The 144,179-nt window shown below is 33.8% G+C and overlaps 1 protein-coding gene and 1 long non-coding RNA gene across 2 annotated transcripts; one reads left to right on the top strand and one right to left on the bottom strand.

The window, feature by feature from the left end:
* Window positions 1–6,507: 6,507 nt before the first annotated feature.
* LOC128987014 (uncharacterized) lies at window positions 6,508–84,005 on the bottom strand. The gene is made up of 3 exons (XR_008490183.1): window positions 83,880–84,005; window positions 58,259–58,301; window positions 6,508–6,535 (listed from the first exon to the last, which is right to left on the bottom strand). It is a non-coding gene; the product is annotated as an uncharacterized LOC128987014 (long non-coding RNA).
* Window positions 84,006–130,517: 46,512 nt separating this feature from the next.
* On the top strand, window positions 130,518–132,379 carry LOC128984513 (uncharacterized). The gene is made up of 2 exons (XM_054403843.1): window positions 130,518–131,274; window positions 131,613–132,379. The coding sequence occupies exons 1-2, from the start codon at window positions 130,518–130,520 to the stop codon at window positions 132,377–132,379; spliced, it is 1,524 nt and encodes a 507-aa protein (XP_054259818.1).
* The last annotated feature ends 11,800 nt before the right edge of the window (window positions 132,380–144,179 follow it).

The following is a 144,179-nucleotide window of genomic DNA, read 5'->3' on the forward strand; positions in this document are numbered from 1 at the left end:
TAATCGGTCCCGGGTCCAGGTCTATGAGTACTACAGTAATAGCTTATTCGCTATATGAAAAAATAGCTAAAACATGTAATAATTATTGTTTTATTATTTAAAAATTGTAATCACACATTTAAAACTCCGATATTAATGTTCAACCGTCCATAAATACAGCGATGACAGAGAGTGGACAGTGAGGAGATATTACAGGTGCCACCGTAGTGTTGGACGAGCGTCCAAACATTTTTTATTTATTATTTACACGCTCGAGTCCAACGGTAATGTAGTTCCAAACAGACAACGTTCGCTGCAGAGTTGTTTTCAAGCTGAAATATGTTCGGTCGAAATGATATTTTTCTAAAAATGATGCTTTAGTCGAAAACGGAAAATATTTACTTATAAAATACTACCTTCATTTTTAATCTTTTTATATGTACTGCTCTGAATAATTAAATTTATAATTTATTTTTTTTTAGAAAAATTTTTATGGTATGATAATTTTATTAAAATAGAGCTATATTTATACCGTAAACGTTAGCTTGTACTACGCTGTGCATTAAATTCTTTTCATCTCTTTTAAGAGCCTCTTAAATATTGTTTATTCGCCAAAAAATTGTGGACAAAAAAAACCTTAACAACAAATAAATTCTTATACAATTAAGTTTACTATATATATTCAGTACAAATTAAGTGCAAAGTTTGTATGACATCAGCTGAAAGCTAAATATGTTTACAATCCATTTCATTACATAAACAGGTACAGCAGTTGAAATGGTTGTCAGATATCAACACATGTACACGCAAAACCATTGTAGTGACGTCACTATGTTTGTAATTAGGAATGTTAAAGTGGTAACAAAAAATGTCCCGTTTAGTTGTGTACGTTTTCTAAATAAAAAAATGCATTTTTCGTATTATACACTTGGATATACAAATTTACTAACCGCTTCTATAAGAGCTCGAATTTGAAATCAGTATTGTTGGTCTTGGCCTAAATCCAAAGAAGACTTATGGAAAGTATCATTTTCCAAACTCAAGTCCTTCTAAGAGGTTAAACTGTATGCACAAGGATTGTTTATAAACACAAGACTGGGATGAAATGCATATTATAAATGTATAAATAAACCAAATCCAACAGCAAAATATATATGTAATCTTTCAGTAATTTAAATATATCAATTATTAAAACTTGATTTTAAACTGACTTTCAACATGAAAAACACGGAGGTAAAATGTTCAGCGGTAACATAACTTTTGTTAATTTTTGTATCAAAGTAGGAAACGTTAAATATAGTTTTAAACAAATATATTTGAAAATAAATATACACCTGTCACCGTTGATAAATCCGAAGGTATGTTAATAAGATTTTAAAATTTTATAATCACAAAAACAGATTTTCACATAAACATGTTTCAAACTACAACAGAAGCGTTTATAAACTAGATTGTTTAATCGAAGGGAATAAAAAAACTGGAACGTTGCGGGGAAATACACAAATCTTTGAATTGAAGGGAATAAAATATCGTGGGTTGCGGTGGAAGATACAAATTCTAGGTATTCGGTTTGCTCTGCCGAGGAGTATATCGCGGTAACTGCCAGTGAGCACGACATGCATCGGGCATAATATGATCTACCTTCTACATTGTACGGAACATACTTTGTGTCTTGACTGTACATCTGTATATTGTTGTAATAATAATTTGTCTATCTTTTAGTCACGTAAAATTGTTTGGCAAAATAATTGTTATACCGGAAAGATCATACAGTTTTTTTTTTTTTTGTAGTCTTCATATTGACTTGAAAAATATAGAAGTTTGGAAAATAAATATTCGTTGATCCGTATCATAAAAATACAAAAACTGGGATGTGTTTGTTGCTTTGATTTGCGATCACTTTTTTTCAATTTTGTTTTAATAGTTGATATTTCACTGAAACCGGGCAAAGCAGATGTTTAAAAAACGTAATTGTACAATTGAGTTTCCAGGATCAATAAAAACTCTTTTCCATCCTGGACTTTAAGGATAATATTCACCTTGTAATGTGATCGGTTACGTTGGGTATCATAAGCTTTTTATAAACTTCATAATTTCAGGAAATTTAAACAGTGAATAATACAAACTGGAATAAACTAATGCGAATATAAATAACACCAAGGAAAGTTAAAAAGACAACTTTCATGGAGATTTTTACAAATTACAAAATAAATGTTTAGTACCATACTGTCTTCAGAGCATGAATAATTTTAAAAATATATAAACACATTTTTGCTTATACGTGTAACTGACGAATTAGTTCATAAAAAAATGATTATATATTGTAATGAGATAGTGTAGTGTATGCAGCTACATTTGGACTCAAAATTAATTTAGAGTACACATGATTAAAGTATAATAAACAACTTGTGATAAATATACTGTATCGAACACATACAGTTAGTAAAACGTTATAACATAAAATATTGATGGTTTTATAATATCGGAAGATACTTGGCGCACTGGAATCAAATAACTTAAGAGTGTAATAATGAACGTAATATTTCATAAGACACGCTCAGCCACTGACGGGTATGAAATCAATTAAACTCGGTTCTCATCTTGGTTAAATTTTATGTTGTTTTATCTCTAAAGCGATCTTTACCACTGAATATAGCATAGATAAAGATGATTCTCTTTTAATACATAAGATATCATAAATCATACAGTACTTTGCTCTTAATCATAAATGTTTGAACTTATGAAGCATATTGTTATGCATACAAACTACATGTTTTAAGACAACGATTACAAAAATTCTTACAGTAAAAACATTTTTTTGAGACTGCATACGGGACACCTGAATCATATTACCACGAGAATTTGAGTTATAGTTACCATGAGAATTATAGTTGTCAAATGATACAAAATGTATAAAATTACTATTACAAGATAACACCACTACAATGACGCATTATTATTTTTTGATACGTAAATGTTACTAAAATGTTCAATTTAAATGTTATTTTTTAATACACCTAATTCAATTATTGTTTAAAACCTACTAAAACATTTTTTGGAGATATTTTTAGGTCTGCTCGAGGTAATAGATTTTTTTGTCAATTCTGGTAACCGTGCATCCGCAATATCACTCATCATGAATTTTTCTAACCACATTGTGATGTGAGTAACTGTAATATAAAACAAGAATAAATTTGTAAGGCCTATTAAAAACACAATTAGAATCATAATTAGACATTTAGTTAATAATGCATTCTGAGTGTCAAGTTCATTCGCAACCACATATTCTATGCAATTGTTTTAATTACCAAACCACACACCCACTGATGAGGTGGAATGAGTTTTGACCCTTTAAATATTTTCTGCCCATTTCAACCACTATAAAATCTACCCTATTATTGGGTCATTAATTTAGCATACGTAAGAGTTATGCGCTCACTAATTAGCCTATAACTACCTAACGACACGTTAGTTCGCATTGAACTCGATAGATATTCGCGTATTATGGTGATTCAACATAAACTGAACAATTGTGAGATACAATTGTCATGAACACCTGGGTTAAGTATTCCTATAAAATGATATGCTCGTGTAACAGACATTGCAACTGAGCCAATGATAGCGCTGTTTGGTATTGGAGATAGATATCATTCCACTAAAATGATCTCTAAATTGCGCCGGAATTTCTAAGCCCAGTTCGGAATTGTGTGGGGGTAAACCTGGTTATGTATCGTTATAGACTAATTTTATACGTATAAAATTTTAATAATATTTTAGTGGATTATACTAAAGATTAGAACATGTCTCCGTCTGTATAAACATTGCCTTTTAGGTAAAAATCCCAAATTTTGTTTATGTTTAGAAAAACAGCCACTCTAAGAGTACACTACACTCTAAAATTAAATTTGCCTACCTTATTTTTCTACTGAAAAGGTTTACGTGGCATAAAAGCTTCTACAACCTACATCATTGTAGCTTAGCAAATAAATAAAAAAATATGCATTCAACAATATTCGGCAATTATCATCAGCACTTTCGGTGGTTCAATGTAACTTCGTCATTTATGTTACTCTAAAAAAAAAAAAAAAACTTTTGACAGCATTACCTTGGGGGTGGAATTTCCAGTTGGGCCAACAATAATTAAATATATAACCCATGAGATACTAGACCCTCAGATTAAGTTTTAACCCTCCAAAATATCGACCAATCATCACCCGTGATCCGATTAATGACTGTGGTTCAGTTTTATGATCTCGGCACCAACACCAACACGCAACGAAGACTTATTTCGTCCATTCGTTTTAATCCGCGTTTCAGACGAATAGCCCGAGACGTTAGGCTACACCATTAGGCCTCAGATAAATCGGAAGCATTTTTCATCTCTACATGTCTTGGGAAGCTTTTGTCGAGCATCTCGCTAGGGAATTTGAGAGACACATCACTCTCACTTTTCATTTAGAGCGAATCTTACACCTAGTAGAATTCTTGAGAAGAATTATTAGGTTAATATATTCTTTACAGGTTTGCATTAGTTTAAGAATGTGCAGAATAAAAAGTGTTGCCCATTAATAGTTTTGGAGCATGTGTTGTGGGGATAAACACAATGTCTTAAACAGAATTTTTTTTATGAGCAGTAATAATACATAATCTCGCACTCGTGGTCTGATAATAAAATTCGTAGAAACGAAGTACATATTTGAAAAAAAACACATGTTACGCACGATGTAACTAATCCAAACACGGCGACTTGGAGCTTAGCTTTAACTACACGAGTGGCGTGCTTATTTGTTGTATGAATTATTAAATCTATACAGAAATGTGTACATATTTAAAAAATCTTTAATTGAAGGAGTCACAAACCGTAAACTTCTCCTAACTTATTTAAATGCAGTTAGATATTATAAGATTGAGTTAGGACAAGGATTTGATTAAATATAACACTGAATATTGTATAAAAAGAGCTGTTTATGATGAAAATAAATTTCATTTTATTTTAGAAGCAGATCACGAATTCAGACTTCAACTAGAAATGAAACACGTTTTACTTTAGCCTCAAAGATGCATATTCATATTTTCTGCATTCTCGCCACGTTGCAAAGCACAAATAGTAATACTAATATAACATAAGGATCACCTGATTTCTTCTCATTTTATTACCCTTTCACAAAGTCAAATGTGTTTATAACCGTTATAAATCATTAAAAAATTAGATGGATACATTTTAAAATTAAACTTTATAAACATGCTTTTTTGTATACAATTTTAAAGCAGTAAACCATTCGGTAAGTAGGGAAGAGACATGGTTGAGTATAAATAACTGAGATGGATCGAAGAACGTCACCGATGTCAGCACGTGTGAAATGTGGTTTACAGTATCATTTCGTCACAATACCGCCTCTGGCGAGCCTTCAGATAACGTCAGAACACAACATCACATCAGGTGACATGATTGAAAAAAAATTGTGAGTGAGTAAAGTTAAAATGTTAGCATTCATTCAAATGTTTTTAACGCTAGTGACATGTTAAAACACTAATGGTCTCCTACTCGTAGTTGGGTGGAGAAATGGTCTTTGTCGGGACCACGTAAGTTTGCGGTTGAGGGAGGAGCCTAATTACCATATGGTTTTGAATGACCCAATGAGAACCGTGCGGTGTTACCAAATCTAATAATACCAGCTGATTTGAAAATATTGCTTAGTATATTTTAATTAGTGTTGTCAACGGGCGATGTGGCAACGTCGCACTAGCCTTGTCTTGTGATTGGCTGCCACCAACTGCAAACTTACGTGGTCCCGATAATAGTTGTAGAGTGTGGGATTACGGGTTCAGAGCAGAGTGCACTGTGCTCTCTGTTCCAGAGGTCCCGGGTTCATATTCCTCAAATCACCAAATTTTTTAGTTATACGATAAAGCCGCGACGATAAAGCCTTTTTTACGCTAAACACGAAGCAGTTATTGTTTTTCAGGCTGGACCTAGGGGTCCAACCAATTTGGCCAATTTGGCTAGTGCAACTAATTTGGCGGGATTCAACCCGAGACCTAAGGGACCGAAGTCACGCGATATAACCACTAGACCGCTCTCGCCTAACTAAACAGTAGGAATAACCTAGAGTGAGGTGTACATCTCTCCGAGCAGGGGGATATCATCGTTATAGGATGCGAAGGTGGGACACAGAATTTCTTACAAGTTTAGTGATCATCTCACTAAAATATTTGTTTCTGCGTTTGTTAAACAAATTAATGCTTATGGTTTTTTTATGTGTTAGGCCTATAGCTTTTTAGACATATAATCAAATGTGAGATCATGCCATAATTCAGTATAGGCTATGACCTCTAGTGGTGCCAGCGTTGACTTGAATCGTGGTAAGTAAAATTAGGCTACCAAAAAACTTTTTTGGTGGGTTTTTTTTTGCAGTGCGATATCTAACAATCCTACCAAGAATTGAAAAATCGTGCACGATTATGTAAGTTACTTTTATTTTGTCAACTGCCAAAATATATCATGGTTAAACAGGTTAAAAGTACTTACATGATAATTCTCATGACGGATGCTAATCTGAAAATAAAAGAAACACTTATTAGTAACTTTTAACAAGACCTATGATTAAAACTATCCAAACCAAGTTAAAAGCAAAATGGCAAGTCACATGCTACTCGATCCTGTACTCACATCCCCAGTTGAGTACAGTTCACCAGTTTTTTAAGCAAATAATGGTTAAGTATGAGTCTTAAGAATATACAGTGTGTAAATTAAGTATGGAAACAAATCTGTACTTTTTAAACCAAAATAGATAGAAATATTGGGTTTGTGGCATTGACTGTTAACCAAGGTTCCGCAATTTTTTGCATCAGAAAAAATTTTTCACCCCCTCAGGGGGGGTAGGGGTAGGGGGTAACTTAATTTTTTTAAATAGCAACCCCTATTGAGTGACCTCTCATTTTGAAGGGTTTGTCAAAAGAAATACAATGCCGTAAACCTGAGGTCGATATCTTACCCCTAACCAGAATGGCGGACATTTTAAATTTCGAGATGGGCAAACGAAATCCAGTGTGGATACCCATAATTTACCTTTTAAATGGGTTACATCGGGTAAGCCGAACTCCAGATACCATTATTAGATTGAAAAGTGGATGTTTTTATCGTATTCAAAATTTTGCCCCAGCCCCGTGCAGAATGATAAAAAATCCGTTTATCCTAAAATAAATGGTGGTCAAGAACCAAATGTCAATTAATTATGTTTATAATTATGTAATAAAATTATAAAAAGACATTTTATAAAAATTATTATAGTAATTAAGTAAGAGAGGGGGTTTTTATAGGGGATTTTGGGGGCAGCCCCAAATTTTTAAACGCAAACCCCTATTGAGTGACCCCTCGTTTTGAAGGGTTTGTCAAGACAAAAGCAGTGGCACAAATCTTAGGTCGATATGTCATCCCTAGACGAAATGGCAGGCATTCAAAAACTTGATTGGGTAAAAAAGCGCCCATTTCACCAATTAAAAATGTTGAATGCCTGTTATAGTAGCCCCTATTGAGTGATCAGTCATTTTATAGCTTTTGTACCGCTAAACCTGTCACAAACGAATTGTTTGAAGTACAGATAAGACAGGAAATAAATAATCTAGAGCACAAATAATACACATCATAAATAATAACACATAATAACACTAATTTAATACTGTAAAACACACACACAGACAAAAGGTATTACTATTAAAGTAATGTTTGCTGCTATTACCTGAATAATTCATAGATGTTGGAATTGATGGCCAAGAGCAACTTGACAAAGTCCTAAGCGATTGTAAAATTCGTTTAATACTCTGCCAATTGTTTGCTGATCAATTGCCCGTGCTTCCGCCAGAATCCTTTCTGAAAGCTCTTGTAAGTTTTCTGGTCGATTTACATACACTTTACTCTTAAGATATCCCCATAAAAAATAATCCAAAGGGGACAAATCGGGAGATCTTGCAGGCCATTCTATGGAACCCCTTCTACCTATCCACTGATCTGGAAAAGTCTGGTCCAAATAGTCCCTTACATTTACAGCGAAGTGGGGTGGAGCGCCATCTTGCTGAAACCAAATACTTTCATCCACGGCATGCTCTTCATCCTCAGGAGGAAACTCTCTTGAAATAGCGGGTACAATAGACTCGCGCAACAGGTCCAGGGCCCTGTTTCATAAAAATACTAGTCTAGTAATTACTAGTCTAGTAAATACTAGTCCCGTATTTACCTGTCCTACTAATTTGTGTTTCATAAACGTTTTTATACCGCTAGTAAATACTAGTGTATTTTACTAGTCACGTGACCAAAACTACTAGTCACGTGACCAACTTTACAAGGTAAATTCTCAAAACAAATTTCTAACCTCAATCACGGGTTTTCAAACCATTCATAAAGGGATTTAATTTTGTTTTCATTTGATACAAAAAGTAAATAGTTGTAGAAACGCAGTGTTTTCTTTAAATTAATAACTATATAGACACATAAGTAAAACAATCACATATTATTTATCAAAACGCTATTATTTATGTTCATCAATGAGCCCGCCGACGGCGCGGCGCGGCGTCGCGTCGCTGCAATCAACACGGTGATTGTAGTAGCCGGTTGTAGGCCTAGTTGCGGCGCTCAACAGAGTTGGGTAAAAAAGTTGATCTGTTGCTGCCGCATTCAAACAATTTGTATGGTTTTTGTTTTATTCTGACATATAAAATTTAGCTTGCTATGATTAAAGAAAAGAAGACTCAAATTTTGAATGTAATTAAATCGTCTAAGGACATTTTGTTTGGAACGTTTTCAAGTACCCTAACCTATGTTTTCAAATATTCGAATGCATAAGAATATTTGGGTTGAAAACCATTTGGTGATATTCTAATTTTGAGTCTACAAACCATGAGTAATAAGCCTAAACGTTTATTGATGTAACAAATAATTGCAACGCCGTTACAAGCAATAGAGAAGTAGGTTTTCAAGTATAGTAAAACATGGCATAGGCGCTACGGCAGGGCTTAGCTCAGAGGCAGAGTTCTCGCTTGTCATGTGGTCGGTCCCTGGTCCAAATCTGCGCCACTCTACTTTTTATTGCATTAATTAAACTTTTACATGTTTTTACATTAAAGTAATAGCTCTAATCAACAACCAATTTTTTTTATTACCTACTTTGAATAACAAATTCAGAATACCAAAATGGATTGAAAGTAATGTTTTATGATAAGCAGTTAAGTTCAACGCCCAAAAATCAAATATAGGTCTACAAAATTGTTAGTACATCACAGGGTTTTAGCTATTTACGGAAGCAAATAATAAGCACCTCAAAAAATACAATGCAACTCCTTTTAGCGAATTTCCCATATAGGGAATAAGCTATTACCGTAGTACTCATGGTAGGACCTGGACCCGGGACCGATTTTTTTTGTCGTTTTGAGGTCCCTAGAGGCCAAAAACACCATCCGTTCAAATTCATATATATATATATATTTATATATATATATATATGTATATATTTATATATATATATGTGTCCGTTAGCGCGATAACTCGAGCAAAAATGATCCGATTTTGATGAAATTTGGTACAAACGTGTAAACCTACGTTTATTCGAACGAGTTCGCGAACCAGCATGATCGGACCATGGGAACAGGGGTTTATGGGGGCTTTTATGGGGTAAAAATGGGTTTTTCCTATTTTTGACCCAAAAAACATAAAATTTTGAAATTTCTTTCCAAACTATTTTGTAGAGCTTAAAAAAACAAATAATTTAGTATATTGAAGCGTTATAATGCGCCTAATGGTTACGGAGAAAATTCCAAAAAATTGTTAATTTAAAATTCTCATGTTATTCTTATGGAGAATAAGTAAACCGTTGTGGTGTGCTTGTTTATTAACATATTTTGCCCAGATTTGGAAAATGCTTTTATTTCTTACTAACTATTAACATTTTACATTAAAAAAACACTTTTACCCTCCCTGTTGCAGCAAACCTAAGTATGTGTTAAACTGATTCTATTTAAATAGGGAATAAATGTGATATTTTTAAGGAGACATTTTAGTCTAAATCCAATCAGGCAAATGGAAATTCGCTTAGTCTGCAGGTTTGCTGCGGCGGGGGTATTTAAAATTGCCTTACTATTATTTCCTATTAAAATGTCTTTAAATAAAACCGAGAGCCTTAATTGGGTGTAAAATAATCTGATTAATACATTTTTGTACATCTTTGTATTCAAAACGATATGCGGTTTTAATTTGGTTCCTATCAAAGCTTAAAAATTTTTTCTCTGTGATAGCTAAATAGTTGATATAACCATGAAATTTAACTCAAGTAAAATTAGACTAAAAATTCACAGAAATTGATAACTTAATCATAATTATTCTAATAGGGCGATTATACATACATTATAAAATTGAATTTCACTCATTTTGTACCACGCCACATTTATTGATTGTAATTTATATCTAATAAATTATCATTTTAGCACTCACAGATCTATTCGTGAGCCAATTCGCACTTGCAAAAAGAACTTAATAATTCATTTTTTTTAATGATGTGAGTAATGAAATAGCTCTCTTTCCAAAAATACTAGTCTACTTCAAATAATACGGGTGAAGAGAGGTTGGTAGGAAATAGCAAGTATTTACTAGTGTAATTTACAAGAGTAAAACTTTATGAAACACATTGCTGTCTACACTAGTAAAAACCACTAGTAATACTAGTCCCTACACTAGTAACTAGTATTTTACACTAGTAGGTTTTTGAAACGTAGACTTGTAAAATACACTAGTATTACTAGTCCATGGACTAGTAAATACTAGACTAGTATTTTTATGAAACAGGGCCCTGATAACGATCACCATTTAAATTACCTTCAATTATAAAAGGTCCAATTACCCTAAATCCAACTATTCCTGCCCAAACGTTAATCTTCTGAGGGTTTTGTGTATGGCATTCTTGAGCCCAATGTGGATTTTCATCAGACCAGTACCTCGAGTTTTGTCTATTGACGTGTCCATTGAGGCTGAATGAGGCTTCATCAGAAAATACTATTTTTGTTTTAAATAACGGATCTTGGATACACCGCTGCATCATTTCTTCACAAAATTGAATTCGACGATCAAAATCATCCTCGTTCAATTCATGAATTAGCTGTACCTTATAAGGATGAAATTTTTCGGCTTTCAGAGCTTTATGAACCGAAGTGTGACTTAAACCTAGATTACTACCGAGCTGACGAGTAGATGTAATGGGATTTTCTTGAATACTCAAAAGCACATTCAGTGTCATGTCTTCTGTTACAACTGATTTACGTCGACCAGTTTTAGCTTTATTTGCTACATCCCCTGTTTCCAAGAACTTAGTACAGATCTTACTTACCGTAGATCGGTTTATTTGATGATCTGGGTACAGTTCATTAAATAACTCACAAGTTTCTTGATATGTACGTGAACTATCCCCATACCCAACAATGCGGAGAATGTCAATTTTTTGCTGTGTACTTAAAAGAACCATTGTTAAACAAAACTACAGAAGCACTTGAATACACCTCTCTCTACAAAATTAACTAAACCAGAATGAGTAGATGAAACATTATCGAAAGAATATCCTTTAGAAACCCAAACAGCTACTGATAAGAAAGGGTAAATGGGAAATCCCAAGTTAGAAACCGTTTTTAAACTACGTTGTGCATCTGCATTTCGAAGGAGCTGAGATAACCAAAGCTACTTAAATTATTTCTAAAATTTCAATTTACTATTTCATAATTTCCTCTCTTACTTAATTACTATAATAATTTTTATAAAATGTCTTTTTATAATTTTATTACATAATTATAAACATAATTAATTGACATTTGGTTCTTGACCACCATTTATTTTAGGATAAACGGATTTTTTATCATTCTGCACGGGGCTGGGGCAAAATTTTGAATACGATAAAAACATCCACTTTTCAATCTAATAATGGTATCTGGAGTTCGGCTTACCCAATGTAACCCATTTAAAAGGTAAATTATGGGTATCCACACTGGATTTCGTTTGCCCATCTCGAAATTTAAAATGGCCGCCATTCTGGTTAGGGGTAAGATATCGACCTCAGGTTTACGGCATTGTATTTCTTTTGACAAACCCTTCAAAATGAGAGGTCACTCAATAGGGGTTGCTATTTAAAAAAATTAAGTTACCCTCTACCCCTACCCCCCCTGAGGGGGTGAAAAATTTTTTCTGATGCAAAAAATTGCGGAACCTTGGTTAACAGTCAATGCCACAAACCCAATATTTCTATCTATTTTGGTTTAAAAAATACAGATTTGTTTCCATACTTAATTTACACACTGTATATATTGAGTTAAATTTTAAAACTGCAACACAAAAGAAACATAAAAATGTAGACAACAATTAAACCTTTGCATAATTTACTAATTTAATTACAATTTCTCCATTGTTACCCGTGCTTAATCATTTCTCATTCCTACAATACACTGAATAAAACAATCCGGCAGCTGGGGGAATTCACCCCTTACTCTTGACCCTCTGAAGCGTAAGGGAAGGACCCTCAATGTATACTGTATATCACATTGAATAAGGAGTCCAGACCCTCCCCAGACACACGGTTCCGCCCTCACTGAAAACTATCACAAAGTTTGTTGTTTCACTTCCGTGCAGTTTGACTTAATTAAAACGTTCTTGGAGTCATTTTTAAACTGTTTAAATTTATGGAAGTTGGTTTCAACTTGTCTGAGATAAGTATAAATATTCTAAAAAAATAAAGTAATTAAAATTGAGTTAAGCCCGTTACATTTGTAAATAGAAATAAAAACACGCTATTAAAACAATATTTTAGTTCACGTGACGATTAAATGATATATTATTTAAATTATAAGAGTTGTAATGAATATTTAATCAAACTAATGAAGGTACTTAAATATAACGCGTTAAACAATAATTCTTATTAAACAAGGTTACTAAAATTAAATTAAAATCCAAGTTTTTTGTAATGGGAACAACACAAATATGTTTTACTGATGGTAAAATTTTATTTACGTGCCCAATTACCCTTTGTTTCAATTATAAAAGTCGAAATCAATATTTAATTCAACTAGGCCTAACGAAAGTAATTAGCATTTCAAATGGGTAACGAGCTTCACGTGAACATTAAAAATATTCCACCCCATGACACAATTTTAATTAATTACATCGGCTAAACGTGTCATATCGGGCCGATATAAACGAATGATGTTCATTTGTATCATGTTAATTGACTAATTATTAAGTAAATAAAACTTCAATTACCGAGTGTGGTTAGGTAATAAAATTAATTTGAACTAACCGAACACGATGCTGCAGGGGAATGATTATCATTGCTAGAGTTACTGCCGAGATACAACGTGCATTTTAAACATCAATTGGTTGGCAGAATGATGCTAGACTCTAATGTGTTCTCGTGTTCACTGCAATGCCTAGACTCTAGTGTGTTCTCGTGTTCACTGCAATTCGTTATTGAAGTTCACAAAAAATGACAATGAATGGATTTGTTTGGCTTTAGTTGAACTTCAACGCGTGAACCAAATGTACGTGATATAGTATTTCAGCAGTCAACAAATACAAGGCATAATTTACAAGTGTAAGTATGCAATTATTCAAATATGTTGTAAAAAATCAAGTGAATAGAAAAAAAGAGAAAAAACTATTTAATCTTGATCCCTGTCCTCATTTTTTTTTTTTTGTTGTTGTTACAATGCAATTATATTGTGTGTCACCGACAGACTCGCAAACATTTTTGTTGTTTCTGCTTCCGGATCACAATTTAAATTAATACTAAGGGTTAAAATACCTTAATCCGTAATCGGTGAAGTGATCACATTGAAGGATTAAGGTATTTTAACCTCTAGGACTAAAAAATTACAAAACAGTTTAATGACTACGTAGAAACTACACACATGTAGAAATGGCTATGGTACACACCAAGGTGTATTTTCTTTCAGGATTGTAAACGTATTGATTTGTATAACCCCCTTCAAGTGACACCTAATTTTGAAGTATTTAAAAAAACTTAAAGAATGGTGAAAACTAGAGGTCGCTATCTCTTCTCTATCCAAAATGGTAGCCCGTCAAATGTTGTAGAAAATCAATGGTAAAATTAGTTTGTAATGGTAATATTGGCTACCATTTTGGATAGAGAAGGGATAGCGACCTCTGGTTTTCACCATTCTTTAAGTTTTTGTAAACACTTCAAAATGAGGTGTCACTTGAAGGGGGTTTACATTTAAAATATTTGAGTTACCCCCCCCCCCCAAATCCCCCCTTTTGGGGGGACACTCAAAAATTTCAAAATCATAAAATTAAACTTCCTGCTAAGATTGCACGACCACCAAAAGAATATCTCTGTATATTTAATGGGGAAAATATTAAAGGGGGGGGGGTCTTGGCTTTTTATTCACCCTGTATAACACATTTCTTAAAGCAGAAACGAAAAACAATATCCTGTTACACAATCAAACTAAATGTTCAAACATTATTTCGCAAGAACACATCCACAAACAACATGATCCAAAATAAACAGGTTCGGTGTACTCGGAGAACTATCGAAGACAATCATTTGCCAAGGCACAATATAATCTAATTAAGTGAGACGGTTGTAATTAAGGGATTGTGTAGGACGTACTACCTCCGCATTGATCCCAGGCTGGGACTAGTGCAGCTGTCCTCCGAGGCAATGCTCTGGTAACGCACTGGTGTTTAAAAATTAAAGGGATCACAGGTACCTTTCGTGTATGAAACAAGTTATAAAATTGGTGAAAGATTTTCATTAAAATTATGTTTGGTTACGTGGAAAAGTGAGTGTTTGGTTCTCATATAAAAATAATCCATGACCTTTGTCCTAATATTATGTATAAACATATTCAGTGAGTAAACATTATTATAAGATTCTCGCCGTTTACTTTCAAATTTATATTACTAGTTGAAAAGTTTTTTTGATAAAACATTACAATTTAAGGAATTTTACAAGTAAGTATTATTGTAAAGGCTCGATTTTTTCGGTAATTATATCCATTTTCCCACTTCTATGATTTTACTTTAAAGGTTAAGGTATACATCCAAGACTTGAAGTTCGCCTTTGACAAATCCTATGATCAGAAAACCAACTTGAAAGTACTTCAATTCTTGCCAAAACCAAGGAAAGTTAAAAAAAGTTTACAAGGAGCGGCTGGACGCAACATATTCAGTATTGAAAATAAAAGTTCTTTTATGCCACTCTGTATTTTTTAATTCGGGTTATCTCGAGAAACTAACTAATAATTTAGTAATAAGGTGATCATAGCCGATTTGATATGAAATTCGTTTCCAGGTTAGCAGAAGGTCTTTTGAAAGGAGTTTTAAGTTTACTAGCCTATAGAAAACTGGCTTTAATATGCTTTTGTAAAGTTTTACTACAAAATAAAATAAATACTTTTGAAAAAATGCTCACAAGTCTGTACGAAAAAAGATAACATACAATAAAATTTCAATTTCAATGTTTTCATAAAATGTATTCAGTACATTGAAACGTTTCAAACACGATGGAGTAAAATTGAGGGAGATGAAAAACTATTTGCTTTTATGTGAGTTTGCAACAAAGCGACGAAGGATAAATAAGAAGTTGGGCGTGAACGCGCCATTAATTACACAAGAGATTGTGACAAAGTATCCTGATATATCTGTTGTCCTGGTGTTGGAATACGTAAATACTCTGTCGCATTCATATAATGGTCAGACGGGTATTAATTGTACATGCGAGTGTCATACTGTCAGGAGATTGAGTATCTCAATGTGTGTAAAAACTGGTAAGAGATTATTTTGTATTACATCGAAACTGATAGGTTCAGTAAAAAAGTGATAAAAAATCATTAAACAAAACTATATTAATCGTTATGTTAAAATTGAATAATACAATTTCCATTGCATTTTTGGGGTGCAATCTGGTCTAGAGGTAAAGCGTGGGACTTCGGCCACTGAGGTGTCAGGATCAAATCCCGCATATATTCACTTATGGATTTTATAAATGTGATAGTGCCGCAATCCCTACCCTGAAGTAATGTGAAAACCATCCCGACTACAGTATAGTCCTGGACAATTTATTGTAAAGCCATACAGTAGGAGTAGAGGTTTATGGTAGTGTAATGACAGTCGATACTTATCATATTCCAGGCTTTGAATGGCATCTCATTGAATACAGTTGTCTAAAGTCGCAAAATAATATAATGATGATAAATCAGGTAAAAAAGCTGTGAATACGACAAAAAAATAAGGATGTTAAAATAACACAAAACACAAAATGTACGATTAAATGTAATTTGATACTTCCTGATAAACAAATTGGACATAAAAAATCTGTTGATTTGTTTTCATTAATTAAACCGATTTGAAAAAAATAAACGCTAGCGAGATGGCTATGAAAGGTGGGTGTCATCGCCCATGCATTTCATATGACGTGAAATTATCGGTGAAATAGACTGTCACTTGTTATATGATTTATTGTTAGAGTACTTGATAATTAACAAGGAATGTTCAAAATCGACACTACTTTAATGATACGTGTTGGAAAAATTAAACGCACCTTAATAGGTTTCTATTTGATTTTGGTAGTGAACGTGGTCGATTTAATACATAGCAAGCTACTTCATAATGCGAGATAACATACTAAGCAGATACAATAATTTTCTGAATGTTTTAAGAGTTCTGTCATACTATTATTATATTATGTTAGAACGTCTACGTAAAAGCATTTCTGAAGATTTTCCAATTATTAAGTTGTTAGTTTACCGAACATAACGCAGATGATGTTTGGTTTAGGTTTTAGTGATGTCAAAACAGTTATGTCGTTAATGTTACATGAACCAATTAACATTAACAAGACAAGGAAGTCGACGCACAGCGGAGATTGAACTTCCCAGAGTTCTGTTTTGTACTTCATAACTTTCAATTAATTACTTCCTGGGCAATTATCTCACCTCAATGAATATTTTAACGAGTAAACATTTGTCTTTTAACAGGTTGTCAAATTTAAAAACAAATCCTTTAAAAAACATCACTGCTTCAATGTTTTATTTCGGGAGCTAATTTTGCAAACGTAATAAGTTAAATTAAATTAAGGTTTACTGTAACATAATTTGTTTTGTAAAAGCTATACAACAACTACTCCGAATCTATATCCAATTTTCAAGAACATACTAATTTTATTATTTGAGAAGCACCTTGCATCAAATTGAATTTCCTATTGTTGAAGCAAAAGTATTCACAGAACAATGGTTATACTTCATCATCTCATTCCATTTCATCCTGCAAGATTTAAATCGTCGCCATTCTCCTTAACAAAAGATGACAACGGCTTTGTTGTCGGTTTAACCCTTCATTTGTCACTTTCAACGCATGCTCATTATCTCAGAGATTTGTAATACCATGTATATTAATGTAATGCGTATAATACAAAGACTACCAGGACATTCAAAGTGATAACAAAAATGCCAACCTTTGGATGTAAGAGAAAATGACGACAGGATGAGAAGATTGGGTTTCCATTCAGAAACCTCAATTAGACTTTTTCTTCCCAACACTTTTATCGCTTATTATAACTGAATCACATAAAATTGGTCTGAAATGATCATAGACTTTGCTTGAATTTACTGATTGATTGTTACTATATCTGTGTCATATGGAATCAATTACATCAGCTGTTTCAAAGGGGAGATCTTATTGTTTATTTCATACTTTATTCTATGAAAGTAACAAGCAAACGCTACAAGCTACGGAAGTTATGGATGTAGCAAGTCAGTTTAACGATAACTCCTAACAATTTCCATCGCTAATTTATAAATTATGCTGAAGACATATAGCAATTCAATAAATAAGTAAAACTGTCTTCGTGTCCGTCTGCTACGAATGATCCAATTTTATGTCAATAACACACAAGTAAACAAAACGGTTCAATAGTGTACGAATCGTCGTCATAAATAAAGCCCCCACTAGTCACACACTCTACCAAATGTAAACGAGTATAGGATTTCCATACAATCTTGGAATTAAATCCTTAAATGATTAACAATAACAAATAACCTTTTACGTTAGACCACGATCACTTCCGTCAATTCACTACCACTAATTAGTACTATATTAGGTTAGGTTAGGACTTTGTTTAGGACTGGGACGGTGGGGCATCCTGTAATCCAACTACTAGGAGTTTACGAATTGTGGAAATTTATAAGCATGCACTGTAGATGCGATGCTCCCTGGTGTGGATTAACGTCTAGTGAATTTACTACGACTAGCCGCAGTATTATCCTGATAATTAGACCAATTCGTTAATTAAAAGGAAAAATATGGTTCGGATTCCACTATAAACTGTAAGTCCCTTAAATTGCATTGACTGTATGGGCTATTAATTAACAGCTGTGTCTAAGGAACAAGTCGGCCTTAGTCACTAACAATACTACAAGATCGCACCACTCATTCTTCACTCATATTTGGGTTAAAATACGCACATAGTGGCGTCCCTTAAATAATTGATTTAATTGTGAATGATATAATTGATACGGACCTTTTCCGTCAACATAGTCCTAACCTAACCTAATATAATAACTAGTGGCAGTGAATTAACGGAAAAGTTTTAAATATCAGATTAGTATTTCTCTGAACGAAAAAAATACCAAGAGTGTTTAAAAAGGGGCACTTTAGCAGACGACGACTTAACAAAGGTTTTATACAAGTGACAACTTACAAGTACTAACAAAGAACGTATGTTAGAACCTTCAGATGGTTGTGTAAAGCTCGTATTACGAGGGACAGGTCGTAAAATCAACAAGTGAAGTAAAATCACCTCCGTAAACGTGTTTGGCTTAGGCAGATCCGTCTTGGCTGTGGCAGGACACACAACACTAAAGCAGGACCTCAGTTTACAAGGAGCCTTAAAGTCAACAGGTGCAGTAAAAGCTAGGCGATCGTTCGGCAAACCAAACACTATTGCTTCTGAGATTAAGTGGATCGTAAACACAGGAGAATTTATCTGCGTGTAGAACATGAGGTCAAATTGGTTTTAAATTTGTAGGTCTATGGATTTAGAGTGGTTTCATGCATACACTAGCTTCAGCCATGCTCCGAAGCGAAACATAAAAGGTAAATATTAAATTCTTTTGCAGGAAAATGTGGATCAAAAATATACAGTAGGTGTCGATGGTTTAAAAACGAACCCTGATGTCCTTGAAGATTGAAATGTTAACAAATGGCCCTGATTAAGGGAACAGCTGATCTTAGTCAAAAAGACAAAATACAAAGCATCCTAATCCACATCGCATTCACACACGAATAAGCCATGGCAATAGTGATAAAAATTCTGATACAAAACATCCTCTCAACCTTACTTTAACTTGTATTTGTAAAATTTCTAAGCTTTTGAATCGTTGAAGAAATTGTATAAACATTAACATTTAAGAGTAAACGTCTGTTTCCATGAAAACCAATCAGGTAGTTGGTGTTTCCATGAAAACCAATCAGGTAAATTGTATAAGCTTAACATTGTAACTCCGAAAGCTCATAAGGAAATCTCCTAAGGATGATATCGAAACGGAAATAAGGCAAGAAACTTTCTTGAATAACTTTTTGAAGTGTCATGGCAAACCGACTGACAGTTTAATGTGCTCACTGATAATATACATGCATTCGTTTCCATTTATACCTAGTACTTTCCTCTGTCATTTGCAGCGTAGTATGAGGCTAAAATAATTATCCCTTTAGCTTTATTATTATTTTACTTATTTTCTTTAATAATTCATCGCTTTGATATCCATAAGTTTAAAAAATGTTGACTTATGTTAACTATTGTGAGACTGTTTTATTTAAATATCAATATAAGAAAATCCCCAAAAATCTGATGCAACTATCGTAATTTTTATTATGTTCATGGAAACCAATCTAAAAACTATTTTCGTATGATTAACATACTGTTATCTTTTAATGTGGTGAGAAGATTCCTGAATTATTTGAGACCAAACATCAAACAGAAACCTTGGGCGAAAATGTATAGATAAAGTGTCAAGACATACAAAACAGGACTAAACGATCACTTTGCTTTATAAGTGGTTCGACTTCTGGTTATGAAATGTAACATTGCCACCACTGAGGTAGAGCAGCCACGTCTGCGAGATGTGACGTTATTATGTGAAAACACGAGCTGTGTGAATAATACATCCACCTGGCAGCAACAAACATACGTGCAAGGGAATAACTTTACCTACATTGTGAGCTGCGATACAATGACTACAAAACTGATTGTGGCAGTGGAGTAGCTTTGAGTGGCTAGTCTAGAACTAGAAATTGATAAAGTTGTAGCGAGGAAATTTATTAGAATTAAGCCACAAACTGATTGCACCGAAGTAAATTACTGATTTTATAGGAATAAGCCAACAAACTCGGAATGGGCAACTTATTGTACACTTGCGTTTTTTTTATGCCAATGCATTACAGTAACCTAAACCACGCCTAAACTAAGAGAGAGGATAGAATTTTACTCTGTAAGTGGGTTATCATTGGCTACAACTGTCCCATTTATATGGGGTTTATAATACAGCATAGACAATTTTAGGCCTAGTAACCTGGTTTCGATGGTAATAAATTAATTTGATATAAAAAAAACAAAAGCTTATTAAAATACTTTGACGCACTAACAAAAAAAAGATTGGTTACAGCTGTTTCATTTCGATGTGACGTATAGATCAGTATACAAAAGTAAATGGTAGTTAGTAGTTAATAGATTTCTTCGACAATGAACTAAATGAATATATTTGAAGTAAATACTTACAAACATGCTATAGAGCAATAACCAAGAAAAAAGTGGTTTCGAATTAATTAGAACTAAATAATTACAGTAACAATATAAATTGTAGGTAGGTAAATTATGTACTATTACACTAATTTGGTATAGACCGTTTGAAATGTACTTCCCAAAAATGACGATTAAAGGGTAAAAAAAAACTTTATCATTGTTTACACTGTCACTAAGGTACTTGTATATTGGACACAAAAATTTATGTCAAGTTACATAATAGGTAATGTAGTTTCTTTTAATTTAGGACAGGGATCGCAAGTTGGCGTGACGACTGGTATTTGAATCGCTACTGGAGAATCAGAATACCTTAACAATCGATCTGATTCTGATACTATCTTGTAGCTGATTCCAACATACCGACTACGGGTAACTTCACGTAGAGCAACCTAATTAATTACATGTAATTACAAAGAGGCAATTAATCACTTATATTGTGTTTGAATCGTCAATTGAACTAAAAAATTTGCAACTATATGCTAATTGATAGTTTTATACGACTTACACTTTTGGACTTATAGTTGTCACATTATAAAATCAAACGTTGCATTTCAATGTATGTCACAAATGATATTGAGACCAGACCATCGATGTATATCATCGATGGACCAGACTTATACCAATGGTTGAATATTGTAACCTAGTCACCAATTTATTTTATTTTATTGAATGCATAATAATTGAAGCAAAGATAAAATAATTCGTACAGTCATGATATTGATGAACGTTCATCACTATTAAGCTACATAAAGAGTTTAATCAAAATATTTTTAAGTATCGGTTTACCAAAATAGACGGTTTTAAACTTAAAAAAATTCTTTTAAATTGATAACTTTTAACCTGATTGTAATATTTAACCAAATTTTAACCTAACTTATTATAGTTCGGCCGCTTAGAAAGCGACCTCCTCTAGCATTGGTTTAGCATTAGCGCGCAGGTCGTTTTCTAAGCGGCCGAACTATAGCCTAATCTCATACACACCTACGAAATTGAATTTATAAACTAAACAGGGGGCTTAAGTAAAAAAAAGTAAATTGTAAATGTTTGTCACAATAATTTTCTAGTATTACATGTGTAAATATCAGGCCTACTAGGCCATGTATTTACTAGTGTAGTAGCCAACTAGTGCCTAGTAGGCTAGTTTAGATTTTGTTTTTGACTTAGTAAGTTAAAAATCATATTATACAGTTTACATAAAACTCGCTTATGAATAAAGACCTTTTTCTTATTTATTTATTATTTATAAAAATTGTATTTACACAATAAGAAATAAAAAGTTTACTTTTTAAATATTAACAGAAAAATTATTATTAAAAATCTTTATCAAATTACCAGACTAAAATTCAAACACACATTCGCAACGGAAAGGACAGATAATAGAACGAACTTTTGTAAAAAATCGTGAACACGACTCTGAGCAAAGCACAATATTTTTTACTTTTTAAATATGAACAGGAAAAGTGTTGGCTGTGAGAGCGGAGAGCCAACCTCCAACTACAGTCACGTCTGGCATCGTGACGTCATTAGAGTGAAACACGACACGTGTGAATAATGAATATAAGTTACATACCTTCGCCACACACAGAGTAATACTTTTAATTTGGATGGAAAGCAAGCAGAGTATGAATAAGGTTTCATAGCTGTTTTGACCCAATTGTTAATTCACTAAAAGCTAAAAGGTTTTTTATGATCGAAATCGATCGAATGCCACATATAGAAACCCTATTGGGGTAAATTCAAACATTAGCATGATGTCCACGGAGTGAATTTTATTTTGCACTTAAACCCCTCTATAAAGTAACTACATTTCTAGTCATTAAAAAGATAACATTCATAAAAAACATATTAGCGGAGTTGGTGCAAAATGTTAGGGTATGATTGATCAGAAATAGTTTAACTAAATAAATGTTCAGTTTTTACACTAAACACATTTTGGCCTTCAAATAACTTAAGTATTACACGTATTTATAACGTAAAAGAACTAGAGGTTTCACGACGATTTAATTTATCATTGTCTATGGGTTTATTTAACAAAAAATAAGTGATTTTGTAGATATCTTTCTAGAGAAAAAGAGATTGTATTTTACATAGAGTTGTTCTGTATTTGAAACGTGTACGTCTTTGTTTTTCTTCAAACTATTTCTTTAAATGACAGACTCAAAACAAATGTTTTATGGCAGTCATAAGTTTGATTGGATCGGATTCATACGACGCCAGGGTTCATACTTTAAGGCAAATAAAAATGATTTGTCTATCGGGTTTTCAGCAAGAAATCCTAAAATAAAAATAATCAAGGACAGTTGAGTCCAAGGTGTTTATTCCTTTGAGCAAACAGGCGATATTTTAAGCTAATCTAAGAATAAACTACGTGAATATGTTGAGTAGTCTTACAGTACGTCATATATGTACCGCTCATACACCGATTACCCACAATGCCTTGCACACGACGTCAAGGCCTCTTCGCCATTACAACGTCGGTCACGCAAATATCTTCCATCCCGCTTGAAAACTTTCAATCTAGTAATTATCGGCAATTTAACCAAATTATCGACCATCCAAGTGCCCAGTTTGCATCAAACAGTATAATGGGGTGGCGTCGGTGATTATTATGTCGTTTTATTCTTGCCGCATAACGAGCTATAAACCCCACATTCGGGAAATATTGCACTAATTCACTAGCGGAATGGTACTGTTTTATGACAACTTCAATGATTAAGCTAAATACTTTTTTTTTTATTTCTACGCCAATGGCATTTAAAATTAAAGTATCGCAAACTCTTTTGTGGAAACAGATTCCAATTCTTCCAAATCTGGAGATATAACGGGGATCTAACCTCTCACACAGATGCCTAAAGACGCTTACCCCTAAGAAAGTTATAAGTCCATTTTGTTAGCTAACTACACAAGGTTTGTACATTTCGTATTTGTAGGAGTTTTTAAAATAAGCACATTAGTTATTTAGAACCACCCACAATGGAGAAGACATCTTACGTCTTAGAAACCTCACTATCGAGAGATTGTTTTTATGAATTCACTATAATTATCTATGACGGTAGTAAAAGCGCATTATAATATCATATATTTTAAACATTTTTACATTTTTTCAATACAACAAATTCTATAAACTCCTAAACCTTAGTGTAAAGGTATAGAACGAATAAAAAAGGAAAAATATATTTAAATGTACACAATGTACAACAAGGGTAAAATTACAACTAATGCATTTGTTCTATCACCTCCTTAAGACCGAGGTAGAATTTGTAGTGATAATCGATGATGTTGTATAAAGTATATCCCTACATTAATTTAACTTACATTTATTTAACCTGTTGAATTTATTTTACAGGGGAAAACATAATAATGCGATTCCCTTTGTAAAAACTACTTGTGGTAGATATTATAACAAAACACCCACAGGCTATCAGTGGGAAACGGAGAAATCTGTCTTTGACATTTGATAAATTACTTAGTATAAATTTATTTATAATGGCACGAGGGTCTTGGAGCGGCAAGAGGGTGAAATCAAATACCGTCCTGTAATGATCAATGCGATATTTCACGAGGCCAATCTTACGACACTGAAGAACTGATTTATTAACACAATTTCAGAGAGACTTTAAATGGTCTGAAATACATTTTCAGTAAATTTTTGTGATGAAATTTATTAATTAAAAGGTTGTTTCAAGACAAAAAGTAATTTTGCAGTGTTAGTTTTTACGTTAATAAGAGGTGTTTATGAATTAATGGGCTTTACGACTTAATGACGCCTTTTACATGTTAGTGTAAGATATCAAAAATACACGAACGAGAGTAATGTAGCAATCATGGAGATCCCATCCAAAATTCTTCATGTATAATAACTTGTGGTACAAATTTAAATGATTACGTGAACAAGTCAGTGACAGGTTTTTATAGGAAGCATGACTGATACGACTCTTACACAATCATAATTGATTTAACATACAAACTAGAAGGTATGAAGATTTACGTATCAGCCTTGCCTACGAGGGCGCCTCTTAAGGGCTAAGCAAGCTTTATGCATCCTTTTAGGCTTATGAGGCTAGACACGTACCTTAATAGATTAATATAACATTTGCATTGAACATCATATCCTTAGTAGTTAATACCAAAGGATTTGAAACCATACTTTAAACAGCAAGGGAGCCTCCTTTTGATGTGATACTTGAGGATGAATAATATTGAGCAAGGTGAGTATTTCTCCTACTACTAACATCAGGTTTAGGTGGAAAATGTCGTTGCACCACTATCCTTAGGCATTTCTAGAATCCTAAAAATTTGAACGTTAGTAAACGTGTAATTTATAAATGGGAACAACGAGATATATTTAACTGGATTAAGTTTTTTTTACATTAAGGGTTACTGGGCAAAAATATAAATTAGTGTTTTCATAAATTTCATAAACACACCTTGGAATAAAAATTGTGATCTGTAGTATGTAACATGTTAATAAAAAACTGAATCTCTGTCCCAGCTCAAATTCGTCCTTCTGTGGATTACTGAGGGTTCGCGTTTCTTGTCAATCCATGGCATTGAATATAGTATACTACATATTATACAACGTTAAGTATACAAAATCAAGGGCCGCAATCCAACCACCTGATAAATCCAAATGATTTACACAAGGATTAGACAAAATACAACAAGAACATGGCAAACGACAAAACAAAACAAGGGATAGATGAATGATTAAGAATAGGCCTATTGAAGCTCTAGCTAACAGTAAAATTTAGTTATAGGTTATGGTAAATAGTAAAGATTATCTACCTCGAGACTATATTTGTTTACGGTATAAACGTTAGGAAGTTTGAGTGAAATAGTTAAATTGTTTGAATTAAACCCCTTTACGATGTCAACTTGGTAAAGATGGTTGAACTTCATCCAGAGATGTAAGTTTCTTGCCCCAAGTCACGTGTGCAGGTTGTGGAGTTATAACGTGAAAACTTGAACTGTTTGAATAATATATCTCACCTCCAGTCGTCTGTCTCTTTCTCTCTCTCTACATGTCTCTCCCTCTCTCTCTATACATGTCTCATTTATGAAATATTGCAACTTTTTTGTTAAAAATGTCAATATTTCAAAATCAAAACATGATAACAAAAAACGGATTGCGGCATTGAGTTTAGCTTAAAAAAGTAGTTCGAAATGATGGGTCACAACACCCCCTTCATATTTAAAATAATTGATCACATTTCAAAATGGCGGATCCAAGATGGCGGCCGAAAAAATAAATCCGTCATAACCAAGTGAAAATAAGTCGACAATGAATGGTAGTGTATACTTATCTTTATCTAGCACTATTTTGAGATTATGGTCTTAGTTTGTACATGCACAATGTTAAAATGGGCTAAAAATAAAGTTTTAAAAAGGCCTCATAACTTTGGAATGGATCAATATTTTTAAAAACGGTCTATGGCATTGCAATTAGGGTAAAAATCTAGTTCGAAATAATGGGTCACAACCCCACCTTTACATCTGAAAAAAATATTTTGCATCCAATATGGCGGATCCAAGATGGCGGCCGGAAATGACCACCTTGTCAAAATGAAGTACTTACTACCCAACAATGTTTGGAAGTGGTCTGGGATTGATATTTGAAAAAATGTAGAAAAAAGTTGGGGGGGGGGACAATTAAAACTCACCCTGTATATCCTACTAATATTATAAATGAGAAAGTTTGGATGTATGGATGTATGGATGTATGGATGTATGTTTGTGACAAGTGAACGCGAAAAATACTGGTCGGATTGGGCTGAAATTTGGCATGATGATAGCTCACATTCCCGATTAACATATAGGCATATTCTTATTTCAAAAATCCTTTCGGGCTCCGCCCCAGTGGCTCTGGAGTTTCCCATGTTAACCTTATGAGAAATGGAATTATTGAATCTTAACAGCTGTTTCAATTAAACAAGTTGGTTCTGTTCTATGATGTTCAATAGCATTAAAGTTACAAGGATTACCAACAGGGTGCAGCACTATTATTTCTTTTACATTTACATAATTTATGACAACAGCTAATTTGCAACCAAAATGTGAGTGAGCGTAGCGAACGAGCTCCAACCTAAAGGTGAGTGAGCGTAGCGAACGAGCTCCAACCTAAAGGGGAGTGAGCGTAGCGAACAAACTTCAACCAGGACGTGATTGAGCCATGCGAACGAGATAATCTTGAAAATTAAGAAGTTAAACGGGGCAAAGCCCGCGGGTTACAGCTAGTATATATATAGATTTATATATATATGTGTCCGTGAACACGATAACTTGAGTAATTTTCATCCGATTTTGATGAAATTTGGTTTGAAGGTGTAAGACGGGATAAACTTGAATGAGTTCGCGATCCAGCATGATCGGACCATGGGAACAGGGTTTTATGGGGTAAAAATTGGTTTTTCTCACTTTTGACCCTCAAAACACAAAATTTCCCAATTTTTCTCTAAACCTTCTTAAAGAGCTTAAAAAAACAAACAATTCAGTATATCAAAGTGTTTTTGTACGGTTATTGGTTACGGAGAAAACTAAAAAAAATTTAAATTTAAAATTCCCATGTTTTTTTATGGAGAATATTTAAAAATGTTGTAGTTTGCTTGTTTATGGATATCTTTTGATCAAACTTGGAAAATATATTCATTTTATACTAAGCAATAATTATTTTACTTAAAACACACACTTTATTAGTTTCCTTGTAGCAGCAAACCTAGGTACTCGTTAAACCTAATGTTATTTAAATAGATCGATTGAAAATCAATTCAGCCAAATGGAAATTCGCTTAGACGGCAGGTTTGCTGCGGCGGGGGTATTTGGTAGTTCTCATGATTTTAACTGAGCCGTTGTGAGCTTGAAATCGATCATGTGGAACTTTTTACTACTGCAGTTACCACTCACTTGCTCATGTGCCTTTAATTGAAATGGAACTTTGTTGTGTCATTAGACTACTTTACAGGCTGGTACTATATTATCTATGGAGATCAGCAGAAGAAGTGAAAAATATATATCGATAGCGAGGAGATAACTGAAACTTTAGCAATACATTTTTATTTTGTAACAATACAAACATAAACAACAACAGTAATTCACAACGAAGCCATTATATGAGGAAGAGGGTGCAGTAACTTTTACCAACGTATTTCAAAGCCGTCACGGTAAAAGCACATTAAAAGCAACGCATGCGACAACTTTATTTCACTACAGCCGTAATCACAACTGAAAACGCAATACGATTTAGAAACACGATATTACAATTCTCTGTACAAACGTGTATGGCATTTATAATGTTAACTGGATTGCTTCATGAAATTGTTTACAATATAATTTAAAATGCATCGAATGAAGGTTGAGCTGGAATCAACAAATTTTGTTTCCACAGTCTCCAGCATCTCTGAAATCTTTGTTTTGGTTATGATACACGATATAGAATATCGCGGAAAGCCAAGCATCGAACTTGTTACTTCTCGGACTAACCTGCGTTGATCTATTTGACGTTCACATAAAGAATTGCAACTGTAACAACAGACTTCAGAGTCACCAAAGTACCAAACTAACAAACTGAACCATACAAATCCATAAGAGGTTAACCGCTTGCGTACTACTGTATATATTATTTGACTACAAAATATTTCTACACAGAATACTGAGCGGGTAGTATATTTTACTTATTAAAATTGACTCGAGGAAATGAGGGTTATTATTGTAACTAAGCACATCTAACTGCGTAGAGCCGTTGTTTGTTTTTAATTACAGAAGTAGTTTATACTTTCCTACTTTGCATGTATTGCATACATTCGTGAGTGTATTCGCTATCACGACTTTTGGTAGTTTACATATTTTTAATAACTATTATAACCAGGTTCCATATAAATTCCATAAAAATAATACCATGAACATTATAGCAACATAATATTCAAGATGAGGATATGATAGGTTTTTTACACGTATTGCTAATTTAACGAATAATAATTATTAATAGTTAGACATTATATTTCTCCTACAGTTACTATAAAGCATATAAATAATTAGTCTTTTAACACTATACAACCTTTAGGTTAGGTCAAATCCAAGCATTTAACGAAATGCGAAACAATAATTGTAGTCGTAGTATCTTTAAGTGTTACCAACTATTTTCAAGGTTACACGTTAACGTGCATACTTGTAATAAAGGCACGCTGTTTTGTGTTGTTCGGTTGAAATACTGTAGTGCGCAAAATATGAGTGCGTCAAAAGTAGGTAAATGAAGCAATTAGCTACTTTGCGTCCAATAATCAGTGCAAGGAAGCCCAGTTTGTCAGGTAACTGTAGGAAAAAATAGTTTGTATATTAAAGATAATTCAACCAACACCTGATTAATGTCACCAATCAATTGATTTAGATAAGACGAGGAAGTTTCCACACCAAGCGTCAGGAGAGTGAAGTTCCCAGAGTTCGCTTTTATACGTCATCGCTTTCAATTAATTACTTCCTGGGCAACCAAGCGTGTGGAAAATGAATGAATCGATGTGAAGAAATGAACCATTCGTGCTTTTACAACCGAGAATCGTAACATTTGACTTTCATCACTTTATATCGCTGGTTTTTCATCAGCTTTGTTTGGCGTTTCATAATAGTATACAGGGTGCCCCGTAAGAAAGTACAAACAATTTAGCAATAGGCTAATAAGTCAAGTGAAAACAAAATTAAAGATACATTTATTTACGAAAACTCTTCGTCAGCAAGATAATTGTAAGTTTGTTTGGTTGTGTTGAAGTGTATAATTTTGAAAACGATTTAAGATATCTTCATGAAATTTAGGACACAACTTTGGAAAGCCAAAAGCATTTTGCAATTAAATAATCGTTAAGAAATTTTCGTAGCCTAATTAATAAATTACTTATTTTATGAGACAATATTGAGAACACTTTTAGTCAGAATTTAAAATTATATTTGATCAAACCACACCAAGTTCGAATGTTAAATAATTGGAAAATAACTATTTTAAGCGCAAAATTAACCGTTTCCTTAGAGCTTGCTCTTATAATTCGATCTTTTTGAACTTGATGTTGCTTGCAAGACATTATTTAAAAAATCTGGCATTTCTTAGTAATTTACGTTACAAAAATTAAAATAACTGCCATTTTGCAACCAAAAATACATTTACTAATGATTATTGTTTTGCAAATGGCTAAAGGTTCATTAAAATGGTATACAACATTTCTAAAAAATATCTTAAATAGTTTTTAAACCTTAAATTAAAACATAAAAAAAACTAAATAGCGACTACCTTACCATCGAGGCGAATTGTTTGGTTGGAATTTTGTGGTAACCTAATTACTTACAGGACACCCTGTATAATCATCGTATTTCGACGTAGTGGTGAGGTGATATCGGCAAGAGTGTGTGTTTTATCCTACCGCACCCAATTCCATTCTACTTGAGACGCCAGGTGTTTGGATAAATCTGACACATTTCTCATCGCGACTGAATCTGTTGTCGCGCCGATCTCCGGGGATGGAGACGTATTTCCTGCCTTCCCCATGTGTTTAGTTCATCCGTACTCTTTGCATACAGGTTAAGTTGTAAGAATGTACAGAAATTCTTACTACTAGGTAAAATCTCAATATTCAAATAATATGTTTTAAGCACTTAATTTTTGTTGGACCAAGTCTAGCTTAAAATTGTAATATACGTAGGCAAAATGAATTAATCAAGTTTATCGATTAATATAAACTAGGTATTTTGTAATACAGTATTGTTAAAGTAATTTAGAAAACACACAGAAAAGGATAATTTATTTTTTATCACTACACAACTTCGAATTGTTGTGTTGTTGTGTTTAATACGATAGTATTACACATCTACCATAGCCATAAAGTTCTACCACTTTACCTAAACAATAGATAAAAATAAATTATAAAAAGTTTCATAAATTATTCATGAAATTAAAAACTTAAACATAACTGTAAACCATTCTACATTGACAGTTCTTATTGCGTATCACAATTCTTTGTTATTGCTTATAGCACTTTGCTTATAGTTAAAATAAGCTGTTATCATAATGCAAAAAAGTGATAGTGCTGCACCATGTTGGTAAATCTTATAACTTTTTAACGCTTTTGCATATCACAGAACTTTGAAAAGTTTCCTAACCTTTTCTAACTTCCGTATGAAAGACGTATTTGACTTTATCTAATATCACAATACAATACAATGCACACAAACACAAACACAATGCATACTTAAGACTTGGGGTAGAAAATATACCAAGGTCTGTTCGCACCTTCAATTCCGCTGCAAGATGTAAGTTAGGGGCTATTATGTAAATTCGAGGGCTCGCTAAAGGTTCATGTTTTCTGATATAATATACACCCTCGGAACGCCCCAGGAAACTAACATATACCCTGCACGTCCGGTAATCTACATACGGGTCTCAACACCTTCCCAATACCCTCATAACTTGACCTACATACGTACCTACTTGACCTTCGATTTGACGTATGCTTACAAATTAATTTAAACAAAAATGTCTGTATATAAGCTTTTAATTCTTATATTACGGATAAATTAATTCATACATTAGGTAAACATATCCTTTGGGATTAACAAACCAGAAAGCTCAGTTCAGGTTTTTGAAATAACTTGACCTTTGAACTGAGTTAAATTTATATATGCATTCAAACAAAAGATATGTGATGTAAATAAAGGCCACATTGGAGTAAAGGAACGTCGATTCCTTTCATCAACACTAAATTAAATTGCTAAGAAACATGAAAATGTAAAGAAAAAGCATGAAATAATGAACATGAACAAGACTATAAAATGTTTATATCCCGAAAAATCAGGAATTTTGTGTAGGCCTTATGATTCTACATCACGTTAACAGTGATATCAAAAGTCAAAAACACGAAACAAGCAATAAAGGCTTCGTATTTTACAAAAGGAAAGTAGTCTATTAGTAAAATGAATTGACAGTCTATGAGTACTCTTGAAAATTGGAAACACAATAAAAATATACAAACTATTAAAATATTTGTTGTCTGTAGTGTCATATTTTGTGTTACAATATTTGCTGTCTGTAGTTTCAAATTTTGTGTTAAAATATTTGTTGTCTGTAGTTTCATGTTTTGTGTTATAGGTAGCATATTAATGTTTTACTGGTTTTTCAGCCGTAGTCCGAATAGAAACTTGCCAAAAGTAAAAAAAAATACAACTGATGATTTGTTTTAGAACAAGGGCTACTCTCACAAACAATAACTTAAATAGACGAATATTTTCATACACTAACACTATACATACTATTTTATTTATGTTTATTTCTTTCCGGTCAACATAAAATATGACGCTAGAAGTATACACATAAAGTAGATCTGCGACGACCTAAAGGTATGCAACATAAAATTGTGGATAGTTGTATTGCTAAACTTTATAATCGAATTGCTGTTTGAAATTCCACACAAAGCTACACAGGTCTAGATACATTTTTATCGAAAGATACAAAAGTTGTTTTGCTGGGCAATGAAAATGTTTTCCACAATTCTCTTGAGGATAAACTCTAATGTGGCTCGGGAGCAAACAAGGTTTCAGATAAGGAAATCCTTTCTTTCTGCAAGATAAGGCGAAAAGAGTTTTCATAAAAGACAAGAAATCAATTTCTCCTAACCAGACTTTCTACTAAATTTGTCTTTTATCACAGGCAACAGAAAAATCACCCACTTTTTAAAATCAAATGTGTAGTTAACATGTGCCTCTATGTTACTTCAAAATTAAATAGTCAGAAAAAGTAAAACGTCTAAATGTAGCTGAATGGATCCAATGTTAATTTAACTAAGGATCCAGGCTAAAATCGTCATTTTTAACTCCTAGCCAATACACAATAATTGTAGTAAAATGATTTTATAAGATATTCGATTGAGAGAAAACTTGATTCCTATTAACTGTTATGCTAATGTATTCACCGATTGCGATCTATATTATATCATAGTTACAAACTAATTATTAAACGATTAAGAGACATTCGGAATCTTAAATCTGGTGAACAAAGTAATCGGCAAAGAATGAACTTCTTTGTACTTCTTATCCAACTCTTATCCACTCAGGGCATTAGGCTAGTAAGCAAACCATTAGTGTTTACATAACAATTTGATAAGATTACAGAGTGGGCTTATATTTCGAGAAAACTTCAGATAATAGTCTGAACCCATTACTTGAACATATGTTAACTACAACAACTGAATTTGATGCACCGGCTTTATTTATAGTGTGTAACATGGAGCACATAACATAAAATGTGTGTACACTTTGGGCGTTAATAAAGTCCATAGGCCAGAGTATTTTCCACGAATGAAATCAATAAAATAAATAATGGCAGCCATTAAGCAGACTTGATACATATGCTTACGAACAAATCAACTTTTAAAACAAAACACAGTAAATATCACATACATCATGTTTTGTGGCAGCGAATATTTGAGAGTATCTCTTGGCATTCTAATCAGAATGACTAATAAATAACCTATGCTAAATCAATTCCTACATTGGTTAACCAGAAATATTATAAAACTAATATATTTAAGTATATTGGACGTATGCAATTGTTGTGTGGGGAGGAGGTAAAAATGCATTTACGCACACTGAGATGCTCAATGGCCTCTCAGTAGTGCTGAACTCCCGCTGGCCTTGTGTCCCCGGACTACCGGCTAAAAAAACTCATCTCCTAGGACACTAGCCTTGAACTGTTAAGAATATTACTTCGGGCTAGGCCTTTTAAACTACGCCACTAGGGCTTTCCTTCTTATTTCCTCCGAAAGCTAAGATCCAGGCCGATCAAAATCGACCTTCTTAGCCCAAAGTATGGCCTCGGTGAACTGCTTTACACAGTTCCAGGCTCCATCCAAGGCCCCACTAGAAAAAGCAGGCCATGCTGCAGGATCCATGACGTCACACTAGTGGATAGATTTCATTGATAAATTCATTGCCATCACCATTCCCATATGTTTTAGGTAAATAAACAAGCTGGCTGTGTGTAAGATTTTAATGGTAAGAGTTTATTACAACTATCCACCACTGTGACGTAGTGTTGCGCTACCCGCGCTGCAGCATGGCCTGTTTTTTCTAGTGGGGCCTTGCTCCATCCCCCTGGAGCATAGCTACAACGACTTAAGAATTTATAGTTATATTGTTGGCATTTCGAAATCATTTAAGGAAGAACCTCGTTGTCTGTTTTGAAGTAGTACACTACTCCAAGTGCAACATGTACTGAATTTAATTAGTTTGTACTTTTGACCAACGTAGCAAAAAATTAAAACCGTATTGACTCTTAAGTTTGTTCACACGTTCGATGACAGTTGCATCAGCATTTTTCATTGCTCTTTCAACACCACTACATGCCCTCGAGGTGCCAACAAAACTTTCACTTTCATGAGTTTTTATACGTATCTACATTGAAGGCCTCTTTAGTGGACTATTCTAAAAAGATGGGAAAAAGTAACTCAGATGATGAAAATTATATAAGGATTCCACTTAGTGCCTTATATAAGCTGATGAATGAAGAAAGTCTTGAATGTAAGTGTACGTTTTTTGAATGCCGAAATAGCTTGTAGGAAAATAAAACTCTTCATAGCTTTCTACAACTTACTTATATTTTACACATCGAAAATCACAACAAAAACGAACCTTCTTTCACCTTTTTAAACATTAATTCCACTCTCCCAATTATTAGTCACCATGACAACCAAAATATCCAACAACCTAAATATAAAGCAAACTAGTCAGCTGATGCTAGTGCACAACTACACGCCCCCGTGGTGTCAACAAAACTTCCACTCTAACAACTTTTTATATGTTGTGTTTTATATGTGTACATTGAAGGCCTCTGCGGTGGACTGTTCTAAAAAGATGGGAAAAAGTCGGAGCACATGAAAAGAGCCCGAAATTTTAATCCCCAAAAAGGTTCACTAATCTTAAGCATGGAAAGAGCCCGGGTCTCCACAGGTACCTGAGGAGGAGGAAGCTGACTATAAATTGTGTGTATATATAGTAGTGTTTTAGTAAATAGTGTTGTGTTTGGTTGGGTTAGGTTAGGTTAAGTTAGGTTAGGTTAGGTTAGGTAAACAGACTATATCTTTTAGTAATGTAAATATCTTTGAATAATACATATTTTATTAATGTATCTTTTATTATTGTAAATAATTTAATGTAATTCAACTGTGTTATTGGTTCTTTATCCTTTGAAGACCCGTTGTGAAAGTTCTAGAAAGAGACCGGGCTCTTTTCGCACCGTCCTGGTTGGGACCTTGGAGGTCCGGGCGCTTTTCAAGCGTCTGCCTGAGTTTTTGGGCTCTTTTCATGTGCGCCCGAAAAAGTAACTAAGATTATGAAATTTTATAAGGATTCCACATAGTGCCTTATATAAGCTTATGAATAAAGAGAGTTTTGAATGTGAGTTTACGTTTTTTGAATCCCGAAATAGCTTGTGGGAAAATAAATTGGAAAATAAAACTCTTCATAGCTTCTTACAACTTACTTATATTTTACACATCAAAAATCACAAAAAAAAACGAACCTACTTTCGCCATTTTAAACATGAATTCCACTCTACCAATTATTAGTCACCATGACAACCAAAATATCCAAAAACGTAAACATAAAGCAAACTAGTCAGCTGATGCTAGTGCACAACTACATTGTATGTTAAGTATTGAAAAACATTTAGTATGGGCAGGCATTTTCAAGCAATAGAAGCAACATTTTCGAATGAGTGTCAACTATCTAAAAGTTTTTAAATTATTAACTGTAACATTTCATAAAAGTGTACTTTATACTCTAACTGGTTAGATGATAAGGTGGTTAATTTGGCGAAAGGAGCCAAAATACAGTGATAAGACAGCAGCAGTGAGTCACAACGACACTGGGGTTATCAAGTCAATCTCCACTGGGATGTTCTCATCTTGCCACAACATTCAGGCGGATTAACAGCGGCATAATGACCAAGTTTCATCACTGCTCTTGTTCTAATGTCGTGTTTTAATGTATGGGTACATCAACCCAGTGTAGTGTAAACTGCCAGCAATGTCGTCAAAAGTTTTTACGGACATTCCACAATTGCTGGAATCTAGGGTAATTGGGTAGAAATGTTTGTGAATACAATAATTGTGGTTGTAAGTAGATTTTTGGTGATCGTTTTAGTTGATTGAAAGAATTTTTGATATTTACAAAACTATTGTACAATATTAACCAATTAGTGAAACAGTTGCATGATGTTTTGAGTTTTGGAATCGGATCATGTCATATGACTTTTGAATATTTGCACAGAAAAGGTCGACAGGATCTGGACTATACTAGACCTAAAACGTAGTTTAAATAATAACAATTTCAACAAAATTAGTCAAATGTATATGGTGTAAAATGTTACAATTCAACGCTCCAACCAGTGGTACATAAACAGCATCCTTTGAACAGAACATTTTCACATTTCCCATCAACTAAATACTTTATAATAAACCATATTTTAGTCATGCAATCGAGTGTTAACTTTAATTATGTCGTTTTTATTAGTTCCAGTCAAAATATAGCTCGGGAACCACAATGAAATGTGAAGTAGGTTTGTTACTTAATATTGTAATATAGTTTTGATGATCGCTCGGTATGGTATGCTCATAAATAAGTGTAGGTAAGAATAACAAACTAAATAAGGTTGTTTGCATTAAAATACTATTTCACTAACAAAGTTTCAGTTTATAGCAGTAACTACTCAAGTATTACAGTAATATTATTTTAATTAGTAAAATTCTCTACATTTATAGGTTACAAAGTTTCTAAATATAAAATAAATAACCTGTTAATTCATAATGTCAGGAGAATTTTCATCGTAAATATAAACGTTTCCCATGCTGTAGCGAAGTCGATTACAAAAAGTGCAGTGTGTATTACAAATGCACAATACAAAATACAAATTAGCAGTGTCTATTACAAACAAGTGTATTACAAACAAAGGTTCCACAACAATCAGCGTTCTCACTCGGGTGCAAATGAGGCGAGATGGAGAACAGAACAATAGCTAATTCATCAGTCCATTCCATTACATCATAATGGAATCAAATCGTCCTTTCGACGCAAAAGATCAGTTCTTCGTTGTTGTCAGTTTAACCTCGTCTATCTTGTATTTTATTAGACCATTGCTACTTTTAAAGGGGTTTAAGAGAATAATTGTAGAAGGTATATTTAATTTAATCTTATCCTAAAATAATTGATAAGTGGCTACTGTGTGGGTAGTGCTCGCCTGGTAATCAAAAGACCACCAGTTCGATTAATCTCGATTAAGTTCGAGTAATCTTTTCATGGCTCGAAAATTCAATATTTAACTTTGGTCATTGGGCTTTCAATAATGTGTCCAGGTTAAAGACAGATTGCATAATCAAGTTAAGCCACGGTTACACGAAACCAGTAGGCGAGCAGGTGACCTGCCCGGACCTGCCTCAAGTTAATTGCAATACACTAGTGGAAGGTTACCTGCCCCTTTCGCTTGTTAAACTGGTCTCGTGAAGACGCGGATTAAAGACTCTACACTTTTTATCCATCCCCATTTTACCCTATAGCTATTTGTATATTTAGAGGGCGTAGTTGCCGCACGAGAACCGTAGGTAGATGACCACACGAAGCTTTAACTGAGTACATAGAGAGCGGCAATGACTGGTCGTAATACACACAAGATTTTTCCTACCACCATAATTGACATATTATGTATAACACATAGATTACCTTTACAGTTGTGTATAAATTGTCATTTAGGTTGTGTTTTTTTTCTTTTTCTGAATGTTAGTATTTTAAAGAAACGCCAGCAGAGAAATCAGCAGACTTTGTGATTTAGCTAGCGGGAATGGCCATTCCTGCTCTAGAGCGGAAATGGGGCATTTTGCGTACAAAGGTGTGGCAATTATACAATTTCCATGCTGTGGTAAGAAGATTAATTTTCACTGAAATATTTCGTATTAATATTTTTTACTAAGAATCTATATCCGGATTACAATGTTATGTTTGTAAAATTAATCACAAATTATATCAAAAATTAAAACTGCACTGTCAACCGTAACAAATAACGTGAGGAATGTTTAATGAACACATTTGCACCTGTATTGCCCGTCACTATATGTAGACAACAGAGCGATACCAATAACCGTCAATATCAATACGTTAGCCGTGTTTATTCGTCGATACATTGCATACATCCCACATGAGGTCATACATTAGCCGCGCTGCATGGAAACATACTGGACATCGGGGACTTGGAAATGACGGTGGAAAATTACTATACACCAACAACCGATCGAAACAATAATCTAATAAACTATTCAATTGCAGTATTATTAATAGATATCAATTAAAGTTAATTAATTTGTCAATCGTTTACACATGATTGTAAACGCAGGTTATACATTTACCGTTACAAATATAACAGCCGATTATATGCGGCATTGATTTAGTATTTATTGCAGATAAGTATTATTTCCAGTCTCAATTTTTTTTTATAAACAGTCATAAACTAATTACGTACCGTATTATTTAATTATTAAGTATATACCTTAACATTTCTAAAATATTCTTTAGACGTTCTTTGTACTCAAAATGTTTGTAAACATCTTCCCCTGATTTAGTTTGTTTTTAATATTCATAAGTAAATAATGAATAGACAATAATTATGTACTCACTAACATTTCCCATGGATGAAGAGAATCAATGCACATACCTAAAACACAAACAATCTCGTTAGCACACTGTGAAAATAGTATACAAAATTTGAGACTTAATATAAATCTTATGCTCATTTAATTTAATAAAATATATATTATAAAGATCTTAATGCATTGCCCACCTCCTCTAAGACTAATACTGTTTTGTAGTTTAATTTTGGACATTTTCAATAATGCGACCGTATAGCTAATTTTTGGACGATGGTGGATTTTTAAATTTCGTAATCTTTTCGAGGGTAGAACCATTGACTTAGTTGTATCAATAGTCTAATGTAGGAGTTTACTTCCAAACCGTAAGACCACAGTTAGAAAATTAGAGTAATTTTTGAAAAGAAAAAAAAATTTGTCCTCATGTAAATATCTTGATTTAATATTTATCGAATTAGAACTGAAAAACAGTTATTCCTCTAATACTTCTCTAACTCTACCGGAAGATTCTTTTGGGATGCTACCATTACACAAACTGAATGACACCATTTATCTTTGTTTTAATGTTGATAACCAAGATGCGACGGGCAACTAAAATTCAACTGTTGTATTTGTCTAATTACGTATATAATAATCCTTCTTTGGTAACTTAGTCATGAGATGTACATATCACATATTCATACATTTCAGTATATCTGATTATTTATAGTTTGCATGTTGTTTAAAGAAATACTTTTGTTATTGACATGAGACGCTCTCTATTATGTATTAAAGGAATATTATAAATTACGCCTTTCAACACTTTTCGCTAAAATACGAGTGTGGATAAACGAAAAGTGTTAACAGCCTATTTTATCATATTTGTTTGGTGAAAAAATTAAAGGAATTAAACAGTTTAATTTACCAATATATGAAGAGAGCTCATAATTGATCGAAATAACGTGGGAACACAAATGTGTGTGAGAGAGAGAGAGAGGTACCCAAAACGAGCACGCGCTCGATGGGCCATTAGTGAGTTGGTGAATTTGGGATATTGGGTTTGACCCTAAATTCGTCGGCAGGTTTAAAGACAAAAACGTTTAAAATTGAGTACAGTTATTTGTACACTCTTTTGATTAAGCCATGTAGCGAAGTTTTAATACCATCACCATATATTGTCAATGAGACATAATTAATACTAATAAATATGAGTAGGTAGTTGAGGTATACTCAAAAGTACAATTAAAGAAGACCCATGTTTTCACGAAAAATATAATATTATTTAACGAATTATTAAAGTACCAGAGTTTATTAATTTACTCATCAATGTACACAAATCTTCTCAAACAGATTGCAGTGTCTACAATATATTTTGTGACATGAGACTGGACAATAGTTTTCTTTCCTTTGGCCATGTTTCTTTTGATCTTTTTGTTATTGTGTACTCATCCACTCATCCATATACAAAACCTTCCTTTCAAAAGAATCTTGAACATTACACTTCAGGGTGTGTTTCTACGTGGATGTTTTTTATTTATAAACATTGGTTTGCCAAATTATATTTATTCGAAGCAAAACATTACGGGAGATACGAAATTAAAAAATATATATTTCTATAAATTATTTATTTAGTAATTTAGTTATACAGAAAAATATACTTACAAAAAAAAAACTGTTTCACGCGATAGCTTGTCCAAGTCTGACTGTTGATTATTCCCCATTTAAAGGGAGTAATAAATTGAACCGTACTTTGATCTGCTTTGTTTGAAAACGCAATTTTCTAATCATGTCGACGGCCGACGCGTGTCCACAGCATTCAGTCCATGTGTTTTAATTGCCTTTGAAGCCTTTAAGCACCGTAATGCGTGTAAAGCTCTGTGCTAACACGGTGCGACATTTAGGCTTAGGACTGGACGTATAACACGAGTTGGGAACGAACTTGGCTGTGTTGAGCATCCACAGTTGCATCTAGTGACTTACCATTAGACGAATAGTGTTGAGCTAACCGAGCAAGGTACAAACAGGTGTGTTTGATATAACCTAATCAATTATATTGTTGTGGAAATAGGTATGCATTGGTATTTGAAATAAGTTTTGAGTTAACCGATCAAAGGTCAAACTTGCTTTTACAGCTGGATCCTTGAATGCATTTTATGCTGGCTGGCGGATGCTTGTCATGAGAAAAGAATTTAAACTCGGTAGCAAGGGACAAACTTGGGTATTTGTTGGGTATCCTCAAATGCATCATATACAGTACTTTAGAGATAACCACAAGATGTTAATCTTAATTTAGTTATTAAGGTAAGTAACCAAAATTATAAAGTGAGTTCACAATTAATGGATGTTTTTTTTTTTAATGGCACTAACGTCAATAATTATTTTTCAATGCGATGTTTAATCACCTCAACAAATGAGTGCGCTGTTGAGAGGGGACCGTGGTAGATTGTGAGGGCAGGTGGGATTAGAGAAGGTCCAGATTGGCCGGAGATTACTGACCTATCAGTTTTATGACACCTTCTAAGATGATGAATGTGATCCATGAGGGGGAGGGCGAGCGTTCGGTGGGGAAGAATCCACTTCGGGCGTTAGCTCTTCTAATGCATTATTCGAGAAGTTGGCGTATCACTGTATTTCTAACACTGTTGTAGACATTCCACATTCACAAACCAGGAATAGCTAATTGTTTACTTAAATTGAACTTAGTTGATTGTACCACTCACAGAGAGTACCTACAGTAAAAATTTAGTATCCTTCCTTAGTCTATAGTACACGTACCTCTATGACGTGTAGGTATGTAGTTAGGTGACATTTAGGTAGGTGGTAGTTAAGTATGTCACCAAGTATATCATGCCAAGACATTTGATATGGCATGAAAGACGGTAAAAAAAGGGTTTCTTTCAGTTTGGCTTCGTCAAAAGTTGCAAAGTTCCATTACAATTATTTACTAAATTTATTAGTCTTAGTTCATTTTTTATGTTTAAATTGGCAACGACTTCAACATGTGAATCGGGTTTATAATACTTCCATCATTATGTTAAGCTACTGCTACTAAGCCAAGAACTCGTGTAGTACAGCCAGAATTATGTTTCTTGTGTGTTTCTCTATTTCGTTTCTCCGTTTTTTCCAGCATTCACTTTTTTCTGAATCCCTTAAGTTCGATTCAAAAAATCAACCAATTATGTCTCCAATACGGTTATAGAAAAATCAATCATTTGAATATGCGACGATTTAATTCGTAAGATGCGTACTAAGAACATAGGTTTTCATATCGAGATTGTTTGGTAACACTTAAGTTGTTGAAATCGTAAAATACAATAGGACTAATTACCTAGGAAGTTTGTTGTCCACTACTATAGTGCAGGTTAGCGTTGTCAAATATTATACAAATGGTTGCACTGAGCAGCCACACGTCTGCGAGTTGTGACGTTAAATATGTGAAAACACAAGCTGTGTGAATAATACATCCACCTGGCAGCAACTAACATACGTGCAGGGGAATAACTTTACCGTGCTGCGTTTCATGAGTAAACATTGTGATAATGCAAGGTAGGTCATTAACTTAATTTTTTCTTTGATATAGTATACAAAAGTTGTCCTTGAATCCTTTCAACGCCATGTTATGGGCTGCTGAACTCAATATATTGCGAAACACGGAAACGGTTTCCCTATAACTATGCCGTTTCAATTAAGAACTGTAAGTTGTAATACCTCACATTTGTATCTGATGCCATCACACTGGCTGCAGTACATGTTATCTCACTTGGCTGTATGAGTGATAAACACATTCCCTGCTACAGATGTAGGATCACAAGTTGGCGTGCTCGCCAGTAGTTGAGTCTACACGGAGTGAGCTGAATACCTCACATTGTTGTGTATCTGATGCCATCACACTGGCTACATGTTATCTCACTTGGCTGTATGAGTGAAAACACATTCCATGCTACAGATGTAGGATCACAAGTTGGCGTGCTAGCCAGTAGTTGAGTCTCTACACGGAGTGAGCTGAATACCTCACATTTGTATCTGATGCCATCACACTGGCTACATGTTATCTCACTTGGCTGTATGAGTGAAAACACATTCCCTGCTACAGATGTAGGATCACAAGTTGGCGTGCTCGCCAGTAGTTGAGTCTGTACACGGAGTGAGCTGAATACCTCACATTTGTATCTGATGCCATCACACTGGCTACATGTTATCTCACTTGGCTGTATGAGTGAAAACACATTCCATGCTACAGATGTAGGATCACAAGTTGGCGTGCTAGCCAGTAGTTGAGTCTCTACACGGAGTGAGCTGAATACCTCACATTGTTGTGTATCTGATGCCATCACACTGGCTACATGTTATCTCACTTGGCTGTATGAGTGAAAACACATTCCCTGCTACAGATGTAGGATCACAAGTTGGCGTGCTCGCCAGTAGTTGAGTCTCTACACGGAGTGAGCTGAATACCTCACATTGTTGTGTATCTGATGCCATCACACTGGCTACATGTTATCTCACTTGGCTGTATGAGTGAAAACACATTCCCTGCTACAGATGTAGGATCACAAGTTGGCGTGCTAGCCAGTAGTTGAGTCTCTACACGGAGTGAGCTGAATACCTCACATTGTTGTGTATCTGATGCCATCACACTGGCTACATGTTATCTCACTTGGCTGTATGAGTGAAAACACATTCCCTGCTACAGATGTAGGATCACAAGTTGGCGTGCTCGCCAGTAGTTGAGTCTCTACACGGAGTGAGCTGAATACCTCACATTGTTGTGTATCTGATGCCATCACACTGGCTACATGTTATCTCACTTGGCTGTATGAGTGAAAACACATTCCCTGCTACAGATGTAGGATCACAAGTTGGCGTGCTCGCCAGTAGTTGAGTCTCTACACGGAGTGAGCTGAATACCTCACATTGTTGTGTATCTGATGCCATCACACTGGCTACATGTTATCTCACTTGGCTGTATGAGTGAAAACACATTCCCTGCTACAGATGTAGGATCACAAGTTGGCGTGCTCGCCAGTAGTTGAGTCTCTACACGGAGTGAGCTGAATACCTCACGTTTGTATGTGATGCCAACACACTGGCTACAGTACATTTTAGTATACTGCAGTAAATACAGCAAATACTATATGATAACATTTAGCGGTAATTAATATTTATGTTATATTAATAAATATCGAAACAATTAATACTGCACGCATTACATAGTATAAATGGATTGATCATACAAAAGTCTCGTATAATAATATTTTACTTGGAAGATACAACTTCTAACTTCAAACAACTTCTAAGCTGAATGTATAAGCAGCGAGCATATTTGGCCAGTCATGTGACAGGACTAATGCTTGTGATGTCATTAATGTGAAATACGGCCTCTGTGAATAATAAATATGAATTACACTCACACGTTTTACTTGTCAGTATAAAAACATCCATACATACCCGAGCCATGTTAACACGAGGCTTTTAGCCATGCTTATTGATTGGGATTTATGATAGTGACATAAAATATGACGAGAAACTTTTTTTACTCGATGTTAAAATAGTAAAATTATTAACATGAGTAATTCCAAAAAATCAGGCCACATTTCCAAACCTTTATCAATGTTGATTTTAAAGACAGTGTTACCGAAAGTTTAAATTGTATTTAGTAAGTTCCCCATTTTATCACCTCGTTAAGAATCACCAAGTTCACTGTTTTATCTATAGTGTTATTAGGGCGAATAATCAAAACGTTAATATGTAAAAAAGTTTTTTGTGATTAATTTGTAATCGAACCTTAGAAATCTGAAAAACATTCATAATTAAGACTGTTATTTTGCCAAAAATATGGTGAGATTATCATTTTTCTGAATGAATAGTACGAGTTGTTGGTTTGAAGTACTGTATTTAAGTTTGGTTGTATCGATACCATCGGATTACATTTAGTGTTAACTTAGTCGACAGCATCGATTTCATTTATTTAGAGTTGTTTTATTGATAGCATCGATTACATTAGAGTTGATTAATAAATGTTGTCGCAAGAAGATCATCCTTTTAAGATACCAACGAGATAGTTCTTTGCAGAGTCTCTTTAACTCAAAACTGCTGATGAAGTTTAAATATAATGCACCTTAGAGTTGTACTTTAAGTTGTGTGAAGCTGAACGTGTTTTGTACTACTTGACGATAATATACTTTACAAATGATCAACCTACCCAGATTCTCATTGGTATGGTCTAGAACAAGATGTTAAAGTGGCCTACGGTATCAACACAATTTGAGCTAAATGTAAATGCCAATTCAAGACAAGTTTTTAGATTATACACAATATAATATAAACACGATTACCCCAAAGGTAAATAAGATGTTGTCATTAAATGTCAACAGCATAATATGATAAGAAACCGGTAGTTTATTATTTAAAATGCTCTTCCTATTTATTAAATAAACTATATCCCTTCGATTGGATGCATATAAGGTAGTCAAACTATATAGTATCCTGATTGAACTTTTCATAAACCAAACTGTATACCGATTGTTTTTAATCTTGCTCGCATTCTGATCAAACGCATATTTAAATAAGTCAACCCCACTGTGTCCGTCAGGACCACGACTCCGTCAGGTGAAATTTTCAATAAAAAAAATCCACATGTATTATATTTCGTTCCTTAAAAAAAAAACACACGACTAGGTGTAGTGTGAAAAGCTAACTAATCCCAACATCAAAAGCGCTAAGGTAAACACGTAAACCCTCTCGGTCTATCAAAATTTAAGCTCTTCCATCGCGCAAGATTACAGGGGTGACAGTTAAGGGCTATTATGCAAATTTGCAACCTACCTTCAGGCTCGTGTTTTCTGGTGTAATATACACTGTTGAACAACGGCTAAGTACCTACTGACGTTTACAGAGGCTATCATAGATGATTAAATTTTTACTAGTCCAAATTATACAATGTTATACTAGTCCAAAGGGATGTGTGTATGACAATCAGTACCTATTTTTAAGGAAAAACAAACTATTGTTTTCACATCATACATAATCATCTGTATATATAAAACAACATAGAAACGACGATTAATGTCTACAAAATAAGGATAGAAAATAATAATTGTTATCGTCCAAATGTTGTGCATGATTACAGTGCCAGCTAACATTCCCGTTTTTATAATGTAAAAAAAGCTTAGTTATATCTTAAAAGTGTTACCTTCCCAACTAAATAAAAGTCAATTGAGGATTTAATAAATATTTTAGATCGTGGCAGAGAATAAAGTCATGACTAAGCCTTTACAGAGGAAATATTGTACAAGAACCTCCAGGGATAAACTCTAATCAAAGTGGAAGTAAACAAGGTTCGCAATAAGAAAATCCACCCTTCCCACGAGGGCTGACTGAATCTAGTAAACAAACACTCGGTGTAAGGATTTGTTAAGTCTGACTCGACCCATTAACTGGGCGAGTGTTCCATGTTCCTCTTACCACCACGATAACGTCCCTCAACGTTTGATGCTGTAACATAAAGAAAAAATATTCTTAATCTCAAATAGATTATTTTTTCGTCATTATGAAACAAAACAGCCGTTTTTAATACATAAGTTGCGGGTCAACTTAACCAATAACTAGCCAACTGCAACGTCTGGACGTCTGAACGTGCTGGTCTGTAACGTCTGAAAAGTGGTTTGGGGGGGGGGGGGTTGGTGGCTCATTCACGCCCTAGGGAGTAAAAAGCAGTTTTAGTCCCTTGGGAGTAAATGTCAGCTGTTAACCCAGTTGTAAACTTCAATTGTAAGCAATCGCACGTACCGAAAGTATGTATTGATTGATTTCATCGGTATAGATTATTATTGCAATGTTATCAAAGGTTCAACATATCGATAGCATAAAGTAGGCCTACAATTAACACATAGACCAAATGATTGAGTAACTTACTAAACAGCTGCTTATTTGCATTAGCAAAATTGAAAACAAGTTGTAAGTGGTTTTGAGAGGGTTTTTTTAATGAAAAGGTTTTTTTATCTAACTTCATTTGTTAAATTATGTTGCAGTATGACGAAAAATATAGATCTTTAAAGAGGGCAAAAAGTGTCTTTTAAACACTCGCTAATCCCCCCCTCCTCCCCAAGTGAAAATTGAACTCGGGTCGAAAATACTCACTTTACGCCCTAGTGACCAACTCCTACTTTTAAGAACTTGTGGTATGTAGTAAACTCATTTAGTTCTAAATCATTTTGACGCCGAAGAAAACAGGTTGCAGACATTTTGATCCCCAGCTAGCATTTTCCCCATCCAACGCCCCTCTTAAAAATATACTGAAGGAAGAGGCCAGCTCCTGGTACTAGGTACTAACATAATACGATTTACAGAAGAAAGAGAAATTCATGGCTCTTGAAGTGAAATAAGTTTTAAGCTAGGATTCAAGTCGTATTCTGCGTAACCTGTGCCTAAAATTAGTTATAATCTTGGGGTTTCCAACATGATCATTCACTTACACCACTATGAATATTTTTTTTAAGTATTCCAAAAATATTGAATATTAGTTTACCAATTCAATCTTGAAAAATTAAAAAAAAAATATTATGGCTGGACTTACATTAGTTTAACGCTACAGCGAATTTATCGCTTTTAATTTTAAATTAATGTAATACCCTGAGGATAACTATTCAATCGTAAATCGAAAATGTAAAAGCAACATTTACAACGCTTTGATCCCGCTTTTTAAATGTTAATTGGAAGCAGTAATGCGAGGGTAAAACACTTTAATGAGAAACTAAAAAGTCATTTAGTTTGTAACTTTGTATGCTGATAACTAAATAAAATATTCCCTTCAGTAAGTAAACCTTTCAAACTTTACAAAGGACTGTTTGTATCTTGACAAGGGTCAAGTGGGCATTTAACTTGCTTAACTCGCTGATTGTGGTCAAAGCAAATACGCTTTCAAGGCGTTCGACTCTCTTAAGCAAAGCTTTACAATGCGACCTACTTTCGAGTTTATTTCAAATAGCAAGTACAAAACTTATTTACAACACGTTAATTTTAAATCTTCAAAGTGTCAAAGGTAAATCAAAGGTAAAAATCTACACGAACATTTAAAAAGAACTTTTAATATGTGTTAAAGATGTGATCCGATAACAATGTTGTCTTTTCAAAAGTATATTTTGAATTATGTGAAGGAGAGCCTGAATACTCAAAACTTAAACCAATTTGAAAGTTAGTTTTATCAATAGAAGATATCCAGATTAAAATTAACCCCAAATTTGTGTGATCAATCAACAACATCAACAAGAGAGAAACACACACACACATCTTTTGCTTTAGAGTTTGTGTGATCAATGTGTTGGTTCAATTATAATTCAATAGAATATTTATGGAGATTAATTTAAATCACTAGTACAGGACAGATTGAAATATTCACTACCGCTTGGTCGATATTTCACATTACTAATATAATAATATAATAATAATATATAATAATAATAATATAATAATAATATATAATAATAATAATATAATAATAATAATATATATATAATAATATAATAATATTTGTATAGCGGATTATGTTAATCGGGAACACCGTTTCAATTTATTAATGATATGATCTTATCGATGTGATGAGTTCCATATAAGTTTAATGCATAAACCAGACAACTTGACCTGAATAAAGGTGATGTTGCAAAACTGGGTTTTAATCTCGGAGGGAAACAAACTTTAACTGGGTAAATACGTAATCTAGTGCTGGCTCTGATAAGAAACTAGTGAGTCACGAAAAGGGAGGTTATCATGAGAGATCGCGACGTTCACGACTACAGATAGGCTAATACTGCATCTCACATCTGCAATCAGCATGTATATGACTGCGTAACGACTACATCTCACAGCTACAGTCAGCATGTATATGACTGCGTATCACAGCTACAGTAGGTATGGATATGACTGCGTAACCACTAATTCTCACATCTGCAATCAGCATGTATATTACGGCGTATCACAGCTACAGTAGGTATGGATATGACTGCGTAACCACTAATTCTCACATCTGCAATCAGCATGTATATTACGGCGTATCACAGCTACAGTAGGTATGGATATGACTGCGTAACGACTACATCTCACATCTGCAATCAGCATGTATATTACGGCGTATCACAGCTACAGTAGGTATGGATATGACTGCGTAACCACTAATTCTCACATCTGCAATCAGCATGTATATTACGGCGTATCACAGCTACAGTAGGTATGGATATGACTGCGTAACGACTACATCTCACATCTGCAATCAGCATGTATATTACGGCGTATCACAGCTACAGTAGGTATGGATATGACTGCGTAACCACTAAATCTCACATCTGCAATCAGCATGTATACGGCTTATCACAGTTACAGTAGGTATGGATATGACTGCGTAACGACTACATCTCACATCTGCAATCAGCATGTATATTACGGCGTATCACAGCTACAGTAGGTATGGATATGACTGCGTAACGACTACATCTCACACCTGCAATCAGCATGTATATTACGGCGTATCACAGCTACAGTAGGTATGGATATGACTGCGTAACGACTACATCTCACATCTGCAATCAGCATGTATATTACGGCGTATCACAGCTACAGTAGGTATGGATATGACTGCGTAACCACTAAATCTCACATCTGCAATCAGCATGTATATTACGGCGTATCACAGCTACAGTAGGTATGGATATGACTGCGTAACGACTACATCTCACATCTGCAATCAGCATGTATATTACGGCGTATCACAGCTACAGTAGGTATGGATATGACTGCGTAACGACTACATCTCACATCTGCAATCAGCATGTATATTACGGCGTATCACAGCTACAGTAGGTATGGATATGACTGCGTAACGACTACATCTCACATCTGCAATCAGCATGTATATTACGGCGTATCACAGCTACAGTAGGTATGGATATGACTGCGTAACCACTAATTCTCACATCTGCAATCAGCATGTATATTACGGCGTATCACAGCTACAGTAGGTATGGATATGACTGCGTAAACACTAAATCTCCCATCTGCAATCAGCATGTATATTACGGCGTATCACAGCTACAGTAGGTATGGATATGACTGCGTAACCACTAATTCTCACATCTGCAATCAGCATGTATATTACGGAGTATCACAGCTACAGTAGGTATGGATATGACTGCGTAACCACTAAATCTCACATCTGCAATCAGCATGTATACGGCGTATCACAGTTACAGTAGGTATGGATATGACTGCGTAACGACTACATCTCACATCTGCAATCAGCATGTATATTACGGCGTATCACAGCTACAGTAGGTATGGATATGACTGCGTAACGACTACATCTCACATCTGCAATCAGCATGTATATTACGGCGTATCACAGCTACAGTAGGTATGGATATGACTGCGTAACGACTACATCTCACATCTGCAATCAGCACGTATATTACGGCGTATCACAGCTACAGTAGGTATGGATATGACTGCGTAACCACTAAATCTCACATCTGCAATCAGCATGTATATTACGGCGTATCACAGCTACAGTAGGTATGGATATGACTGCGTAACGACTACATCTCACATCTGCAATCAGCATGTATATTACGGCGTATCACAGCTATGGTCAGCATGTATATGACTGCGTAACGACTACATCTCACAGCTACTGTACAATCATAACGGATATGACTGGGATGTTTTAACTACTGTGTATACAGCTACAGACAGTACGGATATGAATGGAGCGTAATCAAGACTTAATCTCGCAGCTGATATCAGGCCGTAAATGACTAAGACGTAAAATAATCAACTACATCCCTCACAGCTACACGGTTACCTCCCGTTATCTCCGCGTACCGCCACCTCCGTGTCCCGCCACCTCCGAATTTCAGAGTGACCCCTATAATCCTCGGTTACTACCTGCGTTAAGACTTTCCGTCCTAACCTAACCTAACATAACCTAACCTAACCTAACCCAACCTAACCTAACCCAACCCACGGGTTAAATTTTCATTAAATCTCCCATCCACGGGCCGTGGATGCAATGACAGCTACCAACGTAGGCAGTGACGGGATTATAAGGATCACTCTAGAATTCGGAGGTGGCGGAACGCGGAGATATCGGGAGCACACGAGCTACACAGTCAGTACGGATATGAATGGAGCGTAATCAAGACTTTATCTCGCAGCTGATATCAGACCGTAAATGACTGAGACGTAAAATAATCAACTACATCCCTCACAGCTACGGTCAGTATGGATATGACTGCGACGTAATAAGACTTAATCTCGCAGCTGATATCAACAGAGATAGTAACTACTGCATCTCACAGATAAAGAGTACCGCAATCAGCACGAATGTGATTAATACTTTTTAACGACAACTTTTAACAGGAAAAATCAGCACAAATATATGACTGGTGTATAATGTTCCAACGAACATATCCTACAACTACAATCAGCACGGATATGACTATATGAGTACGATGTTTAAACGACTACACCTTACAACTACCATCAGCCCAACCCCAATCAGATGGCTATTTACGAAGAACGTGGATTGCTGGCTCTTACATTATGTAATTCAAATATCGTCTGTCAGTTAAGTGTTTTCTGACGTGTATTTATCACCCACAGCTGTGAAATGTAATAGGTTTCCTTTAATTCGAGAACGCTTGAACAAATTTAAATTTAAGAGCATGAGTAGAATCCAGAACAATACTAGGTCACAATATCGATCATTATAAAGAAACAGAAAATAAACAATGTTGGGAAGTCTAGCGGGCCTTATCTCCGCAGAACACAAAGAAAACTTATCATAAAAGTAAGGAAAAAACTCTATGAAAACATGACGTTTAATCTGGAGGATTCCGGGAACGTCTTGGCTTTAAGGGCAAAACCAGGAGGAATTGTGTGCAGAACAAAGGGTAATTTATCAGCCCATTCCCTCTAAGCTACTGGATTTGAATCGTCCTTTTGAGTAATGCACAAAGAGACAACCGGCTTTGTTGTTTAAATTCTCATTGATTCTACACCATTATGACGACATCAACGTAGGGAGCAGAGGGTTAGAGTTTTGATTAAATGAAAAGAATAATCGAAGGTAGTTGACAGAGCAGTTCAGCATTATAAATTATCATTAACAGAAAAGTATGATTTTCCACTTTAAAATTGTTGTACTTTTTTGGAAACATTGCAGAATAAATATTATAGGTATTAGCTGATTAAGAGTAAGTAAAAATGTTTTGGGTTGAGCTATGTATTACATGTAATGTTTATAAATGTAATTTTGTAAAAAGCGTTGACGCGTCGCGTTGTGCGTTACTGCACGCTGGGGACCCGATGTCTTGTTTGGTTCAAAATTGAAAAATACTGCAACTCTGGGAATGTGGGGGAATTGTACACAGTTCGGCTGAAACAGTCAATCTACCACATGAGCTGTTAAAAAAGTGGTAGACTCTAGATCAGTTATTACAGTAATTGCTCGCGATTGACTTGTAAATTTGAAATCACATACCCAAAAAGATACATTTTAACATTTGCAGCAGTGGAACTTTAAATGCATTTCAGAGAGAACATAATTGATTATAGAATCGTTACATATTAATTGGATTAGTAATAACAATCTAATTAAATTAACCAACAATTATGGAGTAAAGTTCACCAATACTAGGAAAATAATTTAATTCCTAAAAATACTTGAGTTTTATTATTTTTATATTTGTATTTGTACTTTTCAACTTTAACATCATGATACGGTATCGATATTAAAAATTATTGCGGGTATTTATAATATGGCCATAAAAACGACCACCTTCGAGTCGAAATACATTATCAACAAATAAAAATACAAAAAATGTGTGCTCTGGTAAGTCTTATTAATAATAACTATTATGTTACATGAAAACGTCATATCAAACATCATATCAACTAAAGAAATACTTAAAAGGAAAAAATAGACGTGATATAATACACCCGAAGAATAAGTACCTATTGAAAGGGGAAAACAAATAAACAAAGGTACTTAGATACTACTTGAATATTAGAATTACAACTTGAAATGAGTTATTTTCGACTCAAAGCGGTGAAAGGCGGATACAATAGATGGAGATATAAACAGCAAAGCAAACCAACAATCGAGTAAACAATGATTGATTAATCAAAGGGCTCACTACAGATAACGTTTACAGACCGGAGAGTCAGATATTCGATGATTTCTGGAAACTGACTGCGTCACAATTGTTGGTTTTGTGATACCTGAGAACGCAATTTGTTGCCTCAAGGAGTGTATTTTTCCTTATTCGTTGAAAATCTTGTTGCAAACGCTACAGAGAATAAGGTGCTCGTTTTTTAAATTATACCTAGAATCCAGTCTGACAACATAGCTGAAAACTTTAAGGAAACAAAGTATACACATTGAACTGGTGTTATACAGAGGAATCCATTGCATTGTGGGTATTTACTATAAGTAAGGAATGGTCAATTAATATAGATGAAACTTCGGTTCTGATTAACTGCTTTCTAATATTACTCAAAATGTCATATAATCACTTATTATCGATGGATATTTATTAATTTAGTCCTCTTTGAGCATAAAATAATTAATAAATATATTACGACTGGTCTCAAACCTGTAAAATGATTTACTACTGGGAAAAATAATTAGAGACCCTGTGTTTTACCACAACTACATCCAACCTTTTTGAAAAAAACCACAGAGTAAAAATATAGATTATTGATACACCAACGTATAGAGGGTTACTTTTGTTTTTTCATAGTTGGATTACGATTTGATAATGATTGGAGTGCTCAATTCGTTGATTGGAATCGAAGTAGATTGCCTCTTTTTTACACGTGTTCAAGCAAGACTAGTTTGATTTGGTGGTAAATAGAGCATACACAGAGTGACTATTTTGTTTGGACTAATATTGCTTGGGTAGCTATTTTCCCCCCTACATTTTTGTTCCAGCACAAAATATAATTTTTCTAAATTCTATCAATATTATACAAGATGGCGATAAACATAAAAATTATGAATGCAAATCCAAAAATTATAAAAATTTTGATTCAAAAATTGTTGTAACATCCATACATTCTATGTTAGTTTAAATGAATCAGAAACTAAGAATCAATTTTAATCTGTATCGGCGATCGATCCGTTTCCTTTATTTTCTTTGAATACAGGGGAGAAATCTTGTACCTACTGTTTATAAAAATCGTCAGGGCTAAACAAAAAATTTATAATAAAAACATGCAAAAATAACTAAAAGCCTGTTGATATAAAAAACGATATTCCATCTTTAATATTCCTTCTAAACTTCTTGATTGGATTTTGTCACACATTTGAGTTTGGAATTTGCATTTCTTATTTAGGCGTTTTCAGCAGGTAACTAACAAACTAATTCACCTGGTGATCAAGATAAAGTATAGACACCCTGTATACGACTGAACGTGAAAAATATATGTTCAATAGAGAAATAGGAGAATACGTTTCTCGACAATAAAAAGTTTATTATTTATGATGCAAGTAAAATTAAAAATATTATTATGATGATGTTACGTGGTAGTAGAGGTTTGCATTTGCTGCGATCATTCATATTGACCAGATATTGATATGGATATGTTTAAAGCTGCCGAGCAACGCGATGACGTCATCGGTATTCCATTCCAAGCTAATGATTGATTCCTTTTATATGCACTCTCAGTATCAAGTATGCAATTTAAAAACAACGTTTGTTTATTCAATACAATGTGGAAAATCTCGTTTGCAAACAATTTAATCTCAATCAAAATCGATTCTGGATCTACATACCATTTGTTTTAGGGTATTAACAAACTATGCTACCTACGTTTAAGTTAGTAGTAAGTTAGTAGTTAGTAGTCCAGGGTTTGGACCATATACGAGTAGTAGTAAAAAACGTTTTAAATTCTTAAGGCGCAGAAAACAAAAATAAGACTGAATCATTCACACAGCTAATATAACACAGCCTTCGAGGGGAACTACTTCCCTTCGTCCTCACACAAGCACCGCAGAAAACACGAATATTAACCAATTTGATAGCCAAGGTTTCGCTGGTCCTGTAATCAGGTGGGTAATACCACTGCAGCTAAGGTATTATTGAGTATCGCCTTGTATCGAACGCGGTCGCGGATCGCGGAACAAACCAAAAACAGGTTGACCTTGGCGAGCGCAACTCCACTCCGACGAGACGCCGCGCGCCGACCCGGACCATCCGGCTCTCAACACGGACGGCGGAGTATTTATAAAGCGCTGGGGACAACAGTGGCCAGAAATAACTGGCTGGTACATAAACACAATATGGCATTCGTGTACCAAAATAAGAGAATATAGAAAATAGATGGATAGAAAATAAACGCAGTAATTTTAACTCCATGTCTAATTAAATATTTTATTCCCTGCATGTTTTTATTTACTGTTTACTGTATTTCATTCACATTGATAATTCAATGGGTTTATTAGTTAGATGAATCAGTTGGTCAATAAACTTCTTGTTATTGGTAAGATCACATTTACCTTGCTCACATCTATTATCCGTATACATATACGTATTAATACTTACCGGACTAGATAACATTCTCTACAGCTAAGCGATAATCCTAAGGAGCGAGTATGAAATCGTATACATTTCATTTAGGTTTCCTTCGAAATTAATATTTAGGGTAATTGCACATAGTGCGTTCGAATAAAGATCAGCATTCGAATATCATAGCGTACACTGGCATTTTAATTGCTTATAGAATACTCATCCGCTTTATGACGTATCGGCAACCAGGCTTAACATATTTTAATACCCTGACTATAGACCTTAAAAATCGTGACATAATCACTAGTTAGTTGGGCCTTATATGTTTAAGGAACACAGGGACAATCAATTTACTCAAATCAAGTTACTCCAAATAATGTCAGATGATTAAATAATTTAATCCTACCAAAAAGACAACAGAAATTACTTTAAATAATTGTAACGTGTTTTTGAGCTGGACATTAATCCAGTCCCTGATTGAAAATGGGTCCAACCTACATCCGGAGGGAAAGGAATGTTGACACCCACTCCCTTAGAACAAGAATGAGTGAAGATCCTACCAGGCGAGGTGGAACCAGACTCAAGGTAGTGTCTAAATATCACACAAGTAGTTATATTACTCGTACTAATGGACAAAACTGTTGCAAATACATCAAAACTTGTCAATTGATGTAAATAGGAGTTAAGAATGTATTGCAAGCTATATGAAAACCTAGATCACTGTACAAGATACACATGTTTAGCTAAGAACAATAAGGAAGTACATATTGCAGGCGTACAGCGAGTGATGTATTATCTGTGTTTACATTATCTCTCATACCTGACTGAATATCAAACAAGGAACATCATACATTAGTCAAGTACAATACAATATCAGTATCACAATAGCAGATATTGCAAGCCTATACTAAGCGATAAGAGACCATCAAACTTTTAGCAGATAATGCTGATCTGATCCATGTACAAGATACACATGTCTAACTTAGAACAATAAGGAAGTACATATTGCAGGCGTATAGCAAGTGATGTATTATCTGTGTTTACATTATCTCTCATACCTGACTGAATAGCAAACAAGGAACATCATACATTAGTCAAGTACAATACAATATCAGTATCACAATAGCAGATATTGCAAGCCTATACTAAGCGATAAGAGACCATCAAACATTTAGAGAGTACAATACAGTATAATGAAATTACAGTAGTAGCAGATGATGCTGATCTGATCCATATACTGTACAGGATACACATGTTTAGCTTAGAACAATACATAAACAACTATTGCAGGCCTAAAAGTTTGTATGTGCTAGTAGTGTTTGCATTATCTATAATACCTGATTACTTATCAAAGATTAGTCAAGTACAACACAGTATCAGTAATACAGTAGCAAACATAATGATCTATCATATCAATCTGCATGTTAGATGGTCAAATGGTGTCCATTTGATCATACTTCAATGTTATCAATGAGTATCATGTGATAAATACAATACAGTGTCAGTAATACCGTAGCAAACATAATGATCTATCATATCAATCTGCATTTTAGATGGTCAAATGGTGGCCATTTGATCATACTTCAATGTTATCAAGGATCATCATGCGATAAATACAATACAGTGTCAGTAATACCGTAGCAAACATAATGATTTATCATCAATCTGAATGTTAAGATGGTTAAATGGCGGCCATTTGATCATACTTCAATGTTATCAAGGATCATCATGCGATAAATACAATACAGTGTCAGTAATACCGTAGCAAACATAATGATTTATCATCAATCTGAATGTTAAGATGGTTAAATGGCGGCCATTTGATCATACTTCAATGTTATCAAGGACCATCATGCGATAAATACAATACAGTGTCAGTAATACAGTAGCATATTGTAGGCTTAAAAGGGGGCTCGGATATTTTTTCTGTTTCTTTTTGGCTCGGACAGCTAACTTCGCAATGCTGTTTTATTAATATTCAGGAACACGTATTTAAAAAACCATAAGAGATATATTCACGATTCTTGATAATTGGTTTATGTCTTTGTACTTAAGTTTAAAAAAAATTGAGTGTTTTGAATTTTTACGGTGTTATTTATCTATTGAAAAATATTCCGGTTAAAAAACTAATTGAATTAACTTCAAATTAATTTTTTATCTATCACAACAAAACCCTGTGTTTATCTTGTACATCTGAAAGAGTAAAACAAAACAAACAAACAAATATGAGATGTATCTTGTAGTTTTTGAGATAGCCTATGTGTTCCTAAAGATCCTAAAGATGGAAATGAAAACCACGATTAAAATTAACTTATCGTGCATTAATTACGCAGAGAAGATCAAATACACAAGGAAGGATGTAAATAGTTTGAGTCTTCGCATTATTTCTTATTCCTGTTAAACAAGTTTCTTATAATATAATAAATACCTTTGTATGTTCAATTTAGTGTTAAATCATAAGTAGGTGTTTAATAAGTGTTCGTAAAATTTCGAATACTTCACTAGATTGTTTAAAAGTCCCACCAGCAGAGCATTAGATAAAACCAATAAATTAATCGCTACACTCACGAACACCACTCGTTGCAAGAAGAGGCATAAATTGGTTTTGGGTGATTTGGTTTGGAAACAAGCCAGTCTGTGGTAATTGGCAATTAGGAGACAATGTTGAATTGTTGTATAACTTGTAACTAATTGAGGATTTTTTAGATGCACAACCAAACGATACGGAAAATGAATGAACAATGCAAAATAAAGGATAGTACATTTTTTTGTTATAATTTTTGAAAAGAACCATCATGAAAAATTCTTAAAAATAAATGGTCGTAATAAGTACAGTAGATCTTTCTAAGTTTAGGGTTCACACTTTAAATGCAGCTAGAAAAACGATACAGTAGGCCTACGACTAATTGGGTAAATACAATATAATTTATGAAAATAAAAAATACATGTCCACGCTTTATGTTTTGGCATACATTTACACATTATCCCCTAATCATATTCAGTTATGATTCAGAGAGGCGTAAATTAATGTAGTAGATAGCTTGCTTCCACATTTCCATTATGAGATAAGTTAATAATCCCCGTAAGCTTGTACACCGAGTTAGCGTTAGCATACCTCAGTAAATAAAACTGGCTGTTACAATACACCATAAGCTGACTAACCCAATAAACAAGCTCATACATGGGTATTGTGATTTACTACTATTTACGTTTATAATGCTAGTTATGGAAGTTAGCTACTTACATAGTCCTTTTAGGTTCCGGAGTGTCAAGTTTTGATCACAAATCTGAAACAATAAACATATTAATTGAAATAAATCTTGTTATAAACTACCTAATTAACACTTAAGATTTTTTGTTCATAACTTGATGTTTTAATGAGTATTTATACTAACTTCAGCAGTAAAAATAGTCAAATTGTTCCTATCTTTAATTAAATTAAACTGTAACAACTAAAAATAGCGCTTCGTTAGTAATGTATGTGATGAGTTACAGATCTTTTACAGTATATTACGTTTTATTTATACTGATTTGTCAGGCTCCTGCACATAAGTAAAAAAATCTGCAACCACATTTGAGACTTAGTTTAATAATGCCTGTTATGCGAATTGTTGAAGCAAAGCACCGCATAAAATAGCAAACGTGTTCAAACTTTACACATCAGAACAAATATGAGTGTCAGAAAAAATGTAATATGAGTAAGGATTTCCAATAAGCGAGAAACTGAGATACAAATATGCATCAAAATAGGCTGTCACTATCTAACATCTACCACAACGTTTTTGTAAACATATTGCAGTCGAAAAGTACATAAATGTTATTGTTTTGCGTATTTCTACATTACTATGGATTCGAATTTAATTTTAATGCATGTATGAGTTTTAGTAATATATTTACAGAAAATACACCGTTGATTACGATGTTGCTAAATAAATTAAAAGTTAAAATTAAAGTTCATTAGTGCATTGATTGCATATTTGGGACACGTTTTAATGATTTTAAATAGTTTAAGAGTTTAGAATGGTCCTTCGGTTATTTTAAAGTGGTACCTACTGTAATAAACTAATGCTCGACTAGATGAAGATCTTAAGTAATAGGCCTAAGTCGTAAGTGTATACACAAATCTTCAATTCCAAACATTGAAGACTAATTAAAACTACAGTTAAACCAACAAACATAACATACACGCCACAATTTTGTAATTGATTGACTTCTATAAACTACAACGCTAAAACGTGATTATCAAAAGCAGTAACAAACGACATTATTCAAGACCGAATCCAAACCCCGAGATTTTCTCATGTTCGCCGATGATCAAAGAAAATAATCAAACGAGTGAATGTAAAGAAACACTGTAAAGGGATTGAGGGGTTTAATCCAAACCGGACGGTCCGAGCCACGTGGCCACCTCTCATCAAAGTCAAAGCTCTAATTCCGGACGGTGGCGAGGGGGAGGACCAATCAGAAGTCTTGTATCGTCTACTCTACACGACGACAGCAGGCAGAGCAGCTGAGTGAGATACTAATGTACTGGACCTACAGATACTAGATAACATATAGGCCTACTTGAATACATGGAGTTGAGTGAGATACTACTGCACTGGACCTACAGATACTACATCACACGTAGGCCTACTTCAATACATGTAGTTGAGTGAAATAATGCACTGGACCTACAGATACTATACCACATAGGCCTACTTGAATACATGGAGTTGAGTGAGATACTACTGCACTGGACCTACAGATACTACATCACACGTAGGCCTACTTGAATACATGTAGCTGAGTGAGATACGAATACACTGGACCTACAGATACTGTATCACATATAAGCCTACTTGAATACATGTAGCTGGGTGAGATACTAATGCACTGGACCTACAGATACTACATCACATATAGGCCTACTTGAATACATGTAGCTGGGTGAGATACTAATGCACTGGACCTACAGATACTACATCACATATAGGCCTACTTGAATACATGTTGTTGAGTGAGATACTACTGCACTGGATCCATAGATACTACACAGACGTCTACTTAAATACATGGAGTTGAGTGAGATACTACTGCACTGGATCCATAGATACTACACAGACGTCTACTTGAATACATGGAGTTGAGTGAGATACTACTGCACTGGATCCATAGATACTACACACATATACATGAATACACGTATCTGAGTTCGATAGTGTACTAATTAACTGGACCTACAATTATACTATATCACATAGGCCTACTTGAATACATGGAGCTGAGTCAGATACTACTGCTCTGGATCTATAGATACTACACAGACGTCTACTTGAATACATGTTGTTGAGTGAAATACTACTGCTCTGGATCTATAGATACTACACAGACGTCTACTTGAATACACGTATCTGAGTGAGAAAACGCACTGGACCTACAGATACTAGTTCACATAGGCCTACTTGAATAAATGGAGCTGGGTGAGATACTACTGCACTGTACCTACAGATACTACATCACATATAGGTCTACTTGAATACATGTAGTTGAGTGAGATACTACTGCACTGGACCTACAGATACTACATCACATATAGGCCTACTTGAATACATGGAGTTGAGTAAGATATTACTTAGTAATATACTGGATCTATAGATACTACACCCATCTACACGAATACACGTATCTGAGTGAGATAATACTGCACTGGAAATACAGATAATACATCACATTTCCTTGAATCAAGTAGTAGGTCCATCTGATATTATACACAGTGGGTACTGGAATAATAGTGGATAATATAATGGTTACGAATGGAGTTTGGAACGTGGCGCTAGTGTCAGACACGAACTACGTAGTTCTCTTAGTTGCGACGGAATCAATGTATTAAAAACTCATTCCATCCACTATTGTAGATCATTGGTGGAGAAACCGAGCACCAAGTATAGTAATAAGTATGATACACAAATAACTCTAAAAAATCATAATAGCAAAAAAATGTATTTTCATAATAAGGTTTGGTTTTAAGTTAGAATAACAATCATTAAATATTGTACGTTCGTAAAAAAACATAATTAGATGTAACAAAATACATCGCTCTTTTCGGAAAACGACACACAGAACAGTACATCAATGGGTAAATAATTTTTAGTTGTAAAGTGCACGCATAGCCTAATAGGTTAAATCTTACACTTAAATATTTCTTAAAACTACCAAGCTGGTATTTTTTACCAAGCTAATTTTTACTAAGCTGGTTTTATCATCACATGTGTTAAAAGTAAACTAGTAGGTCACATGTATTGCGACAAAAACAATGCATATCTCACGGAAGGCTCCTCTGATAAACGAGCGATGTTGGAAAACATGTTTGATTGTCATTCCCATTACGTATGTTATAATACTGGAGTTGTGGTTGTTTGAGGTGTGTATTGAGGTGTATTAGCAGTGTTATTCAAATACTTTTTAACACGTTTATTTTTGGTGATTCTAGCGGATCAGAGAATTTACGAAGATAATGCTCGATTCTAAAGTTTGTCTCATAGCTGTAAAAAACATTACAACTAATTAGGGTTTAGTAGTTGTAGAGTAATATGGTTATATCGCTGGTGACTTTGTTTTATGGATTATATCTGTCGATAGAATTTGTATATATTACTTAATAGTAGTATCGTGGTTTGGACAATGCTTTAACTTGAGTTAACGGTGAAATGTTAATATCTGTGTATAGTGCCATCAATTATCATATAGGTAGGTCCATTAATGGTGCTTGGAGGCTACTTCAGTCGATGGGGACTGAAGTAATACTAGACATCTCTACTTGAGCTGGGTAGGACCGCAGACATTTAGTCCAATAATTATTACGATTTGCTTGGATGAAAGATAGTAAGATTGTCCATCTCAGAGTTTGATATGATGTCCCAGGGTTTATGGCATTTGTGATGTCTGAACTTGAGTTTTTATTGGAATGCCTGTCCCCAAATGAGGTAAGTTGAATAGTATTTCAAACTCAATTATTGTGTTTGCCACAAAGTTGTGTAGTTCTGGAGTGATTATGGATACTATTTATACTTGAGTTGAAAGTAAAGTGTATCTAACTTAGGTATGAAAAACATATTTGCCATAAAAGTAGTAAAAAAACAGGTATTATTAGTTGGTGTGGATTAAAACTATAATCGATTTGATGGTGACATCTGTATTTAAATTATTAAGGATGTATTTCACATTAAGTTTAGGGTAGGATGGATATATGAGTGCCGATGATATGGATTTACTATTGAGTATTGGAAGGATACCTCAATGTTGATAGTATGGTTGATATGCTACATTTATATTATTTGCATTGATATGACGGTAAATGTCTATACCGGAGTTGTATCATTAGATCTACCAAAGTTGAATGCATAGCCTTCACGATATTTTTATATAGGGTGTTTTTTTTTTATCGTAACCTAAATTACAAGTACCGCAAGACCTTTTTTTATGGCAAAACAAGCTCACGTGTTGGTATCCATGATTGTTAGCGTTATAGTGAACTTATCGTGAATAAGGCTCAAAGAGTTGGAATTATACATTGGAAGTAAATCAATGGTTTTATGCCAAGAAAGGTTTGAAATTAAGATTCTAGGTATGATTTCAATACCTGGAAAATCAACTAGGGCATTTATAAACTTTATTAATTAATTGTAAACATGTTTGGAACCCAGATATGTAGAAAAAGTTATAAATCTACAATACTAAATTGAGATTGCGAAAAATAACTTTGAGTCTCATGTACAATAAATCAATAACGCTAAACCTCATAGCTATTATCTAAGCATCAGTGCATATTATCTGATTGGCATTAAAGTAAAGTAAAAAGGGATACCAACATATGAGCAGGTTTTGGCGTTAAAAAGTGTCTCACGGTAGTAGTATTTATTTCGGTTTCGTTTAAAAAATCCCTTTTACTTGAGTTGATGTCCGAATGGCAGAGCAGGAGAGTTGACATTACCAGAGTCGATTGCGGGATCTTCATACTGTGTGATGGGATGTTTGTGCAGGCTCCAACACGTGTGTCAGCCATTGTCATCCTAGCGATGTACGTCAAACAAAGCCTCAACAATCGGCAGGCGATTGCTTCCAATCAATGCACAACTAGACGAGCTGCATCACAAACGAACCACTGGCACTGTAATATGTGCTACGGTTGATTAAATAGGCCATTCCGTAGCAGGTAGTAGACGAGCCGCATCACAAACTAACCACTGGTACTGTAATATGTGCTACGGTTGATTAAATAGGCCGTTCCGAAGCAGGTAGTAGACGAGCCGCATCACAAACGAACCACTGGTACTGTAATATGTGCTACGGTTGATTAAATAGGCCGTTCCGTAGCAGGTAGTAGACGAGCCGCATTACAAACGAACCACTGCTACTGTAATATGTGCTACGGTTGATTAAATAGGCCATTCCGTAGCAGGTAGTAGACGAGCCGCATTACAAACGAACCACTGCTACTGTAATATGTGCTACGGTTGATTAAATAGGCCATTCCGTAGCAGGTAGTAGACGAGCTGCATCACAAACGAACCACTGGCACTGTAATATGTGCTACGGTTGATTAAATAGGCCATTCCGTAGCAGGTAGTAGACGAGCCGCATTACAAACGAACCACTGCTACTGTAATATGTGCTACGGTTGATTAAATAGGCCATTCCGTAGCAGGTAGTAGACGAGTGTGTTTCATCAGTTATTTATTTGTCTAGTCATTAAATTGATAGTGTGTATGGTAAAAGTGGACGTAGTATGGACACACGAGTTACATAATGTAGTTTATTCCTCTTTGATGAGGTTGGGTTACAGATTTGTTGTTACTTGCGATTGTACTTGACAAAAACATGTCAATTGTGTTAAATGGTGTTTACAACTACAGGTCCATTATATAATTCAATAAATTCAAATGTTTAAATTTCAAGAGATTCCAACTTGTAAAACAGGTTGGGCTTTATTTCAATGGCACAACGCCCGCATGGTGCGTTAGCGTTACAGAAAAAAATATGTTTTTGCATACGGGTCGAATTAATAATCATATGTTTCTACATTTCAGGATTTAAAATGTTATCGAATCGGTAGATAAAGGTGATATGTTTGACATTAGTTCAATGGAGTGTATGTGTGAAATCTCTGTTGAAACAGATTTTAGTGCTCCGTTACATAATCTCCTTCGGGGATTTGTCTAATGATATCTTCATCCTCCGGAAATGGAGTCTCCATGTTAAATCATCATAGAAACTTCAATTAAACTAACTTAAGTTACACAAACATGACCGATGCAGTTGGATCTGATCAGTATTGATTGATAGAACATATTGATAGAACACATGTAATTGATTTTTAGATGATTTTTACGATCTTACGACTACGATTAAATGTGAGTTAAGGGACGAGCAAAAATAATTATAGTTGAAGAATATCCCCAACATATTGAGCAACGATGAGAAAATAATCTATTAGACAATATCACAAACAGTGTGAGAGCCGGCGGCTGGCGGCAATGCGGCGTGTTGTCACGGGCATCGACTTTCAATAAACAATATCGTCTATACTGGCTATAAAGGATACTCTGTAACTGGCTTTCTACGATGTTGGCGAATACATAGTAACTGGCTCCTTTACGAATTGTTACGAACGATTGTTGTAACTGGCTTTCTACGATGTTGGTAAATACATAGTAACTGGCTCCTTTACGAATTGTTACGAACGATTGTTGTAACTGGCTTTCTACGATGTTGGCGAAATACATAGTAACTGGCTACTTTACGAATTGCTACAAACGATACACTGTAACTGGCTTTCTACGATGTTGGCGAATACATAGTAACTGGCTCCCTTACGAATTGTTACGAACGATTGTTGTAACTGGCTTTCTACGATGTTGGCGAAATACATAGTAACTGGCTCCTTTACGAATTGCTACAAACGATACACTGTAACTGGCTTTCTACGATGTTGGCGAAATACATAGTAACTTACTCCTTTAAGAATTGCTACGAACAATAGTTTTAATTGGATTTTTACGATGGCTGCGAAATACATGGTAACTGACTCCTTTACGAATTGCTACGAACGATAGTTGTGACGGGATTTCTACAATGTTCGCAAAATACATGGTAACTGACTCCTTTAGGAATTGCTACGAACGATAGTTGTAACTGGCTTTCTACGATGTTGGCGAAATACATGGTAACTGGCTCCTTTACGAATTGCTACGAACGGGCGCACATGAAAAGAGCCCAAAAACTCAGGCAGACGCATGAAAAGCGCCCGGACCTCCAAGGTCCCTCCCAGGACGGTGTGATCCTAGAACTTTCACAACGGGTATTTAAAGGAGAAAGAACCAATAACACAGTTGAAATACATGAATTTATTTACAATATTAAAATATATACTGTTAAAAGATACTTATTAAAATATAGATTATTAAAAGATATTTACATTACTAAAAGATATAGTCTGTTTACCTAACCTAACCCAACCCAACCCAACCCAACCTAACCTAACCTAACCCAACCCAACCTAACCTAACCTCTAACCTAACTTAACCTAACCTAACTTAACCTAACCCAACCAAACACAACACTATTTCAGAACACGAGTCAGCATCCTCTTCCTCAGGTACCTGTGGAGACCCGGGCTCTTTCCATGCTAAAGATTAGTGAACCTTTTTGGGGATTAAAATATCGGGCTCTTTTCATGTGCTCCGACGGTGGGCATACCCTGTAACTGCTTTTTTTTATCAAGGTCTCCATTAACAATACATGTAATAGTTCTACACAACAATGCATTACAACTCAACACTACGAAAATTAACTGGCGTGAGAAATAGTGTTTAAAATATGTTTACACCTTATCCATACATATGCCTGATAAATGCAAAAATACAGTAGTAATTTTCTCATCCTCAACAATCCCTTACAAACAATGCATTCTAATACTTGGGTTTGTTTAAATAACTTAATATATGATGGTCTCTCAAAAACATAACACTTCAAAAAGCTCTTCGTCAATAGTTTACAAACTATGAATTATAACCGGTTTCCCAAGATATTGTGGATGGCTACTGGTATTGGCAGTAAATTGGACATGAAGAACTTGTACCAATTTGGATGTTACAATTTGCTAATAAAACAACTAGTACACATTCAAGTTCATTGTGACGAACCTCTAATAACATCTACATAACTTAACGTAAGCTTCCTCCACTTATTCAGTTCATGTTCACCTATATACTGTATCTTACAACTTACATATGATTCACGCAATAATTACCGTTGAATGAATTTGCATGTAAAATTGTAATATTTAACGGAGAAAAATTTTGATAACTAATAAACAAATAAGAGAACGTGTAGTGGAGACAACAAAATACCCTGCTATATAAGAAGAAACTGTATTATGGCATGGTATAGTTTGTAACTATAATAAGCACACGTGAACGTAGCGAACGCGGGACTGTTTGCTGGACGACAACAAGCAGCAGACAACAGACAACAAACATCACAGCGACTCGTGCACTTCAACGTCTGTCATCGGTCTACAAACTGTACACAACAAACAAGGCGATGGAGCATTGTGTGAGGTGACTGTACACACGGTACACTCTAACATAAAACTACAATATGTTTGTAGTATACAATTCATGAAAAATCTGAAAAATAAAGGGAGTTTGTAAATGGAAGAATTTGTGTTTGAGAGAAAATGATGGATCCCTTTACGTATGTTAAGTACATATATTGAAACCAAAATATCCCGACAAAATACATGGTTTGAATAAGTCTGACAATATTACAAACAAATGACAAACATTTTCTTAGATCCTTGGTGTCCATTTGTATTACACAGGAAACACTAGACAGTAAGGAAGGTTCAAGTTCACTGTGTTTGGAAGTCGGAACAAGTCAATTTGCATAAGAAGCTCGCATCACATGAGTGGGCGAACAACCTTTGATGCCTCGAGATCCGGCAAAGCTCTATCGTATAGGTATGAAGGTTTTGTAACCTCAAGAGGCATTAAGGCTTTGTATTATAGGTATGAAAGTTGTAATGTACAACAATACTGTACCTCGAGACCCGGCAAAGCTCTAACGTATAGGTCTGGAGGTTTTGTTACCTCAAGAGGCATTAAGGCTTTGTATTATAGGCATGAAAGTTGTAATGTACAACCATACTGTACCTCGAGACCCGGCCAAGCTCTAACGTATAGGTCTGGAGGTTTTGTTACCTCAAGAGGCATTACAGGCGTGAAATTTATAATGAACTACAATACTGTACCTCGAGATCTGGCAAAGCTCTTTCGTATAGGTATTTTCCCTTTCCGAATAGCCTTGAAAATTGTGATTCCTCGTGGAGGAAATAGTTTTTCTACAATTATGTAGACAGCCAAGATATGACACATATAATCGAGATGAGGTGGCCACTGTCGAAAAGGATTAAACTATTTAGAAGCTGGTGAGTCTTATTCCCTTATTTAAATGGGTTTACTAATTTTCGCATAAAGTGCATATTTTATATGATCGTTTTACAATCAAATTGACAAAACACCAAGCATACTAATCAATAACACTAATATTGATTATTACAGTATTTGTATTAACTACAAGTTTTAATAATTAATTTTACGTAACTCTTCATTACACGATTGCGTATGCAGCGTAGGTGGCTCTCGTAGTACACAGGTCGCGTAGTCGCTAAGTAGGCTCGTGTCGAGATTATCTATAGCCTGAGAGGGTGAGTGGGGTGGGGGAGGCGGTGGCGTGCGATAACACGGTCTAGCAGTGTTACCTGTGTGACCTTGACACGACCTTGATAATACGACCTCGGTAACACGACCTCCCACGGGCCTCATTCGATATGGCCTCTTTAATCACTCCGTACTGAATGAAGCTACTGTTGTCGATAACTGCATAAAGACTCCCCACAGAGCTAGCCGTGGTGTAATAGCAATGGTAATGTGAATGTGTTTGTACCAACTGATGCTTTGAATGGATTTTTTAATAAAAACTTTCGCAGTAACACCTTTTATATTCAAGGTTGCCAAGAAGTATACAGGTTCATTGACCTTTGTTATGGTGAATTACAAATCAATTTTTAATATACTACTTTTTGAAGAAAAAAACTAACTTAAGGTATACTATTTTATTACGTCTATCCTAGTCTCATGTAGGTGGGCACGTACAAAGTATATATATTCTTGTTGTTCCGTCTTGGACAACAATCTTTCTTAGCTTCTGTTTAGATATAATTTTACAACAATACGTCTTCATTCTTTAATAGTGTAGACCAGATAATGAAAATTGTATTTTTGTGTTTTCCTCGCCTTTGATGTTTTATATGTTTTGACTTATATAGGCGTCAGTAGTCCAAAATTGTGTCTTTTTCAACTAATGTTGTTCAAAGCTTACATGTTTCGTTGCACTGCAACATCGTCAGAGCTTTTTGTCAAAAACATCAAATGATTTATACATAAAACAAAACACGGAACACGAAACATTTAAACACGTAATAACACGATAGCGCTATCGACACGGCACGGCAGCGGTTGTAGGTAGACTGGAAACGGGTTAAGTAACTTCGTCCCGTCCTTCTCTGTTATCAGCTCGGTGGTCAGCTGTTCTAGATGAGATAACGGTGTTGAAGAGGGAGTGGGACTTGAATTGTAGTTTATCATTGAGGATGTATTCCTTGTGTTCTTCGTTTACGTTCATTTTATATATCTCATACTCCTCAAGTGTGTCCAACTTATTACCTTTCCCGCAAAAATGTAGAACTTCCAAGCCGTTCTTAATATCACTCATTGAGTGATTACAATCTACAAGATGTTGAGCAAACGCGGATTTTTGTTTATGGTGTTTAGGATCTGGTCGGTGTTCTTTATATCGTGTTTGAAAGGCACGACCTGTTTGCCCTATGTATTTGCTAGGACAATCCGGACAAGATATCCTATACACGCCGGTCTTATCTACTTTGTCACCTATCTCAACTTTATTTGCCAACACGTTCCTGGTACGGTTTGTGGTTCTGAAGGCTAGTTCAATGCCTTGTTTAGCGAGTTCTTTCTTTAATGCGTGTTGGATAGTGTGACTATATTCCACGCAGACATATTTTTTCTTCTCTGAGCTGTCAATCTTCACACCTTGTTTGTTTTTATGTTTTTTGATGAGCCTATCTACCAAACCGCTTTTATAACCATTGACTGTAGCTATATGTTTTATAATTTTGTATTCAATCTCATAATTTACTGCATTTAACGGAACTGTTAACATCCTATGGATCAATGAATTAAATGCTGACATTTTTTGAGAATATGGGTGGTATGAGGTATTGTGGATAGTTTGTGCAGAAGTAGTTGGTTTCCTGTAGATGCTATAATCGAAACTGTCAACATTCTTCCTTATGGTTAAATCTAAAAAATGTATGCAGTTCGATTCTTCTGTTTCAAGTGTGAATTCTAATTTTGGTGCTATTTGATTTAAATATTTGAGGAGGAGGTTTAATTGTCTCTTGTTGCCATCAAACAATACAATGGTGTCATCCACATATCTATAGTACATGAGTATTTTATCTTTATATTTGTTTTTATCTGAAAATATGTTATTATTTTCAACGTGATTCAAGTAGATATCAGATAAGATACTTGATAGTGGCGATCCCATAGCAAGGCCGTCGTTCTGTAAATAATATTTACCATTAAAAGTAAAATAGTTTTGACGGAGTACTTCAGTTAATAGTTGTAACATTTCATTTATTGCTTCAGGTAGTAAGTTTGAATGTTTATTTAGGTTGTCATGAACGATGTCCAATGTGGTTTTCAATGGGACATTGGTATACAGGTTTACAATGTCAAATGAGGCAAGAGATTGGTGCATTTTTATTTTAAAGTCTTTCGTTTTATTTATGAAATCGTAGGTGTTTTTTAGGCTATGATTGTTTTCAAGGACAATATTTTCTTTCAATAAACATTCTAATTTCTTGGCTATTTTATAAGTAGGAGCGCTTGTATAGTCTACTAGGGGTCTGATGGGAATACCCTCTTTATGGACTTTAGGTAGGCCACGTAAAATGGGAGGGGATGGGTACATGACACGTAGATATTTTATGTCATCTTCAGTAAATAGCACTTTACTCTGGTTGACCAATTTCTTTATTTTGGTGTGAAATGATTTCGTGGGATCCTTGTCTATTTCAATTATGTCGTTTTTAGAAATGAAACTTTGCACTTTGACATTGTAATCAGTTTTATACATTATTACAGTTGTATTGCCTTTGTCAGCTTTACATAGAATAGCGTCATTGTCATTTAACTTAGTTTTAATATTTTGTAAAGCTTTTAACTCCATTTTTTGTGACGGAAGTAAGATTCTATTGCCTATCCTGTGTTTTCTATTTAATTTGCCTCATTTGACATTGTAAACCTGTATACCAATGTCCCATTGAAAACCACATTGGACATCGTTCATGACAACCTAAATAAACATTCAAACTTACTACCTGAAGCAATAAATGAAATGTTACAACTATTAACTGAAGTACTCCGTCAAAACTATTTTACTTTTAATGGTAAATATTATTTACAGAACGACGGCCTTGCTATGGGATCGCCACTATCAAGTATCTTATCTGATATCTACTTGAATCACGTTGAAAATAATAACATATTTTCAGATAAAAACAAATATAAAGATAAAATACTCATGTACTATAGATATGTGGATGACACCATTGTATTGTTTGATGGCAACAAGAGACAATTAAACCTCCTCCTCAAATATTTAAATCAAATAGCACCAAAATTAGAATTCACACTTGAAACAGAAGAATCGAACTGCATACATTTTTTAGATTTAACCATAAGGAAGAATGTTGACAGTTTCGATTATAGCATCTACAGGAAACCAACTACTTCTGCACAAACTATCCACAATACCTCATACCACCCATATTCTCAAAAAATGTCAGCATTTAATTCATTGATCCATAGGATGTTAACAGTTCCGTTAAATGCAGTAAATTATGAGATTGAATACAAAATTATAAAACATATAGCTACAGTCAATGGTTATAAAAGCGGTTTGGTAGATAGGCTCATCAAAAAACATAAAAACAAACAAGGTGTGAAGATTGACAGCTCAGAGAAGAAAAAATATGTCTGCGTGGAATATAGTCACACTATCCAACACGCATTAAAGAAAGAACTCGCTAAACAAGGCATTGAACTAGCCTTCAGAACCACAAACCGTACCAGGAACGTGTTGGCAAATAAAGTTGAGATAGGTGACAAAGTAGATAAGACCGGCGTGTATAGGATATCTTGTCCGGATTGTCCTAGCAAATACATAGGGCAAACAGGTCGTGCCTTTCAAACACGATATAAAGAACACCGACCAGATCCTAAACACCATAAACAAAAATCCGCGTTTGCTCAACATCTTGTAGATTGTAATCACTCAATGAGTGATATTAAGAACGGCTTGGAAGTTCTACATTTTTGCGGGAAAGGTAATAAGTTGGACACACTTGAGGAGTATGAGATATATAAAATGAACGTAAACGAAGAACACAAGGAATACATCCTCAATGATAAACTACAATTCAAGTCCCACTCCCTCTTCAACACCGTTATCTCATCTAGAACAGCTGACCACCGAGCTGATAACAGAGAAGGACGGGACGAAGTTACTTAACCCGTGTCCAGTCTACCTACAACCGCTGCCGTGCCGTGTCGATAGCGCTATCGTGTTATTACGTGTTTAAATGTTTCGTGTTCCGTGTTTTGTTTTATGTATAAATCATTTGATGTTTTTGACAAAAAGCTCTGACGATGTTGCAGTGCAACGAAACATGTAAGCTTTGAACAACATTAGTTGAAAAAGACACAATTTTGGACTACTGACGGAGGTAAGCCTATATAAGTCATTATTCGTAGTCCAGGGGCTATCAGAATGAATGATATTATATGTTTTATTTTAAAGGGAAATGTCTAGCCCCAGATTTAATTACTAATGCCATTATCAATGGATAGCCAAATGACAAACAGTATCTGGTTCCACAATCGAATTATTTTAAGGGCCGCAATACGAACAGATCTGGGTCAAACAATCCTATAACGATACTTGATGGGTTCTACGGATAGCAACTTAGCTAATAACTAGAGTTTCACCACATAAAGGTATTTTATCACATAGTTGCTAGGTTTATGTCTCATACAGTTGTTTCAGTGACGTCTAATCAATGACGCAATTCTCCAGACTTACTCATACCTATAGTAAAATCACCTACAGTAATACCTAATCGATTGATTTTTTCTGATGGGTATTATTTTTTCTTGGCTAAGTATTGCAGGCTCACGTAAAAGTCAAGTAATAATTTTGGATACTTGGTGAGTCAGCGGCTCAGTCGGTAGTGCCTCGGACTTCGGGCCCAAGGGAGCGATTTCGTGGGTTCGGACCGGGGCACCTGTCAATACATTTATCAGTAGCCTACACTTCACCACTAACTATACATATAGTTACCATGAGTTTGTGTGATATACTGAGTGCCGGTATACCAACGATCACATAACGGTACACACAGTAAATGATTTCACCCTTGAAGTGTACCGGCTCACCCCTTGCTTTGCTGGATACGTTCAACGCACAGATCCGTAGTCTATGTAGATAGGAAAATGCAAGATTAAAAAAACCGCCAACCTCTTAAAAATATATATATATCACTTTCCTTATGGTATAACATTTCGATAATCGAACTTCTAAACTCAGTACCGGTAACGTATGTTTTGTTGAATTATCAAACCATGTATGTTTCATTAAAAAAATTTACTTTTCTACGTTCTCATCGCTTCAACGATGAATAATGAATAATTACCTAGTTCAGATAAATGAATGTGCTAAATCATCAGGGACAATCATCTAATTCAATTCTTTCTAACCCTAATCAAAACAAAAGCAGTGTCGTGTTAAGTGAGCCAGGGTTGCTGTATTAGCATAATACGTATATCCGTTTATTCGGAGGTGTTGGATGAGGTAAATATATGCCGGGTAAGACCCTTGTTGGTTCGGGAATTTGTCGCATTTGCAAGGCAGATAAGTTGCACAGTGTCAGCTTGTGCAGCCCGCGCTACACAACTAACAGCCTTGTACTCTCCCAAACTGTTTACCAACTTCTACTTTCTTTGTTCTCTTGTGCAGTCTCGTGAAAATTAAATAACTCTTCACTTTACGAGCTTAGATTGCGTTATAGTTTAATAAATAGTAAATATTGTTATGCAAACAATACCGGAGTGGTTGTAGGTCTCGCTTGATGAATATTCTGTAGCGGTTTGATGATCCATAACTGGACCAAATAATTGTCCTTGACCATTGGACTTTTAGTTAATTGTCTTGGCTTATGGAAACCGCCGATCTTAGTCAAAAATAGAGCCACACAGATCATGTCACTCCAATTACTCACTATTCCTTATACAGTAATTATCCCCTGATTTTATCCTTTCAGAATACATTTTTTCACCTACTCTGTTTTGTGGCATTGGTGATCTTGTTATGTTTAGTCTAGATATTTCAAACCTGAAAACCGGTCAAATTTTTGATTCTATAAAGACAGTCATGAAATTTATTTAATTATTTTAAATGGACCATTTCTATATAGGCATATACAAACTATTCAAACGAAAAATAGATTATGTCTTTACCAGACAATCGGTCATCAAATATGACTCTGATTTTTATGGCGACTCCAGTTCAAACATATTGAAAACATAAATTAGTCGACAAGGTTAGTATAATATACAAAGCCTAGGAAAAATATATTTTACAAACTTTTTAACAGTGTGATGCAGATTGTAGATGTTTACGGTTCTAATTTTAGGCCTACAAACCATTGTAGCTGAGGCAAGTAGAAAAAAATTATTGGAAACGAAATTACCAAAAATAAAGCACGACACGTGGCACGTTTCTCTCGGATACAAAACGCGACACAACTCACATAACATAAACACTTCAGATGATCACTTTATCCCGGACAGCTTCTTTCACGAGATGATTTTGCGTTTCGCACAAACACTGGACTGTAAACAGTGAAAGCGGCCAAACGCGACGCATCTGTTTGTTTGTTGATCGACAAACAGGAAGCCACGTCCGTGTTTAGCTGAACCTGAACCCGAATCACGGCCGGAACTGATGAAGAACGAGTGACTCCGCAATCCGCAACCGCAGCGAGAACAGAACACCTGCAGAACTGTCTGCGTGGAAAACTACAGTATCTGGTAACAGGAGTTAGGCGACAAAATATATACATTGGGTTGTGACTCTCTTAAATGTTTAAAAATAATGCATAGGTCGTTCTATAGCGACATTTCATCGGAGTTTTGGGAATCCTACGAAACCCACACCTAGAGCTAGAGTTTATGGAGTTGTTTATTGAACTAGAAAATTTACAAAACTGCTATAACATGGAAAAGATGCCCATAACTTTCAATCTCGAACTGAAAATTTCATTATGTACAAATTTAAAAGTCCAACAAAATGCTAAACTTAAAAGGTGAGCCAGGAAGATTGGAGAAACTTGTTTTTAAATTATCCAATGATTTTGTTGAAAATTAAGTTATGCGTTAGGTCAATAAAAAATAAATCGCAATGGCAAATAAAGAAATTTACAATAAATGTGTTATATGATGTGCTACTTTAGTTTCAGTATGGAGTGTTGCCTTTTTAATGGAGCTAAATAGAACATTTAACACTAATAGTGAGGTTTTGGAGGTCCGAAATGTATCAAGTTTACACTTCATTGCTCAATTGCATGGAATAAAATGCAGTTTGAAGATTAGACTCTTTCTTCCTTATACACAGTTATCCATTCAACAAAACATCAATAATGTGATTATTTCATTTTAGGATTATGCCATCAAAAACAACTCAATTAGAGAAATTATAAAAATCAAATAACAAAAACTGCCTTGCAAAACGCTTTGCTTATACGGTTTATAAATAGCTGATTTTTCTTTGATGAAAAAGCCATTTGGTGCATTACTTTTCAAGTATTTAGATTCCATTAAAAGTTGCTTTTACAATGGAACTTTTTTGCAAAGCAATCCAAACCAACGAAGCCAAGTAGTTTTGTGAGAATAGTTGTAACGTTGTTTAAAACTATTCTAACTGTTAATTTTACAGCGTTGGGGAGCCGGAGAACAGAATTCCATTCTAAATAACCAAGTTCTAGTCTCCACAAGTGCCATTAAAGTTTCTCACGACGGGAGGTTTGAACCTCAGGTCAGTCGTGTCGTGAGGCCTCTATACTCTGCTGTGGCATAGCCTACTGGGACTGGTTCAACGGGCGACCAGCAGTACGACAATATCTAGGTCACTGAGAGACTGCGAATACAGTAACTGGAAACTTACAATGAATTTTGTCATTTTGGAATAAATAACGTAGCCTATTAAACAAAATTACAAAAAAAAATCCAATAGCAAACATTTTACGCTGCTCTCGTCTTACTCGATCGTGATGTATATTACTAATCTTGGCCATCGATAATACTATAGAGAAAGCAACACCATATTAATTTAGTTGCAAAAGAAGGTAAAAACTGGAACATTTTAATGCTTAATCCAAGATTATAGAAGTGGTTTTGTAAAAAAATCTACCATTTGATTCTGTAGCTCAAGTAATGAGGATCTTTGTAACTGGGTATCAATAAAACAAGAACCAAAATCATTTTAACTGATCTTAAGAGATAAAAAGTATAATATCTTCGTTACTCATTTCCAAAAAATAATTGCTAGAGTTTGGGAAAGTCTAAAAAACTACAGCTAGATATTTTCCTAATTAAGCAACATGAGTTCCCTACACCTTGAGATTTCCTAGCTGGGTGTCAATAATGTTGTGGTAAAGTATAACCCCATCTTGAGATAGTTGAGGAGGGTACACATTCTTACCTAAGAGTAAATTGGAACGTCTCTTTTGTAAAAATGTATATACCGTAGGCTACATAATTTGTAGATGCTTGATATATCAAATTCTGAAGGCCACGACAAATAATAAGCAATTCTCTAACTGGGAAATCAATAACAAATAAACACCCAAATAAACAGAGTTATGTATCAATTTAACTTTAACACCCCATTCTTCTAAAATAATGTATGCCATAGTTCAATGAAAGAAAATATTTATTTTCGTAGGCAACAGCAAATGATAGCAAAAACAACTTTACCCCGTTGTGTTTGTTAAGTGATTGTGTTATCAGAGCTACGGGCGGGGTCATTGACCTACGGGCTTACCCGGTGACCCGAGCCGATCACTGCGATCACGTGACCACTAGTACACGCACACACACACACACAACGCCGGACACGGACGCTGGCGTAGCAAAACAGTACCCGGCGCCAAGGTCTGCAGCTGTGTGCCAGGGAAAGGTAAATACCGTACAAATCATCGAATAATAGTTGATATACATCGAAGGTCTAGATATATAGATCATAGGTGAATATATCATATACGTGAAATTATTAAATGTCGCCATATGATGTAGAAGAACACCAGAAGTATTTGTATGTGTAACAGAACTGCCAAACGCTGCTCTGTTACTATTTACTGTCAGACTTTTGTTGATGGTATCACGTTTACTGAGAGCCTAGTAACAAATTGCATCTGGGTATACGATAGCTGCTCCTGCTAGCAACAGATTTGAAGGGGAAAACCACTTGGCTGCCCAGACTATCACATGGAGGGCTGTAATCGGTTGGAAGATGTGGCCAGAGTAAATATTTTAGGTGAGATCCTCTTGTCAGAGTGGCTTCCATTAATGTTTGATCGCATTTTTACATTCTCAGCATATCCAATGCAAACATTCTTGAATTTCTAAAATTGTCTTTTCTACATTTAAAGACTAAGTATTTTTAACGGTCTGATTCTACGTTGAGTGTTTTGGAAAATGGCTAACTTAAGACATTAAAAATTTCACGTAAGCACATATCAAAGTTTAAAGTAGTTTTATGTGAGATTTAGAAAGAATTCCTAGTGTAACCCATGTTACAGTATTGGTCATAAATAAATTCATAAATAGGCTACCTGAGAATTTCGTTGGCATTTTACAATGTTGAATCCCCCCACACAACACAAATGGGGACAATATTTTACCTGTTTGATTTGTGCGTTTTTTTTACACGGGATTTCATACCCTCTGTAAAATATCTATCACTCTAGACTATAAAATTGTATAAATAATATACTCCAAGCTGCATTAATGAAAGTCTACAAGCTAAACTATTCGTTCACAGAAGAAATCCAAAACGATATTTATATTGACGATAAACTACGATGTACATCGCACGTTGCACGCGACCCATTAAAGTTACAACAAAGTATTGCTTCTCCTCATGACTGTTACAAACTTTGATAATAAAACGGTTTAACTTACAACAGTAACATATATAACTGGCGAAGGAACAAGCGTTGTAATTCACAAGTCAAAAGTTACAACAGTTAATATCAAAGAGCCCACCCAAAGTGGATTCAATATGCAAATGCTTTCTAAAGGATATATTTGAGTGGGCTATTTCACTTTTTGTGCTTGGGTAAAAACAATTTCAAGGAAACAAGCCAATTAAGAATTACAGAATGAGTTTATAGGCCCTACTTATTATCCTAAAACCCGAACATTTTTTGGAAAATTTAAAATGAGTAATTTATCATTCATGCGATTTTAATTGTTGACGATATCATGATATAGTCCACCCACAATTTCGATCCTATCTAGGTCTACATTTATAAGCTACTCTAAAAACGTGTAATACAGGTACACTAATTTGTATGTGTTTCAATGGAGATTTATCTCAACCCATCAAACAAGTCTGGTGTTAATCATGATCAATTCATTACATAGCAATCGTCATTTTATAAATATCCGCAGCCTTGAAAATGTTACAAAATAACTTTTAAACTGTCAATATGTTTGGGAAGACGAGTTTTGTAATAGGCTAGATGAATGTTATGTGTTATGTGTTTTTTAGCTATGTCGTTTATAAAGACAGTGGACAGTGATAAAAAAATGACTTACCCTTCCGATTACAGTATAAAGAAATTCACCTACATTAGGAGAAGTTCTTTAAACAAAATACTGTATTAATTATTGAGTAGAATTATTGCTTGCGAAAGGTTAATAGAATTCAGATATAGTATTGACATTTCAAACATTTGACCACACCGAACTCTATAGCAGATAAACGAATGAAAACATTGCCATATTGGCACAACTCTAACGAATAATAAAACAGCCAGACGACATAAACTGATCAAAGAACACCAGTAGTAAACAAAACTGGAATACACGGTTGAAATGTCAACTGGGAAAAGCGGAAAACTTGTAAACATGATATCCCAGAACAGTTCTATTTGCTTGTTATTGATTTTAACAACTTTACTCTGCAGAGTGTTTATAACATACCATGTCATATTCTAACATCCTATCGATGCAATGTGTTTTGATCGAAATGTTGAACAGCAAATTTCTCTATAGGGAAGTAGCTTAGGTGGGTCTCATTGTAAGACCTAGGCCCGCACCGATTTACCTTTCATTTAGATGTCCCCAGAGGCCAAAAAAACTATTAGTTCAAATTGGTATATATTATTACGGTGTATATTATTACGGTGTATATTATTACTGTATATATAATATATGTGTGTGTGTCCGTGAACGCGATTATTTTAGTAGTTTAGGTCCGATTTTTGTGAAATTTTGCTTGACGGTGTAGGGCGTAAAAATTACAATTTTTATGGGGTAAAAATTTGTCGTTCTCAATCTTGACCATTAAAACAAAAAAAATCCCAATTTCTCTTGATACCATTTTAAATACCTTAAAAAACAAATAATTAAGTAGGTATACTGAAGGGGATTTTACGGTTATTGGTAATAAAGCCTGGAAATAAAAAATACTAGCTGTACCCGCGGGCTTTGCCCCGTTTAACTTCATAAGTATTCGCGTGGCTCATTCACGTCCTGGTTGAGGTTCGTTCGCTACGCTCACTCACCTTTTGTTTGGAAATTAGCTGTTGTCATAAATTAAAAAAAAATAATAGTGCTGCACCCTGTTGGTAATTCTTGTAACTTTTATGCTATTGGACATCGTAGAACAGAACCAACTTGTTTAATTGAAACAGCTGTTAAGATTCATTAATTCCTTTTAAATATGAAAAATCATAAGATTAACATGGGGATCTACAGAGCCACTGGGGCTGAGCCCGAAAGGGTTTTTGAGATAAGAATATGCTTTAATGTTAATCGGGAATGTGAGCTATCATCATGCCAAATTTCAGCCCAATCCGTCCAGTAGTTTATGCGTGATTGAGCAACACACACACAAACACACACACAAACTTTCAGATTTATAATATTAGTAAGATAAATAATTTCAGGCCTATTAAGGGTTTTCCGAATGAAATGTTAAGCTCACACCATTGTTGTAAGCAATAATCAGGGCCAAGGTGGCACTGTTTGTGTTCGAAACAAAAACAAACCATTTGCATAATTTAACGTTTCAACTTTTAAAGGTAACCCCGCCGAGGCCATTACAGTATAACAGAGAAGCAAAAAGGCTAAATAGCTCCTGGAATACGGGTGTTTTCCAATACGACTTCTAACTTTAAATGTGAAAAAACTCTGTTTATAAGCTCTAACCTTTTGCTGTCCGCCATGACACTACAGATCGCGGTTCCATGCCCCTCCCCTCAAACCCCATTCCACTCCTAACCACTCCTTCAGCACCCATTACACACTCCTTAACCATCACACTTAGTATGTATTGAATGAATGAGTTATTTAGTATGATAGGACTTGTGAACTGAATAGTATCAGCCGATTGCTTTGTTAGGTTAGAAAAGTTAGAAAAGTTCTATTTACCTAGGACATGCAGTATTTCATATGTAGTATTGTTGGTGTAATATGTTCATACTGATAGGTAAGTGTATTTAGACGATAGACGATATTATATACCAGTTTAAAAAAAAGAACTCAGTTAAGCTAGAGGTCGTTCGCGCAGACTTCACGGTTGCTGCGACGGGGAATTTTTAGTTGTACCTGCACCTAGATTTAGAACTGAGTACAGTTAGCAGTTTCCATGTTTACAACGATTTTTACAAAAATACACGTTTTGTCATAAAAAAAAAAACAGCTCTATCACAGCAATAATTTATGATCAGAAAAATAAGCGATTATTTGTGTTTCCTATAGCTTAATAAGATAACATCAAACCAACCTCGATCTGTCGAAATTATGGATCAAAACTAATCATTTTCAGGATTATATAAGGGAACATGAGAAGTTGTAAGTTGTAATAGCGACCCGAGACCGCTGGATTATGGTGGGAAGTTTACACATGTTGTGTGTTGACGACGCAGTTATAACGAATGTCCGCAGCAGACGATGTGCTACCTGCACAGGTCCTTCGAAATAATTATATAGACCAAGTTAGTATCTTTATTGATTATAATGTGACCCTCGGTTAACCGGCATTCCCTTTTATCCTTCCACTTCCAGTGGATGATCGAGTCGTTAACGCTCGCAAGTTATCTTCATAGCGGGTTCGATATACATGGATGGTCCAGACAACCCCTTATTGCTGGCTCTGACTGTACCCGGAAAATACGCGAGCTTTTAGAAATATGCGCTTGACTGTCCTTTCTCATTGTATCGCGCTACATACCACACTGTGTCAATTCCCCATTCTCACACTTCTAGTTGTTATCTTGCAAGCTGAAACTTGTAGATGAGTGACGCTTTATACTTTTACAGTTTCACTAGAGTACCAATGGTGTCGGGGGTTGCTGTTATTTGCAATGTTGGATGCAGGTGGAAAAACTAGTACGAGTTAATTAAATGCAAAGTGTCAAATTAGTCTAACATAAAACGAAGATGATTTATTGATCGTTGTTATTTATTTCTGATTTTTGCGCTATCCGAACTTGCCGCGGCCGGTTTAGGTCGGAAGGTCGACATCATGCTGCTGCAGTAGGAAAACTCACTGATGATAGACAGATTGCAGAATGTCGCTTGAATCGATTGGCAATCGAAAAAAAAACAATGTTTATCATACTTGAAAAACATAGGTCTATGCTAATCAATTATAAAACTGCATTACACCCAGAGCAATATTATTTGACAAGCATTAGGATTTGAAGAGCTTTATCATTTTTACTGACGATTACAAATGCATGCATGTTCAAAGGAAACTAAAAATTCTTATTCTTAATAAATGAAAAATACGGAAAGAATATGCGATTTCATACAAATGAATGCTAAGGCCAATTATGTGAGCTACAAATTGACAATAACCTCACAGTGTCCAGCAAGCGCAAGCACTAAGTGACAAGATTTCAACATTAGAGGCGGGTCAGCTATCAAAGATGTAGTTGCATGTTTTTCCGCTAGGTCGCACTCGCAACGCTGCACTGACATCATCGACGCCCGTAACAAAAACAGGGTCGAATTCCTCACGGTAGAACAACGTTTCCCTCTTTTATTTGCTGAAAATAACGGACGACCTTGAAGCCTTTTTACTGACGTGTATTGCTAATCCCGGAATTCTGTCCCACAATCTACCTATGGAACTCTAAAACGGTTCTGATAAAATAAGCAGCCTGTAGGCTACGTTTGATATTTTTAATAAGTCTATAATTATATTCACAAGATTTGTTTAGCACACAAAACATATCCCTTATCGTATATTAGACCTACGATAATGTACTGATAACGATAAGCACTTTTATAACATCTGTTATGTCAAGAGTACGGGTTAAATATACTGAATACGCCTACGTCTAAAGGTATGAGACCAATTTTTCTACAATTATTACCCAAAAATGATGCAAATACAATGCCTTTAATGTATTTGTAAATGTATGCATTGGTCTAATATTGTCACAGAGTAGCCTACTATTCCTGATTTATTTTAGCGGTGACGACATCATCTGTCTTGAAGGAATAAAAAATAAGTAATGGGGATGGGAACAAATAATTAGGCTAAATAAGCTTTCGCTAACATAGGAAATAATTATTTTTTCTGTCTGAAAAAATTACACAAGCTCATTCATGAAAATTACCAATAAACTGAACACGCTGCAGTGTTGGCTGTGTGTAGTAATTAATTAATTAATTAATTGCTATGCGTGTCTAATTCATACCACCAACTACCATCATAAAATTATTCCGAACAAATCATAACTACAGTACATCAGTGCAAAGAAACACGACTTAAACCATCTTTAAAACTTAAAAAATGATAGCGCTAATTTATTTGTAATCAATGCAGAACTATTTTTACAAATAATTATTAAAAGCTAATTAAGCCATATTCTCGTGACGAGCTTGTGTAGCACGTATGGTACGGTACCGTACAATATGACATCGCAGCGCCCTTATCAGTGAGTTATAATTTAAGTACATATTATAACAATTTCCAAGGAATTACGTTATTATAGGAATAGTAAGCTCTAAATTTACCTCGAAATTTCGACAAAGTCTCTTGTTTTGTTAGCTTGCAATGGCTACACTCAACAAATAAGTTATTCGACTAAACATTTTGTAAAGGAAAGACGTCATGGACATTATGTTTTCTTCATTTAGCGACTCCATGCATAGTATATTTTTTCGTAAGAGTGGTACCTAATTACCTTACATCAAAAACATGTTATCAAACGTACGTAAACAAAAACAAACGCTTAGTCGGGAAGGCCTCCGTCGCCAGAGGCTATCACTGTGTATCAACACATTAAGTCGGCCAGCCACCTGTTATGGCTACGGAGCTATTTTTAGCTCTGGAGCGAGATAAAGGCTCGAACGCGGGACCCTCGAGCCGTCTAGGGCTCAAGTATTGATCTTTTGAGCGTGAATAGCGCAGGTAAATAGACTGACACGGACTGTCCCGACCCCATGACGTTGGCATACAATCACCATCCGTTCCCACACTCCCTACATATCGTACCCCATACAAGGAAACTACGCAAACTAGCATTTATTGAACGCGAAGTCAACATATCAATTTATTTACCGACTATAAAATTAAAATAATCTGTGTCTGGAGTATAGGTACAGCCTCACTAAATTGTCGGATCCAACCGGCATAAATAGGTGTGATAAATGTTTGTGTTAGCAAAATAAATTCAGTGCAAAAAGCATGTGTTATTGCGTAATTCTTATAAAGACACCTTCTAAAATTTACCCTAACCAAGTTATTAAGTTAATTTAGTTCACGCCGCATAAATGGAAACTCATATAAAAATAGTCTAAGTTATACAAATGTCTAGTGTTTAATTAAAAATTCTGTTAAAAATTATCCAATAAAATATTTGCCAAAAACCACTTCAAAATTACCGGTACCGGTACCTCCTTAGCTTCATACCAGGCTGCGTCACGAATATTTATAATAAAAATAATATTTACAATTTAAACATAAAGACTTGTTTACTTTTGGATTTATATACGATACTTTTAGACTTAAACATAATCTTGGCGATGGTTTTTAAAGCATGTATTTACTGTACCTTTACCATTGGCCAAATTAAAGAATACAACACTACCGTAGCTATTAACTATTTGATATCATAAAAAATAAACCCTGTTTGAGGTATCCTACTTAAAAATTAAATTTACAAACCACACAAAAATAAAAACGCAAGGCCACTCCTGTGTTAACTACTTGAACGAGCACCAAGCCTCAAGCGATAATTGAGACCATCTAAATTCGTAGTTAACAGGCTTGAATTAAATGCAAATGATATGTAATTGAAGTGACCGGAGATAACCTATTGAGCAGCGGCTAGTCGCCCATCTACATCATAACCTGAACACAACATACACACTTACCGGAGACAGCTGATGGTATCCAAATTGGCATTTTCGACGCACAATAAGCATAAACAAAAATATCACCCACACAGCACAATAAAACACAAAACGACACAGAGAAACGGCGGGCGACAGACGTTCCGCACACCACGGCCTGACGCCAACTGAATCAAACTGGCGTTGGAGAGAAGAACAAGAACCGAGACTACTTCAGTCCAGTCCAGTGCCTGTTGTATTCGCTATCCGCTCTCAACACACACGCTCATCTAGCGTTTCCGCTCTACAATATGTCGCTTTATTATCTTAATTAGATCTTTGTTAGGCCAACTAAGAAAGCTACCGGAAGGGGTGGGGCGGTTTGGTTTTTAATAATTTTACGGTGTGTACACTACTATTGTTTACCTATTTTTTGTGTGACAATAATTGTAAATAGTTGAACAAGTTTTCTTTATGTATTGTAAGTAAAACAAATGTTTCCGTTGATTCACCCCCATTTGTTTTTATTTATTTTTATTAGTTCCCGTTTAAAATATTAGCTATAGCAAAAGAATATATTCCGTGTGTTTTACAAAGACCGTTGTACCTTTAGAATGTTCAGCTAAAGATTGCTACAATGAAGACGCCCAAAATCACGCGCTATCCAAGCAATAAACGAGAAATGTGAAGTTTCTATCTCCGTTTAGGCTACCTATGTAACCTGGTATAACCAATTCCAAACCTAGCATTATAACCGGTGGTAAATTAATCAAATAATTTTTTTTTAAATATTAATACGAAAAATAATCCACGTTATCAATTATTCACTACAGTATTTTATAAAGATTTTTTAAATTAAATTATTTTTGTGTTCGATATGATCAATACTATCTAACAAAAAATGCAGGCATTAAGGGTGTTTTGTTAACGGACAATAATATGTGTATGGTTTTTGTGTTTACATAAAATTTAATAGACGATTATTTTTAAATAACAGTTTTATAATATTTATACAATCTCAAAACATGACTTGTAATAACAAATAATGGTAAATTGTTTTAGACAAAACACGTGTTTAATCAAACAGTTCGTTGTATCAACGGATATTCAACGGACATAATTTTGCCCCTTTCTCTTCAAATGCTCTTATTATGTGTCACTCTTTTTTCTTTGACACGACTATAGCGTAGTACAATATAATTATTTCTGCATCATGAGCCAAAGGTCAATTAGTGTTGATGTTTTTTTCTATTCGTGTTTCCTTTATCGGGAAACCGGGAAACCAACGAACTGATAGAAAAGAGTTTCCGCAAGAATTACTCAACCTCGACTAAAGAAAGCGTTTCAGCTTTGACAAACCGAAAACGGAACCGTGACTAAAAAAGGAGCGTGGAAAACATCGGAAAGTGCGACAATTTTCTTGACTTTCGACATCCTTCGTCCCACTCTCTAAAATCATCGAAACATTCAATACAGCCGAAACCGGTTCAATATAACTATACGCGCAGAATGTTATTAAATTCTACGCAATATGGCTAATAAAATAAATAGTTTTATGATAATATTTAATAGGATGTAGTTGTATACTGTAAGGGGTATGACGTAATGTCCAATGTTAAATCATTTTCAAAATTAATATTTTAGAAAAAGAGTCATAATATCCATGTTTTCCACACCCCCTTAAATTCCAGTCTTCACAAATAAATTAAATAATGTGCAAGAAAATTTAACGGTAGTGTAATGCCTAAAACTAAAAATTTAGAAAAACCTCATTGCGTTCAATGCTACAGACTACGTTGGTTGATTCAAATAGACCTCGGACCCGACGGCCATGAGGTAGGTGGGCGTATTAAAAACTCAAATTTACCGCCTTTGTTTTTTAATAAACTTCTTGTTATGTCTTAATTTGCAGATTGAGTTATGGGTTACCGAGTAAAACTGAGCAAATTTCCTTCGTTTTACGGTATACAAGTAAAAGTTCTAAACGTATTTGGAAGAAAAAAATAATTACACTGAAATATTTAGTGGCTCTTTCAGTTTACAATGTATATACTGTACTGTATAACAATTACTCAGCTGCAGAAAACAATGTTAATGACAGAGCTTAGGCCGACAGAAGGTGTCCGTTGACTGGACTAGGTCCATTTGTGTCAGTCATGACTGTACTTTAGACTTAGTGACACTTGGACGTTATGAAACAATATACTAGTAGTCTTGGACATTAAGAGGCATTTAAAACAATAGTCACTGTTTTTATTCCTTTATTTCATCCTCTTGCTCATTATTTCATTTATGTTTTGGTACAGATTTCAGTGTTGAACTTTACGAGACTTAAAATCATAAAAAGACCATAAAAATCATAAAGGGAACGATTAAATAGATTTTAAGTGGATAACGCAATCAGTCCTATTATCTTTAAATTAGTTGAACTTACCTACAATTAATATTTTACAGCCCAGCGTTTTATACTTAATTAAACCTTATCGTTTTTTATTATCAACTTTATTAGACTAATTGCGTTATAAATGTTTTTTACCATAGTCCCAATTTGATAATAATGTTTATAACGTTTTGTTTTAAGGCAAATGTGATGTTTTAAATGTCAAGATTTAACTCTCCTGTTATATTAGAATACATGAAACATAGTAATATTTGTTCATCAGAAATTATTTTAACATCTTACTTTGCAACGTAAATTACGAAAATTATTTGTGCTTACATAATATTTTTGTCATAAATATAAGCAGAACGATAATTTTTTACTGCTTTTTATTACAAAAAGCATGTTGTGAACACTAAACCCACATGGAAGACTGCTACTGAATAATTTAACAGGATAACATGGTATAACCAAGCACAAAGAAAATATAATAGCAGAGCAATTTTAATTTGTGAAAGCACTTGTTGTGTTTCATAAACAGTATTGTATGATTTCTTAGAATAAATTCGTATTTTCCATTTTCTGATAATGATAGTTACTGTACTCCAAGTTTTGATGTAATGTGAAGCAACACTTGGAATCAATTAGGGTTGTTCTTTTGTAGGTTTTCCATGTCAACAAGAATGTATGTATATGCTATATGCTATTGCGGGTCAACTCACTAACTTGTGTGCCGTTCAACGCCATTAATATTTTTACTTTTTTGTCAATAGTAAAGATCAAACCCTAGAATATAATCATTAGTTAATCACTTCATGAGTGGTAGTAGTGACATCATTGGCAAGTTTATGTTTTTGTAAGGGAAATTTGCACACTCAGGGGTTTTCGCTACATAAAACATCGACGTTTAGTTAGATAGCATCTTTAACTAATATCCTAATGCCAAACGGCATTTGCATATTTGAAGTCGAACATTATAAGCGAACACTTGGTACGGAATGTACATCACTGAAGTATGTGCATTTCATACAAAAGTCTAAACTGTTACTGTAAACCAAAGTCTAACTACTGTAATGTTTATAGTAAATACAACTTAATGCAAACAAGTGCTTTTATTCCGTCAAAACTGCAGAAAGACGCACAAAAGGGTTTACTTGATGAAGAATTATTTTTAAGCAATGAACTGTGAAAACTATATGAGTTTATTTTTTTTATTTTATACTTTGTTTTAATTGGTGTGTTTCAACGCCATTGGTTTTTTATGTTTTAATTTGTGAACGAGTTTACCATTTTTATAAGGGATTTTATTATAAATGTCTGGTCTTGTTGACTTTTGCAGTTTCATTGAACGTATAAGATCTACAGATGATTTGTGGAAATATTTCGTGGGCTTCAAGTTATCATTATTGCAAACTGTAAACTGAATTTTACACCGAATGCACAGTGACCATAATGATAAATTAAATGGTTCGAATTCCTCGGAATTTGTATTAACTTAAATAATAAAGTGGCATTCGTCAAAGCATGGCTGATTAAATTCTCTACATAAGACATAGTCGTACAATATTTCCTAAACATATGCTATGCAGGATCACTCAATTTGTCAAAGCGTATTCATTACGTAAAGTTAATTACATTTTAATTTCCATTATTTCATCCAAACATGCGTCAGCAATAAAAGATAAACTCAGCGTTGTGGACAAGTGCTTCAAATTAATCTCTTTGTCCCAAATACAACGCGCTGGCTCACGAATTAAAACTGGAGCATTTGTTATAGAGTTTCAACAAACAAAACTTTATTGCTTTTGTCTATAGAACACAATATACCAATAATTGGATTTGGCTCAGTTGAATCATCACGACTAATTTTAACATGTGAAATAAAAACTCCTACAGTAGTAATATTACTGTGCACTTGGAATTTAAACTGCAGTGGGTGTGATAGCTCAACATCCAATTTATATTTTTCCTTTGTAAAATAAAATACTCATTTATGTAACATATATACAAGTACAAGTATGTCTTTAGGTACACTATAAATGTTGTTGAATGAATCCCCTACGCTACTAGAGAATCATGTTAAATAAATGTAATATCTTTGAATCAGTGCATCGTAAACTATTACACACGTTATCAAACATAAATTATAAAAACACAACCTTTATTAGGCCTACCTAAACAGTCAAATTTTAACAAATCAAACATTGCCTCTAACGAGAATGACAAATATTAAACCTTAATTTTACCATTGAGAAACTAATCAAACGAAAACCAATAAACACAAACAATAACTAAAATCTACCGAAGTCCCAATTAACATTTATAAGCTGATACGACATTACAGTTTAAAAGTAATCTGAGCTTACCGAGAACTGCTCCTCAGAGACCAGATTTACTCCTTCGAGGATAACAAAACCTAAAAATACGAAGGGGCTTATCTGTCTCCCTTGCGGCAGTCCATCACGGCCCAAAGGACGCTTTGAGGGTGGTAGAAGGGGGAGGGGGAGGGGGGTTCTGTCTGGCTATCGTCAAGAGTTCGCCCTCTTCTTGGATCACGCGTTAAAATTAGGTTCCTCCCATAAATAATAACGGCTTAGTGGTCTGGATAAAGATTATTGCCCAAAAGCCCATGAGCCCTCGCTCGTTTGAAAGTTTTTGTAGCTGAGTCTGTTATTCTAATCTTCACCGAGCCTGTGAAGACATTCATCATCAAGAGTTTGCTAACAAACTATTTAAATGACGGATATTGATATTTCTTTCGTGAGATTTCTTATACTGATTAAAAATATGTTCACATCATAAAATATAAGGTTTTACTATGATAGATGATACAATTAAATACAGTAGGAGTTGTTAGCGTATTATTTTGTTTACTATATTTTATATGGTGCGTGGTGAAAAACTAAATATTGTGATATTTGATTCAGCAATTCAGCTCATCAGATACTAAAAAAGTAGAGATCTGTGAGAGATGTATTGTAAAAAGGGTTATATAATTAACAAAAAATCAATATGAAAATTACCATAAGGAAAAGTTGCACTCCCGTGTAGTCTGGTAGGAAAAAGACAAAATTGAAAATGGGAGATTCCTGACTGTATTTGAATATATGCCGTAGGATTTAAAGCTATTTTTGGCCGGGATATTTCTGAAATTTTTTTGGTAATTATCACTCTAACAATTGTAACTTATTAATAAATACATTTTACAATACAAAAACAAAATTTGGTCCAATTATAGTTGAGTATGGATAAATAGTTTTGTAGTTAAGTGGTCATAATGATCAGTAATCAGAAGGTCGCCGGTTCGATCGTAAGAGAAGTCAGAAGCTTTTTGATTGTTAACAGCTGTGCCCAGCTGTCGTCATCAGCTTGATCATTGGGCGTTTGATAAATGAAACCGCTGCTCTAGTAGTAACAAATCTACACAGATCATCTCACTCCATACTATACTCATCTTGCATTTATATTTATTTTAAAATTCGCACCCCAGTCTGTTTCACTGTCTCAAAGAGAATTGATTATTCATTGTATACCATCACTTCATGACGTTTCAATTGTTTGATGTTTAATTAGTCTATACACAATATGAGATCCAAACATTACTTAAACTTTTAATAATTGCTTCGTTAAAAATTTACTCCCACTCACATTGTTGTAAGAGGCCTGTTTGAGTATGACAGACACACGGATATACATAACCATAAGTGCACTCACACAAACGTGTCAGTCCAGCCATGAGGACCATAAATCACACACACACTGACAAACTGAAGCCATTACAACCACAAAGGCCTATAATTTAACGTAGCTTAGGAATAATCAAGTGAATAATATAACCGAGGCCTACCTACCGCCGGCGACCAGCCAGCACCGTCGATTGTTATGTAAACTACTAGAGCTGTGGTCTTGAATGAAACTAATTAGGAAGGATTACAGGAATAATAAATCCAAAGCAAACAACACATATATTGAGTTGAGAAATAAATGATTACGTGCATATGACACAGTGTAACCCGGTAGAAAATTAGCTCTTTGTCGCTAATTTGAAATATCAAGTTGTTATCGTGTTTTCTGCGTCTGCTATATATACTAAACAAATCAGAAAAATAGGAGTCTCCTCGTGTGACACCCGGTATACAGATAGGGTAAGAATATTTTTAATGTATAGTAGGCCTATAGCTTTTTAAAAATTATTCCCATGGTTATTATCCCATGGTTCCATCATGTGGTTGGTGTACCTACACAGTGGCACTGCACTGACTGCACTACTTATTTTACACTACACAACAGTAATGGACGCCACACACGAATGTGGTCTGCTGAGTCCATTTCTCGTTGGAAAGAGAATTTGTCCCAAAACAAACATATCTTCTTGACAGAATCGATTTTGCCGGCGTCAAAGAACTCTTGATTGATGTCAACCAACACTTTTAACATCTGACTGACAGCAGTCTTTCTGTCACCCCTTTATCTTTGTGTTTGGTTTCTAAATAGCTTTAAGTGGTGCAATAACATCTTGTGGTCCACATCAAACTCGTATTGTTCTTAGTTTTATGAAAATTGCAATTTATCAAATAATGGTTATTCGGTGGGTCCATTCCAAGGTGGGTTCTAAGTTGGGTTATTTCTGTTCTATATTATATCTGTTCCCTCGTAACCAGTCAGTACACATTTTCTTAGTTTATTTTTTATTTTTATTATGCATCAACGGTCATTGGCATTTGCTTTGTAAGGGAACGGAACAGACCACAAACTATAATACATGTAAACAATAATACATTTATATTTTTAATAAACATAATACTAATCTTCAAACATAACATGAAAAAAATCCGCGAATGACAGGATATAATGATAACAAACTAACCATCAAATTATAAAGCAATTCAACAACTTAGTGAGAATTTTAATCAAGTCTTAGCAAACAAGGAATGATACTAAAGAAGTTGTTTATAATGTAGAAGGTAGGCTTAGGCAAATTGTCAGTTGAATCATAATAGGCTTTCCTTTTCTCTGAAATTTATCTTTGGGAGTGCCAGGTATAGCTTGGGATTCAAACTATGTAGCTGTAATGATGACTTTTCTTTCCTAACCTTAACTTTTCCTATTATGCAGCCGCATAACCTACAGATTTTTAGGATTAGAACTCAAGTGCATAGTTCTACCCTCCAAAACACCACATGCTAGAATAAGCACTTCTCTACAACTACTAAGATAATTCTAAACAATTAAATGAAATCAGGTGATTACTTCTAAATTATGTTCATCATTCTCCTATTTATTATAACGAGTAAAAACGTACGGAAAATAAAACGAAAGTATTTTTTATATATACAAAGCTATTTTCAAGTTTAGATATAAATAAGTGATTGTGAGTAAGCCATGATGTCATACAACAAAGTTTATTGATTGGTCGATATAATTAATAATTAATACATGTTGTAATGTATGTATGAACCCTGGTATGAACCATCCACTCTTGTTCCAACTATCACCATCACAGTAAAATGTTTTACACAATTTATTGGAGGGACATTTGCTGATGGATTGTTCTTAAAGAGACTATTACGTTAATGGTTTTATATGCGAGAGGAAAACTCAGAACTTGCAAGGAAGTTGGATCAAATATAAAGTATTGTTTGTTGTAGTTCATAGAATAATTTTTATCAAGGACTCTCCCTAATTGGCATTATACAGGGTGCTCAAAAAAGGTGGGGACATAATTTACATAGTGATTCCTTGGGTCAAAGTAAAGAGAAAATCACGAACATAATTTTTCCAAAATCGCGTTGTTAACCAAATATCCGCCATTTTAATTAATTTTTACATAAACATTTTTATCTTTGAATTTTTTTGACCGATTTTTATGAAACTTAGTAGTATGTATTTAAAATTAGAAGAGAACCATGTTAGAAAAAAAAACATCTTGATTCGACTTAAAATTTCTAAATGGCGTCTATTTTAATTTTTTAAACTTAAATTACACAAAAACGGCTGGTTTCATGAAAAAAAAAATGTTTAGAACACTTTCATTTAGCATTTTTAATTCCCTATCAAACGGCACCGAGTTCAAAAAGATTTAATAACAAATAGCTGAATTATTACGATTTATTTGTAAAATAGGGTAGAATAACGCTAAGGTGGTCCTAAGGTTTGCCCCATTTTTCAACTAAATATCATAATATTTCATATATTTCTAATTCGATCTTTTTGGACTTGGAAAGGTTTTTATTTATAAGAACTTTTTACATAATATTGGAACAGTTTGATATGGAATAAAAAATGTTAAATAATAGCGTTCTTGACATTTTTCTATACAAATCAGTAGGTGTTACGTAATTTAAGTTAAAAAATTAGAATGGCCGCCATTTTGAAATTTTATAATGAATCAAGATGATTTTTTCTATAACATGGGTCTCTTCTCCCTTAACATAAATGCCAGGTTCCAAAAAGATCGGTCGAAAAAATTTATTTATGTACAACATTTAACATTTAAACATTTAAGTTAAAAATGTTTATGTAAAAAATACAAATGGCGGATATCTGGTTAACGAAGCGATTTTGGAAAAACTGTTATTCTTGATTTTCTCTTTATTTTGACCCAAGAAATCACTACGTAAATTATCCCCCCCCTCCTTTTTTGAACTCCCTGTATATACAAACTATCTAATTTTATAAAATTTGACATAATAATGAGGGTAACACAATTAAACATAATAATAGCACACTCTATTATGATAAGAAAGTCAAGTTTATAATTGTAACACCTTCATGAATTTTAATCCATGATTATACCTGGCACTTCCAAGGAGAGAATTCAAAACAAGGGAAATCCTACAATCAACTAACAATATGCCTATACCTAAATCTACTACGATCTACTATCTACAATACACAAAAGTACTTCAGTAATCAGTACTCTCGTTTGCTGAGACTTTGGAATTCTTTTTTACCTCTGCTTTGGTTCTTCGGGCTAACGCTTCCAGCCCTTAAAGGCAAATTTGTTTGTAGCTACATCCTCTGTTCCAGCATAAACATAAACAAAAACTCTTATATTGTTATAGACAAACACAATGTAAGAGTTTTTGCTGTATTTTATTTTAATTTTAACATTGTCAGAGATTCCCTTACATATTCGCTTATTTTTACTCTATTACAATTTCCCTTCTTTCTTTTAAATTATTGAGCTATGAATAATGCATATTTAAACAGATTTAATTTGAAATCTAATATTGTTTATGTTTGTTATAGGTTATGCTTTGTTACGTATTTTAATAAAAGACATTGACTGTTGTTGATATCATAAATAAATAAATAAATAAACTTCGAATATTCTCACTGGTTAGCTGAGTGGAAAGAGATATAAAAGACCATCAACCTAACTAAAAACTCTCCTGGGAAAGATCAACAAAATCATCATCTACCCATGGGTAAAGAAGTCGCCTGGAGGAGGGGATGAAATGCTGTTCTCTGACTGTTAAGGGGATTACTACCTCTAAATGCCCCCTAATGCTAATGTCAGGCTAAGAGTCTAACTCTATTCTCTATTAGAGCTCAAGTTCCCTTCAGAAATATTTGAATTAAAACATCAACTACGAAATCAGTATTTAGCTATACATCATCAATAACTTATAGTTATCAAACACATAATTATAGTTCATTATCTGTGGTATCTACTCATGATCTGTCTCTCCTCCGTTATACGTAAATGCAGAATGATTCGATAATGACGATGAACGTTTCGTATCGACATCATAGAAAACTATTTCCAGGCCTGCTGAACCATAATTGAATCCTACGTAAGCTCTTTGTATGTGTGGCATTAATGCGTAATACAGTACCTGCCTCTGTCGATACAGTTTGGCTTTGAAATTGTTAAGCCATTAGGTAGAACAGAACAGTTCTAAAATGACTGTTTATACGTCAACTAAAACATAGGCTAGTATGTCGATCACGGAGTATTTTGTTTCTATGTAAAAGATATATGCAAATAGGCAATGCTATAATTATTCTGACAAACAGAAACATCAATACGAAAGGGGGTCGAAACATTTTACTAATACAAAATTAATTACAGTCATTTGTAGAAGAGTACACATACATCCGGACTGATATACTTAACTGATAATACCATGTAATAAACCTAGCATGTACATTATATTCAGACGGATATGAAAACCTGTACACATCATTCAGTAAAGTACCTGGGTGAGAAACTTGTGTCACGCCGAGATTTCTCTGCCCACAGTCTACTGTCTAACTAAGCAGCTGTTTAGTAAGTGATTCAACCATTTCGTCCATGTGATACAGTACACTATACCATCGATATTTCGACAGACGCAGCAAAAGTGCAGAAAATGCAGCAAGTCATCGTTGCTGCACTTTCGCAGTCGGACATAAGGTGAGAAGGTGCGCCTTTTATAATAATCTCCCTAATTGAGTAAAGCAGGCTACTTTGAACTCGTTAAAACAATTAAAAATAATTTTAAGATGAAAAATAAGCTGTAATTTTTTCTTATTGTAATTATAGCAGTTAGGTGTAGTATTACAAATAGTTTTTATGTTAAAGTTTTAATGAGTGTTTTCGTAATATGTTCCATAGATATTTTTTTTTATTCACGGCCAAGCTTTATTACACAAGAGTAGTTTGGAAAAGCAGTAGTATTATCTAAAAATCGCTTGCTCAATAAAGACTGACTATTTTCAGATATCCGACCGTTATGTTACATTTTCCGGAAGAAAGGACATTAAACGGTGACTTAATCATGAGCGTGACTTGTAGTTTAAGTTTGGAAGTTTGACTGACATCAATCAAAAGTTACGCGACTCTGCCAGAATCGCTGGATCGATGATTGTAAGGCCCCGGCCACACGAGGCGAATTTAAGCCGCGCGGCTTATCTTCGCGCGAAGTTAAGCCGCGCGAAGTACCTGGCCACACGGGGCGGATGAACCGCTTCCTGTTGGGGTTTCCCAGTATCAGTACTCTATTAAAACATAGTTCAGTTCACTCTTTTTAGTCATGGGTGAAACACTTATGTTAGTTTGTGCATTAAAAGCGTGTGGTGATCTGGAACGTTAACATAAATCATTGGGTCCATCCCTTCATAACGTAAAAACAATTTTTTGTGTTCCAAACCTTTTACGAGCACATGCGAAACCATAGTTCGGAGTTCATATGTATCAAACATTGTTTGAACACCACACAACCGGTAAAAATTACACAAAACAAACTCAAAAATCACTGGAAATGTCCGATAAATATCTCCAGTAAGCGCGGCTGCCGCGCGGTCGAACCGTATCGTGTGGCCACTCTCATAAGACTGCATGTGTCATCCCCTCCAACGCGGCTTAACTTCGCGCGGTCGGGGGACGACATGTCGCGGCTCAACCGCACATGCGGCTAAACTTCGCCTCGTGTGGCCACTCTCATTTGATTCAATGTGTTGTCGAAGCCCTTAACTTCGCGCGGCTTAACTTCGCGCGGTTAAACCGCCTCGTGTGGCCGGGGCCTAAGTAGGGCCTGTTTGCTCGGCACACGGAAGGTTTGTGTTGTGATCGAAGCTTCCCCTTGTTGACATTAACAGTGACAAAATAGACCAATAGTGTACAAACGGGTTGTATCTAGGAGGCACTAGACTATTTATTGGCTGGGTAGGGTGGTTATAGTACTCGCCTTCAAATCGAAAGATTGCTGGTTCATTCCAAGCGGAATCGTTATCGTTGAGCCAATTGGTGAGATAAAGTTGGCGTTAGATATTGACAAAAACAAGGTTTTTACCGTTCCCTTACAAAAAGTGTGAAAGATTTCAATCGCGTATAAAAAACATTATGGTATCACCTCTGAACATAACGTAGTTTCTATAATCAGTGGTATACTCAGAAGATACCATTCCATGATGTCAAAAAACTATGTCTGCTGTTTGAAAGTATAGAATTTATGGCAATTAGGAAGTATACAAAGCAAATGTAAACATCATAGTTATTCTTTTTCGCAAAGTATACCAGTAATTGTTTACTAAATAGATGTTAGTAGGCCTATGAAAGGAATAGCTTTTGGACTTATGTTTCAATTTTGTCATGGTAATACCACGTTTAAAGCGATGATTATGAAAAGAAATATTTCACAACTAATCCATCAAAAATTATATTACAATATTATTGCTAAACTAGAAGGTTTACTCGTAATTTACAATGGCATGTTAACGGAGGATATAAACTATTTACCTTTAAGATACTGCTGTAAACATAGCAATCATAGTGTCCCTATGGTTGTAAAGATCAATAGTTAGTTTCTATAATCAATGGAAAATAGTATAATATTTGATTGTATATAGTATTTAACATGTTCAATTTGTGTAGCTTAGATATCACTTCTTCAGTGAGCTGTATGTCAAATCGCTAAATTGACAGCAATTACGAAACGTACAAAATTAGGTACACCATTGTATGTTTTCTTTTTGTAGCGTTGAAGACCAATATTTACTTTCCAAAGCTCTACCTCAAAAGTTACAAGCCCAGAGGCAGAATTCTTAGTTGAAATTAAAACTAAAACACTGCTATATTAATCTTTGAGTGCGTACGATATTATCTTTGTAAAACATTTCACGTAATTTTGTTATGTAGTTTTGCGTGATGAAAAAGATAAACCTTTTCTCATTTTTACGTACATTAATCTTATACAAGTTAAAATGTATTACTTGGACCTCTACCCAATAAATAATTATTAAATAATATCAAATATAGCGTTTAGCGCAACCCAGATCTCTACATCAGCGTATATGTATGCGGTGGAGCGAGACGCCACGGCAATATTAATTAGTTCATTATTTTGTAACCTATATCAATCCTACTATATTGCATAAAAGTGGTACAAGATTTATTAAATTACATTAGAATGATTGTAACGAAATTTGGTGTACAGGATCCTTTCTTACTTTGGGGTTTCACTGAGAGCTGTGTTAACATTATCAGTCATGTGAATCCCCACAGTCCAACACGTCGTTAGAGTTTGAGTCATGTTGTCGGTATGCGTGCAGTAAAATTGTTCATCCTCCAATACAATAAACACGTTATTTTTCTACATTGATACACCTTTGTAAGATTTTTAGAGTTATTTCTATTAAACACTATATTTATTGATTCTAAAGCACTACAAAGCACAACATTTCTTAATAATACATTAAAAGTTATAACTTGAATTTATCAATGTTGAACCTTATCTTGAATAGAAATGTTTTTTTTTATTAAAACAAAAAAACACAAAAATGCTGTTTAAAGTTTAAAGAATGATTGCAGACGTTTTAAAATAGTGGATTACTGTAGTAAAACAGTTTTACTAAGTTTCAAGATCTAAAATTTTACTCCGTCTTCAGGTAAGCACCAAAAATATGTCAAGATTATGAAGCAAACTGTAAAGCACAAAGCGAAGCTGCGATACTCCCTGGTGTGAATTAACGTCCGCAATAGTGAGTACTACGACTATCCGCAGTACTATCCTGATAATTAGACAAATTCATTAATACCAAGGCAAAAATGTGGTTCGGATTCCAGTATAAACTGTATGTCCCTAGTTGCCATGAGCTGTATGGGCTACTAGTTAACAGCTGTGTCTTAGGAATATGTCAGCCTTAGTCAACAAGGCTAAAGATCATGCCACTCATCCTCCACTTATCTCCATTCATACTTGGCTTAAAATACAGTACCTACTTTGTATGGTCGTCATTTCAATATGTATTAAATGTATATTTTCATAGTTGAAATACTTAAAAAACTATAATCCTGCCGAATCAAGTAAAGGAAAACTTTAAACCAACTAAACCTACAAGGTACTGTAGTAATGGAGATTTAGTTTTTGTTTGACCTTTGAAGCTGCTTAAGTCTCATTCTTACTAGAGGGAGGGAGAAGTAATTTAAAAAGTTTAATACCGTTGTAATCAAAGTGTCACTGCAAAAAACGTCTTTGAGTGAGAAGGTAATTTAAGTGTTGAGCTGTAACGTACTGAATAACAATGATTATATGACAATTGATTATGATGTAGGTATTTTAAAGGTAAATCTGTATGGAGGTGATGTTAAGATAAGTATAAGTATTGTCTGCAATATGTTCTTCTATTTAAAGTTAAAAAAATACGCTAACTGCCCCTAAAATCGAAGAGAAAAAGTTCTACCCTACTTCAAAGCAGCACTGCATATATCGGGTATATAAAGATACTTCATAATCAGATGTATTATGGACATTGGATTTGGAATGTTTAGAAATATTATTTTACGTTTTTACATTTGATAGCTGTGTTTACTGGTGTTTCATTGTGTTTGTGTTGTTCATGAGTGTTTCTTTTCACCTCAAATTTCAGATCCAACGTCACAAAACTAACATTTGACAAAGTGATGAGAAATGATGAAACAAGTGATGAAAAATGTCATAATAAACCATTCAAACAACATAACTTACCTTATCATAGAAGGCTAAACAAGGGATAAACAATATAGTAAAACCAAAACAATTTTTTGACTTGATGAGATAAGAATTGATTAACTGCATCTTGTTTAAAATAAACTATTCCTGACCGTCCAAAACTAAAACAACGTCTTAATGTTTACCGGATATTTTAATTATAAATTTACAAAAACACTGTTTTCAGTTGAATTTAAAACAAAACAATTACGATGGAACTGCCAATACCAGTATCTGCTGTGTTGCAACTGTAAAATACGCTTGCATAAGCTTTTCATTCGAATCGAGGTTTTACAAAAGCAGGAAAGTAATTGTGGAAGCAGTACTTTATTTGCAACAGTAATTATAACATCGTTAAACTGATCGTTCTCCACTTTGCTGGCTATACAATTGTACCATTCCTCCTTTTAACCAAATTAAAGTTTCCCGTTCTGCCCAAAGTTCCTCTCAAACGTTTTAATTTAACGACCCTAAATCCTTTACAACAAAATTAAGCCACCGCATAGGACATTTATTCGATTTCTTAAGTGTTTTTGTAAGTTAAGGATATAGGCTACCAAGCACATTTTCAATTCAATACATATAAATACTGTGATTGTATCCATTATTTCGGCGGCCACCGGCATGATATTTTTACGATATATTGGGAAACGGTGTTTTCGATTTTAATAATACGTTAATTATGGTTGTTAATTATCACATTAATTGGCTTATTGTACTGGTTTATAAGAAGTTTCAAAGGTAATCAAAGGTAGTTTTTATAACTTCACGCCAGGGCTTAAAAATTACAATAGGCCTTTATGCGTAAATATTTCATTTTGATCATAAAAGAGATCCGTTTATTCAAATTCACACGTGGTATCGATAAAATCGTATTGACAGCTGCCATTAAAACTACAACCACAATGGAATTGCAACGTGTCCAATCTTCAATGCACTGATTGCACTTGTTTTGCTAAATACAAATATTTTAAATTGATATATGTGTCAAATATTTTTTTGTATTGTGTAACTGTGTTTTATTCATCAACCGGGAGATTATGTCTGTATCTTTTGAGTGGACCGTTTTTAGAAACGTCTTTACTGTTGTAAATAAAAAGTTGGTCTATTAAGCACTATTCGTTTCCTCATTTTACCACATTTACTGTCAAACCCAGAAATAATATAACAAACTAAACAAGTAAATCAACAACTGATTTCGGATTTCATCTCAACTCAAGTTAGAAACCAAACCTTTTTTATCTTGGTCAAATCAAATCAAATCATCCTTTATTCATTATGTACAAAATATACATGAATAGTGTCAATTATTAAGAATACCAACATAAAAATAATATAAATAAATAAGCCGTACAAAACTCAGCGGAAAAAGTCATTGAGCTTATAGAAACATTTGTTACATAAAAACTTAAATAAACTTTTTTTAAATGATCTGAGGGAAGGTGCAGACTTAATGCAATCAGGCAGGTTGTTATACAAAATTTAATACCTGAGTAGTGGGGCGAAAGTTCAAAGGTAGAAGATTTGTGTTTGGGATATGTGAGGCAGTCTTTATGTCTTGTGTCATAATTGTGGTTGTCAGAACTAACAGAAAATTTAGAGATGTTTTGTTTCATACAAATTAGTAAATTATAGATATAAAGGCTAGGAAATGTAAGAATGTTATTTATTTTAAATATATCTTTACATGAATCTCTAGCTTTGAGAGAATAAATTATTCTAATGATTCGTTTTTGCAATTTAAATACCTTTTTCTTTTTGTCAGAATTGCCCCAAAAAATGATTCCATAATTAAGAATAGGATAAACATATCCATAGTACACCATCATGAGAGTGGAGACATCTACTGCTCTAGATAAAATAAGAATTGAAAAATATGATTTGTTCATTTTTTTTATAACTTCTGCAACGTGAGTTTTCCAGGTTAATTTATCGTCTAAAGTTATTCCTAAAAATTTGGTACATTCAGAAAAACGGCATGGTATAGTGGTGTTATCATATGGACAACTTTTATTGTGGTATTTTTTTTAAAGTTGATTAAAAGTGACTTAGAGTGATTCAATAATAGCCCATTAGCTTGAAACCAACTTTCTAGCTTACAGAATTTTTGTTTTATCAGTTGTGGAAACCTTGTTGTTAATTAAATGAGCAAGAGGTGTTGGGATAAAAGATGAGCATTGTTTTGAGATAAAGGTGATATTTCGTCCCATCCTGAAGATTTAGAAGGTTTTAAATCATTAATTATTTGCTGAACTTCTTGAGGATCTGTCATTTTGGATGATATTAATAGATTCAGGATGGATTCCTTGTTCTAAAAATTTAATTGAGTTACCAGCATTAGAACTTTCGTTTAAAAGCTTACAAGTCTCTATAAAAATTTGTTGACACAATTTAACTGATCCATAATATTTATAGATTGAGACAAAAAAGGAAATCTGTCTTTGTTACTAGCAGCAGTATTTGTTTCTTTTTTCACAATCTACCATGCAGTTTAGTCTTATTTGAAGACGTTTTTTAATTTTATTTCTGTGGTATGAAATTTTAGCTAATTATATACATTTACTTAAAACTTTGCTGTACTTTTTTACATAATTTTTAAAAGGAGTACTTGAGGAGTGTTTGCTAAGATCTTATAGCTATCGTTTGCGTTTACTAGATTTTCTTATCTCATTTGTTAACCAACCTTTAGCCCTATTCTGACTAACACTATCTCTAGACTTAACTAATGGAAAACAAGCATCAAAATGTAGTTTAAAAATATGTAGAAAACTCTTATAAAGAATATTTACATCTGATGTTAGATACACATTCTGAAAGAAGTAAGTCATATCAGTCTTAGGTGTATCAGTTAGCTTAAAAAATTAGCTACAGAAGAAAATTATTTTACCTACGACCGTTTTTTAAAGTAGCCATTCCAGTCCAGTTCTTAGAATTGAAAAGTTTCACTTTACAGCTGTTTACTTTCATATCCGCATAGTTTCATTTCATATCCGCATAGTTTCATTTCATATCCGCATAGTTTTCTCATATCCACACAGGTAACGGACCAATGAGGTTCAAGTATTGAGAGAAAAGAATTAAAATTGTAATGCTTCGAACGTCAACTAATAAGCTGATCAGCTGATCAGTTGACCAATTTCTACTCGTGTCGTAAAGACTCACTTAACGCAATCGTTGCGTAAACTACTATTAACAAATACATAGAAACGTAACAATTTACAATAGCAAAAATCATAATATAAAATGTAGAGAAATTAAATATAAGTCTATATACAAGTATAAATACAACTTAATTCTGGTATATGTATATTTACTATATATTCATTTTGAGTAGTTTGGCTTTCTGTTGCAAAAATACAACTTAGTCAATAAAACTATATGCATAAAGTTTCTATTTTTAAAATTTCACTTTGTCTTGAAATTTCAACAACTCAACTTTCCAGTAGTCAGAGTCATTAGTATGACTTCTTGCAGTCTTTATCTACACATGCACATGGCAACCTTCATATGGCGTATGTTATTGCACTACGTAAAGCTATTTAGAAACCAAACACTAAGATAAAGGGGTGGCAGAGAGACTGCTGTCAGTCAGATGTTAAAAGTGTTGGTTGACATCAATCAAGAGTTCTTTGACGCCGGCAAAATCGATTCTGTCAAGAAGATATGTTTGTCTTGGGACAAATAAACTCTCTTTCCAACAAGCAATGGACTCAGCAGACCACATTCGTGTGTGGCGTCCATTACTGTTGTGTAGTGTAAAACATAAGTTGTGCTAACACCACGCGGATACTGCAGTGCGCTCGGACTGAGAAACGCTAAACTTTGTGAAAGTTTGCGCAAAGGTTATCTATATTTATTGCATTAAATTTCAATCCAATATTTAATGACACAATGTTGCATTTTTATTATGTACTAGAGCTCGTCCTGTGGTCAAGCACTCGACCAAAAATATTATATAATGTACAGATTTCTCTATTTTCACCCAACGCTGCAAATAAAACATGTGATTGGAAATTCTTTCATTTGTTGTGATAATTATTGACTAATTACAAATTATATTTAGGCCTATGTCCAGTAATTGAGATCGTACGACCAGCCTTCAGCTTTAATGATAAACACTCTCTTAAAAAAAAATACATGGCGAATTAAATGTCATATATTTTTTTTATTTTTTAAGAAAAAAGAAAAACAAATATATTAAATGAACGTGCTTATAAATGAACAAAGGTGCAGTTTATAATACTGTAATGACATATTAACAATTTGTGATCAAGAAGATTCAAAAATTAAAATAAATAAAAACTTTGTTTGACTTATTTGTTAAAGTAAATATGTAATGTTACATTTTACCAGATTAAAACTTTATTCTTAGTACCAACAGGTAATACCTAACGAAAAAACCTATTTGTTTTTGTCTGCAGCAAATACGTACAAATAAAATTTAATTGTTTCGTGTTTCTAATTGGAAGTACTTTAACTATAGTTACATTCTAAACATAATTGGTGAGTTTATAAGATTATGTAAAATAACATCAATGATAATTGAAGAAGATGCATAATCAATGACATCAAAAATTAATGTATGTTACAATAGATAACAAACGTCCTTACATACAAATCACTGGTGGAGATAGCGAACCCATAAAAGGACTTTTAACCACGCTTTTAAGAGCAGTTTCCTATATTTATGAGCTGTTCATTTACTGAACCTAATGTTTTGTCCAATTTATTTGGGAAAATGAACCTAAAGTGACTTTAACTGTTGTACTTTTAATAGAACGGAGTTTAATTTTACTCATGTGTACATCCAAAGATATGCGTTAGATCAAAACAATTTCATAAACTAGTGTTTAATATTCCAAAGTACCTAAGATGTGTGTTTTTTCCCTCTTATATAGCAAATATTATTGTACGTTTGTGAAGTATTTATCTATTTTATATCTTTGAGACACATTAATAAAAATTGGAAATTTTTGGGGCCTAGTAAAGCAAAGCTTGTGTGCAGGATCTGACACGCCACATAACAAACTAAAAAAAATGTATATACAGTCTTACGCATATATTATCTTATGCATTGTCTTAGGCATATGTCTTACGACGACCTGCTAATTTATTTGTTTTCATAAATATAAAAAATAGAAATATTTAAAAAATATATTAATTTCGACTACTGGTTTTTAAATTTCATACTTTGCAGAAATAATTCCATAGTACAAATTGTCAATCTTGAGTTTTGCTATAACTCATATTTATTCTCAAGCTGTGATTATAATTGTATTATAATTAGTTAGATTGCGTACTTTATGTTATCTTCTTTCATAGTATTTCTATTTTATAACTCAAGAAATTGTATAGTACTTCCTTTACTGAAAATAATCAGAATAACCATGTTGTGTTTTTATCTTTTCTAATGAAATATTGACTCAGATTCTGAAGTTGATTAAGAGTCGACTGTTATCATCTGGAGCGAGCTCTTATCAACACAGGAAGTGAGTCATGTAGGCTCCTGTGTCAATATCCGGTGGTGAGAGACGTGTGAGGCTAGTACATAGTATTGCGACAACCGAATACTGTACCAGGTCAAATAATTATACCAAAACGCCATATTTATACAAAAATATTTACGGAAAGTAAATAAAAGAAACGTCTTATAACACTTAAAACATAACGCTTATACTGTTACTCACAATACGGTAAATATACAAAAAAGATGGTAGGTGATAGATTTCGATTGGACACTCCAATCATCATCAGATAGGCGAATCTAAGTACTGTAATAACACGTACAATGCTGATCAAGAAGTTATTTAAAAATATGTATAAAGATTGTGTGAAAACGCGTAGCTGTATTGCCGTATTTTTGACATAGAATTATTATTTGGGGTTTGTGATTAATATTTACGAATATTTCCAGAAAGTATTTTATTATTATTGATGGTAACATTGTCAAACAGGATTTATTATTCTTTTTTGTTAGTTTTAAAATTAAACCTAAGCTTATTTATGATCTTGGGACTCTGAAAGGTAAAAAATATAATTTTTAGCTTATAGATGTGGAAACTGTTAGCTAAATAATATATAATCTTATAAACTGTTATATATGGTTGAAATTAAATAGTAAAACATGTTTCCGATCTTCCATATAACACAAATTGTGTCTAAATGTTTATCGTTTTCTATTTAAAAAGCTAAAATAGAAACCCAAATGAAAGTCCAATATTTCTGGTCAATGAACAGAAATTGTTTGAAATGTCGGTTCTAGTTATACAATATATCATTTTCAGTAATCGTTGATATTTAAAAAATATTTTTTGAAAGAATCAATCGCTTCCTTTCATCACAATTCCTCTCTGTGCTTTTGTTGCAGGAAAAAGAGAATAAAAAAAGAGAGAATACAAAAACCTTGGCATACCTTGTACTACATTACACATAATTATTTTTCTGTGTTTGAACTAAATACTGAATACTAGTTGCTGTAAAGTATACTTTTATAATATTATTCTTTGTGTATTTTTTGTCTCAATGATAAATCCCTTCTACGTTAAATCAGAGTTTGTTTATGTTGAATCTCAAGGTTCAATTAAACAATAGTGAGTTTGCCAGCAAGAATCCGTCTCTAAATTATTTCATAATCATTACCAAACAATGGGATGTAAGTGATGTAACTAGCTTAAAAGCAGGAAACCCACTAGACCAACGCTCTCCGATCCGATGCGTTTCGTTCAGTCTCCGACTACGTCCGATGCCTTCCGCACTTTTTAAGGCAATAACCCATTGGTACGACGGGCTCCGTCAGTAACCGACGATACATTAGACTTTTCAGGCTTTTTTGTTAATTTTTGTTGATGCAGTAGTAAATGTCATTTTTGTCCATCCAATGGTTCTTTATTCACATAAACTTTGTCTATAGTAGTTAAATTTTAAGAACCAATCACCACTCGAACCCATATAACATGCATCTATGAAAGCATCAGAATATGTCCAGGCTGATTTTACCACCTAAAGAGAGGGATGCTCCCAAACTGCTTCAATCAAAAGTTTGGCTACACTCAAGTAACACACGAAGCTACAGTGACTAATCAGGGCCTGGTGCACGCAAACTGCAACAATGCCCCAGAGAGCAATGTCGTCGGAAGGTGTCGGATCGGAACTGATTGGAGCGGAGAGCGTCGGACTAGTGGGTTACAGTCCAATTAAAGCCTTGCAAAGTATTTTGTTGGAAGGCGTCGGAAACTTGTCGGATCGGAGACCTTCGGACTAGTGGGTTTCCTGCTTAAAGCAGATATAAGCAGATATAAGATATAAGCAGATATAGTAGGTTATATTGTAAACCTTCGGAACCATTGTTTGTTAGCTCGGCTATACAGGATCAATACAGCCTACAACAGCTAATGGCTGCCGGAAGGTGTATATCCTTCGCCCAGGGGTAATAGACGTACCCTTCTCTACTGAACCGAAAGTACGATCCCTAAATCCATAGCTAGCAACGAATCTAAAGTTTGAATTAATTCAAATCTGAGTTGAATCTAAGGAAAAGGGAATACAAGCGCATAACCTCTCGTGACCAAGTGGAATGGTCCAGTGCAGCGTGCGAGGGCATTGTTCTGCCCCTGACCAGTCGATGTATATGGCTGCCAAGCCGGACTGCGCGCTCCCACGTCAACTTCGAGCATTCCTGTTTTTAGATCTGCCTGTGAGAATCTGCTTTTTGTGTTTCCCATGAATCGACATTCGATTCTGTGTAGATCATTGTACTTTATTATACTGCAATTTTATGTTCAACCGAGGCTTTGAATCGATTTGCAGTGTAGTGATCTCTGTGAAACATCAATAATAGTGAAATTTAGTTATTTATAGTTTCACTAGTACCTCCTCACTATATCAACTATTTTCCTTTGAACAATTTATTTCTAAATAAGTCTGCCTAGATCCAAAGCATTATATTGAAAAGACATTATTGGGGGACATTGTTAGGAATATGTTTGCTGCACATCTTTTAAAATCTAACTGAATGAAGTAGTAAGTCTACAAACACTAACCCACTAAAAGTAATTAAATACAATTTAATTTTGTTTGAGTTTAAAATTCAGTGTCAACCGATAATACGGTTATTTATCCATTGTTCTCTTCGACCTGTAGATGTATATAACGAATGAAGCATTCTAAGTGCTATAATGAAGCACTTATTTATTCATTCATTCAAACACTAATCCAAAGAAAATTAGCAAGACATTTTTAACCTCAGTCAGCGACTCACGAGACAAATTATAATAAGGAATTCATTATTACAAAGTACCAGCAAGTCCAGCACCAAAGAAACAGCAGAAGGACGATTCCCACGCGTCGTCATATCAGGGATCGTCGCCTCTGGCTAGTCAGGCGCAGGCGTACAATACTAAGCGCGTGCTCACACAACACGCAACTCGGTACGGCGCTGCAGCCTCACAAATACAGTAAAACAGACTCGCACATACAACAAACTTTTGCTCAAGAAAAGTAGATGATCAGAATCACGAGGCACTACAGCAACCTCAGACATTCAGTGCAGTACAGCCAACAGCCTCACATTTACAACCCCATTAATAACCTCCCACATTCAGCACAATTTTAAATAATATTATGGAAAAATTTTATCTACGTTTATAATAATAAAAAGTTTGTGATTTTGCGTTATCTTACTTGGTGCACCACCACGGGAGTTTCACAGTATTTTAATTCCAAGTAATGAGTTCGGGAAGAAGTGGGAGGAGCGTTGGATGTATGTAAAAAATCAACCATATAAGTAATCATATTATTTAAACTGGAAAAATTTCATTTAAAATGTATTATATGATCTTAATGCAACCACTTCGAAGAGATAGATGAATACAAATCAGCAGTGATACACTCAACTGATAGTTGCTACATACTGGAAAAATATATTCTGTGTTAAAAAAAATCCCTTTTACTAACGTAATTATCGTATACATATAAAGTCATCTTATAACTGTGTAAAAGTACGTTACAGTTTGAATTCCAAAGTTGCTCAGAAGATCAAAATATTTCTTTAAACCCAAAAAAGAAATAATTAGAAAACGAACTCTCCGACTTTTCTTTAGACAAATAAGGTTTTCTTCGCATGATCGATTCTGACTCCTACAGAAAAGTTTTGATTAGCGTAAACCAAACTTTGCTGGATTGAACTTCAAATGACTTTTGAAAGTCTTCTTGTCGCCTCTATTTTGTACAAGGTAGGATGGAACATTAATAAAACCGTAGAAAGTAGTTTTCTGGGATAGTTACTTGAAATTTCCAAATCTTTCGAGCAGAATATTATAATTTTTTTAACTGTTGACGATGTTAACTACTGATAAACTCTACATATTTAACTGAAGCTGACGATGGTGTTTGAACACCGAAACATGTCCTGAATTGTTACATTTTTTTGAGCTGTGACGGGATTGTGTAAGAAATTTAGTCTTACATTGTTAACTTACTTTACCTATGAAAGTTTTTTGTTTACTTACTTAACAGCATTGTTTTGTTACTCAACAGTACAAGTTTGGACCAATGAGGTTCAAGGATTGAGAGAAAAGAAGTAAAATTGTAATGCTTCGAACATATAAGCTGTTGAAGCCAATTTAATTGATTATACAATAAGTGAGTTGTTGGGACAATGAGTCGTTACATCACAACCAGTGGCAATGAGAGGTTATAAACGAAAACATAACCTCTCTTAGACGTTGTGAGTAGTGTTTGTTATTAATTAAAATTAGGTCGTCGTTAAAGTAGTGTGCAACTCACGTAATTAACCTTTAAGTCACTCGTAGAAGCTTGAAAGACATTCACCAAGGCTCGTATCCTAATATAAATTTCTACTCGTGTCTTAAAGACTATCTTTACGCGATCGTTGTGGAAACTACTATTAACAGTGTCTTATAACACATTTGCTATTACCAGTTTTGTAAAAACATTTATTACAAGCAAAAAGTTGTTTAATTGATTTAAAAAATAATATTATTTCATTTTTATTGATGTTGTTTAGGCCTAGCCGAGACCATACAATATTATCTTATCATTTGTTCAAGTTATGCACGGAGGTAAATTTTCACCACACCAAAACTAAACAAAGTTATCTATAGATGATTTTGCCTTAAGACTTACCCGTCTCTGTTATAGTTGGCTAACGTTCCAGTTTGTATAGAAAAACTTTGGATTGACGTAAGTCAAAACTTGTCTGATCTGATAAGAGCCGCCTTGAGTTACACTTCTCTATTGTGAACTTGCTCAAGCCCTGCCAAGAATGTTAATGCGCCTCCTGCTATTGCCAGCGGACATTTGTATATCCTAACAGTGTTATTAGTTGAGTGAAATGTGATTTGTTTGTAATAAGTAAAAATAGAAGATATTGTGGTATTGAATGTTTGAAACCATACTTTCACTCCCGTAAAGCAACGAATATGAACGAAAATAATTATAGTGCTTAAAAATACTATTAAGTTCAGAGTTTTACAAAATGTTATTTCATGTTTTCTATCTACATTGTACTTCTTTTATATTTAATATAGACATTCATTGCACATATGTCGAGCTCTGGTTAGAGGCAGCGTCATGGGTAATAACATTGTGGTATATAGTCAATGGTAAAAAGCTAGATTTTAAAGGTGCAAATCAGCCCTTTGGTCAAAGAACTAGCCCAGGCTAGTTGAAGTCAGTGAATCAGTTAATAAAATAAGTGAGGAGACCGCTTAACGTAGCTTTTAGCCTCGGTTTTTACCTATGCCGTTTTAAAACTACTTTTAAACTGGTAACCCTTGCACCTTGTTGCCTACTTATTATTCTATGTAAATACTGGGTGGCGCATAAAGAACGCATGGATTTGAGTTGAGTGGTGAGAGCAATAAGAGCATCCGTGGAGGGACAGGGCCTGGTTGTTTTGTAGGTTAGGACGTCCAGTTTTAGTAGCAATGGTGCAATCGACCTGGTGCATCGCGTTTTTGCTGTAGAACGTTTATTAAAAAATAATGAATCTGATATAACTGTTCAATGGTTCAAAACAAAACCCGATCGCAACACAATACTTTGTTGGGTAGCTTCTTTTCGCACGACTGCTATGAAGCAGAAGTGGTTTGGTCGTCCTTGCACGGCGCGAACTCCACAAAATGTCGACAGAGTAAGGAAAGCCCTCACCTCTACACTAGGCGATGCGCTTCAACTGTGTGCTTGTCTTGACGCTCGTTGCAGGGCAACCTGAAAGATGAGTTAAAATTTCATCCTTACAAAATTATGATCGTACAGAAGATTTATGAACGTGATTACGAACAATGGAGACTGTTTTGAGAGAATGGTTGATGTTCTTGCCACTGATGGCGTTTTGTTTATGATGTTAATGCTGGAGCGCAGTTTCATTTGGATAGTTATGTCAATAAGCAGGACTGGCGCTATTTGGCAGCAGAAGACCCAAAAGAATTGCATCAAAAACCACTGCACGATTTGAAACTTAACGTTTGGTGTAACTTTCGAAAGTGGGAATTCTCGGGCCTTACCGTACTTTTTTGAGGACTCGCGGAACATACTTTGTGCAGAAAAGCCGTTGAACAGTTTAAACAGATTAAATTAATTTTGAATAAATGTTCTACCGCAAAAATGCGATGTACCACGGACCACTGCACCATTGCTACTAAAACTGGACACCCTAACCTACAAAACAACCAGGTCCAGTCCCTCCACTACGCTCCTATTGCTCTCACCACTCAACTCAAATCCATGCGTTCTTTATGCGCCACCCAGTATATAAAATTTACTCATGCTTTTTTACAGTTGATTTAAGTTTTTACGACCTTTCAAATACTTAATAACTACAAAAAACAACCTTGAAGACGGATTTCTGTTATTGGGAAAATATTAAACTGCAAATGGGAACTTAACAATTTTATCATTTTGTAAAGTATTAAAAATATTTGAGTTTCTTCCACTACTCACATATGATGGTTTGTAAAGTCTTTTCCTGACAATGACCAATTTCCTAAATCTGGTTGTGAGCTGGAAATAGATATTCCTCGTGAATGAAATATAAATTGCGGTTTTAATTAGAGATTACGCTTGTCGACGTTAAAACTAATGCATTAGTGCTGAGGCCGATGTTAACGGTTTAATCACATGGCTTCCATGACTCGCATATCGCGGTCTGTGGAGGCTACTGAATGTTACATTTTGTTGTAATGCATTAGTACTGAGGCCGATGTTAACGGTTTAATCACATGGCTTCCATGACTCACATATCGCGGTCTGCGGAGGCTACTGAATGTTACATTTTGTTGTAATGCATTAGTGCTGAGGCCGATGTTAACGGTTTGATCACATGGCTTCCATGACTCACATATCGCGGTCTGTGGAGGCTACTGAATGTTACATTTTGTTGTATTGTTGAAGACCACCGTCATTGTAGCAGAATTGTGTGGTTTCAACTCAAATCGAAAATTAATGATTTGATTTGTAGCAGCCAATTGCAGTATTACAAATATAAACATTTTTGTGAAACACTGAATTCACAAGTTTAAAATATTGTATAGAAGTTGCAATTCTTACACTAATACACTTTGACTTGGCATTGTGTATAATGCCTAGGTGTTCTTTAGAAGGTTGTCAGGCAAAGTATAAAATAAAGATAAAAAACAAAAACCTAACAGAATTGAACTATTTTGTGTGTAATTAGGTTAGGATGGTAAATTTTAGTCAATTTACAGTAGATTAGTTAATTACATTAGAAGCCAAAAAAAGCAAAAAAATCTAAAGAATTATTAGGCAAAGTATATATTGTATAGAGCTCAATTTCAAACTTTGCCTTAGTTATTTTAGTCAACGTATAGAATGCCTAGTCATTCAAAAGGTTACATGATTAAATCCTTTCTCGGTAATATATCTATATCGATTAAGCATCACCAAATAATTTGACCGATCCTCCTGATCTTTACCAAGTTGTTCGATATTATAAGCCTGAGAATATTTATGTATTATTTCTTTGTCACTTCAGTCCTGTAAGTTAGCAACGTTTATAGTGTAGTGACAATTTTATTGATTGATTTTTTGACATTATTCAAAATATTTTACTTTGCACTATTACATGAGCAAAAAATACCAATTTAACTAAAAATGCTTTGAAAGCTATATATTTTATTTTAAGTGTAGGGAAAAATACCTTTCTTAGTTGAAAATTCATGTGACACTTTAACGTTCATAATTATATTTATTTGACTTCCAATAAATATAGGGGAATACAAGGGAAATTTATAGGGGGTGTAACGGACATCACGTAAATAAATAAATACAATACTAAGCTTTTTTGTATGAAAGCATAAAAAGTTGTCTTAACAGAGAAAATTTATTACCGTAAATATTAAATAACTTTTCTACCCCTAGAGGTGGTAATTATGTATACCGATTAATCATAATACCAAATTGTGGAAGACATATTCAACAACACGGTTCCGTCATAAAGTAAATAAGCTTTATTGAAGTAGATATGTCAAATAACTATAGAAAAATTGATAAAATGCCCATTCCCTCTGTTTACGAAGATTACTGTAATACATAAACTTTAACTTACAAGATATCATACAATTCCAATTCTATTATTCAATAAATACGTCCTGGTATTATATGCAAGTACACTCTCGGCATAACTGAAATTAACTTGCAACACAGATATTTGCTTTTACCTCTTGTAAATTAAATTTATGTAAATGAAATTTAATAATTAGATCAAGTGCCATTATGAGAAGAGTACATAAAGTTAATTAATTAACTTTGCCACTCATGTACGTTGGCTTGTGACACAGAAAATACTATAATAGATTGTTTCAGTTTTATTTAGTTCATTCCTCTTTTAAAGGATTACCAGCATAATACATTATAAAAATCAAAACTAATGCATTTACTATAAAATGTAGTTTATCTTAAAAATACAAAATTAAAATTTACACAAGTCTAGCGTTAATCATTACCCCTTAGGCTATGAAAAGTATTCAAAATTAAAATGTAATAATTGAAGAACAAATTTAAATAATTTTAGATGTTTTGCTTATAGAAAATTATAGATAGGTTTAAATCTGTTATATTATTATTCAACCCATCTTAGAATGTTCTTATAATATATTTGTCAAGTCCAGAAGTGAGGCTTACAAGAAATATGATACAACGAGAAATACAATACATTATGTACAAAAATTATGTTTTAAACGTCTTTGCAAAATTGATTGTATACATACAAATAATTGTATATATTTATAACAGTTATTCATGGTAATAACTACCAGAATTAATCACACTATTCCATTGCAGTTTTAGTTACTTACCATTTCCATGACTTAGTGTTTTGTTTTGAACCCTTTTTCTAATTTGAGGCAACAGACGACGTGAAATATCTGGATTTGTTCTTAAAGTGGAGAAGCTAATTAAATAACTAAATTACCTAAATTACTAAACTACCAACTAATTATTGGATAAGACATATTACATTAGTGAGTTGTAAGCCTCAACAGGGAATATAAACATAAAGTTGCTTAAATTAATTTATCTAATAATTTTTGACAGTTATTATGGACGTAAAAAATTATCCATAAATAAAGCTAGGAAGGTTTTGTACTAAAAAAACCCGTAACCCGCACACCTATCAACCGCATACTTGGATGAAAGGTCTTGATGTGAAACTTCCCCGAAAATATTTTCAATAAAACCTCTCCTAAGAGCAGGAACTTCAATTAAATGGCTGTATTTAGTTCCTTTTAAAATATGGAACATATTTCAGCTGTTAGAACTGTTAGGTTTTGGTTTTAGTATTTTTAATTTTCCTTGAGTTAACCTTTTGATTCAACTGTGGTTTTTGATGTCTATATATCAAGGGAAGTAAAATTAAGTTTTTCTTATATTGTGGCATAGTGCTCAAACCTTTGATTTCTGTTTCAATTGTTTACATACGTTCAGTACCTATTATACAGGTTTTTTTTAAAAAACTTGCATCTTTATTTATGTAAAAACCGCAATAGATAGAAATATGCAGTTTGCGGGAATCATCTATTGACGTAGGGGGCCCAATTGTTTTGAATTCTACGTTACATTCACATTCCCCCCCTTTCCCCCCCCCTGCCACCAACTTAATTTTTTTTAAATAGCAAGGTACCCCTTGTGACATATCAAATGAAAGAGCATGAAAAAAGAAAATAATTGATGAAAAAAAAATTGAAAATTCATTCATAAATTTGCGAGATATTTCCCCCTCCCCCTCCCCGGAACTTAATTTTTTTTAATAGCAAGGTACCCCTTGTGACATCAAATGAAAGAGCATGAAAAAAGAAAATGTTTGGTGAAATTTATTTTTAATTTGATATGTCACAACGGCGGGTACCTTGCTATTAAAAAACAAGTTATGGGTAGGGGAAAGGGGGGGGGGATTATCTCACATATTCATGAGCCAATTTTAAATTTTTTTTTCACCAAACATTTTCTTTTTTTTATGCTCTTTCATTTGATATGTCACAAGGGGTACCTTGCTATTAAAAAAATTAAGTTCCGGGGGGGATGGGGGGAATATTTCACAAATTTATGAACCGATTTTCAATTTTTTTCATCAAAAATTTTCTTTTTTCATGCTCTTTTATTTGATATGTCACAAGGGGTACCTTGCTATTTAATAAATTAAGTTGGGGTCAGGGGGGAAAGGGGGGGAATGTGAATGTAACGTCGAATTCAAAAAAATTGTGCCCCCTACGTCAATAGATGATTCCCGCCAACTGCATATTTCTATCTATTGCGGTTTTTACATAAATAAAGATGCAAGTTTAAAAAAAAAAAACCCTGTATATTTTAAAACACAGCAATTGATGTTGTGTATATGATTAAGTGTATACGGTAAAAATTCTCTTATAGCTCTCATTTCTTGTTATTTTGGTCGAATTATAGAGGAGATTGTTTGATTAAATAGCCTTATGTGTTCCAACTGGAAAAAAACTCATCTGTAGAGTATTTTTCCTTGTGCGTGGACCATTAATAAAATTCATTTACATCAAGAAAACCGCTTAATAATCCAACAGTTTGCATTGGACAAGGCAGTAAAGAATCTCCATATCTTCTCTTCGTTCTCTCCAGTGGCAGGCACGGACAGAACAACCAGTAATTTTTACATTTAACAAACATAAACTTATGTACTTGCATAACATTTGATGAATTTTACTAATTATTTATAGAAATCTTATTTCTCTAATTTCTTGTTATTGTGGTTATATTATAGAAGAGATTATTCTATTAACTTGTAAATGTTGGACGCCTTCAGTTTGCACGCAGCTATTGTGTGCACAGCTATTGTGTGCGTCAGTGTCTGATGTATTGCAGCATCACTATTGCAGGCTTACAATACGTTTTACCGATACAATTGTCTGTGCCAATACATACTCTGTTTCTCGACCAATAATCACTGCAATTATAAAATAATGCATATCCCACTTGGAAAACAAATTATATGCTATATTTCGGCTATATTGTTTCTAGTGTATAGTGAAATTTTTTTACTGTAATAAGATATTTTATTTCGTAAATCATCACTCTCTTTTCTCAGTAACTGTTAGCATATCCGTTACTCCAACAGTAATCAGAATATGTGTATTGAGATTTTATTGTTACCAAAACTATTATACAACTTTTTTATCATTGGTTCAATGAAAAATATATTTCAATAGTTACAATAATCCTTCAATATATCTAAAAAAAATGCTGGTTAATGACTAAATTAATGATTAGAGGTCATGCTTATATTACGAAATATTAATGGCGTTACAAAAGGGTCGAATAATTGGATGAATTATGTTTAAGAGGGTCATTAAAATTCGTAAACCCTATATGCAAATATTATATTTATACTCGACGAATTATCGAGCACAATTTTGCGTAGGTGTATGTATAAGTAGGCCTACATGGACTTAAAAAAAATATATATATATATTTGGTACATATTTGAAATAATAATACTAAATTGTTTTACTACCAGTTAAACACAAACATTTCTTAAAAATTTAAATTGAATAGTTTTTATCTTGAAGTAAAAGTAAAATTATCTTATTCATTTATACTAGTTTTCATTTGATGATACAAAATATAGCTACAATAAAATTGAGTCACAGTAGGCCTATGCCAAGATGTAACTGAATAATTCTGAATCGCTTTTACTACAATTTGCAGCAAAGTAAAGTGTAAATGGCTCCGTGTCACAATTCAATCAACATCTTTAAACAAGCGTGACTTGAACTCTGATCACAAGATTTAAAGCTCAGACACTGACTTGATGGAACTTTAACAGTTCCTTTTTCCTTAAAATTCTAAGAAACTATTTCCCCTGTAATATAACACAAGGAAACCATCCGATAATAATGTTGGGCTATGAAAATTTTCGGCATTTCTGTTAAATTAAAGAAAAGTTATAAACAGAACAAATTATGTAACATTTTCTTTAGGTTTTTTCGTACGGTCTAGTGAATTTGTCAACAACTTTGCTATAGTAGGATAGGCTATTTTACTGCCTTGAGTAAGATAAGGTAACTTAACCCTCAAAATTAATAGCTTCTTTCTATAACTCACTTAGAAAACTGTTTTAGATAATTCTTTTATAATCATGTGACACTCGTCCTTCCATCTCGCAATCTTATGTTTGCCAAATACACTTCCTTTAATTAATATTCAATGTATACTTCACTACCATGATAGAGAAAAAAAATTAAACTATTACTTACTGACATAATGGACAATTAAGAAAATTCAAAGAGCAATAGTATAAAACAAATTTGAAATGTAACAAATTATGTGTTTTGCTGAGCAAAACAAAATAAATACATGGCAATCAGTTAATTAAATGCGTGACAACAATAAATAATGATGAAGACTTGATGCATTGGATACATCGTTATGAATGCGTAACAATGAAATATCAAAACTAGAGAAATGCATTTATTGTAAGTTCTTTTGACTGGAAAATTGCGCAGTTTCCTTTGACATGTCAAAACAACAAAGTTCCCATGTAATTTGCTTTTAATTGGAATCACAATAGAGGAGGGAGTATTTACTCGATGTCAAAACAATGTGATTTAATCATTTCCTGAAGACTAAATTAGTTTCTTTGCAGCACCTGTTTCACTTCCCCAGAGAATATAATTTACTAAGCTAATTAACTGGATGAATTACGAAATAACCAGTGTCATTTGTCTGACAGATGTTGATAAGATTCATTTTGTAGGTATTGCGAAACCTAATTTATTGTTTAATAAATGTATGATTAAATAATGCTTTTAACAGTAGAATATGATAAATGGTTATTTACTATATTTAATAGAGATTCATATTTAGTTAAGTAGTTTATTGTTATATGTGTTTTGAGTTTGCGAATACCCTGTCAGTAAGTCAGTAACATTTGTTCATCGGGCTCTTTAAAGAAAATTTGACATTACAGTAAGAAAAAACTGCGTTAACCAAGTAGAGTCAAACAAAACTTTAGAATCTCCTTCTCCAACTGATTATCAACCCGTGACGATATGTTGTATGGTTTTTCATTTTTAGAGTTTCAAAAGTGTAACGATAATTTAGAATCACCCTGTATTTAAAGATGTAGATATCATTATTTAAGTTTAAAACATTTTACCTCATTATGACGATAGTATTTAATACTAAACAATTACAAGTTAAAATTTAAAAAAAAATTCAATAAGGTATAAATGTATGTGTTTTAAGACTGAAGCAGTAATGATTAGTTATTATTTAATAATTTAAGAATATTGCATTGCTCCAAAATAACATCCGTTATTTAATTTTGTGCGAAATCATTCTTGCAAAAAACAAAAACAAAAAACATTACGGTGGTATCGGAGTTAAATATAATTCGTTACTTATTATAGATATTGAAATGGACCCCAATCACTTTAATGTTTTCAAAGTTGCGCTACATTTTCATGGACTTTTCACTGAAATCTTTGTGATAAAACATTATTGCCGCTCTGTAAAAGTTAAATGTAATCAAGTTAGTTTGAATCTTTATATTGATGGAAACCCCCTTTTTGTGATATTGAGTATGAATCATTGTGTCACCTAGATATTATTTGTATATCAGTCTTGATTTAAGTTTAATATTGATTTAATGTTACATTGATATGGAAATAATTAAAATCTCCCTTGTCAAATGGGTTAACAACGCCATAATGAAAAGACATGTTGTTGTAGACTATAGCAAAGTATTTTTCGTCCTTATTAACACTAACATATTATGAAAATTAAAAATTTTGTTATTAGTAAAATAACAAAATTTTCTTTTTTTGTTTTTGAACGACATGCTTTTTAGGCGAGGTGTTATTATTGATGTAGATTTTTGTGGGCTTCACTCACCTTTATTTTTGTTCGTGATGTCCGGGACTCGTCAAAACACATAAACACACATATATACAGCACAAAATCGTCCACGGCATCAAGGTCCGACGTTTCGCGGAACTCAAAACAACGTTCCGCTTCTTCAGGGTATTAAAAAACTATTTTTAGCCCGCACGCGGGTCGAACGCCTAACCACGACTCAGCAGAAAATTGACTTTCTGCTTTACTCAAGCAGAGTTACTCTCTGCTTGAGTAAAGCAATCACTAATCTCGTTTGTATAGTTCAGATTTATATTCCTCCACCCTTAAACCATGTTGAAAAACTATTTTTTTTATTCAACTTCATTTTGATCACTTCTAAAACAAAGTTCTCTTTTAATCAGCACTACAGTGGGATTGTACAGAAATCGATGGAATTAATCATATTCCAGTGAAATCCAATTCAATAACGTTATTATAAAACATTGTTGATATTAAAATCGTGAATCAAATCAAGTGCGTGGTGGTATTTCAATTTATTACTAAAGGGACAATATTTCTACTAAACACAATCATTAAAAATATTGCATCTTAAGCTTTAATAATATTTTAATATTATAGGCTGTTGGTAGAAAGAATAAACTCTGATGATTGAGCTCTGTAGCAGCGAGAATGTTCTCCTGGACTAAATAACCTATATTTCTTTGTTTGAAGTTCATTGTTGGTGATGGTGAGTTAATGTTGTTCAAAGGTTTATTGCGGACAACCTATATTTGATGTTTAACAGAATGACATAACTACAGTTTGAGGAGGCTGTGAACAACCAGGCCATTGCTCTAGTACATAGCTAACAGAACCTGTTAGGGTTTTAAATTTAAACCACATTTAAAACATTTTTTGAGGCCAGAATTCTTACAATTTAATTATTAGACCTAAAACAGCATTTACAATATTATACAATAATGCATATACTGTAGCGTACAACATACCAATGCTTACCAAACGGGGATGTACCCATGCATTATGTTTTAGTTACTAGACAAAGTACGTCTCTTATTGTAACAGGTGTTCCAAAATAAATTTTCTTATTTATTAAGAATAAAACCATTTTATATTCGCCTGGAATTTGGTTAGCAAATTCATTGACATTTTTCATTAACCTTATGAGGCAAATGGTCACTCTGAACCTCATACACCAGTTTATTTTCTAACGGTAGTTTAAAATGATTTTTGGCATGTTTTGGGAGTTCCCTGGGATATAACTTGGCAAACGTTTGATTTTAGTTGTTCCAACAGTAGTCTCGTGTGTATGACGTGGAGAATTTCATCATCCCGTATTCACAAATTCTGTGACTTATCATACCCAGGTTATTGAAACATGAAACATGAAACAGAGAAGAATAAAAAATCAGCATCAACCTCCTACTGTTCTGATACCAATTCTGAATACATTGTTCGTCATACTGCAGCAACTACAGTCGTTGTGGGTCTAAAAATAGATTTTTTTATTCCTCGGGAGTAAAATGCCTTTTTAGGGAGTAAAAGTCGGCAGTTGTAAACAGTTGTGAATTTATATTGTAAGCAATCCATGGATCCAAATTATTTATCGATTAATTTATTAGGTTAGGCTTGGCTGTTCCGTCGTCCACACAATCGTAATAGACAAAATGACAGCTGATTATTTATATTAGCAGAATTTGAGTAGAATAGGATTTCTGGATCCCCTTAAGTAAGTCGTACAAAAGGCTTAAAGTATGCAAACGATGTCAAATTGATACTTAAAATGGTTTACAATACCTGCATGAATGAAGTAATTACTTGACACCGTGAGGCCTGAAGATGGTTCAGAAGAACCGAAACTAGTTGCCAAAATCAGCACCAAAGGATTACTATATGCAGGTATTGTAAACCATTTTAAGTACTCTTTTAAGTACCTCATACAGTAATCTGGAGGCTAAACAACAATTTTAAAACAAAATGATAATTATTGTGGATCTTTGTTCACACTAATACCATCAGCAATATTGTCAGCTGATGGGACTCACAATGATATAAACCGGCCTGACTAATACCTTTCTATCACTAATGATTCCAGACCCCTAAAATCTTTTCATTTTTTTTCAAATTGACGTTTAGAATACGGTTTAAATTGACAAATATTTTGCCTAAAATTTGGTTAAAGATTTTTTATGTAGCCTAATTGTTAGTTTTGTGGAACAACTGAACAATTTAATGAACAGTTTATAAACGATCTATTTGTTTAAACAAACCTGTTGTTATATACTGAAGTTTGATGTATTACAAACATAAAACATTGATCAGCTGTTGAATTGTTGGTGTTGCAAAATAAGGACAATAAAATTGGATCACCATTTATAAGTATCCATGCTACACCTGATACATCAAATTTATTTTTAATCTTCACTCTATTATAAATTTAAAGATGTTTTTAGGATCATAAACTAATACGTACCTCTCGTCCTACCTATCAACTTTTCCTCATCTTTCTATAATATCTGACTTCAATAGATGTCGATCAATCACTTCAACACTGCCACTCGAACTAAAACTCATCTCTAATTGGAACAGTGATTAAAAACTTACTTTTATTGGAATATTATGACGGACATGGCGATTACCTTTTATGCTATAACCTTTCTCCATTTACGTAATATTAAACCTTTTACGGCTTAAACCTTTATAAATTCACAAAGGAAACGAGCACTATTGAAACGTTTTGAAAGGGCTTGTTTCTATACTGAATTTTATGATATCATCATTTTCATAGTTATAAATTCATACTAAATGAGTTATATGTAATATCTGTGATATTACCTCAGAACTATTACAATTGCATGATAATATTTATTGAACTAAAACGTACCATACCTTTTAAAGCATCCCTGGAATTTTCCATTTTCTTAAACAAAGTATTAAATCCAAATCAAATAATTTTTACGTCAAAACAAATCATATTTAGTAGATATTTTAGAGCTTCAACATTTAACTTAAAACAAATAGCTGAAGAAAAGATGTCTCAGACAAATAAACAAAAGAGGATACTTTTATGCGTGCAACTGTTAATAAATAAATCAATCCGTCCAATATCGCTCTCTTTCCTCAGTGATGGCCTGTTTGTGTGCGGGCCCTAAGAGTTATCAGAGTATGTTTTAGGATTCCATTTTTTTTCCTAACATAAATGCACAGATAATACTCTTTCATAGTAAAAACAATAGTTCAATGTAGTACTTACCACCTTAGAGTTGTTAATTTGCTAAGGTTTCATCAAGATTAGGTATCAACTTCACTCACAATAAGTCTGACTAGAAAGATGTTTGGTGGTAATTAAAAACCACTCGTGGTCATGTCTAAACTTAAAATGGAACTGCAATACAGTTGAAAGAGATAATCATACAATTCAAAATAGCTTTTCAAGTGCAAGAGAATAGTCGTAATTTACGTTTAGATGGTATGGATTTAAGGTAATGGATGTTATACACAGAGAGATCTGATTACAACATATTTGCTGAGTGGGTGGACGGACAATAGAACATGGCCATCGAACAAACCTGTTCCACCATTAGTACGTAGTTCCCCATAGTACATGGTCATTGGTGATTATATGAAATATTATCCCCCCAAAATAGTCCTTTGCTCTAACCACTAGTCTAGCCACCCCCTCCTCCCACCACAACGTTATTTCTCACTAGGCAAAATTTAAAATATGAACTTCTTTAACTAGATTTAAGAAATCTGGTATAGCAAATGATATGTTGTATCACTGATTTACAGCATTATTTTAATTCTTTACTTACATGGTAAATTTTACAATACGCTTAGCAATGTAAAATAGGTTTTTAATAGGTGAATACCATGTGATGTAGAATATTAGACTTTTTCTTGATTGATAATAACAATACGATATACTGGTACAAAACTTTCCAGGCATTTACACATTTGTTGACTTACGTACAATTATGCATTCTTGTTTAGTTGTTTTAGACATAATACGGAAGGATATAATTACAGTACGAACATAACACTGTTGTAACATTAAAAAGTGACAGGACAAATGGACTTTACAATATGATAATAAGAGGTCCTTTGAAGACAATTAATTTTCCTCTTCCATTGTCAATCAAAACTGCAATTTCATTACTCTACTTAAAGAGCGGCAATAGCATATGCCACCAATGAATAACGTCTCGCTCCCTTTTGTTTTGGACCCTTTCGACTCTTAGTCTAAGAATCACAAGTTTCATAGAAAAGACACAAACCACCTTAAAGCAGATAGTAACTAATTTGTAAATTTTTAAGTAGTAAATATTATAACATTTCTCATAGTCAAAGCTTCCTATTGACACTATCGAACCCTTAAGTTCATGTATTTTTGAAATTAGTAGGGGATTGCAACTATTTGAATTTTAAAATCTAACATAGAAACAGTTTGAAGTGATTTGAATTTCATCGCTTACATTTAATTAAAATCTTTCAACAATATGGTGTTGTATCATTCGTGGTGTTTTTAAATAAGGTTTAGTTGTTTTCAACTAATAATGTTATCATGGTAAATTAACTATTAGTTTAAATGTAACCGTAACATTACCTAGCCAACTGTACATGATTTAAATTCTTATTATTCAAGCGGACTTGTTACTATTCAATCAGCATAGTTTAACGGGCGTGACTTGGACGTTAATCGATAGTTTTTTGCCGATTTTACGGTTAAATCTGGCCTCATAAGAGGATAAACCGTTCTGTTAAAATTGTTATGTCAGACCAAATTTACTTATAAAACAAAATATTTAGGCATATCACTAATCCTATTGTTAAAATTATTTTTCACACAGAAACAAAACAAATGCAGTGCATACAATTTCTTTGGGCTATTATACACTGTAATAACTGTTTTGTGGCTTAAGAGGAATGTGGCGTATTGAATTATTATAAAAAAGTGTACGGTTCATTTATCATGTAAAAAGCGTGTTGAAAACCATGAAGGAAAAGTTAGAAATTCCCAAGGCAATATTAAGTTGGAATACCTCATATCGCACTATTCTGGAATTTGTATTAGGAAATAACGTTTTATAAGTATTCTGTTATGAAACACTAAACCGATGTTTTTTGATGAGCCCAATAATTTGTGTTTCTCCGTTATCTAAAATATCTTTTCAGTTTCATTTCTTGTTCCAACCGTTATATGTTTAGTGAAATTAAATTAAATAAAAACTTTTTAATTGGCTACAAATCTACATTAGCTGTTTGCGATTCATAAATAATTTTTGCTAACGGTGATAGAACCTTTGACGAAAATAGAAATGGAGTTACCATATAGAACTTTTTTCTTATTTTGGATAGTTTAAGTATAATAATCTGTTGTACTATTTGTTGACAATTCTCGAAAAGTAATACCTAAATTGTTTATACTCATAAATGTTACCTTTTATAACTGATAAGGTAGAATCTAATGCTTTACTAGAAAACCTGTTAACGGGTCAACCAGGAATAAACTATTATATCATTAGCGTAATTCCAAAAATTTTGTTGGGTTTTCACATTTATACTAAATAAAATGTTGAATATATATTTTTCTTTTGTAGACTAAACATATTTGTATTGAAAAGTAAAAAAATAAATGCTCCTACAAACCTGTTCAATTTCTATATAATTTATTTATTACGACATGATTGATATTAAAGAATTGGCCAAAACAATGATCTAATAATAAAAAAGTATTTGAATGATTAAAAAATATATTTTAAAACTGCATTAATGCTCTTGTTTATAGTATAATTCCACAAACCATTTAAAGTTTACCTTGCAAAGATAGCTTGAGAGTAGCCTTAACTACTTTTGTCTCAAATAGCGATCACTTTTATGAGTTGGAAAGTAGGTTCTTTTAACTACGAAAATACCTAGTTTAATGTTTTGCATCATAAACTGAAATGACTTATACTGTGAACTTTTTTAAATACAATACTATCTTCACATCTTGAAGGTTTCTTGTCAAAGACTCAGAAGTCTCTTAGAAAATTCACGACACGGTTTGAAGACTTGCCCTATACATTTCAATACTTACAGAGACAATTATCTTTTACAAAACAATATATAATTACATTTTTACCTTAAATACATTTTTTACTGATACGCTAGAACAAATATATCTTTCATTTTTCCATTTAATAACTACCCATGTGTCATAAAAAAATAGGAATTATAATTTATCATGGCAAAAAACTAGCAGATTATAATTTGATATAGTTTTATATTAAAATTGAAAATAGGTACAGTATGTTTCTCTTAATAGTAAACAATACAATAAAAGTAACACTTAACATTTATTTAAATCACATGATGAAGTATTAGAATACCTAAATAATCCTAGTATTTTTTGTGTCACAAGCAATCGTACATAAGTAGTAAAGTTAATTAATTAACTTTGCGAACTCTCCCATGATAGTGGCATTTGTTCTAATTATTAAATTTCATTATCATATTTAATTTACACTAGGTACAAGCAAATATGTGTGTTGCAAGTTAATTTCAGAACTGTTGCTCAGCGCGTACCAGTTTCATTCAATTTCTGGACATATTTACTGAGTAATTCAATTAGGATTACATGATGAATTTTATGTTTTATGGTTTAAGTATTAGTGAAACGTTCTTAATCAGCCATTTACAAATACTTTATTCTTTTTGTTAACTTCTGTAGTATAATGTAAACGCACCATGGTAGTAAATTTTATATACTATTTTATAATTTAGTTCTATTGAGAATAGGTGAAATGAAATGTACTGTTGTGTCTTAAGATGTTATTTAACACCGAAAGATATTTGTTTTAGACAAAACAAGTTTAACAATTTTTTTAAGGTTTTAATTATACAGTATATTAAAACATATAATAATAATTATGATTTACATTTCTCTATTAACACTTGTGAAAGTGTATTTTAATTATTTTCCTGTTTTTAATTAAAGTAACAGGTTGAACCAAATATACTACCTAGATACTCTGGTATCATTAACAATAAGAAACTACAGTTCGTAGTTAATAAAACAACAGAAATATATTATACTGTATATCATATATTTACCATATCCTTCATTTATTGTATCCTAGAACACACAGTTTCACAAATTTTGTGTTGTTCGTGTTATCAGTTCTTTTTTACAGTTTATCGTTAAATATTTTGAATATTTTAAGTATATAAAAAAATTTAACACCTTAATCTTAAACATAGCGTAGTAGTTTTGATAAAGAAAATTAACATAAATATTTTAAATGATATAAAAACTATTACCCAAAAATTCGATACGAAAATACAAAGGATTTGGCTGTAAATTTTAGACAAGCAAAGAGATATACGAACATTCGGTTTAATTATTTTGTGGCTAATTGAACGCATGAATTCAAGCCCATATTGCATTTCAACAAAGCTAAATCGTAAATCAATTTGCCCATCTGAAACCTATTTATAGTATACTAACTTTAACATAGTTTCCTGTCAATACTCATTATATGTTTAGAATCAAATTACTGATATGCGATATGAGTGAAACCACACAACTCTGCTACAATGATGGTGGTCTTCAACAATACAACAAAATGTAACATTCAGTAGCCTCCACAGACCACGATATGTGAGTCATGGAAGCCATGTGATTAAACCGTTAACATCTGCCTCAGCACTAATGCATTACAACAAAATGTAACATTCAGTAGCCTCCATAGACCGCGATATGTGAGTCATGGAAGCCATGTGATTAAACCATTAACATCGGCCTCAACACTAATGCATTACAACAAAATGTAACATTCAGTAGCCTCCACAGACCGCGATATGTGAGTCATGGAAGCCATGTGATTAAACCGTTAACATCGGCCTAAGCACTAATGCATTACAACAAAATGTAACATCAGTAGCCTCCACAGACCGCGATATGTGAGTCATGGAAGCCATGTGATTAAACCGTTAACATCGGCCTCAGCACTAATGCATTACAACAAAATGTAACATTCAGTAGCCTCCACAGACCGCGATATGTGAGTCATGGAAGCCATGTGATTAAACCGTTAACATCGGCCTCGGCACTAATGCATTACAACAAAATGTAACATTCAGTAGCCTCCACAGACCGCGATATGTGAGTCATGGAAGCCATGTGATTAAACCGTTAACATCGGTCTCGGCACTAATGCATTACAACAAAATGACACATTCAGTAGCCTCCACAGACCACGATATGTGAGTCATGGAAGCCATGTGATTAAACCGTTAACATCGGCCTCAACACTAATGCATTACAACAAAATGTAACATTCAGTAGCCTCCACAGACCGCGATATGTGAGTCATGGAAGCCATGTGATTAAACCGTTAACATCGGCCTCAGTACTAATGCATTACAACAAAATGTAACATTCAGTAGCCTCCACAGACCGCGATATGTGAGTCATGGAAGCCATGTGATTAAACCGTTAACATCGGCCTCAGTACTAATGCATTACAACAAAATGTAACATTCAGTAGCCTCCACAGACCGCGATATGTGAGTCATGGAAGCCATGTGATTAAACCGTTAACATCGGCTTGAGTACTAATGCATTACAACAAAATGTAACATTCAGTAGCCTCCACAGACCGCGATATGTGAGTCATAAAAGCCATGTGATTAAACCGTTAACATCGGCCTCAGCACTAATGCATTAGTTTTAACGTCGACTAGCGTAATCCCTAATTAAAACCGCAATTCATATTTAATTCACGAGGATTTTTTATCTCCAGCTACGATAACATTTTTAGAAAATTTAATTGTTTAATACATTTTAACTCTAATTGATAACATAAAATAGCGTACTGAAATGTCATTTCTAAGTATAATAGTAATAGAACATAAAATCAAACTACAGGGTCTTCAAAATTTAGAGCATAAAATGGCACATGTTTAAATCTGTTCTTTCATTTGGAAACACCAGGTATATAATAATTGTATAGCGTACGTTTTTTTTTTTTACTGCTTTAATATACTTACCACAAAAATTGAATGTTATAGAACAGTTTTACACCTAAAACAATGGCGTAAAATATTTGAAAACAATATTATTTTACCATTTTATTTTTTATACTATCGCAATGCTTTGCCCAGCTCGTAAGGTGCCACAATAACCTTCTCTTTGTGATAAAACCATTTACAAACTTTATACCCAGTTTTGATGATTATACTTTAATAAAACTAGGTAATGTTTCAAAGCATTTTTCTTTGTGCTATGATTTAAGTTCAGCTGTTTTTAAATACACAAAATTTGTACTTTTTCAAATCTTATCTTAAGAAATACTAGCTTTTACCCACGGGTTTCACCCCGTTTGACTTCATAAGTATTAGTAAAAATATTGATTGATTGATTAAATTAAGCTGAAATAAATAAAACAGAATACAGTAATACAAACAAATAATCACACCTGATTTTAATAAGGTAATACCATAGATAAAATATACGGTTAGTCTATGGTAATACATTGAAAGAATAACAAAAAAATACAGCTGAGTTATTTTTAATATTAGGTACTGTAAATGGAAAGTTACCTTTAGAAAGGAATTACGACCTTAAACATTTATTTATGAAATAATGGATAGTTTAGCACAAGGTTTCTCGTCATGACGAACATGTTAAGTATATGGTTTATGGGGGTGTGACTTTTAGTTTTCTCAAAAGTGCTTGGGTACTTTGGGATTTATATAGATAATGACATTGCAGATCGCACGTTTAAAATAAGCATACAACAGTAGGTAAATATAAGTTATTTACTAATTCAAATTTATTTTTTAAGGCTTCTGTTACATTTTATTTTGCTTGAAGTAGGTTTTTACTTATATAATATTTATGATTACTACTTATTTATCACAAATTCTTTTTTAATCTCACTTACTGCAAGAAAAACATACCAAACTAAACTAATAACTCCTTCGTTATTAGGACATACAAATGGCCGCTGGCAATAGCAGAAGGCGCATTAACATTCTTGGCAGAGCTTGAGCAAGTTCACAATAGAGAAGTGTAACTCAAGGCGGCTCTTATCAGATCAGACAAGTTTTGACTTACGTCAATCCAAAGTTTTTCTATACAAACTGGAACGTTAGCCAACTATAACAGAGACGGGAAAGTCTTAAGGCAAAATCATCTATAGATAACTTTGGGTGGTTTAAACAAGGCCACACTAAAAAAAACAGGCCGTAATGCTCGTCTAGCATGACGTCAGGATAGAAGACGGCAATGACGTAATGTTTACCGTTTGTGATCAGCTGCTTGTTTTAATCTTTTCATGGAAAACAAAAAAAAACCTTAATTACGTCATTGCCGTCTTCTATCGTGACGTCATGATTGACGAGCATTACAGCCTGTTGTTTAAATTAGGAAAAAATTTAACTCCGAGCATAAGTAAAAGCATAATGTATGGTAATTAAAATGTTTGATTTGTGGTAAAAAGTGAAACTGTAATAATGAAAAATCAAATATCTCAAAATATCTACGTATTTTTTGCATTTTTAAAAGATTGAAGTCCTTCCGTTCTTTTGCAAGCAAAAAATACTAACAAAAACATTGAACTGTTGGCAATACCAACTGTTTTATGGCACAGTCTAGTAAAATAATTAAGTTAAGAAAACTTTCTATATTCTTAATTTTACCGCAAGTCTATTAACTGCAAAGCTCTGACGATTGTCATGATTGTTTTGTCAAACATCGAAAATGAAAAATTACAAAGTGATAAAGCACAACTGATAAGTACTTCTCTATTGATCTTTTAAAATGTTTTAGAATAGTGGTTTCCTTTATGGATTTATAAATATTTAAGCTGACCAATATTACGCTGCAAACCTCTAATTGGAGAAAAGTTATGGCATAAAAGATAATCGCAATGTCCGTAATACCATTCCAATAAATGCAAGGTTTGAATCGCCGTTCCAATTAGGGCCGAGTTTTCATTCCAGCGGCAGCTTTGAATCGATTTATTGAAGCCTATTGAAATCAGATATAATAGAACGTTATAGGTAGAACAATCGAACGGACAAGAGATTATCTGGATGCCTATATAATTTAGGTATAATAACTTGAATTTAAATTTAAATTTTTGGTACATTTTTGAAAAGTGATGATTTTACTAACGTATAGGTATGTGATAATGAGGTATGATTTGTTTTAGTACGTAGTATGTTTTTCGTACGTCTATTCAACTAGATTAATCTAACATACATCAAAAGTCATAGAAAATAGAAAATAGTAAACAGAAAAAAAATAGAAAATAGAAAATAGAAAACAGAAAATAGAAAATTGAAAATAAGGATGCTCCATTATAACGGGTCAATTGAAATACTCTGCATATTTACTGCAAAATCTATTTCAGTGAAATGCAAGTTTATTTATAGTCGCTGGATTAATGATGAATTTTGCAACAATTTAGGCTCATTTAACGTATGAATTCATGAGTAACGAATGTAATCAACTCTGTCTTCGTTTGAACCTTTCGCCAACGCAATGACGACAGAATTACTAAATAAAGTACGTTAAAACAGTTTTTATGCTAAAAAGATTAACTTAAAATCATTGCTACTATTACAACATCAAGAACTATACCATTAACTTACTGGCTATGATATAATTGTTTATCCTGGACTAACTTGAAACATTTGTTAACTATTATTAATAGAGTGTTAGTTGCATCTAAAGTTTAAAAACTATTTGTTTTCTGCTTACGTTTTATATAAACTTATTTTTTAAACCACACCTTTGCTGTTAACATAAATTTCATAAACATAATCGCTACACATTGCTTTATTAAAATCGATTGGATGAATGGAACAGGTTTCTATGTTATTCATCCAATTAGTTAGCTTAGTTAATTACAATCTCCGGGGAAGAGAAACAGGTGCTGCAAAGAAACTAATTTAGTCTTCAGGAAATAATTAAATGACATTGTTTTGACATGAGATAAATACTTCCTCTTTTATTGTGACTCCGATCAAAAATAAAATTACTTGCTAACGTGTTTTTCACATATCAAAGAAAGTGTACAAATTTTTCATCTAAAATATATATTACATTTATTACATATTACATTTAATTATATTTTTCTATTTATTGTAACATTTTAATATGTCTAACAAGCGGGAAAAAGCGCCTGTTTAGTTTTCAAGTCAGTGTCTAAGCTTCAAATCTTGTGATCAGAGTCCAAGTCACGCTTGTTTAAAGATGTTGATTGAATTGTGACACGGAGCCATTTACAGCTTACTTCTCTACGAATTACATGTGGTGATGTGAACATTATCACCTGATAATATTTATTATTTGATTTGTTTGTAAATATTGTATTTGTTCTTAACTAAAACATGGTTGTAATTTTGAATGAATAAAAGCCATACTTTTGGTTTACTAAGTCTTTCTTACAACAATTTTATTCATTCATTGATAAACTCAGTTAGTGCTACATTACGATGGAGAAATTCCTTAGACCAGACGAATTGCAAATTGACCCGGAATCTCCAACTGCCTCAGAGGAATGGACGCACTGGTTACAAACATTCGAAGACTTTCTAACCATGACAGAATTCGTTGAAGACAAGGACAAACTGAAACTACTAACTAATCGATTATCTTTTACTACTTATAAATTTATCAAGGAATCTGAAACTTACCAAGACGCTTTGAGAGTTCTTAACTCAATTTACATCAAACAAAAGAATGAAATATTCTCAAGATATTTAGTAATGACTAGAAAACAGCAACAAGGTGAGACTATTGACAAATATGTGTCGGAACTGAAACTTTTGAGCCAAGATTGCGTTTTTGAAGCTGTTAATGCGATTCAATACAGGGATCATTACATTCGTGATGCTTTTATCAATGGCTTAGCCTCGTCATACATACGACAGAGACTATTTGAAAATAAAACTTTAGACCTAGCTGAAGCAGTGGAACAGTCTAGAGCTTTTGAAATGGCTCAAGCTCAAGTCGAGAGCTATCCAAAATCTATGTACGGAATGCAAACTTGTGCAACGAATGAATTGGCAAAGCGAGCTTGTCAGTACGAATTCCCACTACAACAAAAGGAAGAAGCTACTGTTTCCGCTATTAAAAATGTTGATGGCAAGTGTTATTTTTGTGGGCATGATAGACACTCTAGAGATTGCTGTCCAGCCAGAGAAGCAACTTGTGGGAAATGTAACAAGACAGGGCATTATGCGAGAGTCTGTAAAGTAATCCAACTCAACATTTTAAAGTAAAACAGAAGACGTCTAGTACATCAGCTGCACTAATAGCAACTACACATAATACATCTGTATTGAAGGACTCTACAGTTGAAGCTAAAGTGAATGGCCTGAAAGCAAATTGCTTAATAGACACCGGGAGTACATCAAGCTTTGTAAACTTGAAGTTTGTTCAGTTAAACAAAATTAAAATGTATAATGAAAGTGGACAAGTATCACTAGCTGCTTCTAATATGAAATCAAACGTCCACGGGTTTGTTAAAATCAACCTAAATCTGTTGAATCACAATTACAACAATTTTAAGTTGACTGTTCTTGAAGATCTTTGTACTGACGTGCTTATCGGACATGATATCACGAAACTCCACTCAAATATACAGGGTTGGTTTGGAGGTAAGAAACCTCCTCTGTTGGTGTGCTCCTGTGCCAAAGTTGAACCACCCAAACTATTCTGCAATTTAACTCCAGATTGTAAGCCAATAGCCACAAAATCGCGACGTTACTCAGATGAAGATGTGCAATTTATAAAACAAGAAATGGAAAGACTACAGACTGAGGAGATCATTGAACCTAGTTCGTCACCTTGGCGTGCACAAGTGTTGGTTGTTACAAACGACAAAGGGAAGAAGCGACTGTGTGTGGACTATTCGCAAACGATAAACAAATTTACTCTGTTAGACGCCTATCCCTTACCAAACATAGATGATCTAGTATCCACTGTAGCGACGAACAAGGTTTTTAGTGCCATTGATCTAAAGCAAGCATACTATCAAATACCAATTTCTGACGAAGAGAAGAAGTACACTGCTTTTGAGGCTACTGGTCGTCTTTTTCAATTCAGAAGAATCCCATTTGGCGTAACCAACGGGGTGGCATGTTTTCAAAAGACCATGGACCAAATCATTAGAAAAGAAAAACTGAATGGAGTGTATGCCTATCTGGATGATTTGACCGTATGTGGAAAGGATCAAAAGGATCATGATGAGAATCTAAGAACATTTTTAGATGCTACATTAGCATTCTACAATGTCACACTTCCGAAAGATTATAGTATTTCAAGATGTAGATCCAGTACAACTACAATTTAGTTAATCATACGATTAAATATTATGATGTATCGGTTATTTTTATAATTTGACGAAAAAACATATCTTTTTCTGCAATTATTATTTGCCAAGAATTCAGCATGCAAAAACCTTTAGAAGACTATGTGTTTCACCATGGGTTGAACTTAAATCTTATATAAAGGTGTGATTTTTAAAGTACATTACTTTCGTAATATTAAATACACTGAACATGAAATAAAATTGCATGTTTGAAATGAGGACTCATTACCTACTTACATGTCGGGAATACTATTGGTTTAAAATGCAATCGGTAATTTGTAAAAATTACGAAAACAAAGTTAATGACAAAGTTATTAACAAAGTTTAATGTTTAACACATTCAACTTTGTTCGTATTTTTTACAATTTACCAACATGGAAAAAGATCCTGAACTATTATCACTTATAATTTTAGGTAATATACGAAGGAGGTATCTACAAATGTAGGGGAAAGATTCCTGTTGAACGTTTGCCAAGTGACCTTTAGAGCTCTTGACGGATCATTCCAAGTAGGAAACATTAGGGAAAATATCGTTATATTGAAATCACAAAACGTAGAAGAGATGCTCCAATCATAAGTCCTTACACACATATGTTATTGGAACAATGTTATGGTGTAAATATCCTATAAGCGAAGTAACCAAATCCAAGGACTAGTCTTATTTAACTAGTTAAATTCCAGAGAAATTGTAAATAGACAAATCCTTGCCATAATATATTTTAGTTCAAACTAATTACAGTAGTCCATGCATGCATGTTCTCAGTATTCTAAAGTAAAATAATAAATTCCTTCTATGGAATAGCATATAAATAGTTCAGTTTACTACTCATTGTAGTCTTTGTAAAAAAAAAAAAATTACTTTTAAAAGAACTAGACATTCTATGAGTTGTAGAAGGTTTATTTATCAAAATGATCGTAGTTTAATAGAAACACCTACGTAGTGCAGTGATGTAAATAACTATTTTCTGTGCAGCTGTTAGCCCTAGCTTTACTGTCAGGATGACTCATATTAAACTTAAACCATAGAAAAGTAATAGAAATACAGGATGAAATTAAATTTTTGGCTGTACGCACTCCGTGAGGTTCTCTTTCAACTAATTTTTCACTGGCTACAGCTGGTCTATACAGGGTGTCTCGTATGTAAGAGCATAAATGTTTCCCCGGGAAATTGTTTTCTGGGTCAAAATAAAGATAAAATCAAGAATAAATTTTTTTTCAAAATTACTTTGTTAACGACGAAGGCAAAATGAAATTAAATTGCAGATATGCGCCATTTCATTTTTTTCACATTAATATTTAATATTTAGAATTTTTAACCAATAATTATGAAATTTTTTATGTATGCTGAATAAAACAGTATTAGGAAAAAGATTTATCTTAATCCAATGAAAAAGTTCAAAATGGATGCTATTTTAATATTTTAAACTGAAATTACTATAAAAGTGTCTAATTTATGAAAAAAGTGTCTAGATCAGTTTTATGTAGTATTTAAAATTTTAAAGATCTTTTGAAAAATAAGTAAACTGAAATATCACTAATTTTAGTGGTAAAATGAAGTTGAACAAGGCTAAGCTAGTCAATTTTTAATCATTTTACATCTAAAACTCGTGATATTCAGTTATTTTTTATCCAATCTTGTTGAACTCGGTGTTGTATGATAGGAAATTTCAAAATCACCAATCTATTATTTTCTCCCAACCAAAACCTGTAAAAATGTTGCATTTGAATGATGTGTTCCGTCGTGATGATCTCGAGATCTGGAACAAATCTCCTGGTCTACCTTGGAAGGACATGGGTTACCGTACAAAGGGTGACATCAAGAATGATCCAAGTGCTATTGGAAGAGTCCGACTCTTCTGGCTTCTGGTGAAAAGTGGACATGATATTCCTTTCACAGATAGTTGTGCTTATGTTCGCAGCCATATCTGCGATCCTGATGAGTTTAAGGTCCGAGCAGTATGGGGGTACCCTGCCACCGTTACTTTCGGTGATCAGTTTTTGCATTACCACTGATTGAGGCGTATAATCTTAGAGGACCAATCACCTATGGTTACGAACCCGCTAGTGGAGGGTTTATGAGATTGCGGAAAAGATTCTCCGGTATTGATTTTAAGTATGGCTTTGATTTTTCAAAATTTGACAAGTCTGTACCTGGATGGTTGATTCATCGAGCGTTCGACATCCTTGCTCTGAACATTGAGTTCACATCCTATCAAGATTATGGAACTGCTCAAGCCCGTGCAATGATTCATATGTATGATAGAATTCGAGATTATTGTGTAAATACTAACATAAGATTAGCCACCGGATTAAGGTTCCGAAAAACGTCGGGCTTAGCGTCTGGAAGTTACTTTACCCAAATGATTGGCTCAATCTGTAACGCGATCATTTTGGAGTACTGTCATCTAAGCTTAACCAATGACTACATCCCTGACGCTGTTTATATGGGAGATGACTCTCTCATTAGAAGTCCATATGATCTTGATGTTTTTGAAGTTGGTAAACTTATCAACAAAGTGTTTGGAATGAATCTGAATTTTAGAAAATCTAGCAAGAGCCGAGATGTTAATGAAATAAAGTTCCTCGGTTTCCAGATCAATCATGGCATACCATTTAAGGAGAGGTCTGACTGGCTTGCTTCCTTCCTGTATCCAGAACGTCCTGACTCATGTATTGAGGATGTGCAAAATCGAGCTCTTGGAATATATTATTCAAACATGTGTTGCGATGAGTACATATCCCGAGTCACAAGAGCGCTCGTTGAGTTGCGCCCGTTTGCTATTGATTTACCACGGAATCTGGATCGTGCCCTCAAGATCACGGGCCATAAGGAGATCAAATCTAACAACAGCGGATACGAGGGGGTAAAACGGTGGGCAAAAGGTAATCCCCTGGACAAAGATTTTGTCCTATTTCCCTTGTTCATGCCGCCCCAACCACCGGCTACTATAGGACATTTGGCCCTGATTGTCGCCAGACCAAAGAAATGCGACATCACGTCGTTTGATAGCCTGGGCATGGAGCACACCGCACGAATGGAACAAGTAAAAGATAACTTTCATAAGAAAAGCGCAAGCCGCAGAAAGAAATTAGGCAAAGAGTTTTCCACATTGAACATGCTCAAAGTCTGCCCACAACAGAGCAATGATAGTGACTGCGGGGTATACATTTGCATGTTTGCCGATGTACTAACCCATGAGAGACCACTAACTACCTTACGAGGAATGACATCGGATGAAATGAGAAAACACATCGAAAGAAGACTGAAGTGGTCGTCTCAACCTTTGGACCCGAAGAATAAAAACTCCGATAAGAAACCTTCTGTCTTAGCCAGTAAAATTGCGAGCCGGAAACTGACAGGGAAACCACAGCCAAAGAAAGCTCCGAACCAAGTAAGTGTTAACAAAACTACAAATTCTAGAATGATTTCTCCAGGAAAAGAGATAAAAAGCAACCGGGAGGGGTACTACCTAACCCATCAAGAGAAGACAAAGTTTATACAACCCCAGGACTTTTTGGAGATCGTTTTGAGCCCTCAAGAAAGGGAATCTGCTGAGGCCCCTGACCCGTTATTAGGAGAGTTAAGAGAGTTTATAGACTCCGGGAAAACGGTAGTCAGTCCATTCCCACATTCCCCTAAGCAAAATTCCGTCCTTGATAGTCTGGCTAAAATGAAGCTTAGCCCTTTGAAGAAGGAAGATACAGAAATGCCTCAGTCACTTGGAAGCACGTCGGATACGAACGAACAACCGATGGAAGCCACCACCAAACACTCTGCGACTACACAAATGGAACACCCCCAACTCAAGCTGCAACGACCGGCACACAAAAGAAGAGGAGCAAATACGAAGAGAAAAAGAGTTTTTCTTCCGGACGGAACCTATGTGAGACTAAACAAAAGGAAAATTGAAAATTTCGACTCCTACCATCCTGGCCTGGACATTGCCACTTTGGCGGAAAAATGAATAAAAGTTATTATGGTAGATTTAAGTTGTTTTTTTATATTTTTCTGTGATAGTTTCGTGATATTTTATTTTATTTTTCTCATTAAAAAGTTTGAATACTCATGTGTTGATTTAAACAATGTTTTGTTACCAATGTTAACAAGAGGTTAAACAGTATTATTGTTTTGTTGGAAAAGATTTTTTATGTTGTTTTTATATTGTTAAATTAAGTAAAATTTGTGTTCGTTGAAAAAACCCCGTTTTTTTCTTTTTCTCTTTTCTTTTTTTTCTCCCGAAGAAAGAGGGGGGCTGTAACGTGCCCGAATTACACCTGTCTGTTTTCCCCAATTGTTTTATTAAATTTGTCCCTCAGTCCCCTCGACTCCCCTTACCTTGCGCCACCTTCCGCTATCCTACGTCGCCCTATAGAACCTTCCCCGACCATCCCCTTCCATTACGTCGCCTTCCGCTACCCTACGTCGCCCTATAGAACCTTCCCCGACCATCCCCTTCCATTACGTCGCCTTCCGCTACCCTACGTCGATATTCCAAGCCCTTATAAGACCATCCCTTTACCTTACGTCGCCTTCCGCTATCCTACGTCACCCTATAGAGCCTTCCCCGACCTTCCCTTTCCCTAACGTCACCTTCCGCTACCCTACGTCGTCTTCCAGACCCTTACCCGACCTTGCTTTGCCTTCCGCTATCCCCCGTCGTCTTCCAGACCCTTACCCGACCTTCCCCTTACCTTGCGTCGCCTTCCGCTATCCCGTATGATAGGAAATTTGAAATGCTAAATAAAAGTGTTCTAGACATTGTTTCATAAAGTTAGCCAATTTTATCAATTTCAACTTTTATAAATGGCCGCCATTTTGAAATTTGTAATTCAATTAAGATAATTTTTTTCTAACGTGGGTCTGTTTTACTCCAACATACAAACCAAGTTTCATAATGATCGTTTCAAGATTTTCAAAGATACAAATTTTTATGAGAATAAACAAAATTACGGACAACTGGTTAACAAAGCCATTTTGGAGAAACTAATCATTCTTGATTTTCTCTTTTATTTTGACTCATAGAACAGTTGCCTGGAGTTTGGCTGTTTACTAACGGGACACCCTGTTTTATGTAGGATATAGAATTTCTTAGATTCAAAAATCATTATCCTCGTTTTACGAGTACAATATCGTTTATTAATGACATTTTAAAACTCGATTAACGTGTTCCCCTCTAACTTAAAATATTTCCGATAAAGAAAAATATAACAATATAAATATAAAAAATTAAATAACATTTTTTGTAACCCTACACCAACTACCCCAATGCAAACCTTTACGTTGTTAGACCTAAAAGATTTTGAGGTTGGGCGGATATTTGTAGAAAAACGAAAGCCGATGAATGAGGTGATGCAAGTAAAAACAGCATATATATATCGATAAGCAGTTATTTCCGCGTTTCAATAGCCGGATTTGCTACTGTATTTTAATCCACCGTAAGCACCATGTTGCATGTACAGCAGCCAACATGTAATGCTTTACATACAATACGTTAAGTTACTACACTGTCAAAAATGTTGTAAATAACGGTCCAAACTAAGCGTGTTTATATCAGAAAATAAATTTTATTAATTATGTTATTTTATACCTAATCACACGACTTTTGGCAAATGGAATCTCTTAAAAAAGAGTTCAATTTCGGCAAAATTATCTTGTTAAATACAGGTTCGGACCTTGTGGTGAAGTATATTTGCATCGCAGGGCACCATTCTTTAAGCTGAATAAAAAAAAAGTTTATAAATAGAAACAAAAAGTAACAATTGTTTACTTCTGTAAATTAACTTCCAAAATGGGTTCTTGTTATTTCACCATAACATATGGATAACTGTAACTGTTCCCTACATCTACATGCAATATGTATTACTCCACCAATACAACCATACATACATATAATGTTTACTAGTATTAATTTATAAAAATATTTGTCTAAGTATAAAGTGGTCTATGTTATAGTGCATCTACAATATGACAAAATAATAAAAACAATATTTGTGTAATCATAAGTTTTGCTATCAGGAATATTTTCAATTGCGAAATTAGCGTACACAATTCAAAAAATGTCCAAGTTTATGTAAACGAATTCAGCTAATTGTGTTTTGCACTAGGTAGAAATGAGGTAGCCTACTTTGGCCCTCATATACGGAAATCAGCCATTTTTTCTTTAGTATGATGAAAAGATTAATAAACATGGGCTTCTAGCCAAGTATTGAATCAGCCAGGTGATCGTGTCCTACATTATAATTTGTTATTGCAAAAGTGTATACATGGCCAAAACAACGATTCTTGAAGACTACATTAGTGTATTGTACTTATTAAGAGTAGGAAATAGTTTTTATCGTAAAATGTTTATTGTCAAACAGTTTCGTTGAGTATTTTTAAATAACCCAAAAACACAATTTATTCAACTGTAAAATAATATAAAACATATTATTACAAGTGAGTTATTATATAACATAGTGAGAGTACCATAATGTAAACTTTAAGATACAAATTGTTTTCATTGATGTTTTCTTGAAAATACAAAACCCAGAAAATCGCTACACTAAGTTATACTGCTTTTGATGTTTTAAAAATGTACCTACACAATTTGGTAAAATATATTCAGTAAGACACTATTTTTACCCAAATGTGTTTAACATAGAGTCCAAATCGTAACAAATCACTGACTAAGGCATTCTGTATTAGTAAAATTGCTATCTTTTGTCCTTGCAATTATAGATAGTAATCTGGATTCTCTGCAAGAAGTAGGAGTGGATCGTTTAGACAATCTAGATATCGATATTTAAATGGATGTCTTAAACAAAGAACACATAGAAAGGTTTATGATGCTTTCAGTTTAAATATTTTAGTAAAGGTAAAATTATCTCAACATTCGTATATTTCTAATTTAAAAATTCAAGCAAAATATGTTCAAGTTAAACTAGGTTACACAATAAAACGGTAAACTATATTTGAAATGAAATATAGAATATAACCTGTACATGAAATACAACATTAGTTGATTGCATACACTGACAATAAACGTACACCACACGGGAATATTGTTGGGTCAAGTTCAAAAGTTCAGTGCGGATTTTGAGGGAAGGAAAAGTCGAAAGTGGAACAAAAAAGCCAGGAATGGCGACATATTCAGCGACAATAACGAGGCACTTTGAAACTCTCAAGTGTTGAAGACACATCCACCTGCCCTTCCTCCAATGGGCGGCTTTGCTCTGTACAATATGTTTTGTTAATCTATTCCTTACAAAACATATTTCTTTATATAGGGGAATTAGCCCCTATATAATGATTTAACAAACTTAAGCATGTTTTTTTTTGTGTGTGTAATTTCTTGTACGAATTTCAATCGACGATCTTTAATAAATTTACGAAAGGAGACATAATTTAATTATTTTGGAAGAATTTGTTTCTTTAAAAAATAGCTTTGTATGTAAAATGGTATTTGACTACCAATTTATGACTGTGCAGCTTTGTACTTTTAAAGCATTTACTGCAATGAAGAAATCAATGTAATACATTTTAGCACTTACAATAAAATATAAGAAATGTTTTTTTAATAACTCGCCTGTAACTGTTACTCTAACTCAATACTGTACGACAATGAAAGGTATTCATTTAAACCACAACAATAAAAATATATAGGTTGGGTAGCCGAGTTGTGTTCGCCTTCAAATCTGAAGGTCATGGTTCGGTTCGATTCAATACCCAAAAGTAAGTTGTCATTTGGCTTTCAAATAATAATTTCATGTAACCAAAATTCGACGTTAGATTTTTACAAACCCATAATTTTTACTGTTCCCTTACACAAATCTTTAAATAACTTCTTGGTTAGCATCGTACGTGTTATTAATTACCTGAAAAATACAGAAATATATTACGTCTAATAACACTTGCAATAATATATTTACACTTATACTGTTGACTGGCGAATGTTCATTCGCCTATTGGGTCTGATGATGATTGGAGTGTACAATCGAAATCGATCACCACTTACCAACTTTTACATGTATTTACCGTCTTGTAAGTCAACAGTATAAGTGTAAATATATTATTGCAAGTGCTATTAGACGTAATATATTTCTTAATTTTTCAAAAAATCTTTAAAATGCTTTAGGTATTGTTACACATACAACACATCATTATCACTCATTAAAATCAGAAAAATCGATATAGGAATTTGTACTACTATTTTTGAGCGTTTATAAAAAAACTAACGGTAATGCGTTACAAATAGTGGATCTTTTTAATAATGAATGATTGAGGGGGATGATAAAGTTTTAATCACTTGGGATGCGATCAGACAGCGACAAATGATGGAGGACTGAACAGTTACAATACTCGCGCCATCCAAACTTCTGCAACAGCTGATGTCACATAGACATATTTTACAGTGGTTTCTACCATATGAGTATTGTAACACGTGATATTAGGCTAGGCACTTTTTTTGGCGGAGCTAAAAAAAGCTAATTAAAAAAGATTCAATGCAATTTTACATGCATATTTAAAAAAATGTACTCCAAGTTTCTGAAAGTTTTTTTATAATACTTTATTTTAACACTTATTAAAATAAAAAATGAGTTAAACATGTTTTTTGTGTCAACACATGACTTATTACATAAAAAATGATAGTACATTGCAATTTTGTAGGGAATATTTCACCAACACCATAGCATCTGCTACTTGAGGTTAATTTGCTCTTCTAAAACATACCATAGGTAATAAAAGGATAAAGTAGCAATCTTCGTATAATCGTTTAACAATTATAGAGACGAGTCATTTAAGCTGCTGGGACACAATCAGCCAACTCATTTGCCACCAACGAGTCTAGCCGTGCCAACTGCCAATTGAAGTGATAAACCCCTAAACAGCCTCCTACGTTACCATCAACCCTTATAAGTAATCCTCTTAGCTATTGTTGACGTTTAAAAAATCAAAAGGTTTGAAATACCTTGGCACTATACAATAAAGCGGAATTTGTTAATGCTATATAAATCTTTTCCTAAATTCTTGTCAGTCATCTACGTTGTATCTGAGACTAAATGGTTGTATACTCGCTTTTCTCTCGATGGGATCTCCGGCCCCAGACTCCCATTAGGGGTAGTGGATAATTAGTAGCAGTGCATTTATTTATACACATAAAAGAACTTATAAGAGTGATGCAGTTAAGATAAAACTTTGAACAACCCACTAAAACATATTGTGAAATTAAGTTCTTTCCTAATTTTTCGTGTTTGATTAATAAACAGGTTCTGGCTAACAACAATTTTAGATTTAAAGAAATATTATAACTAATATGAGGATCAAAAATTTAATAAAAACACACAGCAGGAAAGAAACGGAGTACTAATAACAATAATTATTCAATTTTCAGAATTTTTAATTTTTTTAAATATTCTTACTCTCACAATCCGTGTTGTAAATTTTGGTATTGATCTAAAATTATTTAACTAAACTTAATTTTAAATTTTAGATTTTTGAAAATTTTAAATAAATACTAATTAATTTAAGGACACTTAAAGCCCTGTTTGTAACATATTTAAAAATTTTCTACTAATTTAAAGTTAAAGATTAATAATGTTAATACCAAACAGTGTGAAATAGATTCCTTAAATGGATTTAAAAGAACTGCCAGCGTTATCAGAGAAATCTTATTTGTATATTATCATTCAAATGAGAACTAGTTAAAATTTAAATCAAAATTCTGTAGAAAAAGATTTTTCCTAAATTAATAGGCACTTAAAGCTAATTACATTATCAGTCAAAAAATAAACAAACTCAGCATTTGGCAGAACCACTCTTAAAGCTTTGATAGAGCGAAACTATAATAATGTTTTTAAGCTACAAAAAATTTAGAAAAGGTTTGTTAAAAAGTATAGTCTTGGGCTAGTAACAAGGTAGTCTTGGGTTAGTTTGGGGACAGTGACAGGATGAAAATATACTTACAATAGTAGTTATCTGAATAATTACATTTGACACCTTCTAGCAAGAACGTGAGTAGGTTTTGTCATATTATGGAAATCATTTGTATAGATTGTTTGCATAAAAGAGTTTTTATGGATTTAAGAGAAGAGTTATTTTGCAAAGAAAAAAATACTTTCAATGACCTTTAAAGTTTTGTATATTTATTAACATGAATAATTATAATTAATAATTAATGTTTTACTTATTTTAAGTAACCTCAAAAAGGGAATCTATTATTAAACTTTACTATGGACTTTACTGCTCGTATTTTATTATTTTACTAGAAAGGTGTATTGCTGATTGATTATGTGGTTTATACAGTATCCTTGGACGTATTTACAGCTTTATTGTATAATGAGAGAAGAAACGGGAAGTTTATATCTGACAGCCAATTGTGATATTATGTTTACGCTAATTCCATGTTAATACATTCAATTACAGTCCTTTTGAACCATCAGTTGCAGCTGAGCATAACAGTTTGGAATTACAAATGTCGAGGAATTACATTTGGTTATTTCGAAAATAAATTAATCGGTTTATACTTGATGAAAAAATATTCATAAATTTCTAAAAGAGATAGGAAAATTACTATAAATACCGCAAACTAAAAAAAAAACATAACTAGCAAATTCTTCCAATTTTAATAAAACATAGCTATTCAAGGGCAACTATATCATATATATCACTTCAATTGATATAAAAATGTTGATATAAACATATTTCCATGGATATTTTGACTTATATTCTATATAAGTGTTTTATGGAGAAGTTTCTAAATCAAACAAAATTGAACTCCAAGAAGTCAAAATATTACATACCGTAAAAAAGAATATATTACTAGCTGTTGTACCCGTGCTTTGCAACGGGAAGAGAACACGAAATAGAAACATTTTTATCTTTACATCTGTTGATAAAATAGTTACACATAAGCCTTTAAAAAAAAAAAATTTACCTTTATGCCCTTAATAGGATAGCTGTTGTCATAAATGAAAAAAATAATAGTACTGCACCCTGTTGGTAAACCTTGTAACTTTTTAATGCCATACAATATCATAGAACCAACTTGTGTAGTTGAAACAGCTGACAAAATTCTTTTATTCATTTTAAATACGATTAATCATAAGGTTAACATGGGAAACTACAGAGCCACTGGGGCGGAGCCCGAAAGGACTTTTAAGATAAGAATGCGTCTATATGTTCATCGGGAATGTGAGCTATCATCATACCAAATTTGAGCCCAATCCGACCAGTATTTTACGCGTTTACTTGTCACAAACATACATCCATCCATCCATACATCCAAACTTTCTCATTTATAATATTAGTAGGATTAGTAGGATTTAAAAATTATTATGGGATTTGTAGCTATGTTTGCACAACATAAGATAGGAAAAAAAACGAAATGTATTGACTGTATAAAAAACAAAGAGGCCAATTATTTTTTCAAATAGATTCACAAAAGATTTGATTTTTGCCACTAATAAAAAGGAATTCAGAATGTTCCACATGATTATAACTAAGCATAAAAAAATTTCCTATGTAATAAAGAAAATTCTTTTTGGCCTGGAATTACATATCTTAAGCAAGAATTTGTTTTTCAGGAAGTTTACTGCCAAAATGAGTTAAGTAGTTAATACATTTAATGCTTGTTATTAACTACTTAACTGCTTTTGGCAGTAATCTTCCTGAAAAAGAATTCTTGCTTAAGATGTTTAATTCCAGGACAAAATTATTTTTCTTTTAGGATTTACAAATTTTGGAAAATTGAAAAAAATTGAAGACATAATGAACTATTTTTGGTATGAAACCAACTAAAAATAT

The sequence above is a fragment of the Macrosteles quadrilineatus genome, unplaced genomic scaffold, assembly GCF_028750875.1.
Source record: "Macrosteles quadrilineatus isolate MER2022 unplaced genomic scaffold, UCM_ALF_1.0 Scaffold_2__2_contigs__length_208266976, whole genome shotgun sequence".
Lineage (NCBI taxonomy): Eukaryota > Metazoa > Arthropoda > Insecta > Hemiptera > Cicadellidae > Macrosteles > Macrosteles quadrilineatus.

Excerpts from the sequence above, each read along its gene's own strand:
- LOC128984513 (XM_054403843.1), top strand. The coding sequence starts at position 130,518 with ATGGAGAAATTCCTTAGACCAGACGAATTGCAAATTGACCCGGAATCT. Across the intron at positions 131,275-131,612 it reads AGGGCATTATGCGAGAGTCT|ATCTTTGTACTGACGTGCTT; the intron begins GTAAAGTAATCC and ends CTGTTCTTGAAG.